The following is a 144,179-nucleotide window of genomic DNA, read 5'->3' on the forward strand; positions in this document are numbered from 1 at the left end:
TTGTATTCATTAGCCATTTCGTGTAAAGCAGTAACTAAATCACTGTGAGTAAATTCAGGTGAGCCAAAGTCAAATACCTCCTCAGCTTCTTCTTCGATGTCGGCCATAAGGCATTCCACTTTTTCATCATCGCTGTCATCTGAAGAGCTTCCGGTATTGGAGTTGTCAGAGTCAGACTCAGCCCACTTGCTTTTGCTTTCGTCTGCTACTAGAACCCTTTGGTCTCTTCCTTTTCTAAACGTCCTTTTATCCTCCTTACCCCTTCTTCTTTCGGAGAATTGCTTCTGATCATTGTTCTTAGGCTTGGTGCAGTCTGCAATGAAGTGGCCTGACTTGCCACAGTTAAAACAAGTAGGACCATCCTTTGTATGGTCCGATTTATGATAATTTTTAAATTTAGAATTGTTTTTACGCATAAATCTACCAAATTTCTTGACAAAGAGTGTCATGGCTTCATTGCTGATTTGCTCAGCTGATCTCTTTGGAGCTTCCTCGACCGGTGGACATATCACGGTTGAGGTTAAGGCCTTGGTTGGTTGAGAAGTAGATGGTTCATCTTCTGTTCTCATGTTGAGCTCGAACTCGTAGGCTTTGAGATCTGCAAAGAGATCATGCAGTTCAACCTTGCTTAAGTCTTTTGACTCTCTCATGGCCACTGTCTTGATCTCCCATTCTTTGGGTAAAGCTCTCATAACCTTCACAGCAATTTCACGGTTAGTATAAGTTTTACCTAAAGCAATAAGATCACAGATGATACTACTGAACCGTTCATCAAATTCAGCCATGGTTTCCCCTGGCTTCATTTTGGCGTTGTCATATTTTTGAATGGCCAAAGTGAGCTTGTTTTCCTTTGTCTGGTCATTCCCTTCACATAGCTGAGTGAGCTTCTCCCAAATCTCCTTTGCTGTGGAACATGACTTGATTTTGCTGAACATATTCTTATCCAGTGTTTTGTATAGGATGTCCCGGGCCACATTGTCAAGATTGGCCTTCTTTTTGTCCTCAGTGGTCCACTCAGCTCTTGGTTTCTCAATCATTTGTCCTGCACCATCGGCTAGAGCTGGGTTGACCTTCATAATCTTGATAGGACCATCTGTTATGACATATAGCATGTCATCATCCTGTGCTGCAAGATGTGCCTGCATGCGAATTTTCCAATCATCATACTCTTCTTTAGAAAACATAGGAATTCTGTTGAAAGAAGTCATGATTTTAAAACTTCAGATCAGCAGTTGAGAAAGGAACCCGCTCTGATACCACTTGTTGGGATCGGTTCAGAGGGTAAAGGGGGGGGTGAATACACTCTGAAACTTTTCTTCTTCTTCTTCAAAATGATCAAGTGAGGTTTAGTTCACTTAATCTGTTTTCTCAACTTCTAAAACGGTTTGAACAACTTAAATAGTGCGGAAATAGTTCAGAGGTTTTAGTGATGCAAAGTTTATAATGCAATGTATGAGCAGAATGTAAGATAAATAGCAGTAAAGACTAAGGCACGATTTATGGAAGTTCGAAGGCTTAATCCTTCTACGTCTCCCCTTCTTCCACTTAGGAAGGAATTCACTAGAAGACTTTGGTTATTACAACGTCTTGTAATACACCCACTTCAGACTTAGGACTTATCCAATGCCTAATCCGAAACTCCTAGATTTACACAGATAAGATTCTCAGTTCTTATGAGACTGGTGGAAGCTTTCAGAGTAGCTTCAATTCTCTTCAACAATGAGTATAGTTGAGTTGAGCTTCTCAAACTGCAGAGCGGTCGAGAGGCTTGAAAACCCTAGGATGATCCTTGACGATCAGATATGTGAACTGTAGGCGAGGGTTTATTTGAGCAGCAAAATGAATGATCTTGTAAGTGTGCTCAAGTATATCAGATGAGGACTTCTGAAATTATTCAAGTGATTGAGTTGATTGAGATTTTTCTGAATTGCTTGTCTCTCTTTGTTGTCTACCCCCTTTTTTTGTTGTTGTATCACTTCTTGAGCAATCTTCCCTTTATATAGGTCAATCATCAACGTCTTTATTTTGAACGTTCTGATGCTGCATTGAATGCACATTTAATGCTCATAAATGCATTGATGATTCTGCATGAAGATCGTACACTGCAGACAACTTCCAGGGTCCAAAACTGGAATAAACGGTCGAATGCTTTATCTGTAGTCATTCTGTGTTTTTGCCATTTTGGTGCAACCTGTTGTCTCGATTGCAGGAGTCAACATATCTTCTGACACGCCGGTTTTGCTTTTAATAAAAGATCTTGCAAAGAACATCTTGTCACAGGTACTTGTCTTGAGATATCCTGATAAGCAGTTGGCATTCTACCTGTAGAGATATTTGTCCTCTGCTGGTTTGAATAACCAGTCGATAAGCTTGTGACTTCAACCGGTCGAGAGACAAAGGCGGTTGACAAGCTTCCGGTAGATAGATTTATCCTCTGCTGGTTTTGATAGCCAGTCGATAGGCTTGTGACTTCAGCCGGTCGAGAGCAAAGGCGGTTGACAAGCTTCCGGTAGAAGTTGTAGTAGATTCCTGAAATACAATGGTTGGCAGCACATTCCTATACAATGAGTTGTTGTTTGTTATCACCAAAATATCGGATTCAACAGTTTCGTACAATAAGTACGATCTCTTGTTTATAATATAAAATTTAAATAAATAAAAATTTATGCTTATAATTCTATTAGTAAAATAATTTTTAAAAATCAAATGTGTATCTATTTTAATTTAACAAAAATATTAGACTTTAAAATAATTTAGATAAATGGTAAAATTGACTTTATAAATTGATTATGTACCAATTAAACCATTTTCAATAGTTCATACCAATTTGACATTTTACCAATAGTTCGTGTATCAAAATGAATTTTACTCTAATTTTTACCATAAATATTTATTTATTTGTTCATTAGCTTATTTTATTTTTTTTTTCTCATTTTAAATTCTTTCATTAGTCTATAACTTTCACTTTACTCATTGTTATATAATTTATATAGAACAAAAGGGTAAATATATATATAGACAATGAAAAAACGTTACTCCTACATTCATACTTTTATAGTAAAAAATAATTTTTTTGAAAATACTATGCAATTTTTACTATAATCATTTATTTATTTTCCAAAACTTTTTATTAATATACTATTTGAAACAAATTTGGATTTTTGGATTTTTTTTTTCTATTTATTTAAAATATTTTATCAGAATTTTTCAAAATGCTATATAATTTTTATGAGTAAAAATTTATTTTGGTACATGAACTATTGAAAATGGTTTAATTGGTATATGATCAAACTCAAAAGTCAATTTTGTCATTTACTTAAATTGTTTTTAAGTTGAATATTGTTATTAAAGTGATTAATTGAACTACATACATATTTTTGTCTTTTAAATTATTATACTAATTATAATTACAAATATAAATTCATATTTACTAATTACTATTACTATACTATAAAAAGAAGATTATATATCATGTATACAAAAAATTATTCAACGTAAAATTTGTAGATAATAAATGAAAAGACACACGCATATATATCATTTTTATTTTGATTAATATAAATAATAATATTATAACATAGATAAACCTAAAAATATCTTTTATTATATAATTTTAATATATATTATTTTTGAATATATAATTTATCAATCATTATATATATGTGTATGTACATGTTTGTATTAATTAATATTTACAATGTTTCGTACAATAAGTACGATCTCATGTTTATAATATAAAATTTAAATAAATATAAATTTATGCTTATAATTCTATTAGTAAAATAATTTTGAAAAATCAAATGTGTATCTATTTTAATTTAACAAAAATATTAGACGTTAAAATAATGTAGATAAAAGGTAAAATTGACTTTATAAATTGATTATGTACCAATTAAACCATTTTCAATAGTTCATGTACCAATTTGACATTTTACCAATAGTTCGTGTATCAAAATGAATTTTACTCTAATTTTTACCATAAATATTTATTTATTTTTCAAAAATTTTAATATAATTTTTCGGTTATAATAATCTATTCCTTGATCGAATATTATTACAAAATTTTATATTAGAATATTGAAAATACATGGATGAAATAAAAAAAAAATCATATAATAACATATGAAATTTATGTATAACAAATTTTGTGACAATTTGGCACAATTAATAGTAGAAAGAGAGTAAAGTGGAAGTTATAGGCTAATGAATAAATTTAAAATGTGAAAAAAAATTTAAAAGAAAATAGGCTAATGAACAAATTAATTAGAAAAATAACTCTTAATTAATCTCATTACTAATTTAAATAAAAATAATTTATATTTAATTTTTAACAATATTGCTGCTCAATTTTTTTGTGATGTGTAACTGTTAGACATCCGATTTGTGTCATTTAGTAGTCAATAAACATTTGGATTTTTTTACCTTCCAAAAGTAAAATAGTTTACATTATAAAAATATTAGCCAAATATTGTGTGTGAAATTTTATATTATATAGTATGCATAGTTTATCAATAATTAACTTTGAGGTAATAATTAGATATAAATGAAAAGTTAAATCCATATTCATTACTATGCAATAAATCACCTCCTAAGGTTTGACTAAATTTTTAATCTTTTTTTGCCCTTGTTTTTTATCTCATTTTTTCATAATTGCCCATAAATATTTTTTGATTCCTACACAATTTGGGGGCAAAGTTATAAATTCACAATGAAAAACTTTGCCCACCATTCATACTTTTATAGTAAAAATATATAAAAATATTAGCCAAATATTGTGTGTGAAATTTTATATTATATAGTATACATAGTTTATCAATAATTAACTTTTGAGGTAATAATTAGATATAAATGAAAAGTTAAATCCATATTCCTTACTATGCAATAAATCACCTCCTAAGGTTTGACTAAATTTTTAATCCCTTTTTGCCCTTGTTTTTTATCTCATTTTTCCATAATTGCCCATAAATATTTTTTGATTCCTACACAATTTGGGGGCAAAGTTATAAATTCACAATGAAAAACTTTGCCCACCATTCATACTTTTATAGTAAAAATAGATATATGAAATTAGTGGCTCATATTAAAAACATATCAAACATCATATTAAATATAGACAAAAACTTCTATTAGACGGTCTCAATGGTCATTTTTGGAGACGGTCTCTTATATGGATTATCCATTAAAAAGTATTACATTTTATGCCAAAAATATTACTTATTATTATAAATATGGGTAAGTAACCCGTCTCACAAATAAGATCATCTTACAAGAGTGTTACTCTTAAATAAATGAAAGAGTCGTATCAGATTTGTAACCCAAATGATACGAAATTTCCCATGACGGTCACCCAAATGATACGAAATTTCCCATTTTAAAAACGCGATCGGAGAAAGGAAAATTTGAGAAAACCTCTCGTCACTCATCTCATCCAACCTCTCCATAGAGTTTGATTTGAAGGTACTAATCTTTTCTTTAGCTTATATATCATTGTTCTATTCATGATTTGAGTATTTTTAAATCTTGTTCATCATCCTGAAGATATATATATATATATATATATATATATATATATATAAATACGCATGTTTTACATATCAAAATATAAACTTAAAAACCATCTCAGGGAAAGGCACGATTTAAATTAAATGTAGATATTTTAGATTTTGAGATCAAATAAAACGGGCCATGATACATTTTTAAGAAAATATATATGGATTAGTGCATGATTTTCAAATCTATTATTAGAATTTACATGCCTAGAAATTGGTATAAATTTTCTTAATAACCACAGAAATATTGAAGGACTTAAATTTTCTTATTAACCACATAAATAGAACACATACGTGTTCGAAGATTTCATTCACGCAAATCTCATTGGATTCTGAGGAAGCTTCGATGACACAAATGATATAAATTATAAATAGATTAATGATGAGATTTACACTTGTATATTAACTTAACCCTTGAGATAAAGCATATTGAGTTCAAATTTTCAGCATGAGTTTTTAAAAATAATAATTATAATTTTCTCAAAATGGTATGATGTGAGTTTGATCCTAAATCATGTGTGTATATATTATAAATTATTATAAATAAAGCAAGAACCCTGATGTGCCAAACTTTTGGTGAAGCTTTTTCCAATATTCCGAAATTACCGTTAAATATTTTTTACACTTAATTTTTTTTATTTTTTTTGTGCAATATTTTTTTCAATTTTTTCTTGCCACTCTATTATCCAAAATAAAAAAAATTACGTCATAAAAAATAGAAAAATTCCACCAAAAATCATGATAGATTTTATTGAAAAATTCCACCAAAGATCATATGATTGGCTTTTCTTCTTTGTATAATCACCTAATGTTTCGTTTTCATCGATCTCTATTTGTTTCATCTTTCCTTTGCTGTCTTTGGTGGGTTTTTTGACTGATACATTTGTATTCTTTTCTTGCATGATGATTGATTGGTTTTGAACCTTGTTTTTCTTCGTCAATCTTTGTTTTTCGGTCTTTCCTATGTCATCAGTAATTTAATTGGCTTCGGATCATCACATATTAACCAGAAGTTAGGCAATTGTGTCATCGAGAAATTGGTACAAGTAACATTTTTTAAATTTAAACGTAGATTAATTGGTAAACATAGTAAAATGTAATGGAATCAATCTATTGATTGGATAATAATGAAGGGCAAAAACTCCTATGAGACGGTGTCAATGGTCATTTTTATAAGACAAGTCTTTTATATGAGTTATCCATTAAAAAATATTACAATTTATGCTAAAAGTATTACTTATTATTATAAATATGGGTAAGATTGATCCGTCTCACATGAATGCTACTCATAATGAAGTTATAACCTGTTCGTCTACCTGTGGGAATCATGTTGTTTTAACGACGTCATCGAATCTCTCCAGACTAAATATTGGGATTGGTGGAAATTTGTGCTAACACAACTTTCGTTTCGGTAAACTTGAAATCACTGCATTCATCCTATAATAAAATTGCATGCTGTTGAGTGGCATCAGTAACTTAATTGGTTTGGGATCATCATATATTAACCTTAAGTTAGGCAATCGCATCATTAAGAAATTGGTATAAGTAACATTTTCTAAATTTAAACGTAGAATAATTCTTAAACATAGTAAACTATAATGAAATCAATCTATTGATATGAAAATAACGAAAAACTATTACCTCGTTGTCAGCCTGTGGGAGTCAAGTTTTTTAAAGGACATCATCGCATCTCTCCATACAGCAGCTACTGCTTTAATATGATTCAATAATTAAATTGAAAACTGCATTGATATTTTTTCTCCAATGTGAGGACTACCATTAGTACAAAATGAATAAATCTTCAATATTTTTCCCAAAATACATGAAATAGTAATTTCCCCTTACCAATGCGCAGCAAAAACTCACAGAACTGAGTATCACTTCTTGCACGCATGTTCTCTGTTAAAACAATTATTTTCATTGACTGGTTCAAGTGAGACTTAATCAAGCTTCCATCAATAGTTTCTCGAATATTTGCTTTTGGAGTAACTGGCTAGACTTGCCTGAAATCACCTCCTAAAACCACTACTTTTACACCAAAAGGTTCATTATTGCCAACAAGATCTTGTAAAGTACGAGCAACAGCTTCGATGGCAAATCTTTCCCAAATAATTAGCTTTGCTTGGTGCAACAACTCAGCTAGGCAGCTCCGCTTTGATATTGAACAAAAACTGTTTTCATGTAACTCTATCGGAATTTTAAAACGTGAACGTGATGTCCGGCCACCAGGTAAAATAGATGCGGCAACACCTGACGTTGTTGTGGCTAGAGCGATCATAGACCGTGAGCGAACTGTTGAAAGAACAACATAATTCAAATAGATGAGAGCGAAGGCGACTGAGATGCATCGATTATATTGTTTTCGTGCGCTGCAATAAAAGAAAAGCAGTGTTTCAGGCTTAAAGTGATGCCATAGAGATGAAAGCATTGGGAAAAAAACAGCGATTAAGAGAGTCAGTTGGGAGAACGGAAAAGTAGTGAAACCGGCACATCAATGCAAAGAAATAAAACATAAAGCAGAGATTTTGGGTAAAAAAAAACTCAAAGCCAAGAAGCTGACCGGTCAGAGTGGTTGCCGCATCATGAGAACGCGATGAACCATGGAGCAATTTGCTGCCAAAACACGAGGGAATCAAGAGGGGCAAGACAAAAAAAACAAAGCACTACTAACAAAAAAACCAAGTAACCCTCGACAAAAAATGAGGGAAATAGCAACCAATACAGAGAGACCCGTGGGGTTGGAGAAACGAAGAGCAAAGTGCATAGAAATTAAAACACGATGAATTAAACATTGAATTACTAAGCGCTACAGCCCAAAAAAAGTTAAGTAACTCTCGACTAAAAATGGAGGAAATCGAAGAGACCCCTAGGAAAACAGTGAACCGAAGAGCATAGTGTTCGAAGCAAAACCGAATTGACATACAGAAAATAAATCAACAGCAAAACATGAAGAAATCAAGAAACAATGAATTAACATGACGCAGGCTTCCGATCACCTACCTGTACACAAGAGCAGAAGTAGACGCAGGCTTCCGATCACGAGGCATGACGACGGAGAGGGTAAGCAAGAAACAATGAATTAATATTGTTGTCATTTCCAATTTTTAATGTGTTTTATGTCATTTTATATATTAGTCATTCATAATTAATTAATTAAGTCTATTCATTTATTTAAGATATATTAACAATTATATTATCTATTATTACTACTATAAATATATGAGTTTCATAATTAATTAAGCCTATTCATTTATTTAAGATATATTAACAATTATATTATCTATTATTACTACTATAAATATATGAGTTGAATTGTGAATTAATTTATTTTTAATTAAAAAATTAAATTAAAAACACTTAAAAAAAAGTCCATAAGTGCCCTTTAAAATATGTATATATCTATTCTATATTTATATGTATATGTATATCTATATCTATATCTATCTATATCTATACTACTATAAATATATGAGTTGAATTGTGAATTTACTTAAATGTCCTCTCATTAATATTTGTTATTTCCAATAATTTTTAATGTATTTTATGTTATTTTGTGAATATTTGTTATTTCCAATAATTTTTAATGTATTTTATGTTATTTTGTGATTTTACTCAAATTTCTTCTCAATAATATATAGCTCATTAATATTTGTTATTTTCAATAATTTTTAATGTGTTTTATGTCCTTTTATATATCTATACTACTATAAATATATGAGTTGAATTGTGAATTTACTTAAATGTCCTCTCATTAATATTTGTTATTTTCAATAATTTTTAATGTATTTTATGTTATTTTGTGAATATTTGTTATTTCCAATAATTTTTAATGTATTTTTATGTTATTTTGTGATTTTACTCAAATTTCTTCTCAATAATATATAGCTCATTAATATTTGTTATTTTCAATAATTTTTAATGTGTTTTATGTCTTTTTATATATTAGTCAATAATAATTAATTAAGTCTATTCACGTGTTTTTTTACCATTATTATTTAGTTAATTAATTAAGCAAATAATTCTTAATATAAATTATATAATTAATTTTATCCTTATTTATTTCATTTAATAATTAATATTGTTGTCATTTTCAATAATTTTTAATGTGTTTTATGTCATTTTATATATTAGTCATTCATAATTAATTAAGCCTATTAATTTATTTAATATATATTAACAATTATATTATCTATTATTACTACTATAAATATAATATTTGTTATTTCCAATAATTTTTAATGTATTTTATGTTATTTTGTGACTTTACTCAAATTTCTTCTCATTAATATTTGTTATTTCCAATAATTTTTAGTGTGTTTTATTTTATTTTATATAGAACATTAATATTTGTTATTTCCAATAATTTTTAATGTATTTTATGTCCTTTTATATATTAGTCGTTGAATTGTGAATTTACTTAAATGTCCTCTCATTAATATTTGTTATTTCCAATAATTTTTAATGTATTTTATGTTATTTTGTGAATATTTGTTATTTCCAATAATTTTTAATGTATTTTATGTTATTTTGTGATTTTACTCAAATTTCTTCTCAATAATATATAGCTCATTAATATTTGTTATTTTCAATAATTTTTAATGTGTTTTATGTCCTTTTATATATTAGTCAATAATAATTAATTAATTCTATTCACGTGTTTTTTACCATTATTATTTAGTTAATTAATTAAGCAAATAATTCTTAATATAAATTATATAATTAATTTTATCCTTATTTATTTCATTTAATAATTAATATTGTTGTCATTTTCAATAATTTTTAATGTGTTTTATGTCATTTTATATATTAGTCATTCATAATTAATTAAGCCTATTAATTTATTTAATATATATTAACAATTATATTATCTATTATTACTACTATAAATATAATATTTGTTATTTCCAATAATTTTTAATGTATTTTATGTTATTTTGTGACTTTACTCAAATTTCTTCTCATTAATATTTGTTATTTCCAATAATTTTTAATGTGTTTTATTTTATTTTATATAGAACATTAATATTTGTTATTTCCAATAATTTTTAATGTATTTTATGTCCTTTTATATATTCGTTGAATTGTGAATTTACTTAAATGTCCTCTCATTAATATTTGTTATTTTCAATAATTTTTAATGTATTTTATGTTATTTTGTGAATATTTGTTATTTTTAATAATTTTTAATGTATTTTATGTTATTTTGTGATTTTACTCAAATTTCTTCTCAATAATATATAGCTCATTAATATTTGTTATTTTCAATAATTTTTAATGTGTTTTATGTCCTTTTATATATTAGTCAATAATAATTAATTAATTCTATTCACGTGTTTTTTTACCATTATTATTTAGTTAATTAATTAAGCAAATAATTCTTAATATAAATTATATAATTAATTTTATCCTTATTTATTTCATTTAATAATTAATATTGTTGTCATTTTCAATAATTTTTAATGTGTTTTATGTCATTTTATATATTAGTCATTCATAATTAATTAAGCCTATTAATTTATTTAATATATATTAACAATTATATTATCTATTATTACTACTATAAATATAATATTTGTTATTTCCAATAATTTTTAATGTATTTTATGTTATTTTGTGACTTTACTCAAATTTCTTCTCATTAATATTTGTTATTTCCAATAATTTTTAGTGTGTTTTATTTTATTTTATATAGAACATTAATATTTGTTATTTCCAATAATTTTTAATGTATTTTATGTCCTTTTATATATTAGTCAATAATAATTAATTAAGTCTATTCACGTGTTTTTTTACCATTATTATTTAGTTAATTAATTAAGCCTATTCATTTATTTAAGATATATTAACAATTATATTAACTATTATTACTACTATAAATATATGATTTGAATTGTGAATTAATTTATTTTCATTTAAAAAATTAAATTAAAAACACTTAAAAAATGTCCATAAGTGCCCTTTAAAATATGTATATATATATATATGTGTGTTTTTGTGTTTTTACGTTGTTGTCCTCTTCAGCTACAACTATAAACTAGAAATAAAAGTTTTGAACCCCTGACAACTCAAATCGGACAACAAAGAAGTTGAGGTTCTTGTTCTTCGGCAAAGTTACAAAGTACATATCCACCAATCATTGAATGAAGTTAATTCGAGAAATGAAACTTGTTTCTTACTTGATGTTTTATACTATTTTTTATCAATTTATTTTATGCTCGTGATTTACGATGATTTTCATCATTGTGGTATGTTATTCTGAATCTGAATTAATTACTTCGTTATACGCTAAATGTCACCATTGGTTGACTCTCCGATTATTGATTCATTAATTTATTTTCCTAAAAATAATAAATCATATTTTCAATAATTATTAGAAACAAATAAAGATTATATCGTATATAATTCCCTTGTCAAAACCATCAAATCGAATTATGAAAATATTAACTCGAGTTTTGAGCTAACATTCCAACGAGGTAAGCCCGTTACAGAACTACCAGAGAAACTAACAATATTGTGACTAAATTTGGCTTTCAAAAGATGTAGTGAGATTACATTCACCTGAGTGAAAATAAAGATAATCGTACTGTTATTATTAATTTAGACTACTTGAAAAAAATATTTAACTTGGATAAAAAAAAACGAAGTGAATTACACAAATACTTTTTTCCAATAACCACAAACCAATCAATAGAATATTGATTAATACGTAATCAATTGAATTGACACTATTAAAAACAGTTATTTTTCTTAGAAACTGAAATATTCCAAATTTTCATGGAAATTCTTACCCCAATTGGACCATTTGTATCTATATGCATCAATTAAGATCCCTATTCATGGATATCTTGGTTTGAAAAATCAAGATAAGATTATCAAACCACCTCTTAACGTTTTCATTTATTTAAGATGTAATAAATGTGCTAAAAAAAGTCACGTCATTGTTTGATTTCACAAAGAAATAAAGTATAATTGGAAACAAAAAATGTTTTATTGGATATGACGTCAGTGTAACTATACTATTTGTGTATTTAAGTAACTTATATGATCAAGATCCAATATCGTGTACATCGATATTTTTACATCGATTATATCGTTTGATTTTACTATTATATCACAGATTTTGTTTTCAATTTATATAAGATTTGACAAATGAAAATTTTGTGTTGAATTTTTTGTGATGTAAAAAATTTATATACAAATATTAGCGTACATGTAATATCACGTTTTTTAATATTATTTGTATTCTTCAGACATTCTTCGATATTTATATATATTTTGTCTATAAAATTCCTCGCTCATGATTTGTCATGCGCAACATACGTACATCTCTCTAGTATATGTAAATATATATGTAATAAATATGATAGATTAGTAAGCAAAAATCTTCATAAACAAACTTTCTAGACAATAGAGAGATAAAGCTAAAATATAAGAAGACAAAATGTCTATATTAGATGTCTGGAAACAAGGAATGTACGTAAAACCAAAAACTTAAAAGACATCATGATTAGGGGTGCAAACGAACCGAATCGAGCCGAATAATGGTAAAATTTTAAGGCTCGAATTCGGCTCGATAAGAGTATATTCGAGTTCGAGCTCGATTCGAAGTTCGACAATTTCAAATATTCTGGCTCGAGTTCAGCTCGAAATGAAGTTCGAGTTCGAGTTCGGTTTGAAATATTCGAACTTATTCGTGAACTATTCGGATATTATGGTTCGAAAAGCTCGAAATGTTCGAAAAATTTCGAAAAATATTTATATTTATTATATAATTATATTATATTAATTAAATATTAAGGCTCACGAACTATTCGGAAACTATCGAATAGAGTAATTTCGGCTCGAGCTCGGCTCGAAAAAAAGTTCGAACATGTTCGAATTCGGCTCGAGTTCGATAAGCTCGAATACGAATCAAATATTTATCGAGCGGGCTCGTAAAGCTCACGAACAGGTTCAGTTCGTTTGTACCCCTAATCATGATGATATATAACATATAACTGTAAATTACATCTCAGTCCCTAAACCAAAACACAAATTCATTCTCAGTCTCTTGTCAGAAAAAATAAGTTTACACTCCCTGGGCCCACATAATTTTTCAGATGAAATTTGGTACAAAACGTTGAAACTATGGTACGAATACATGATATTTGAGTATCAAATATTTCAAATATAGTACAAATGTATGATATTTGATTACTAAAAAATGTAAATAAATATTGATATTAATGACATTCTTTTTTAAAGGAAAATCGGTACAAAATATCAGAAATATGGTACTAATATATGATATTTGAGTATCAAATGTGTTAGATCTGGTGCAAATATATGATTTTTGAGTACTAGAAAAATATTGATATTAATGACACATTTATCTTATTTGAATGGAAATCGGTACAAAACATTGAAAATGTGGTATTAATATATGATTTTTTAGTACCAAATGTGTTAGATCTGATACATATTTATGATTTTTGAGTATTTAAACATATGTTGCAAGTTAATATTAATAAAGTTGTTCAGGTTTTATACTTAAAATCTTATTTTTTATACTTGATCTTAAATAATTAGTGCTTGAATATCATGTATTCGTACCATATTTTTAATATTTTGTGCCAACTTTCTATGATTTTTAAGTATTTAAACATATGTTACAAGTTCATATTAATAAAGATGTTCATGTTTTATACTCAAATCTTATTTTTTATACTCGATCTTGAACAATTAGTGCTCGAATATCATGTATTCGTACCATATTTTCAACATTTTGTCCTGAATTTCATCCGAAAAAATTACGTGGGCCCAGGGAGTTTAAACTATATTTTTTCTGACAAGGGTCTGAGAATAAATTTGTGTTTGGGTTTAGGGACTGAATGATAATTTACCCAACATATAAATATGTTGATCACTTTTTGTTAGAAGCCATGACTCTTTCACTCTAACGTTCTTGTTTTATCGTAATTTTGCTAGAATGCCATGTTTCATAAGATTTACTTGTTTTGAATCTTCTTGTATAATCAGAAAGAGTTTCATTTTCTTCAAGATCAATAACAACTTGTTTCTCGATTTTCCTCTTCAACGAGTGTGTTTGTTCCCTTGTTTGAGGTTGCTTTTCATTTCCCTTCTCTATCTTGTCAGTAGTTGTGATTTCACCTGACATTTGCTTTATTTATCTATATCTTTCATTTGGAAATGGTCTTTCCCTTTTTCCACTGCATCAACTATGATATCCTCCATATTATTTTTCTTCACTGATTTATCCAACTTGAGCAGGAATTTATGAGTGTTTTTGTTGAGTTTCCTTAGTGGATTATCTTCAAGTGTTCCTCCAGTAGGCTACATGGTACAAACATTGTTAAAAAACAGTGAAAACTTATTTTGTTCAGTAATATCTAGTGTTTAGTTCAATCATTCATGATATCATCATAATTACCTCATTATATTTCTCTGCGTAATCTTCCAAATTAAGACATCTAATGAACGACATAGCAACTTCTTCAAACATTGTTATCCATGTGATTTGGTTTCCATCTTCAATCAACATTTTCAATTTATACTTGTAGAATGCAAAAACTCTCAAGTATTTATGACTTCTGCATTTTTTTAGAGGGCTTTGCAACAATGATTGCATGCATCGTACCATGGGAATGAGATACTTTCAACCTCTTTTATGATACCTTGAATGCAGAGTAGTCATTCTACATGTTACCGAGTATTGTTTTTTTATATAAGTTTGCTATGTGTTTTTTCCAAAAAAATATTAATTTGATAATAAAGTTGTAAAAAAGAGAGAGAATAATGAAGTATAATATGAATAATGTTGAGCATGTCTCTGTTAAACTATTGTGGTTGGTCGAAATATCGTGTATAGTTACGAGTTGAGATTCACTGCATTCTATATTTTTAGTGTTTTCATGAATCGAGGAAAAAAATTTCTTATTTTTGTGCCATTTATTTGCTTTTTGGTTTTGTAAAGCTATTTTTCTATTTTTCTTAGTTAGTTGATGACATATGAAAGTTGTGTAATTTAGTACATTTATTTATGTTCCGGACGTCTTCATTAATTTTTTGTTTTAGTATATTTGTTTAAAAAAGATATGATAGAAAAGGAGCATGACAAAACAACGTAATAATCGTATCGTTCGTCGGAGACGTTGATATTAGATTTGAGGTATGAAGAAGAAAAGAAGAAATGATCCAAGGTTACGAAAAAAGAACGTCATAGAGAAAATTCAACATCCATTAATAAGGTTTGATAATAGTACTTGAGCACAAATGACACATACAATTTATTTTGTTACGAATTTCAATAACTGCATGAGGGCAAGCTTTTTTTTAGTGATTGAGCGTGGAATCATTGTCTAAACTCAGTAAGCATGATTGTTTTAACATCGAAAAATTTCTAATTCATGAGATGGAATGCAAATAAAACTCAACAAGATTAAGGAATAGGTGGGAATAATCAAGCGTCTCGTCTCCTCTCCTCTGGAAGTTTGATTTGATTGATTTGATGTTTCCATTATCATCAGTTTGTTCAAATCCTCTGCCAACCCTGAGAAGCAACTCACAGAACAGGGGATCAGATCTTTCACACTTGTTTTTTGAATAAAACAATTATCTTCATGAAGCTGTACAAATAAGATCTAATTAGACTGCCATCTATAGTTTGTTGCACAGTAGCCAAATGGTTCTTTATTTCCAAAAAAGATCTAATATGTGCTGTAGCACAAAAATAAATCATTGAAGAGGGGAAATCCAAATTATCCAATATATCCATGCAAATGCACATGAAACAAAGAATAAAGCATCTAACCATTGGAAATTTGGAAGCAAGGGAAGCAGAAACACCAACACGTGATGATTCAGAAACGCCGTTGCCAAATTAAAACAAATGCGTGAAGACCATTAAAAATATGTATAATGAGAAGCACATTCACGGATGGGAGAAAATACAGGAACTCGGAAGATGAAAAGAGACAACAACAAAGCAACCAGGAGAGGAACGAACATATAGAAACACAAACCACGCGAGAAAGCCCCGGACGGCAGCCAGTCGTCTACCCCAAGTCATGGAGGCAGAAGAAGAAAAACTACGACAACAAATAAAAATTCTAGGGAAAAAAATGCAGGCGATTTGGAAATTGCACCGCGACGGGTATGAGTCAATGACCATCGTATTTGGTAAAGGCTGTAAAAATGAGAAAGGAAGAAACACAATCAAATATATTAAATATTAATTATTTACACGGCAAGTAGTATGAAATCACAAACGAGGACACAGTGAAACCAAGCTAAAACCTGATAGCTAGCTAAGGGTATAACGGGTGGGAGCAGGCAATACAGACCATGCGAGAAAGCCCCAACGACAACCGATCTCCTACCCCGCGTCAGATGAACGGTAGCGGCAACATAATCAACAAACATTATTACCCGGGTAAAGTCAAGAAAAAAGGAGAAGGAAAGAAACGGAAGGCATTAATGGACCAATAAATTACATGCTATTAAGAAGAATTTGACAGGAGTAATTTGAAGGGAAAATAAATAATACGTGCTATTAAGAAGAATTTGACAGCGTAATTTGAAGGGTAAATAATTAATTTAACAATTTAAGCTGGCTTATTTATAATATAGACTAGAAAGGAGACACGTGCGTTGCACGTGGAATATTCTAGTATGTTTTATATCACTTTGTATAAACGGTCAACCTACCTTATGTTTCATAGCTGCATAAAATGAGAGTTCGAACTCCTTTCAGTCACACAAAAAATGAGAAGCCTCGTTTCGTGAAGTTAGCAAATTATATGTATTATAGTAGAAACTTATATATATGATATACTATTCAAATTTATTAATGCAATATATTTTCCTCAAAATAAAAATGCATAAACAATAAAAAAAAATTCCACTACTATTATCCGAAGATAGCCAATATGATAGTACTAATTTAATTACTTTGATTTTGCTTATGAGTTAAAATAGGTATCATGAGGATTCAGAGAGAATATTATTAATTTATTGCTCAAAATATTATCATTGTAAATTGCATTAGATGATAACATTAAATCAACATTCTTTTTAAAATCAGTGTGACGATACTTTTATATGCTGATTGTTTATTATAATAAGATATTATTTTCCAAATGACCGTTTATTGATCTGTTTGTGGTTTTATGTGTCTATTTTTTTAAATATCCTTTTAAATCATATATGTACATTTTAATAATTTAAACCATGTACATGAGCTTTACTTAAATTTAAGTTTTCTCACGCATTGAGCGCTTCAGTCTACTTAGAGGTGTCAAAATGAGTTTGATTTTTCGGCTTATCACACGCTGCAAACAAATTGTAATTTTATTTTTTGTTTTACAAAATCATGAGTTAGGTTGTGGACTATATAAAAATCAAGACTTGTAAGTAGAGGTGTTAAAATGAGCTAGATCCGTCGGGTTGGCCCGGCCCACCCCGCCATACAAAATAGGCGGGTTGGGTTGACATTTTTTTAACTCTCCTAAAAGGTGGGACACCCTGCTCTGCGTAATGGTGTGTTATGGAGGGTTGCGGGTTGGCCCGTCAAACCCATCAAATTGCACGTAGCCACGTAGATCCGCTGGGTTAGCTCGTCTCACCTTCTAAAATAGGTGAGTTGGGTTAGTGTTTTTTCAAACTGTCTTAAAAGGGTAGGTCGGCCCGTCCCATATCCCCTAATGGTGTTGCGACGGCCGAGTTGTGGGACGGCCCGCGCCTCTAACCTGTTTTGACACCTCTACTTACAAGGAATTATTAGCAATGTTAAAAAACCGTGGAGCATGACGAAGCATTATAATAAAGCTTCAAGCTACGCAAGCTTATACGAGTTTAGACCAAACATGAGTTAATCAAGAAATTCTGATGGGCCGGGCTAAGATGAATGAAACTCATATTTAAAGGTATCTCACTTTGTATGATTGGTTAACCAACCTAATGTTTCGTCGTTGCATAAAATAGAGTTCGAATTCTTTTAGGTCACACATAAAATTTAAATGGATCTTTATTCACAAAATTAGTATTCGGTTACCAAATTATATGTGTTATATTAGAAATTTATATGTAATATTTAAACTTTATAAATGTGATGCATTTTTCTCAAATTTAAAATGCATATACAATTAAACATTCAAATTTAAGATGAATGAAACTCATATTTATAGGATCCCACTTTGTACGAGTGATTAACCAACTTTATGTTCCATCGTTGCATACAATGAGAGTACAAATTTTTTTGGATCACACATAAAATTTAAATGGATCTTTATACACAATTAATATTCGGTTACCAAATTATATGTGTTACATTATAAATTTATATGTACTATTTAAACTATATTAACATAATGAATTGTTCTCAAATTTAAAATGCATGTACAATTAAACATCCAAAGTTATTATTATACGCATATAGCCAATATTGCATAAGTAATTTTTTAACACTCAATGTACAATGAGTTAAGTGACAAATTTATGAAATATTATAACAGGTGTCATAAAAATTAAGAGAACTATATATTATTTATTTTCAAAATTATTATAATTCTAAAATGTGATTAGATGATAACATTTAATCAACACTTTTGAGTACGACAATAGTTTTATATGTTGATGGTTTATTATAATAACATAATATTTTTCAATGTACAGTTTATCAACTTCTATCTGGTTTTATGTGGCTAATTTTTTAATTTCCTTTTAAAAGCTAAATATATATTTTACTAATTTAAATATGCACATGAGCTTTACCTAAATTCAAAATTTTCTCACACTTTGAACACTTTACTCTGTTTAGAGGTGTAAAATTACTTGGCTCAGTCGAGTTGTAACACGCCGCTAGCCCAGTTCAACACCTCTTTTTCTACTACCAAGAAAAAAAATTATCATCAATTTGTTCAACATGTATATAAATTAAATATGTTTATATATAATTAAACGCGGAAGTTTTTTGCTAAATTTCGGAAATAAATTTAATTATAATATATTTTTTCAAAATATATTCACTATTTAATATAAGACATAACATCTCACTATTTTTAAGACGGACAGTCTTAAAAGTTCATATTTGAATTGTGGTTTTACCTTCCAGAAAAAATGATCATCACAATATTATATTTAACTTATTTATATCGATATTATAAGAGTCAAACGTTTGTTACAATATATAAGAATTATCTTATATCATATCTTTAAATTAATATTCAATTCTATGTTTCATGTTATGAGTGGTCCTTATAATTAAGAAAAATATTTCATACATATATGGAATATACAAAATTTAGCACAAATAAAAAGAATAATTTTATTTAAAATTAAGTTTTATTCTATACATATTCTTGTCAAACTCAACGATTATGGATTCAACGTCTACTAAATCAGTAAGCTAAATAACATCTCGGTCGAAAATATCAATATTTACTGAATATTTTTTAATTTTCCGAGTTGTTCTTATTTTCATAATCTGTTTCATTTGTTATTTCAACTTATTGAATACTGTTATTGAAACTGAAGACGTACAAAATGTCCAAAAAATTGCACGAGGATTTGATCACCAACTCACACAGAAGAAAAATGATATCAACAAAGTTCATTGAAAATTATCTAATTAATTAATTAACAATATCTGTTAAAAATTTTCTAATTAATTAAGATACATTATTTTACAATAATCATATGTACTCCTTTTAAACTAACATCGTTTGTTCCTTAATATATTAATAGCATTTGGTGAAACTATCAAAATTTAATATTTGCAATAGCCAAACATATATGCTTGCTGCCCCATTGCAAACTTAGTAGAGTGGAAAAAAGGACAAAATGTGTTAATAAAATATTATCATGAGCTAAGCTTAATGCAACTCGTATATATATAGAAATATCCCACTTTGTATAAGTGGTCGACCAGCCTTATGTTTCATAGGTGCATAAAATGAGAGTTCGAGCTATTTTCAGTCCCTCTTTGTGAATGAATATTCGGTTAGTAAATTATCTGTAATATATTAGAAACGTATATATATACTATTCAAATTTATAAATGCAATATATTTTCCTCAAAATAAAAATGCATAAACAATAAAAAATATTCCAAAATATTATTATCCGTAGATAGCCGATATGATAGCACTAATTTAATTACATGCTTATGAGTTAAAATAGGTGACATGAGAATTCAGAGAAATATTATTAATTTATTTTCCAAAATATTATTATTGTAAATTGCAATTAGATGATAACATTAAATCAATTTTTTTTTTAAATCAGTGCGACGATACTTTTATATGTTGGTGGTTTATTATAATAAGATATCATTTTTCAAATGATCGTTTATTGACTTGTATGTGGTTTTATGTGTCTATTTTTTTTAATATCCTTTTAAGGCATATATGTACATTTTACTAAGGGAAAACTGCAATTTTGGTCATTTATATTTATCACTTTGCAATTTTGTTCCTCTATGTTTTTATATTTCAGTTTTAGTCCTGTATGTTTTGATTTTTGGCAATTTTAGTCTTTCTTCTTCGAAAATGCTTACGTGACACTGTAGACGTTAGTTCCACATCATCACTGCATCGGTGCCACATCAGCGCCACATTATAAAAATAACTAAAATTACCAAAAAAAAAATAAAGATAACAAACTAAGAGGACCGAAATCACAAAATGACAAACATACCGGATTAAAAAAGCAATTTTTCCTTTTACTAATTAAAATCATGCACACGAGCTTTACTTAAATTAAAGTTTTCTCACGCATTGAGCGCTTCAGTCTACTTAAAGGCGGCGAAATGAGTTTTGATTCGTCGGCTTATCACACGTTGCGGACAAATTGTGATTTTATTTTTCATTTTACTAAATCATGAGTTAGGTATGTGGACTACACAAATAAATACTTACAAGAAATTAGTAGCAATGTTCAAAAAGCGTGGAGCATGACGAAGCATTACAATAAAACATCAAGCTACGCAAGCTTAGATGAGTTTAGACCAACATCAAGAAATTCTAATGGGCTAATTAGATTAATGAAACTCATCATATTTATAGGTATCCAACTTTGTATGACTGTTTAGCCAACCTTATGTTACATCGCTACTTAAGATTTCAAATCTTAAATGGATCTTTATTCACAATTTTAGTATTCGGTTACCAAATTATGTTATATTAGAAATTTATATGTACTGTTTAAATTTAAACTTTATAAACGTAATGATTTTTTTTTCAAATTTAAAATGCATGTACAATTAAAAAATTCAAAGATATTATTATATGCATATAGGCAATATTACATCAGTAATTTTTTAACTCTCAATATACAATGAGTTAATGTCACAAATTAAAATAGGTGTCATAAAAAATTAACAGAAATATTTTTGTCACCAAAAAATATTCTTATTCTAAATTGAAAATAAATTAGAACATTAAATAAATATTGTTTTAAAATTAGTACAACATTACTTCTATATGTTGGTAATTTATTTATTATAATATCTCATTTTTGAAAAAATCACTATCGACATGCATGTATGTGGTTTTGTATATTTATGTTTTAATTATTTTTTTAAGCCTATATATATTATACTAATTTTAAATATGCACATTAGCTTCACATAAATTCAGCTTTACACACGCATTAAACAATTCACTCTACCTTAGATGTGTCGAAATACTAAGACAAAGGCATATATCATGATTATGCCGAACGAAGGGCCATGCATATTTACAGCAGCAGAACTCGAACAATAAAACCGCGAAACCAAATTGATGCATGATCTTTACTTCAAATCATTGACTTATGACCTATATATCTAATAATAATAATAATAATAATAATAATAATAATAATAATAATATATCCAGACGATACGATACCAAAGCATAAAGGATTCACTACCCGACCTCACTCCCATGTGATTCACCATGCATATTGTCGACAACACCTTGGTACATTTCCGATCTGATCTCGCCTGTAGTAATCTAGCCTCATTGTTTCCAGTTCAACACACATATCAGCAACATAATTGCTGCAACAACCAACCACCATAGAAGATTACCGAAGTGTTGCTGCGACGAATCCGCAACCTATAACAATATAACTCCCTACAAGAAACCATCCTATCATTTAATTTCTTCCACGAACAACTTGAAATTTTTAAATTAAAAAGAAAAAGAAATGCAACACACTCATTTTAGGCAGAGTTCCAAGGAAGAAAAATTCGATTCAAAGAATCACGTAACACTTATGATTAGGTACCACATGCAAGAGGAACGAACCCAATTTTTGTTGTGGCATGAAAATATATATATCACTGAAGGAGGGAAAAATCATACGTGTGCAAACAAAACATGGAGCAAAAAACAGTATGTAACCATTGTAAGAGGGGGAGGCAGAAACACCAACACGAGAAGCCAAATTTGAAAAGCACTTTGTAAACAATCCAAATAAAAAACGAAATAAAGAAGAAAACGGCTGGGAGCAAGCAACACAGACCATGCGAGGAAACCCGAGATGGCAACCGAGCTCCTACGTACCCCGCCTATGAGAGCCAGAAGAACGATAGCGCGCGACATCATAATTCATAATCAATGAACATTCCTATAAGGATACTGGATAGATAGATATAAGTAGAAATAAGAAGGAAAGAACCGGAAGGAGTAATGGGGGTTTGCATTAATAGACAATAATTAATTAGGTGCTATTAAGAAGAGAAGATAGATAGATAGGTAGAAATGAGAAGGAAAGAAATGGAAGGAGTAATGAGGGCTTGTATTAATAGACAATAATTAATAATTAATTAGGTACAGTTAAGAAGAGAAGAATTAGAAACACTACGTAGCAAATTACAGTCGAGTAAATAGAAGGATAAACACGGAATTTGACTTAGGTAGTGTTTGAGAGAGCTTCTAGGAAGCACTTCTCAGCTTTTCATTAACAAAATCTTGTAATTTTATGAAATTTTGTTAATGAAAAGTTGAGAAGTGCTTTTTAAAAGCTCTCTCAAACACTACCTTAGTAGTTTGAAGGATAAAAAAGTAATTTCACAATTCAAACTGACTTATTTATAATAATATAGATATAGATAAGAAGGAGGCACGTGCGTTGCACGTGGAAACGCACAGTGATGATGTTAGAGCAGCATAATTGAAGACATATTGCATGAAATTGGTTGAGCAAAACTAATGTAATTATATAAGTGTAATGAAACGGAAAAACTTATAGCTAATATATTTCATAAAAAAAAAAAGAAATATTCAATTAATGTTTATTTTTGTCGGAAAGAAAGAGTAAAAAAGCGAAACAAAGTCCTTATAAAAGCAGGTAATAAAGTTTTGGTAGGACGTTTCTATCCCCCCCCCCCCCCCCTCTTTTTGAAGTAGTTTTGTTTTTGTTACATGCAACACGTGTTTTGAGTGTTTTTGATGCGTTTTGTATATTCTCTAAGAATCTCGTCATCTTGTATGTCCATTGCGGTGTGACTTGCTTCACTTTTCTCAGGAATGTTTTTCTTTGAAGATGTGGATGCGGATATGTTTGATCCTTTGTTCACGGCACACTTTGTCTTTCCTTTGATCAATGATCTCTTCTTTTTTTAATGTGGTTTTTGGATGCTCTCAACAATCATCGAAACCTTGTCTTCATAGTTTTTGACATTGTGATCTAACTTTACCAAACCCGTGACTTTCTTTGTGATAGCTGATTATGTCATTGTTTTTCTGCATTGTTGTTAGACTTATTATATTAGATCATATAGTTGTAAACAATATGATGAGGAAAAAATGTTTTAATTTCGTAATGTTCATATATGTTTATCTTACTTGATCAGGAATGGGGATAAAACTCAAATACGTCCTTAAAGTTTCCTAAATTTCCCAAAAATATACTAACACTTTATTTGTTCCTAATTATGTCCCTTATTTAACAAATAGTTTCCTTAATATGTCCCTCAAACTAAAAATTGCCTATAATACCCTTATTCTAACAATTATAATTAATATTTCCTCTGGACTCAGAAAAATGGTATCAGAGCCTAGGTAATTTTATTCAGACTTTATATTATTCATTAAATCATATTTTTCTTTGTTGAGGAAGAGATTTTCAACAAACCATGGATTCAAACGAGAGTTTGAACCAGAAGGATTTCATTTATATGAAATCCTATAAACAAGTGAATCTATTTAAAATAGATTCTTTACAACAGAACTTAAAGAGACTTAGGTCTTTTATACTCTCTGAAGAGATTAAGAAATATGATTTCTAATTCTCAATTTCTAGAGATCACACCAGATTCCTCTAAACTCTCCGGAGATCTTAGAGAATTTCGAAAGACGGTACAATATTGCAGTAATCAGCTGTATGAAATACCTCGGCAGATTGGAGAAATCCTTAAAAAAAAGAAGAAATTCTTTGTAACTCTAAAGGATCTTCAAACTAAAATTATAAATCTAGAACATACTTCTGGTTCTAGAAAGGGAAATACAGGAGGAAGGTTACCACTCTCGTTTGGTACCGAACCTCTGTTACATCAGAAATGTAAAACCAAAATGGTTCAAAAACATTTAACTGATGATGAATTGATGATTAATCTTATAAAGACAATATCAGAGAAAAACACTATCTGATGACTACTTTAGAAAGATTAAATCTCGAGGATCTACAAGATCTTGCGGATTCTTTTTTGAATCTTAAAGTAGTAGATCTAAAATGAATTCTCCTGAGGGTGAACAACCCATAGGGAATCCCCCGAGATATGTGGTTAAAACAGAAGAACCACATAGTGAGTTCCATGTTGGAGAAAATTCACATACAGCAGGAACCAGATCAAGAAGGAGTAATATACCAATACATCAAACTCCTTATGGAAAAACCGTTTTAGACCCGATACATCCTTATGGGGTTATGTTAAACCTGGATGTTCTGGACTTCAAAAACAAAGAAGATCTCATAGATGATTGGACATCAGCCATGAGAATAGCAGCAGGAACTTTAGATCTCAATAAAGAAGGATTTATCAAACTTTTGGAAATGAGTCTAATGGGATCTATCAAGATAGCTTAGGAAATGACCATGCCAGAAACCAAGGAATCAATCTTAGCAGGAGAATCACTTAGCGAGATTGGAGGAAGAACGACCACCCTTTTTAAAGCACAATTCATAGGGGTAGACTATTTCAATAATCAAGATACAGAGAAAAAGAGAAGATATACTCAAGCTCTGTATAGCCTCGAGTTACATGATATCTGTTTAGTTGATGAATATATTATGTTATTCACCAAATACAGATGGAATTCGGGAGTTGAAGAAAATGTAGCCATTCAGCTATTTTTCGCAAAAATGTCAAGCCCCTGGAGAGAAATGCTGATAAAAGAATACGTTCCAGGTAATCTTGATACTTTGGCAAGACGCGCCTCTTTTTTGAAAGGAAAATTGGCGGAATGGTGTCATATGGCAGCTTTACAGAAGAACTACAAGAAAATAAGGGGTATTAACAAGCATACTCCTCTATGTTGTAGAGAAAATGATCTCCTACGGTTATAGGGAATAAATCACAGGGATTTAAAAGGAAGAAATTCAGAAATAATCCCTACAATAAAAGAATGAAAAGTTCATGGAAACCAAGAACATTTTGGTCCAAACAAAAGGTCAGATCTTATAGATCAGGTAGAAGAAGTGGACCTACAAGAACATCCCCAGCAATAAACTCATCACAAGGCAGGGGAAGAACACCATCTAGAAAAACTTTCAGAAGAACTCATACGAGAGCAAGTGAAAGTTTCAAAGATTGCAACTGCTGAACATGTGGAGCAAGATGACATATATCTACAAACTGTCCAGAAAACGAGAAAAAAGGAGTTAAACTCTTTGAAGCAACACCAGATATGGATGGTGAGGTATTCTTTCAAGATCTAGTCCAAGTATATCAATTTGAAGATATTCCCTCAGATGAAAGTATATACGAAGAAGAGATATTGTTTAGCCAAGATGAATCTGAAGATGAATCAGAATAAAAAAGAAGTGTTTCGACACGAAACACATGAGAGTTTGGTTGGATTTTTTAGTCAAACCACGATATCTCATAATATGGTCCAAAGGATTATGAGAGAAAATCCAACATTACAGAAGTACCAAGGATTTTCGGCAGGACAAGTAGAGAGAGTCTTAGGCAACCTAGGGCTAAGACAAAGAAGACATCATTTGATTTACAAAGTATCCAGAAGGGAAATGGCAATCCCGATGGAGTTAACAAGTAATCAAATAGAGATGCAGTTAATTCCTTTTGAAGAAGTAAGAGAGGAATTGCAAAAGCTAAAAAGTGAGGTAGCAAGAACGATGTCTTGGATTCATATTGGAGCAATCCAAATAATGATCAAGGCAACTTTTAAAGAAGGAATAGATTCACCCATAGATATCGTGGTATGTGGTAAAAGAATGGAGAATATCCAAGATGCTGTTCTGGGTACGATCACAGGAAATCTATGTGCAGGAAAAATTGTAGGAGTTATTTATCCAAGAATAGCCTACAATTTAGCTGACAGAGACTTTAGTCGAGCCTTGACGTTGCATCAAAACTTCAAGAAAAAAAGATTAATGAAGGAAGGTAATAGACCATATTCTATTACTTATCAAATTTCATATGCTCTTTCTAATACGTACCATTCTGAATTATTTATTAGAAATGAGTTTATTGAAATTCCAAAAATCTTTGGAAAAGTTGCTCAAGCAATATACCCGGAAAGAATCGAGTTTCCTTTAATTCAGGAAACAGACATTCAAATACAAGATAAACCGGTTCTATACAGAGATCTAAAAATAGAACCCCAAAGGTTATCTTTCCAAGGTGACCGAATGACAAGTCGAAGGTGGGAAAAATCTCCTATTCAAGAAATTCCACCAGAAGAAAAGGAGTTTTCAATAATAGAAAAACTTAGATCTCCAGAAGGATGGAAAGAAGTCAAAATAGTATTCGAAATTACAAGTCACAGGAGCCAATTTCCTTGTAACTCGATTTACTATTTAGAGCAGCAGGTAACAGGAACTTACCAAGGATTAATAAATATTGGAGGATTAGAAGTTCAAATCTGTGGAATTCCAGGAAAAGAAGTGGATCAGCTCATTTTTGGCCTAGAGTTTCTGGATGACCATAAACCATGGAAACGCCTTGAAAAAAGAATAGAGTTTATGGCAAAAGAAAAGACTTGGAGGATTCAATAAGAATTCAACGAGATGAAAAACCAAGAGAATTGGATAAGGAACAATCCCTTAATCAGATTCGAAAACTCTGTTTACAAACAGAGGAAGAAGCAATTGTTGAAATTAGTAAGTCATGAACATGATTTACTATAACGCATTGAAGAAGTGGAAATGAGTAACCATACTCTACCTTCTGAGGCCTTAGGAAAACTAAAGGTGAATGGTCTTAATCGAATCACTGAGTTACAACACAGTCTGTTAAAAATGGCGGGGCCAATTAGTAATCCCTTTAAAAATGACAACAAGTCCTTTCTCCATATACATTCCAATAGGGATGTTGTATGAACAATATAAGACTGAATACTTTGCAGCTTATATTGACTCGGGAGCAGGAATTTATACAGCAAAAAGAGGAGTCTTCCCTGAAGAATGTGAAGAAGAATTGCCAAAAATTTGTGGACGAAATTTCTCTCGAAGAATTTTAATTCTTTGCAAAGGAATAAAACAAGCAGAGATCCTTATAGGAGGAGCAGGTCAAACACCTTTGTGGGGCCTCGGGTTGCTAATCTCAAATCTTAAGGGCATTTAATGAATAAGCATCATTAAACTAATAAGGAAAGAAAGGATCTAAAAAAGTTTTTTTTTTTTTTTCAAAAAAGGGTGCGCCCTCGCCGCCAAAAACTACCGCGGGGGCGCCCCTGTTTTTTTCCAAAACAGGAGGCTAATCTCCAGGCTGCGCGCGAGCCGTCAAAAATTACCGCGGGGGCGCCTCCTGGAACAGAAACTTGCCTTGTTCTTTGTCCGCAAATTTGATCCCTTCAACTCCTTCCAATTCATCAAACTCAAGTCTAAAACATGATATAAAAGATCCAAATCATGCATATTAATATAAACAAGGTCTCAAGCATCTATACATGTATTTATTACATCGCACAAGTCGCTAAAGAAATAATAAAAGACATAATCTATCTCAAGTTTCATACATGTATTCCAAAACCCACAAGTTCTAAGGTTCCATGCTTCTAACATGTAAAACATCATCTACAACCCGAACCCTCATGTGCTAGACTCTCTCCCAGCTGTCAATGACGTCGATGATCAGCTCCTGCCCTCTCTGTTGTCATGCACACATACAAAACAAGACAACAGCCGGATAAACTCCGGTGAGATATAATTCTCAGTATAACCAACATATCGAAAGCGTTAAATAAATCATATTAACTCTATTTCAAACTCGACTCAACAAATAGAGTACTCAAACGCTTTAAATACGAATTGATTCACATAACTTCGAAGCCATCAAGATTCATAGCTGATCTTGACATGGATATCCATCTAACGAATTCGTAAACGACTCGCAAATAAGGTTAACCGCAACCTTGGCTTAGATTCAATTCGATATAACAACATATCAACTCAAATTTAAAGATCCACTACTTGAGATGGATCGACAACACCACAATCAAATCAAAACATAAACAAGTATGTGATTTTTGCGGGCCAACTCAAAGATAATCGTTTTTGAGTTTCAAAGTCCCTACTTCGCGATGTCGTCATTATACCTTCTTTGATGTTGATTCTGAACTCTTAAATCTGAAATATAACAATCAAAATACTCATATCAAACTTCATTTCAACCTATCATTTCAGAAACGAGTCAAAACCATCAAGATTTCATCAATCAAAACCAATTCAAACCTCAATCAACTTTCTTCGGTTCAAAGTCGGCATCTCGTGTTGTTAAGCCTTCAAACTCAACTGAAATTGAACAAGACACATACTTTAACATTTAAAATATCTTAATAACAACTTCAACTCAGAATTCGGCTATCAAAACAGTTCCAAAACTCGATTAAACGACGTAGCGATTCAAAATTGGTAACCGACGTAATCCCGACTTCAAAACTTGTAACTCCAATTCATATATCAGCATGTATCATATAAAACTCAATCATAAAACATCTTATCAGCAGCTATAGTCATCGATATACATGCTACAAATCATAATCAATCCTTTCAATCATCCAACTTTGATCCAGTTTCGAAAATAGAAGCGATACAATAGCAAGAACACAATCAACAACTAAAAATCTGATATCTGCTCCATAATGATTTCGAAATCCAAAAAACACAGCATAAAACTTACACGAGATTGAATCCCTTGTCGTAAGGATTCCAGAACACTTTTTGGAATCGAAATCGGACAACCGGAACAAAAGTTATGGCAAATCGAAAATCAAACTTTCAAAGGGGAAAAAGAAAAAGATCGGCTATGTTTTTGCTTCAATGTTTTCTGAACAAAAATATCATGCTTACACGTTGCACAAGCTGAGTCAACAAGCCAAAATCTGATAACTTTCACCAAAATTTCACTTTAGTCCCTAGAGTCTTCACTAATTGCAATTTGGTCCTCGACCCTTATTTTAATTCAATTTCAATCCTAAATAATTTTAGAATATTAGAATTTAAATCAAAACTCCAAATATTCCCAAATTAAATATACTCGGATTAAAATTAAATAAATTCGGATTAATCTATAATTAATCTCGGGCCTTACATTTCTCCCCCACTAAGACATGAGTTCGTCCTCGAATTCATAAACAGTATAGATATGCAGTCCGTATGCTCATAAAAATAAAGAATAAATGAAAACTGAATAAGAACTCACATCAGTGAAATAGATAAGGAAATCGTTGCTTCATATCTTCTTCGACTTCCCAAGTTGCTTCTTCAACTCCGTGTCAACTCCATTGAATCTTCACCAATGGAATGGTCTTCATTCGGAGTTGCTTTGTCTTTCTATCAAGATCTGAATAGGTTGCTCGAAATAACTAAGAGTGTCATCCAATTCAGCTTCATCGGAGTAAATCACATGAGATGCATCAGATATGTACTTCCTCAACATCGATACATAAAAAACATCATGTATTCCAGATAAAGACATAGGAAGAGCAAGTCGATAAACTAGATTGCCTATCTTCTCGAGAATCTCATACGGCCCAATATACCTCGGAGATAATTTCCCTCGTTTACCAAATCGAACGGTGCCTCTGAACGGTGAAATCTTCAGAAACACTCTATCTCCCTGATCAAAAGATAACGGCCGTCATCGTACATTCGCATATCTGGTCTGTGCTGTGCTGCGCTGTGTTGTTCTCATTCTCTGTTGTATCAGTTTTACCTTTTCAGTCATCTGTCTGATCATATCTGGCCCTAACTCAGGTACCTCAGAAACATCATCCCAATACAAAGGTGATCGACACTTCTTTCCATATAACGCTTCGAATGGTGCCATCTCTATACTCGTCTGATAACTGTTGTTATAAGAAAATTCCACGAGTGGTATAGAATTTTGTCATGTAACACCAAAATCAAGTACTACAGCTCTAAGCATATCCTTAAGCGTCTGAATAGTTCGTTCAGATTGACCGTCGGTTTGAGGATGGTAAGCAGTACTCAAATGTAAACGCGTACCTAGAGCTTCCTGTAGGCTATGCCAAAAGTGCGAAGTAAACCTCGGATCTCGGTCAGATACAATCGACTTTGGCACACCATGAAGTCTTACCACTTCTCGAATATAAAGATCTGTCATTTGATCATGACGATAAGTCATTCGATAAGGAATAAAGCACGCAGATTTCATCAACCTGTCGATGATCACCCAAACAGCATCGCATCCTCGAGATGATCGCGGCAACTTCGTTACAAAGTCCATGGAAATGTGATCCCATTTCCATTCAGGAATTGATAAACTCTGTAATAAGCCACCCGGTTTCTTTCTTTCAGCTTTCACCTGTTGGCAATTCAAACATTTAGATACAAATTCAGTCACATCAGACTTCATTTGTTTCCACCAGTACTGACTCTTCAAGTCGTTGTACATCTTCCTGCCTCCAGGGTGAATACTGAAACGACTACAATGGGCTTCTTTCAGAATATTCTTTCTCAAATCTGTAATATTAGGAACAACTATTCAGTTATTCACATACAAGATATCGTCATCACTAACCTTGTACTCAGACTGATGTCCTGATTTGATCATTTCAATCGATTTCTGTACACTCTGATCAGCTTTCTGTGCTTCTTTGATACGAATCAATAACTCTGGCTCAGCACTGATTGCATACACTCTCATCGGCCTTCTATCTGTATCAAATACATACCCAGAAACACAACAATTCTCAATCAAATTAGATACACCGATAGTAGATAAAGATAGAGCACATACTTTTCTACTTAGGGCATCTGCTGCTGTGTTAGATTTTCCCGGATAGTATTTGATTTCACAATCAAAATCCTTCAATAAATCAAGCCATCGTCGTTGTCTCATGTTCAATTCAGATTGTGAGAATAGATACTTCAGACTTTTATGATCAGAAAAGATTTCAAACTTCTCGCCGTATAAATAATGTCTCCAGATCTTCAATGCAAAAACAATAGCAGCCAATTCAAGATCATGAATCTGATACCTAACCTCATGTGGTTTCAGTTGTCGAGAAGCATAAGCAACAACATGTCCTTTCTGCATTAAAATACATCCCAAACCCTGGTGAGAAGCATCACAATAAACAACAAAATCACCAGTACCTTTAGGGATTGTCAACACTGGCGCAGTAGTCAATCTCTTCTTCAGTTCAACAAAACTCTTTTCACATGTCTCAGACCAAACAAATGGTGCATTCTTCTGTGTAAGCTGTGTAATAGGCTTCGCTATAGATGAAAAAGCTCGAATGAATCGACGATAATAACCAGATAAGCCCATAAAACTTCAAATTTCTGGCACAGATGTCGGTCTTTGCCAACTGATCACAGCTTCTACTTTGCTTGGATCCACTGATATACCATCTCCTGAAATTATATGGCCAAGAAACACGACTCGCTGCAACCAAAACTCACATTTGGATAACTTGGCATATAATTTTTCTTCCCGTAACGTTCTCAATACAATTTGGAGATGATCAGCATGTTCACACATATTCTTAGAATAAATCAAGATATCATCGATAAATATGATCACGAAATCATCTAGATATATTTGAAATACCCTATTCATCAATCCCATAAAAACTGCTGGTGCATTCGTTAGACCAAAAGGCATGACTATGAATTCATAATGGCCATACCTGGTTCTAAATGCAGTCTTAGAAATATCTTCGTCTCTAACCCTCAGTTGATGATATCCGGATCGCAAATCAATCTTTGAATATACTGACGATCCCTGCAATTGATCAAATAAATCATCGATACGAGGTAAAGGATAGCGATTCTTTACCGTTGCTTTGTTCAATTGCCGGTAGTCAATACATAATCTCATCGATCCGTCCTTCTTTCTAGCAAACAATACCGGAGCACCCCAAGGAGAGACGCTCGGTCTGATATAACCCTTGGCCAACAAATCTTCGAGTTGGTCTTTCAGTTCTTTCAATTCAATCGATGCCATACGGTAAGGTGCTTTTGATATCGGCTGTGTACCTGGCATCAATTCAATACCGAAGTCTATCTCTCGATATGGAGGCAATCCCGGAATCTAGTCAGGAAAAACATCAAGAAATTCACTAACGACTGGCAAGTCAGCCAATTCAGGGCTAGTCTTTAAGACATCAACAACATAGATCAGAAATCCCTCTGCTCCTTTCTGTAACAACTCAGTCATAGCAAGAACAGATATCAATGGAATTTTAGATCTTGATCCCTTACCATAAAATTTCCATTCGTCAGCCATATCAGGTCTGAACTTCACAATCTTCTGAAAACAATCTACTGTAGCTCTGTACTTGGTTAGCATATCAATACCGATTATGCAATCAAAATCAGACAAACCGAGTACAATACAATCAAGCTCAATCTCATGCCCCTCACACTGTAATATACAATTTCGTACAGACTTCACTGATACAATACCTCGACCCAGAGGTGATGAAATAGATACAACAGTAGCTAAGGGCTCAACAGGTAATGAATGCAATGCAACAAACTGCTCAGATATAAAAGTATGCGACGCACCAGTATCAAATAAGACATAAGCAGGATAACCATAAAGAGAACAGTTACCTGCAATCACATCATCTGGTGCCGCTTGTGCTTGCTCCTCAGTCAATGCAAACACCCTTGCTTGTTGCCTTGGAGGTTGATTCACCGTTTGACCTCCTCCTCTAGTCGGTGCGGCAGGCTGTGGTTGAAAAGAGTGAACTGAAGATGTAGATTGACCCACCGTTCTCGATGCTCCTGCACCCTGTGCACCTTCAGATCCTCGTTGTGGACACACTCTTGCAAAGTGTCCCATCTTGTTGCAAATGTGGCAGCTTCCAAACACACCTCGGCATTGTTCATCAGTATGGCGACCTCCACATTTGGTGCAATATACATCAGACTTCTGTCCAGCTCTAGACTATCGGGATCCACTAGAACTAGAAGAGCTACCACCACCTGATCTCTTGAACTGTTTGCTCTTACCCTTGAAGAAATTTTTCTTTCCACTGCTGCTACCTCCAGCTTCAAATCGAGGTGGCTGTGGAATCTGTGGCTGTTCTTGTGGTTGTCTCACTGGCTGTGGCACAAACTGTGCTCCTCGTTGTTTTAGTATCCCTGCTTCTGCACCCTTTGCTCGATTCAGAGCATCAGCAAAGGTATTCGGTCTTCCCGAATTCACCAGTGTAAACACATCAGGATTCAAGCCATTGATAAATTGATCGGCTTGAGCTTCGTCACTAACAGCGATATGTGGTGCAAACTTCAACAGGCTAGTGAATTTGGCAACATATTATTCAATATTCAATTGTCCCTATTGCAAACTTGCAAACTCTGCTCCTTTGTCCTTGCGATAAGACACAGGAAAGAAACGCTGATAGAAAGCAGTTCGAAATACAGACCAGGTAATAACAGTACCTTGGTTTTCCAGTGCTCTCTTCGTCGCTATCCACCAACTCTTGGCAAGGCCATGCAGTTGATGAATTATCAATCTCACATGACGATCATCTGTATAATCAATGGACTCAAATAACTGCTCAATATCTTCCAGCCAGTTCTCACACTCTATAGCATTCTCTGTTCCTTGCAACTTTGGTGGTTTGAATGACTGGAATCGTTTCAAAAGTTTCTCCATCGGATTAGCATCACTGAACTCATCAGTAGACGTACTACCCTGTCCATGTTCAGACACTGTCACTGGGACCTGTGCAGCATTTGTCTGTTCAGGCTGATTCGTAGCCAATGTCTGCCTAACTCTCGGTGCTGGTCGGGAAGGCATATCTGATAATCAAACAGATTAGTGTACAATTCAATCTCAAATACATCAAGTCTGTTGCAATCCACATTGCCTTCGTAGATCGAGTTTCAATTCATCCTCATAATACATGCTAGTACTTCAATCAAATAACTGAATAGCATGTAATTCATAACATTGTATAGCATACTCTTCGCAAATTAGCACAGCATCATGTGACAATTTAATATCGGTAATCAATAAATCATATACCATACAATTATGAAAGAAATAAATAAATCAGAATAGAAGGCTCGATCTACCCCGCTCATCTAGTCATAGTTCGAGAAACTTAACGCTCTGATACCACCTGTTGTGGGGCCTCAGGTTGCTAATCTCAAATCTTAAGGGCATTTAATGAATAAGCATCATTAAACTAATAAGGAAAGAAAGGATCTAAAAATTTTTATTTTTTATTTTTTCAAAAAGGGGTGCGCCCCCGCCGCCAAAAACTACCGCGGGGGTGCCCCTGTTTTTTTCCAAAACAGGAGGCTAATCTCCAGGCTGCGCGCGAGCCGTCAAAAATTACCGCGGGGGCGCCTCCTGGAACAGAAACTTGCCTTGTTCTTTGTCCGCAAATTTGATCCCTTCAACTCCTTCCAATTCATCAAACTCAAGTCTAAAACATGATATAAAAGATCCAAATCATGCATATTAATATAAACAAGGTCTCAAGCATCTATACATGTATTTATTACATCGCACAAGTCGCTAAAGAAATAATAAAAGACATAATCTATCTCAAGTTTCATACATGTATTCCAAAACCCACAAGTTCTAAGGTTCCATGCTTCTAACATGTAAAACATCATCTACAACCCGAACCCTCACGTGCTAGACTCTCTCCCAGCTATCAATGATGTCGATGATCAGCTTCTGCCCTCTCTGTTGTCATGCACACATACAAAACAAGACAACAGCCGGATAAACTCCGGTGAGATATAATTCTCAGTATAACCAACATATCGAAAGCGTTAAATAAATCATATTAACTCTATTTCAAACTCGACTCAACAAATAGAGTACTCAAACGCTTTAAATACGAATTGATTCACATAACTTCGAAGCCATCAAGATTCATAACTGATCTTGACATGGATATCCATCTAACGAATTCGTAAACGACTCGCAAATATGGTTAACCGCAACCTTGGCTTAGATTCAATTCGATATAACATCATATCAACTCAAATTTAAAGATTCACTACCTGAGATGGATCGACAACACCACAATCAAATCAAAACATAAACAAGTATGTGATTTTTGCGGGCCAACTCAAAGATAATCGTTTTTGAGTTTCAAAGTCCCTACTTTGCGATGTCGTCATTATACCTTCTTTGATGTTGATTCTGAACTCTTAAATCTGAAAGATAACAATCAAAATACTCATATCAAACTTCATTTCAACCTATCATTTCAGAAACGAGTCAAAACCATCAAGATTTCATCAATCAAAACCAATTCAAACCTCAATCAAATTTCTTCGGTTCAAAGTCGGCGTCTCGTGTTGTTAAGCCTTCAAACTCAACTGAAATTGAACAAGACACATACTTTAACATTTACAATATCTTAATAAAAACTTCAACTCAGAATTTGGCTATCAAAACAGTTCCAAAACTCGATTCAACGACGTAGCGATTCAAAATCGGTAACCGACGTAATCCCGACTTCGAAACTTGTAACTCCAATTCATATATCAGCATGTATCATATAAAACTCAGTCATAAAACATCTTATCAGCAGCTATAGTCATCGATATACATGCTACAAATCATAATCAATCCTTTCAATCATCCAACTTTGATCCAGTTTCGAAAATAGAAGCGATACAATAGCAAGAACATAATCAACAACTAAAAATCTGATATCTGCTCCATAATGATTTCTAAATCCATAAAACACAGCATAAAACTTACACGAGATTGAAGCCCTTCTCGTAAGGATTCCAGAACACTTTTCGGAATCGAAATCGGACAACCGGAACAAAAGTTATGGCAAATCAAAAATCAAACTTTCAAAGGGGAAAAAGAAAAAGATCGGCTCTGTTCTTGCTTCAATGTTTTCTGAACAAAAATATCATGCTTACACGTTGCACAAGCTGAGTCAACAAGCCAAAATCTGATAACTTTCACCAAAATTGCACTTTAGTCCCTAGAGTCTTCACTAATTGCAATTTGGTCCTCGGCCCTTATTTTAATTCAATTTCAATCCTAAATAATTTAAGAATATTAGAATTTAAATCAAAACTCCAAATATTCCCAAATTAAATATACTCGGATTAAAATTAAATAAATTTGGATTAATCTATAATTAATCTCGGGCCTTACAACCTTGGTACAAGGTAAAGACACCACCAATCTATTTTCATGATACAGGAGCTGATATCCTGTTAGAAAATAACTTCTTACAAATGTTTAAGAAGTACACACAAGACAATGAGTCAAGAAGACTTATGTTCACTACAATTTGTGATCATAAAATTATCGTTTAACAACTCAAGGTTGCTTTTTATCGACAAATACCGATAATATTTCGCAGCCAGCGTGGTGTTAAGGACAAATTTTTCACCCAAAAATGAAAGATCCAAGAAGGTTTGGAGAAAGCATGTTAAAAATAACAACAGAACAAGAACTCCAAACAGAGGATATGGAGCTTCTCAAAGTAACTCTAAATCACAGAGATATAGAGTTAAAAAATAAGGTATCCCTTGAAGATATCAAAAAGAGGCTCAAAGAAAGTTACAACGAGCATCCTTTGGCATGGTGGGATAGAAATCAACTCAAAGCCAGTCTTACTCTAAAGGAAGGCAAAGAGTATGAATTCGTCAGATATAAGTCTATCCCAATGAACATAACAGATCAAAGGGATATGAGAATGATTATCAAGGAACATTTGGACCTTGGTCTAATCAAAGAAGGATTTTCACCATATAGCAGCCCAGGTTTTCTGGTCAGAAATCATGGTGAAATAAAAAGAGGAAAACCCAGGTTAGTTATTAACTACCAAGGTATTAATAAAATCCTGGAGTTTGATGGGTACTTCATACCCAGTAGAGAACATCTAATTAGTTGTGTACGAAATGCTAGAGTGTTCTCAAAATTTGATTGTAAGTCTGGATTTTACCAGATTCGAATGGAAGAAGGCAGTAAGAAATTCACAGTCTTCTCTACACCACAAGAACATTATATCTGGGAAGTTATGCCTATGGGATTGGCTAATGCACCCCAAATATTTCAAAAAAAGATGGATAATCTTTTTAAAGATTATTTCAACTTCATGTTTGTTTATATTGATGATATTCTTATAGCATCAAAAAACATAGATGAACATATTAAACATTTAGAGATTTTCTCTAAAATTTGTACACAAGAAGTACTGGTTTTATCTGAAAAGAAAGCAGTCATAGCAACAAGGAAAATTGAATTCCTTGGAATTGAGATTGATGAAAGTGGAATAATTCTACAACCCCATATTGCAGAAAAGGTAAAGAATTTTCCAGATAAACTCAAAGAAGTAAAACAACTCCAAAGTTTTCTAGGAGTAGTTAATTTTGTAGGGATGTTCATAAACAATCTGGAAATGTATAGAAAGGTGTTTAGTCCTTTGTTAAAAAAGGATGCAAGGTTTATATGGACCGTTGAACATACTAAAGGGGTGAACCAATTAAAGGAGATATGTAAGAATCTCCCAAAAATGGCTATACCCGTGGATGAAGATGATCTGGTGTTATTTGCAGATGCCAGTCGCAAATGGTGGGCAGCAGTTCTTACTAAGATCACTCCGGATGGAGAAATACCATGCAGATACTATAGCGGTCTTTTTTCAGAATCTGAGGCTATCAGATGGCATATCAACGAAAAGAAATTTTATGCAGTTAAAAGGGCTTTTGAAAAATGGCCATTATTTTTACTTGCTAAAAAATTCACTTTGAAGGTTGATAACACTCAGGTAAAAGCTTTCCTAAGGAATAAGATTAAATCTAAACCTGAGAAGGCTAGGTTATTAAGATGGAAAGCTTTATGTCAAAATTATATTTTTGATATTGTTATTATTAAATCTCATGAAAATATTCTTGTAGATTTCTTAACAAGAGATGGAAGGCAGTGACGTAGATTCCATCATGAAAATGCATAGGCATCTCAGGGAACACCTTGGGTTGCTTCAAACCGAGTTCAACCAGCTTGTCATAAGTGCCGATATGGCGGGCAGGTTACAACAAGCTGATCGGATCAAAGTATCCAATCGAATCACAGGATGTATGCAAGCTCAAACTCAACTATGGGCTGCTATTCAAGGGCCAATTATGCGTGTCATAGAAAAACCACTGGTTTCTCAAAAACAAAAAATACAGCCACCGGTTGAAAAACAATATGTTGAGGATTCTAATACTCAAGAAACAAGTGCTAATCTATCATCAGCTTTTGATGATCTAGATAAAGCAACCATTGATGAGGATAACTCATCAAGTCAACCCTCCGCCTTTGGGGTAAAAGAGGAAGAGATCAATCTTAGGCCCCACACTGACAAGGAAAAATCTAAGATTGATACTAACCCAGCTGTAATTTCTCCATTTCAGGTTTATCAACAAAGATGGGAGAAATTAAGTACAAGAAGTGAAATCAACCCGATCACTTACAGGGTTGATGTTGCAGGAATATATCCAAGGGTTTGGCTAAAAAACAATGTCAATCCTAAGGATGTAAAGCTATGGTATGAATTTGGGGCTCTAGCCTCAGTTTATACAACTTCACCAGGCTTTCAGGAAATATCACAACTACCAAAATGGATTCAGAAAGTAGTCCAAGAAACATGGGCAAATAATGATCATTTGTACAGAGGAGATGTGCTCGAATTATACTTTTTTAGTACAGCTCCAGAACCAACAGGGAAAGGATCACACGAGCCCTTTCATTTCATCAAGCTAAGGAGACCAGACATGAATAATCAAAGATTTATCAAGGATCCTATATCTGAAGAAATACCATTGGTGTCCACCTTTGGAGAAAATAAAATTTCAACCAGAAGGGCATGGGGTATTTGGGTTTGTCTCACCGAGATGGATAAGGTCAAGTTTCCGTTCAAATTTTATCAAAATTCTGTGAACGGATCATTCCTGTTAAACACAATGACAGGAAAAATTACGGCTTTTGCAAAAGAACTCTTCGAAAAGAAGAGGAACTTTTTTTGTGGAACAACAAGCTGTTGGGGAGTAAGCAAACTCGCCGAAAATTTTGAAACATGGCTCATATCGGAAGATGGTCAAAGAATATCTGCCCAGAATGTCCAAACCAGAAGGAGCCAGAATTCGAAAAAACCTTCAAACCCCAAACGGATCGAAAAGATTTTTCCGAGACAAGTAAAGGTGGACAGGGACCACCAAAACCGCGTTTTCCCAGGGGCCCACTGCAAAAGCAAAATATGCCCCGACAACAATAAAAAAGGCATGTGAGGAGAATAAATCTAAAAGAAAAAGTCAAGCATGTGACTCCTCCACTAGTAAAAGATGTCATCGGGCATGTGACTCCCAATAGCAAAAGATGTCATCAATAATGGCATAAAGAATTCAAGACAGCTGTAAGATTCCCTGAAGTTTCTCGGTGAAACGAGTGGAACTTCGGCTATAAATACAGGATTTTAAGGAAGCTGAAGACATCGATCATTTTCTTCAGTTTTCTTACAAATAAAACATTGTAATATTTCTCTTTCTATTGTATTAAGTTTTTACTTTTATGTATTTCAAGAACAAGGCTACTATGAGTAGCTAAACAAGTTATCTCCTCCTCTTCAAAGGAGGTTGATTTATGAAATAATATGTTGTCTGAATAAATTTCCGAAGCTCTTCTCTATCATGTTATTTTATTTAAAAAATTAAGCTTTTATTATACGCCCTAAGGTAGGAAACGAAATAGGGCTGTGCTAGCTGCTGCTGAAGGAGTCTGTGTCAGGAACCATCAGTTGCGATCGCATGGTTTGGTTGTAAGAAACAACCTGTAAAACCCGGTGGACATAACTCGGCAACAGTGTGGTCAAAGAGGTATTCTGCTTTAATTTACTGACGGAAGCATGATGGGATTAAGCCTTTAAATTTTAAATAGAGAAATAAAGGGTAGAATGAACATTATTTAGTTTTAAGGGCAAATTCAAAAAACTATTTAATGAATCAATGATATATTTGGAACATGAAAGGTGAAAAGGATATAATACGAAAAATGAAAAAGATACAGGGATATATTTAGGAATTGTCCCTCAAAAACTTTTATAAAAAAGAACGCCAATATGGAGAAAATTTACTATTCATTAATAATGTCTTATAATGGTACTTGAGAAAGAACAAACGAGAAACGACTCTTACAATTTATTTAACTACGAATTTCATTAGCCATGAAATTTCTTACGTGATAGCAAACATAGATTGATCAAAATGGTGCAACTTGGAGAGTGATGACGCAATAACGACGTCGGCCAATGCCCGTGCTACTGTACAAAGAAGACGTCATGGAACCATCGAAAGGGAACCGTTGAATGAAGCAACAGAAGCGGTGAGCGTCCTCAGCTCTGCAGATAATGATGGCATGCATGTAGCAGCACGGTGCACAACCACAATTCCTAAGATTTTTGCATGTGTGGTAAGAAATGATGCAGGATGTGGGCTATTTATAATTTTTTTAGTGGGGTAATCAAATTATTGAGACTTTATTAGAGAGACACGTTACATTTTCAAAATGTTTTTTGAGTTTCTTTGATCCTGATTGTTGAGTTTCTCACGTTTAAGGTATTGAATTCATTTAGTTAAATGTAGTGAATAAATTGATTAAGAAAATTGCAAATTGCTCAAAAATCCCCAATGCAAACATGTTTTGCTCTGTACTCCCTAGCCACTTTTTTGTACCACATTTTTTGTTAATTTGTACCACATCTTGTATGGTTTTGTACCACATATTGTATTGTTTTGTACCACATTTTATGACTAGGGACACCAAAGCAAAATATGTTTGCATTTGGGAATTTTTGAGCAAATTGTCAAAAAAAAAAATATCAATATTAATTTTTTTAATACGTCATAGATATTGGTTAGCTGAGGAATGCGAAGTGTGTCATTTGTCTAGGCTGTTTATACAAAAATTAATGATTTCGAGAATATAAGAAATATTTTTGACAACGATTATTTTCAAATTTTAATGATATAAAAATCACATTTTTATAAATTTATTACAAAAATATTTATTCATTTTATAATTATGAATTTTAAAATTTTAAAATTAATGCGGACAAAATTTTGCAAAAAAATAACTTTAAATTTAATGAATATTCATTAAATATAAAAAATGTAGATTAGTGGTTTTGTTTTTAGAAAATCATTTGTTCAGAAATTTATTTCAAAAATATTATAAAATATTAAAACGTTTTAAATTATTTTAAGTAAAATAGATGTATTTATAATTTGTCATTTAACAAACTATTTAATAGTTTTTTCGACATTATTCATACATACGTCAGTAAAGCAATGTTGTTAGATGAAAAAGTAACTTTTATATTCGTTAGATTTGTTGTCGATAGGAAATTATCATAAAAAAAAATTCTACTTCATTTTTGCATTGAATAGAGATTTTCGTTTGATAAAGCACGACCCGGGATGTCCCGTACAAAAGGATCTGCTGCTCAACGCATTTCGGGGAGAACCAGATTATTTGTAAATGTTTATATATATTTTGAAGTTAAAAGTAATCATAAGTTTAATGAGTATTCACTAATAGAAGCTCACTAACATATAAAACAAGAAGAGAAGAAGTATTTTTTTTAGAAAATAATATTTTTTAAAATTTTCTCAAAAACATTAGAGATTATTAAAATATTTTAAATTATCTTAAGAAAATTAGATCCATTCATAATTTGTCATGTAACAAACTATGCTTTAGTGTTTTTAAAATAAAATATTTAAATTACATGTTCACACTAAAAATATTCAAAGTAAAAAAACAAAAAACACATATCGTTTTTATGGCTTTATAACAACATATATTTTTAAATATACTCCATATTTTATGTTATAAAGTTATATTCATAATTTCGTATCAAATGTGTTTTATTTTTAAATTTTAATGTAAATATAATAGTTTATTTAAATTAAAATTTTGAGTTTAATATAAAAATATTTTTATATGGATAAGATAGTGGAACCATATATTAGTTTTGACAAAGATGAAACTGCAAAATAAAGTTTTAGTTGAGAAATATAAGAATGTGCAATTCATATATAATTCGAAAACCATATATGTGCGGTGTGCCCATCTATTTGGTAGGAAATTAAAAATAAAAAGAAGATAATATATTAATTTAAATTTATTTAGGACAACAATTATTTTTCAAATGTCATTGTATGTTTTGAAGTTAAATTTATTTTGATAATTCTTGTTATTAAAAAAGTAGCTATGTATTCTTAAAGTGATGAGCAATCAAAGTTAAGGGAAAAAAAAGGAAATAGATCAATTTAAAGTATTTACGACAAAAATTATTTTTAAAGTTTTTGTGATTCTTAAAATTTTAAAATTAATACGTTCAGAGTATGATCATTTATTAATTTGAAGTTTTTTACGACGAACCTTGTCATAAGATTAATAGCATATAGTGTGCTGAGTAGTGAGTAGTGTGCTAAGTTTTCACCCATACATATAAAAGATGAAGAGAAGTGTTTTTTTTTTTTTATCAGTTTGGCTTTATTTACAAAGAAACTTGCTAATAAATATTACGAGTAATCGCAGTTTTTGAAAAATTAGGTATAATTTGAAGAATTATTTATTAATGGACTTCTTGGAATAAATAAATAAAGAAATAATGTTCATTATTGAAGGTTTGGAAAAACCTACGAAAAAATTGAAATATCTTAAATATTTTAATAAACTTTGGTGGAATTGAAATTTTAGGTAATAAATTACTTATTAGTTTTTTGTAAAAAGAAAAAGAAACTATCGTAGCTGGTCTAATGGAAACAGCATAATCATATATTGAAGGTGAAATGTGCAAGTTGATGAACTTTAAAGGTGTAAAGTTTGGACAGTATGAAATCACGGAAATACCAGAAATAATATTTTGACTATAAGAGTTTGTGTTATCTTTCAGTGTTGTCAACACTTCAAGAAAATACTATGCGGCGGAATAATTAAATAACAGAAAAAGTAAATAGCACAAAGAAATTTATACAAAAGTATTAAATACTTGTGTGATGCCTCATGGCGAAATAATCACTAAAAAATCAAATTAGTTTACAAAAACCAACTAGTGATTGTATATGAAAAACTACTTTTCTCAACAAGTTGAGAAAATAAAAAGACTTCCTAAAAACTAGTAAGAACTAGAATAATAAACCAATAGGAAGTTCTAAACCGAAAAACGAAAACCAAAGAACCACTTTCAGAACAACACTTCACTCGTGTATTTTTCAGTGTTTCTAACACTACTCAGCAACACAACGTAGCAGTAGTATCTCTTCGGAAATTCTTCAATGATTTATCTTCAATGCTCCAGATTTTTTTCAGTAATTCTTTATGTATTTTGCTCTCTACGTTTCACTCTTTTCTCTCGTTCTTTCCTCTCTCTTCTAAACGTTACACCTTCTCCTTTAAATAGAGATTAGAATTTCTTCCATGATTAGAATCCTACAAAATATGGAAACAAAGTTTATTAGGAAATAAACTCTTTTAATTACAAAGGAATCAAATCTTACTAATCAAAGATAATTATAAATCTTCAAAATATCAAGTCTAGAAAGGCAAAACTTATAAATAAGATCTCGTTGAAATTAGGAAAATATCATTAAGGAATTTATGTCTTGCAAGGCAAGTCATATTCCTTTCAATCTTCCCCTTTTTGCCTTTCTGGACAAAACACGCACAAACGAGTTCCAGTAAACTCCCCCTTAGTTGAAAACCATTTCTCCCCCTGAATAAGTAAGTCTCCCCCTGAATTGAAAATATACACACAGTGTTGTCACTTGTGTTGGCAACACAAGTAATAACATGTGTAACAGAGTAACACGGGGATCCTACATATTAGAGCAATAAGGGAGTATCATCAGAGTATTACTTAGGGAGTTAAAATGAAAGCAAAGTAAAAAGATATAAAAATTCAAAGCATTGAGACTAGAGTAAAAGAATATATATATAGACTAAGGATATTGCTTCTTCATCTTTAGCATTTCCATCTTCAGTTCAGCATATTTAGTCCAGTATCCAATGTTTCTTTAGTCCAACATCCAAAGTTTCCAGCATCCAAAGTTTGTGAGTTTGTGCCAACTACATCTCCCTCTTTTTTACCAGAAACATCCAATTCAAGCATCAATATTAGGGGTGGAATCGGGTCGGGACCCGTCCCGTAACCCCCTTACCCGATTCCCGTCCGATAGAAATTGAGATTTTTTTTTCTCCCGATCCCGCACCCGAGAATTGTCGGGACCCGAATGTTCCGTCGGATCGGGAGAGGATAATCCCGAATAATATTTTTTTAAAAAAAATTCTATGTAAATATTTTTTAAAAAAAATTATGAAAAAAATCAAACAATTTCTTAATACATTACAAATAAATTAAAATTTCTTTATATATAACTATTAAAAAACTAAAATATTTTTTTAGTACATTACAAATAAACTAAAAAAACTACTTGATTAATAAAAAAATATAATTATTCATAATAATAAAAAAACAAAATAAAAATTTATAACTCAATGTTAATATTAAAAAAGATAAATATAAAAAAATTATATGGTATATAATTATAAAACATTAATATTAAAACATAAAATTAAAAAAAATTATTTTTTAATTAAAAAATATTATTAAAAAATATTATTTTTATATTCGGGTCGGGTCGGGAATCCCGTCGGGAAGAGTTGCCTATCTCGATCCCGATCCCGAAATTGATCGGGCCGGGAAAAGTTCGGGACGAAAAAAATTCGGGACGGAAACGGGTCAGGAATCGGGACGGATCGGGATTTATGTAAAATTTGCCACCCCTAATCAATATATACTGAGCCAATAAGGCTTTAGAGTACACAGTGAGTTATCTGGAGAAATCAGTTGCGGGAGCAGTGTAGCGCATAACTTCAACAGTGTTGACATATTGTGTTGGTAACACTCGACTCAACACTAGATGCAGACCAAGTTAGGTCTATCTTCCTCAATGACAGCAGAAGTAGGCACCAGTTTAAAAGCCATGTCCTTTTTCAAAATGGTCAGATTTTGCTCAGTAAAACCTCCTCTCATCAAAACAAACTAGTTAGTATCTCATGAGATTAAAAACATAGTCTTCCAAGTAAGTGAACTAGAAATATTAAACATAGAGTTTGATGTAAAATTGAACAACACAAAACAATGAATGTGATGTTAATCAAATTTGTGCAAAATATAGGGTGAACAAATCATCCAAAAATTTACTATCAACCCTTCACCTTTCAAAAGACCCATGCAAAAACACTTTAAAAACAATGGGTAAACCTTTGAATTTAAAGAAATAAAATCCAACCAATTATGAAAATAATCCGAGATTCATAGCATCCCAAAAATTCTCATAAACAACTCCACATCGGCTCAACTCCACTAAATCATTGTCAATCACAGAATATCAATTTTTAGCAAATAGGGTACTTTACCTTGTTTTGTCCGTTTAGAACTTACAACCCTGAACAAAAAATATTCACAATGTATGATATATGCATGACCTAATTTATACCTAAAACAGAATGTAATGATATTAGATCAACAATAAAATGCATGCAAAGTGTGTGCAGTACGTGTTAAGCACTAGTGTTGGCAACACCTTCCAACAACATTGTAGTCTTCAAAATATTTTGAACGTTTTCACACTTACAGAGCCATGTTTTTCTTTTTTTTTTTTAACTTTGTTCAGAAGTGGTAGCCTGCACACTAAAAGAACGGTCTTCATTGGACTCCTTTAGGTAGCTTTTTCCAATTTTCTTCCAATTTTAGTTTGATTTTCAAGACATTGGTCACTGAAATGTTATCAAACTATACTCTAAATTTGTGAAACCACTTTTCATATGGGACAAGATCATGGAATACACGAACATCCCTCAACTACTTCGTGGTTTAGTTAGAGCACATTTTCATGGCAAGTGTGATCTGAAAATAACTTTGGCAGAAGAACTACAAAGTGTTAGTCAGCATTATCAAACAGTGCAAAACATAGAACATTATGAATATGCAGTATAAAGTCCTAAAAATGCACATGCATGATTGGTGTTGTCCTTCAGTGTTGGCAACACTTAGAGACAGCAATCGTGAGTGCTTATAATGAACATAAGCTAAGAAATTTCCTTAGGTTGGAGAATCTCTCAAAATCAAATAATTTTGTGAATATATCTGCCAGTTGGTTTTTTGTTCCAACAAACTCAATACGGATCAAACTTTTCTCTACTAAATCTTGAATAAAGTGATGTCCAACATCAATGTGTTTTGTGCGAGAGTGTACGTTGAGATGAGTTATTTGAAATGTCAATTTCTCTCGAATTATCACAATAAATACTGGCACACAAACACATACTGAGCATAATATCAGGACGAATAATATTCAAACACAACATTCTCCTAGTAATCTTGCAGTATCCAGTGTTGTCAACACAGTCTACAACACTCTCCTTACACAGATTTTTATTTGAATCCATAGGTGTCTTCTTTGGCTCAATATTAGAGATAAAACAGGAGTGACTTACCTATGAGTACACGGAATTCATGCATACTAACCCACTCATCTTTCGATAGTCAACCTTCTCTTTTCTCCGGGTTTGTATGTTTCCATGCAAATCTCCAATGATTTGTGATGATGGATGGTTCCTCTGGATTTTACTTGGAATTTCCTTTCCATCATTGTTCACTACACCAACAGAGTCTTCTGTATAATCAGCATGTTGAGCACCATCCAGTTCTGTCACAGTTAGAGGCAGTGTTGTGTTAAGTGTTGGGCTGAGTGTGACAACACTTGGGACAACACTTGAATTTTCTTGAGGTGTGGAAAATTCCAGCAGATCATATATTTCAACGCCAGTTATTTTTCTTTTGATATCTGCAAAATCATCAAACACAACATTAGCAGATTCAATAATCATCCTAGTTCTTAAGTTAAACATTCGATAGGCACGATTATTATAAGCATATCCAAGAAACAGACACATATAACTTTTGGAATCAAGTTTAGCTAGGTAATTTTTATCATTCAAAGCATAGCAAATACAGCCAAAAACATGAAAGTATTTGAGGTTTGGTCTCTTTTCCATGAGAATTTCATAGGACGTCATCGTTGAACCATTCCTCAAAAACATACGGTTTGAAATATGACATGCTGTATTAAAGGCCTCAACCCAAAACCGTTTTGAAATATTCTTTGAGATCAACATCACCCTAGCCATCTCCAACAAAGTTTGATTCTTCCACTCGGCTATGCCATTACATCGAGAAGTCTTTGGAGTAGAGAACTCATATAAAATACCTTTCTTATTACACAAAGTTGAAAACAAGGAGTTCTCGAATTCCTTACCATGGTCGGTCCTGATTCTTCCTACCTTCAATTTATGTAGGTTAGTAATCCTTGTGTGTAAATTTTTAAAAGCATTAAAAGCGTCCGACTTCTCTCTAAGAAAACTTACCCATGTGAACTGTGAGAAGTCATCAACACACAAAAGAATACCACTTACCTCCATAGCTTTTCAATTCCATAGGACCCATTAAACCTATATGCAAAAGCTCAGGCAGCGTGTTGTTCCAAGTGTTGGTAACACTGGGTACAACACCCGAGTTTGCTTACCTTTTTTACATGCTTCACAAACATATGGTACCCCAAAGTTCAGATTTGGCATACCTCGGACAACATCACATTTAATTACGCAAATTCTTCAATGTCTTGAAGCTTGCATGTCCCAACTTTTGATGTCATAAATCAAGATCATTCTCTTTCGTGTGTTTGCAGATAAGATCTTCTTCAAGTTGATATAAGTTATCCACAGATCTTTTACCTGAAATAACACATGAATTATTTTTATCAAATACTTCACAAAGATTCTTATCAAATTTAACATAAAGATCATCATCACAATGTTGACTAATGCTAATAAGATTAGCATTTAATCCTTCAACATGTAGAACATTGTGAAGCTTGGGTAGTCCTTCGACATTTAAAGTGCCTTTTCCAACATTTTTTCCATTTGTTCCTCCTCCATATGTCACTTTTCCTTTATCCTGTTCAACATAGTCCAAGAGATACTTCTTCAACCCTGTCATGTGGCGTGTACTACCACTGTCGAAGTACCATTGACCTGCAATATTAGTATTCAAGGAAGTATAAACAACATTACAGTTGGATTTAACTTTTGGTACCCAAACCTTTTTCTCAGTATTTTTCCTCTTGGCAGTGTCCTGGTTCAGTGTTGGCAACACTTGCCTGGTATTCCAGTACATATAGTCATACCTGATCTTGAAATAGTAAGTGTTGAGGTGACCTTTCTTGTGACAGTAATGATAAACAAACTTACGCTTCCTTTGTTTGGTCCTTAGAACAGGAGCTTGTGCTTTTAATGGATTAGGTTTTTCCTTAGGATTTGCACTTGGAACACTAGCAGAGTTATTGTTCTCCTTGACAAAAACAGTTTTTGACGACTCCCCTACTTCAAACTTGTTTTTCTCAAAGCCTAGACCAGCTCTGTCCCTCATCCTTCTGAGATAATCACCAAACTTTCTGTTAAGCAAGAGGATGGATTCGTCCCCTAGATCAGAATCATCGACATCCTGCGCCAATTCAACAAGTGATAAATTCATCCTGTCAAAACACAAAAACAGAATCACACTTAGTATCGTCAAGTGAATGTCTCTGGCGCCACTTGTAAAGTTTTGAACAGTATGAAATCACGAAAATACCAGAAATAACTTTTTGATTGTAAGAGTTTGTGTTATCTTTCAGTGTTGTCAACACTTCAAGAAAACACTATGCAGCGGAATAATTAAATAACAGAAAAAGTAATTAGCACACAGAAATTTATACACAAGTATTAAATACTTGTTTGATGCCTCATGGCGAAATAATCACTAGAAAATCAAATCAGTTTACAAAAACCAACTAGTGATTGATTGTATATGAAAAACTACTATTCTCAACAAGTTGAGAAAAAAAAAAAGACTTCCTAAAAACTAGTAAGAACTAGAATAATAAACCAATAGGAAGTTCTAAACCGAAAAACGAAAACCAAAGAACCACTTTCAGAACAACACTTCACTCGTGTGTTTTTCAGTGTTTCCAACACTACTCGGCAACACAACGTAGCAGTAGTATCTCTTCAGAAATTCTTCAATGATTTATCTTCAATGCTCCAGATTTTCTTCAGTAATTCTCTATGTATTTTGCTCTCTATGTTTCACTCTTTTCTCTCGTTCTTTCCTCTCTCTTCTAAATGTTACACCATCTCCTTTAAATAGAGATTAGAATTCCTTCCATGATTAAAATCCTACAAAATATGGAAACAAAGTTTATTAGAAAATAAACTCTTTTAATTACAAAGGAATCAAATCTTACTAATCAAGGATAATTATAAATCTTCAAAATATCAAGTCTAGAAAGGAAAAACTTATCAATAAGATCTCATTGAAATTAGGAAAATATCATTAAGGAATTTATGTCTTGCAAGGCAAGTCATATTCCTTTCAAAAGGATTAAACAAAGCCTTACAATACTTGTTTATATACAACATTTTTGGTAAGTGAAGTATCATAATTGTTGCTAACATCAGGTTTTATTAAAAATCTAATAAATTTCTTGGAAACACCTCTGGACATATCAACATACAGTTGCCCATGTGAGAAGACGGGATCGGGTAAATACACACCAATTATCAGGATTGTCTGGCCTTGGGATTTGTTAATGGTCATTGCAAAACACAACCTGATGGGGAACTGCTTTTGCTTGAATTGAAATGGGTAACCTTCGTTCTCAGCCGGAGATAAAGGAATCCGAGGAATTAAAACCTTTTTCCTGTGTGATGGCCAACAGCGATTTCGGCATGTATTACATTATCTGAAAATTCATTACAAATCATCCTCGTATCGTTACATAAACCATCCGATGGGCCTAGGTTCCGTAACAACATAATTGGGCAATGTTTTTTCAACACCAAACGATGTGGAGGCAATCCATTAGGCGACAAGCTGTTTAAAAATTCTGAAGGATAAGAATTTTGTGTGTCGTCAATCGCCTCATCAAAGCTCAAGTAAACTCTTGATTCTCCAGGAAACAATGAAAGAACATCATTATTCAGTTTGTCGACATGAACATTTTTTGTCGAGAGAATGGTTCGTTCCGTCATATAACTTGATGAATGATAATTTATTCCCAGATCTTGGTATACATAATCGAGCAGCTTACGTTCAGATTCTTCGGTACCATTGTCGTTGAACCTAATAAGCATCTCCTCTGGGAGTTTGATGTTTCCATTACTATCAGTTTGTTCAATTCCTCTTGCAACTCTAAGAAGAAACTCACATAACACAGGATCTGATCTTGCACGCATGTTTTCTGATAAAACAATTATCTTCATGGATCTGTACAGATGAGATCTAATCAGACAACTATCTATAGTTTGCTGCACATTAGCCTTGGGTATAACAGGAAGAATTTGCATGAAATATCCTCCTAACACAACCACTTTCCCACCAAATGGTTCTTTGTTTCCAACAAGGTCCTGCAAAGTGCGGTCCACTGCCTCGATAGAAAATCGCTTGCGCATAGGTGCCTCATCCCAAATAATAACAGACACGCGTCGCAACAATTGAGCTAGACAACTTTGCTTAGAAATTGAGCAGTAACTATTTGCATGTAAATCTATAGGGATTTTGAATCTAGAATGTGTTGTCCGACCCCAAGGTAAAATCGATGCCGCGATACCTGAAGTAGTTTTTGCCAAAGCTATAAGACCTTGGGATCTAACGGTAGCAAGCAAGGCACGGTACAAAAATGTTTTGCCTGTCCCACCAGGACCATTAATAAAGAAGACATCACTTTTTTTGTTTACAGACTTTCAATAATCATATTGTATGCCTTTCGCTGGTTATCATTAAGATGAAGATGTGCGACCAAGTCAACTGGAGAAATTGAAATGGATAACTCATCTGTTATTTCTCTAGAATCAGGTGGCATAGATTTTGCAGATGAATTCGGCAATCTAGGAATATCGTATGCATCAGAAGTTTTTCCCATACTTTCCAAGAAAGATCTGATCGATTGCAGTGTTTCAGACAGAATTTCTTGATCTTCAAGTAACGAATTATTTTTGAAATCTTCAGAAAGGTGTATGTAAAATGTATCCCACAAATTCCGTACATCCAATGGTTCACAATGTACCAATATCGTAGCAAACAACCGACGCAAAGCAACTGGCATGTGAAAACTCGTTGACTTATTCAAACACTCAAAATTACTCGTCACTTTCTAGTTACCCCCTACGTTGTGCAGCATCCTTGAAAGTGAAGCACAATCTGCCGCCGGTAGTTAACAAATCACAGTAGGACTTAGGGCCTCGAACATGAAGAAGTAATAAACGTAAATAATAAGTTTCACCTTCTGCTGGATTTGCTGAGTTGACACGCCCAATAACATGTCTTTGTTTCCTTGGTTTCCAAGTTTTGGTCGATTGATCCCAAACAAAATGCTCAGGGAATTCAGGATACAAAAATTTTGCTGCTTCACTGGATTGCGAACAAAGATTAAAAAATTCAGTCAGCGTAATTTTTGAGACGCGGTCAGCTTCTAAAACATTACCCAAGTTCTGGTAATTTGAGAAAGTGATCATGTGCCTGTGTGGTAAATGAAGAGGCAAATTGATAACTGCAGGAGATATTTCATTAAGATCAAATTCAAAAATTCTCCAAACTGCTTCTGGAGGAGACACCCAGCGAGCATCCTGAAATGACCGTATTTCATCTACAAATGATTGAGAATCATGAGGTGACAAATGAATACTTACTTTGTCATGGCCTTTGTAAATATATTTGTATAAATATTTTACAGCCGTTAGTCCTGAGCAAACTTCAACATTGATGTGACAATCATAGCAAAATAAAAGATATGGACTATAGGGAACAACCCATTGAGAATTCAGTGTACAATTCCGTACCTCAACAGAACGTCCATTGTTTCTCCTCCTATACATTGGGTAACCATTAGATTGTTGTTCCGAACGCTCTGAAAAAGGGCTAGGGTAATGGTTTTTGCATTTTCCATTAACCATACAAGGACATTTTTTATTTAATTCACCACAAGGTACATGCATCATATGTCGAGAAACCAAACCAAACAATGGAGGGAAAGTGTTCTTATCTGGAAGCTCAGCAACAACATAAGAGTCAAATTTGTCAGGTGAGTTAATCTTATAATTAAATTGCAGGATAAGAAGCATATGACAATGTGGCAGATGTAGTAGCCCGTAACCAAAATCAGTGATTAAGGAATTAATCATAATTACTTGGAAAGGGTTCGGAAGCTCCGAAGGCAGGATCGGAAGCTCCGAAGACAGGATCGGAAGCTCCGAAGGAGCGATCGGAAGCTCCGATCGAATTACGTCAAGCATGACGTGTGGCAGGATCGGAAGCTTCGATCAGGATCGTAAGTTTCGATCACCTCTATCAGAAGTCAACCAGTGAGATTTTGACACGTGGCAGATAAGTGAGATCGGAAGCTCCAATGTCGGGATCGGACATTTTGATCGTGATCGAACGTTCCGATCGAGGAACGGAGGTTCCGATCGTCGTCTATAAATAAGGGGTGCCAAGCTTACATTTGAGTGCACCAATTCCTCTCTTCTCTCTCAATTCCTTAGCCTTCTAACTCGGATCTAGGGAATTATAGGCGTCCCATGGGGAATCTGGAAGTGGCATAGCGATCCAGGCGTCGTAGGGGAGCTGTGGCCTAGTTTTGATGCACTCGACATCAAAGGGCTAACGACGGACGAAGGTATAGCTTTTGCTTCCTATAAATATTTAGAAGTATGCAATAGCTTAGTTAAGACTTTTAGAGCACTATAATGATAGTAGTATCATTTGGCAGTGTAGAGCAGACTATAGGCGTGGAACTAGAGTTGGTAGAGCTTGCACTGAATTGAGGTACGAAAGTACTATTCGAGATATCCTGACTGAGTATGCATGTATTATGTGACTGCATGATTTATATGTCATTGATTTATGCTGCATTCATTTGCATACTGAGCTATCTCCTTCGAGATGTCTGTTAGTAGGGTTTTCCATATCCTGTTAGTGGTTGGACTTCCATCGATTTGGGTCCGGCATATCCACTGGTATTATGATATGGGAGCCACCTCCTGAAGCGACGGCACAGCGTGCTACATACCAGGGTCCAGTCTGTCTCTGTTATCTGATCCTTGACCTCGAGTTTATAGGGAGTTCACTTTGCATGCATATATACTCATACTCTCGTACTGATCATTTTATGCTCACGTTTCGTACTCTGTGTTTCTGGACACCCTATTCCATGGGGCAGGTTTGCGATTGGATGAGGCGGGTGGATCCAAGAGGGGCTAGGCAGTTGTTGGCCAGCTGTAGCTTCGCCTAGGTTTTATTCTGTTGTTATTAGATTGATTCAGCTGTTCGATCTGGTTGTATAATATTTGGATATTTACAGATTCCTTGTCTTGGGATTGTATATTGTTTATGGTTTTCGCATTTTTATTCTGATATCAGTTTAATTAAGTTAATTGCATGTCTAAGTTCTGTTTAATATGTGATCCAGGTATATGGGGATATTTACAGATTCCTTGCCTTGGGATTGTATATTGTTTATGGTTTCCGCAGTTTTATTCTGATATCAGTTTAATTAAGTTAATTGCATGCCTAAGTTCTGTTTAATAGGTGATCCAGGTAAGGGTCACTACATTTATGGTATCATAGCATGCAAAGTATTCTTGGGATTTAGATTCTACATAAGATAACCGTTAGGTTAATTTTGTAGATGGCAGATCGTGACGACCAGAGTTCTCATGGCAGTATTGGTGGGCGTTGGGGTGATGCCGACCGGGAGCCTCGTCGGAAACGCCGCCATCGTCATCGAGATGAGGACCTTTTCAGTGTACGTCGATTCTTGCAGATGGGGGCTAAGCCCTTGGTTGGAGGTAAGTCTCCGGAGGATGCGGAGAACTAGTTAGACCGCATGGAGACGACTTTTCAGACTTTCCAATGCACCGAGGAGCAGAAGATGGAGACCCTTGGTTATCTTCTGGATGGACGTGCGCGCAGGTGGTGGAGGTTTACTTCTGCACCTTTTGTTGCGGCGAGAGGAGTGGCCACCTGGGCCGAGTTCCGCATAGCTTTTCAGAAGCTGTATTTTCCTCCTGCACTCCATCAGTCGAAGGCGGGCGAGCTACTGAGTCTGCGACAGGGAGCCATGTCTATTGATGAGTATCAGCAGAAGTTCTTTGATCTGCTATCCTATTGCCCCGAGATTGCCGACAGCTCCGAGATGAAGTATAATCTGTTCCTTCAGGGCCTTAACCCTGAGATCCATGACCGTGTGGCGGTTGGTGACGACATGTCCTACGAGGGTTTGGTGAGCCGTTGTCACCAGGCGGAGGACAGCATTCGACGGAACAGGTATTTCTCTCAGTCGAGACCTGCGAGTTCTTTGGGTCCCCATGCCCAATCTTTCAAGAAGTCTGGATCTACTTCTTCTTCCTCTGTCTCTGCTGGTGTTGTCCGTTTCGGTAAGAAGGACAAGTGTGATCACTGTGGGAAGAACCATCCATCCGATAAGTGCCATAGAGCTTCTGGAGCTTGTTTTCGTTGTGGAGAGACTGGTCATATCCGAAGGGATTGTCCACTATCTGGGGGAGGCGGTACTGGTTCTGGTTCAGGATCTGGTTCTCAGGCCACCATTCAGCAGAGGTCGCAGGGACAGCCTGCTGGGAGTTCTCATTTGAGGCATCGAGCTTTTGGCCAGGTGTTTGCCCTGAGACATGATCAGACAGTGGAGGAGAATGATAAATTCATCGCAGGTACATTTCTGCTTCATGGTATACCTGCTCTTGTACTTATTGACGCTGGTGCATCTCATTCCTTCATTTCTGCACGTTTTGTTAAGAGGCATAAGTTACCATGCATTGCACTAGACGTAGTGATGTTTGTTTCTACTCCGATGGGCCAATCTGCTTTGGCTAAGCGTCTAGTGATGGGTTGCCCTTTAGAGTTCGAGGGTAACATTTTGATTGCGAATCTCATGGTCCTGACGATGGATGACTTAGATTGCATTCTGGGGATAAACATGCTGACTACCTATCGAGCTTCAGTGGACTGCTATCAGAGATTAGTACGCTTTCATCCGGAGGGGAGTGATAGCTGATTTTTCTATGGAGAGGGAGCGCGACCCCCGATGCCTTTGGTATCAGCTTTGAGAGCCTGTCGAGCTCTAGAGTCTGGCGGGGAAGGCTACCTTATCTATGCAGTAGATTTTTCCGCTGAGAGTATTGGGATATAGAGTATTCCTGTTGTGGATGAATTCCCAGATGTATTTCCTGATGAGATTTTGGGTTTTCCTCCTGTTAGGGAAGTCGAGTTTGGCATAGAGTTGATGTCGGGTACATCGCCTATTTCTCGAGCATCGTATCGTCTGGCTCCGTCAGAGATGCGTGAGTTGAAGAATCAGCTACAGGATCTTTTGGACAAGGGGTACATTCATCCTAGTGTATCTCCTTGGGGAGCTCCTATTCTTTTTGTAAAAAAGAAGGATGGGTCAATGCGGCTTTGCATTGACTATCGGCAGCTGAACAGAGTTACAGTGAAGAACAAGTATCCTTTGCCTCGTATTGATGACTATCAGCTGCAGGATACTTTGATTTACTCCAAGATTGACTTGAGATCTGGGTATCATCAGTTGAGAGTCCGAGATCAGGATATAGCCAAGACTGCATTCCGTACTCGTTATGGGCATTACGAGTTTCTAGTGATGCCATTTGGTTTGACTAATGCCCCGGCTATATTCATGGACCTGATGAACCGTGTCTTCAGGGAGTATTTGGACAAGTTTGTCGTGGTCTTCATTGACGACATCTTGGTGTATTCGCGTAATACGGAAGAGCATGTTTCTCACTTGCGGTTGGTACTGCAAACTCTTCGAGATGAGCAGTTATACGCCAAGCTGAGCAAGTGTGAGTTCTGGATGGATCGAGTGGTCTTTCTTGGCTATATCATATCCAGGGAGGGGATTCTATTGATCCAAGCAAGATTGAGGCGGTGCTTAATTGGTCACGTCCGACAACAGTTGCTGAGATCCGTAGTTTTCTGGGTCTAGCAGGATATTATCGTCGCTTCATTTTGAATTTCTTTCAACTAGCTCGACCTTTGACGCAGCTTATCCGCAAGGGCGTGGATTTCAAGTGGTCCTTTGAGTGTGAGGAGAACTTTTGTGAGTTTCGACGGTGGTTGACTTCTGCACCGGTGTTGGCATTATCGTCAGGATCTGGAGGGTATGTGATATACACGGATGCTTCTCTTCAGGGGTTAGGTTGTGTCCTGACTCAGAATGGGCATGTGATCGCATATGCTTCTAGACAGCTGAAGCTTCACGAGGACAATTATCCAGTGCATGATTTAGAATTGGCAGCTATTGTGTTCGCTTTGAAGATCTGGCGTCATTATCTGTATGGCGAGAAATTTGAGATCTTTACCGACCACAAGAGTCTCAAGTATTTGTTTACTCAGGCGGAGTTGAACATGAGGCAGAGACGTTGGATGGACTTGCTTAAGGATTATAATTGCGAGATTAAGTATCATCCGGGAGCTGCTAATCTCACTGCTGATGCTTTGAGTCGCAAGGTGCGACTATCCGCACTTCAGACTTGTTCGATGTTTAGTGCGATCAGTGACTGTTGTACTTCAGGATATACTTTCAAGCATAAGAAAGGTATGCAGAGTATCCAGATGTTTGCGATATTATCTGAGCCAGCGTTGTATTCGTGGATTCGAGATGCTCAGATGTCTGATTCGAAGACCCAGTGTTTAGCTCGTCTAGCTAACGAGGGTAGCTCGTCTGGATTTCATTATCAGTCAGATGGCTTTCTGTGTTTTTCTGGTAGGCTTGTGATTTCGCAGGATGTAGAGTTGCGAGAGGAGATTTTGTCTCAGGCGCATCGCACTAAGTTGAGTATTCATCCTGGGAGCAACAAGATGTACAAGGATCTACGTACTCGTTTCTGGTGGAAAGGAATGAAACGCAGTGTTTATCAGTTTGTTTCGAGATGTTTGGTGTGTCAACAGGTCAAGGCAGAGCACCGATGACCTGGAGGATTGCTTCACAGTCTGCCTATTCCTGAATGGAAATGGGAGTTTATCACAATGAACTTTGTGACCCATTTTCCGGTATCCCCGAGGAACTATGATGCTATCTGGGTTGTGGTGGACCGACTCACCAAGTCAGCACATTTCATTGCCTATAGCTGGGAGTACAATGTGGATCGTATGGCTCGGTTGTACATTCAGGAGATCGTTCGACTTCATGGAGTGCCTGTGAGCATTGTCAGCGATCGGGACCCCAGGTTTAACAAACAATCGCTATAAAAAGCAAAGAGTTAAAACACACCACGACTTTCACCAGCAACAATACGATCGAAAGAAACAAATTGTGCAGATGGACGCAAACTCCCATTTAAATGAATAGGAGCAGACCCATTTTTAACCTTGAGAATATTCTGCTGCCAGCCATTGTCTCTATACGGGAAAAAGAGCGGATAATGTTAGAACCTAATGGGGGGGATTTAGGTTCTATTGGAAACTTTAGCAATTTAAAGCGATTATGCTAGTACGCAAGCGGAAGACTTAAAGCAATTAATAATAAGTGCGGTAAATAAATGCGTAATGTAAATAAAAGGGATAAGAGATGTTTATGGAAGTTCGACGATAAATCGTCTACGTCTCCCCTTCTTGGTTAAGATCGATTAACCAAGGATCCACTAGCACTTCAACGTCTTGGCCTTGATGGATCCAAGGATAGCCGTACAACTCAACACGATTACCGCGCCGATACACTTCAAACTCTTGGCCTTAAGGGCTCCAAGGATAGCCTCAACACAACACACTTGGCTTCACACTCAAGTGTTTACAACGATAGCACAACACACTTGGCTTCACACTCAAGTGTTTACAACAATAGCACAACCAACTCACAAACTATTTTTACAAACACTCTCAAATACTTGAATATATCACACACACACTTTGATAGTGAGAAATTGCTTGCAAAGGAGAGAAGAGATTAGTTGGGATTTCTCCAAATGAACTTGGATGGCCTCTATTTATAGTTGGCAAAGATTTGAATCTGATTTGAGTGCTTGGAGCGTGTGTTAAGAAGTCAAGGAGTGACAAAAAGTGTTCGGCGCCGCTGCCTACTTTTTCCTAGCACTGAGCGGATTTTGTGGAAAAATCATATCTTCCAATCTAACCGTTGGATTGATCTGAAATTTAAACCAAAGCTTTAACATCTGGATCTTCATTCTGAACGGTGAAGATTTGATTTGAACGAATAAATCATGCCCAGTATTTTTCGGAAGTCGCTTCATCATGTTTTCGAACTTGTTAAGTGCAACAAATTTGAAAAATTCATATCTCCCAATCCATCCGTTGGATTGACCTGAAATTTAAACAGAAGCTTTATAACATCATAAGCTTGTATCTTATTGGTAGAGATTGGATTTATATATCTCAAACATTCCCAGTTATTTTCTGAATTCGAATCTTCATGGTTTCGTTCCTTGCAGAAGTGGGTACTATGCATCATATATGAAAAAATTCATATATCTCATTCTAGCCGTTGGATTTCTCTCAAATTTGGACAGTACATGTAACACTTCTTTATCTAGATTATGAACGGTGGAGATCTGATTTGGAGTCATAAAAAATTTCCAGTAATTTTCGGAAGTTGCTGCTTCATACTTTGGCTTCTTCTTGTCTTTTTCTAAATATCTCTTAACAATGTTCCATGACATCCACATAATGTTGTGTCCATTATATGAGCAAATTGAGACTTCATAAATACATTGATAGCTTCAAAATAACTTCCAATAATTTATTTGTCAATAAATCTAATCTGCAAAATCTCACTTTAAATAGTTAGTAACAATTAACCGAGTTTTGTAATCATCAAAACATAATATTATGAGACTTGTTAATGCATTAAAAATATTAATCTCATCACACGAGATTTGTATGCGTTTAAGGCGTAACAGATACTGCAAGGGATCATAACCATAATAATGGCGAATTTGATGGGTCTCACCATCACAACCACGAGCAACTATGTCTCTGTCATACGGAATGTTAGTGTCATCATTGCCTTCAACCCAAATAGTTGCTACTTGATCAGCAGATGGGCTGTTATAACATCTCTGGTCAATGGGTACATTTTTGGAGATATGCAATCTTAAGTCTTTTATTGAATAATATTGATTTATTCTCTGTAGAAGTTGTGCATAAGGATTAACTTTCATTATCTCCATCAACAAAACCATGATGTCTTTGTTGACATCAGCATTTGGGAAAACAGACATCCTATTATCCAGCTCATTATCCCTGTCCCAAAAGTAAAGTTGGAAATACCTTGGACCGTCTGAATCAGGAATAAGTGGTGGTAATGAATGGAAAATCTGGCCAAATGCACGAAACGTGTAGACACCATGTCTAAGAGAATCCAGTTCCTTGTCAAGCCTAACACCAAATGAGGTGAAAGAAAAAACACTGTTGTATAACCGTATTTTACGGCGGAACAAAATAACCAAAGGGGACAGTTGATCGGTGAATAACTCCAGCAATGCAGCTGGAGTAACAGGCGATGACAACCTAATCTTACCACAAGCGCAACAAAAAGATGGAGGCTCAAAAATAAATCTATGAGCACCACAAAATTGACACGGAGGCACCAATGGTAAGTCACAAACAACATCAATGTCTCCTTCATTGTCTGAATTAAAAAGGAAAAGGGATGCATTTGGGGAATAAAAACAAACATTTGAGGCAGAGTTCCTGAAAGAGTGGGTGCCCTTCTAGCCAACTTGTGGCTGAGGGCTATGATGACTCTTATTGTAAACAATCTTTGTTTAATATAATTTACACTCTTTATTGGCATTTACTTTATCTTTTGTCATATTGTTATGTTGTGACGTACTATACGATGTTTAGATAAAGACCTTGAATATACTAGAGTGCATGTAAGATGTGATAGTGGATATGGATGGCTATCATGAAACACATCTTGTAATCACTGTATATTCTAAACTTGTTCCTGGTCAATTAAGCCGTCTGTAATAAGGATAAGGATCGCTCGATATTGAGACTAGCATTTGCGATGCCGAGTACCACGTTTCATTGGTATGGAACATGGAGATGTTCAAAGCATGCAAATGAATATTCATTGGATGAATGATCGAACTACCCTATTCGGACTTTCCAAGTGGTTCTCACTTATTGAGTGGATAAGTCCGTGGTTTTGGTTGTACACCATTAGTCCTTAATACTTGAAACATCATAGAGACTCTATATGCTAGTACTGTATTTTGACTCGTTTACCGACTCCATGAGGGTCATCAGGTGTCAAGATTGGGTACAGTTACGACACATATAGGAGTCAATGCTTTGTTGTCAAGGATTCACCACACGCTTGCGAGCATGGATATCCTATGCGATTTGAGGAGATATTAGTGTAACAAATCTCTAGCCAGAGTACATGATGTGCTTTAGGTTACTTGGTTTCCTAGTTGCACATGCGATGTCACTATTTGGAAACCACTGAATTCGGATTCAGAAAATTTATCTTGACTTTAAAATGTGTAGAAAAGGTTTCTGTACACATTGGTAAAATTGGTTTATCAATTTGAGTCACGATGAATTTTATATTAATTTCTGAACATACGGGCTTTTCTTGTCAGACTTGAACTTATGACTAACGGGCCCTAAGCTGTTAGCGGCTCATGTTATAAATAAGTTATTCTAGTACAGAACTTAGACAATTCAAACTCATAATTTCGAAAACCTAGAGAGCACTCTCCCTAGGGTTGGCCGAAATTTTAGTCTCCCAATTTCGAAAATCCAATCTGCAATTTTCGAAAATTGCAGTCTGGTTTGACAGATCAGATCTGTTAATCTCTTCGTATAAACTTCTGATAGACTTTCTAGTGCAGTCTGTCAAAGGGTTTGGATTTCTGTTCGTGGACCTGATTCAGGAGTTGATCGAGGCATCAGTTTCTGGGATATACAAGAAGATCAGATTTATCTGTTGGAGTCCATAACCTCAAGTTGAGACTTGAGAGGTAAAATTCAATTCTGTTTTATTTTACATAATTATTTTAATCGTAAGGATCTGGCACCCATGATCTGGAATCGTTCCAGATCTGAAAATAAAAATTTTTAAACTTCCGCTGCCATGGGTATCAGATCTGACAGATCCGAGAACGTGTTCCAACAGTTCCAAGGGAAAAAATTCGAGACAAAACATGACGTAACACTTACGATTAGGACGACATGCCACAGGAACAAACCCAATTTGTGCTGCAACAATAAAATATATCAATGGACAAGAGAAAGAAACTATGTATGCAAATAAAACAAGGAGTAAATAACAGCATCTAACAATTGGAAGCGGGGGAAGCAGAGGAACCAACGTGCGAAGCCTCAGAAACGGCGCTGACATATTTAAAAAGAACCTTGTAAACCATTCAAAGCCAAAGGAAAATAACGACATTAATTTGGGAAAAGAATGACATGAAGGAAAACACAGGTGCGAGAAAGCAACACAAACCATGAGAGAAAGTTTGAGAAGACAGCCGAGCGCCTACCCCGTTTCATGATATTCCGTAGAACGATAATGGAAAAATAAAAGGAACAAACCCAAATTGTGTTGACGATAGCGGGAAAATAATGGAGCACGAACGGACCATCAGTGTAAAGGAACAAAGAAATGAGAAGGTAAGAAACTGAAGCCATAAATGGAAGCTTTTATTAATGGGCAATAATGAAATTAATAAGTGCTAGATAGATATGAGCGAAGAGAGTAGGAAAAAATGTAAGAAGAAAATAAGCGAGATTGAGGAAGAAATGAGAAGGTAAATAGACCCAATTTGTGCGGATAGAAGATAGCTTCTATTAATAGGCAAGGATGAAAGAGACTTTTATTTTGCCTGATCCTCCGAGCAAAAATGGGAGGCGAGATATTATTGTTTTGAAACACCTGCAAAAACTCTACAAGATAAGGAATCTGAGGTGTACGGATGAGGTTGTTGGTAGAATGCAAAACTTAAGAAAACTGGGAATCACTTACAGGGAATTCCCCGATGGCATAGGATGGGATGACTATGAAGTTCACAACTTCCCCGTTTACATAATCTGGAATCATTATTCTTGAAGAGTGCAGAGAAAGTGTCGCAAACTCTCTGCTTTCCACGTTCGCTCAAGAAGTTGTCATTGGAGAGCTGCGAATTGCCTTGGGAATATTTGAGGGTGGTTGGGTCACTGCCTCATCTTCAAGTTCTGAATTTGATACATTTTGCAGTCATAATAAATTATTGATATTTGATCATTTTATGCTTATATTTAATAAAATTTATTGTTTAATATTTTTATTTTTTTTCAATATCCAATGCCTAAATTTCATTCATATAAAAAGAAACTGAGAAAATTATTATGTAAAAAAAATCAAATAAAAATATTTTTATCCCAGAATTTAAATATTATTTTTCTCTAAAATAATTCACTTTACCGTTTTGCATTCTGAATAAATAATTTTCACCATATAGATATTTTTTCAAACTGCCCTTGATTTAAATTTTTACAAACAAATACAATAACCTCTAAAATATTTAAAACTTAATTTTATGTCAATAATTCATTTAAAAGAAAATTTATAGAATTTAGAGATATACTACCCTCTATCGCATTCTAATTTCAATCGATCGAGTTCAATTTTATTAAGATAAATCATAATAGTGAAAAATCAACATAACCTTGGAAATGATTACCTTGTTCTTAGTTTAGTTTTTCACACATACGAAAATGATAATTATTTTTAATTCAAACTTGGAGAACCACCGTGGCAGTAAATAATGGTTCGAGAGCTAAAACTGCTATTTGGACCTTTTAAAAAAATTATTTATTTATTGTTTTTTTCTCATTTGTTATTTACAGTCCATATATTAAATATTAGTGGTTTTTTTAGTCCAATTTTAATTAATTTGAGTGTTCTATCTTTTTTTATTATTTATTGTAATTGTAATATTTGGATAAAATCAAAGGCAAACGATCGAGATCATGGAAAAAATATACATATATATCTTTTTACAAAGACACATTTAATTGAGTTCGGTTATATAATATGTTGCATAATTATTTATTTCATATAATTATGGTTGGTAATGAAAAAATAAAAAAATAGAGAATTTGATAAGATTTAGAGAACATGATTTGGAGAAGATTTTTGAAATAGAGAATATGATCAATATCTATTTTAGAGGATAAAGAATGTAAATATGAAGATTATGGTTGGAGATGCTCTAATACGATGTATCTCAAACTCAATTTTGAGAGAGAAGTGTAATTATTTTTTGGATATGAGTATGACTTTTGGAGAAGACTATTAGCTTTGAAATTGGTTTGGGTTATGTAAATTTTTCCAGTTTTAGTTTTTCAGTTAACTAATGAGTGAATGATAAAACTGAAAATAGAATGCAAAGAACGTTGGATGATTTTAACATATTTAGATCAAACTGACTTATATTTATGGGTCATGCTCAGAGATCGGAGACTAACCCGCTAAAATCAGTGGTATAATCAATAAAGTATTTGTAGCATAAAAATTAATTACACGTTTAATTTTTAGGAAGAACAACATTTTAATCCTATAACTTACACAATTTTCTTTTTTGGTTATGTTAAAGATCAATTTACGGTTTGAGTTTACTAATTGCACTTTTTTTTTTACACAATTTTGGTCATTTTTCACGAGAATGTTGACGTGACATCAAACACGTCAACAAAATTCATGACCACGCCAACAATGTTCGGCTCCACATCATCAAATTTTCAATGCCACGCTAGCATTTCGGTGAGAAATAACCAAAATCAAAAAATTTATACAATTTGATGAGCTAAAATTGTGAATTGACCGATAATTTTCAGATATCTATATATTTAGCAATCATATGTTTATCTAGTTTAAAAAGTTTCAGATAATCAATCCTTCCTAAAAAAAATTAATTTTAAGACAAAAATTTTTATGAGGCGGTTGTGATACGGATCTTCTATTTGATCCGACTTTGCCAAAAATTTTAATTTTCAATAAAATTATGAATCGAATCATTCCGTCTCACATAAAAGATCTACACTAATTTTAAATAACAAAAACACAAAAATTACCATTTTAGATTAATATTTCAACTTCGAAAGAAAGCAGTAATATTTAATTGGAAGAGTATTTTAGAAAATGATAAATATAATTTGGCTGCAGCTCTTATACCTATATGATGGTGAGTCAACCCCAGAAGTCAACGCTAGTGCAAGAAATTACATGTTGTGATTTCGGGCAGTGAGAAATCAGCAATGGCGGCTTATGCATCACTGCTGTCTCTTGGACATGTTCTTGACCAGATATTGAAACACCCACCGCGCCAAAGGGATGTTCTTGACAAAGCTCAGATCGATTCTCTGCTCGAAAGTATCACTTTCCTGCAAGATTTTCTTGAAGATATCTCGCTAATAAGGGGGGACGAGATTCAGGCATTGGAGGAAAAAATCGTAAGCTCGGCATATGAAGCAGAAGATATCATCGAAAGTCGTGTGGTGGATCAAATTCTCGAAAATTCTGAAGCCGAAACTGGAAGTAGCTCCACTCTGTTCAGTCAAGAATTGCAGGAAGTGGTAGAAGAAATTGGTCTTATGAAGAAAGATGTGATGAAGATTAAGGAAACTGAAGGGATAAAAATCGTGCAGCAGCCAAGAAAAGATGCGACTGCTGGTTCTTTCATACGAGGTACTTCCAATAGCAAGAACACTATGGTGGGATTTGATGAAGATTTGATTCAAATAATGGAGACACTCACTGGGGACGAATCAAGTCTCCTGATTCTCTCCATTGTCGGGATGGGTGGCATCGGCAAGACTACCCTCGCCAAAAATGTTTTCGACAATCCTTCGATTGTGCACCACTTTGATATTCATGTTTGGGTTACAATATCTCAACAATATAGTTTGAACGAAATCCTTTTAGGCCTATTAAAAGATATAGGAGTTCTTGCAAGGGAAGGCAAAGAAATTGCTCAAAAGAGTTATGGTGAATTAGGATTATTTCTATATAGAAGTTTGTTTGGGAGAAGGTATTTCATTGTAATGGATGATGTATGGAGTTCCGAGGTTTGGGATGTCATAAAGAGGTTCTTTCCTGATAATAGTAATGGTAGTCGAGTCCTGGTAACTACAAGACTATCGAATGTGGCGGATAGTTTTCAGTCTTGTTCTCCTCATCGGCTGCACTTTCTAGACGAGGATAATAGTTGGACATTGTTTTGTGACAAGGTGTTTGGACAAGATAGTTGCCCTCCTGAATTAGAGGAAGTAGGAAAGACGATTGTGAGAAATTGTAGAGGACTTCCTCTGGCCATTGTTGCTATTGGTGGACTTCTTTCGAAGGCAAGTGAAAAATTTGAAGATTGGGAGCGTGTTGCTAATGATACGTTCACAGCAGTGAATATGGGGGACAATGGGCATTGTTCCGAGATATTATCTTTAAGTTATAAGTATTTACCTGTTCGTTTGAAACCATGTTTCCTTTATATGGCGATATTTCCAGAAGACGGTGTAATTAGCTTTTCAAGGCTAATTAAAGTATGGGTTGCGGAGGGGATTCTTAAACCAATAAGATCCAGAAGTTTGGAGGAAATTGCAGAGGATAATTTAAAAGATCTGATAAATAGAAATCTCATTCTGGTTCATGATTACGGGTCTAACAACAAAATCAAAACATGCACCATCCATGATCTCATAAGAGACCTATGCCTCAGGGAAGCTCAAAGGGAGAAATTTCTCAGTGTAGGTACGCATAGCCTCAATAATCATCCCCTTGAGCAAAAAAAGAAGAAAAGAAAAATAAATAATCATCCCAGAAGCATCATTGATATGCGTCGTCTTATTATTCATCAAAGCTCGAAGGAAGAAGAATGTCAGCAGCAGGTCTTTGATACCATGGACTCGACATCATGTACGCGCTCATTGATATGTAATACATTCAAATTCACATCTACAAAGCTGCATAATAGTAGTCTTAGACTACTAAGAGTACTCAACATGTATGATAGCTGCTCCTACGAAGAAATTCTACGACTAGTTAACTCAAGATACATTGCTTTCAAGGTTCCATTGTTTCCGTTTCTGCTGAATCCTTTGGGATCTCTATCCCTACTCTGGAATCTGCAGACCATTAACATTGATGATACTACGAGTAATATGCCAATAGAACTACCAGCTGAAATATGGGACATGCCACAACTCAGGCATCTAGAAAAGGAAGGAGGCTTTTCTTTGCCTGATCCTCCAAGCACCAAGAGCAATGGCAGTCGAGATTTTTCTGTATTAAAAAATCTACGAACGCTGTATAAAATAACCAATTTCAGGTGTACTGATGAGGTTATTCGTAGAATCCCTGACATAAAAAAATTGGGAATTACTTACTCGAATTTTGCTGGAGGCTATGGATGGCAATACCATGAAGTTAACAAACTTGTCCATTTGCGTAAGCTGGAAGATCTTTTCTTACACTGTAACAAGGATGTGCTGCAAAATTTCTGCTTTCCTCATTCCCTCAAGAAGTTAACTTTGAGCTACTGCAGGATGTCCTGGGAAGATTTGACATTGGTTGGTGCATTGCCTCGTCTTGAAGTTCTCAAATTGAGAGACTATGCCGTTCAAGGGCGGGAATGGAATCCAGTGGGAGGTGAATTCCTTCAACTCAAGTCCCTACAAATCGAAAGCACCGATCTTGAAGAGTGGATAGCAGACAGCTCTCACTTCCCACGCCTTGAGAACCTTGTGCTTCGACAAGTTTTAGACTTGAAGGAAATCCCATCTGGGATTGGAGAGATACCAACACTTAGATCAATTTTATTGGAAGGATGCAGTGATTCGGCTAATTCTTCTGCAAAGGAGATACAAGAGGAACAACAGAACCTTGGAAATGATGACCTTCGGATTTATTTCCATGCTTGGGGCAGCTTTAAGCATTTGAAACAAGCCTTTGAAGGCAAGAGGTTATTTTCAAGTAATAAAATATGATGGGGGAGGAAGTAGCATTTTATTTATCTGCGAGTATACTAATATATTTTGCGACTTTTTTTATTTTTGGTGAGAGTTTTGTGTTTGGATTTCATGTAGGCATCAATTTTGGAGGATCATGTCGATTAATGTTAATATCTTGTTTGTTGTCTGAGGTTCTTGGTTGAATCTTCTACCAAAGATAGTTCACTTGATCAGCTTTTATTTAAGTCTAGAAATTATGGAATTATTTCTGCTGCATGATCTGAAAGCATGTTTCTTTCATTATGTACTTTCCACTGCTTCTGCATAACCATCTTCGATTAGAACTAGAGCGAAAGTTTTGGTATTGTAGGGCAATCATAATGCTTCATTTATAGTCTAGAATATCTAAATTGATCGCTAAGTTGGACTTCTTGCTATAGTTTTCTTTGATTTCTTGATTATTTAAAGCGGTTGGCAATTGGGAGTTTTGGCAGCAGGCCTTGTGTGGTGTATTCAACCGATAAGAAAGGGCATGCCGAGGCTTTGAATTATTTATCTACAATTAAAATCATACCTTCTGTCATCTTTAAAATCTACGGAACCCAAATTCAGGTACTGGCAATGCTTAATCTCTGAGCTTAAATCCTAGCTGGCTATGTCTAGTTATCTCTGGCTTGTCAGAAAGAAAATAACGGTAATCCTGAATCGTCTCCTGTTGCGTGTCGTTTGGTACTATGATGGTAGTGTAGCATTCTTTCGGCATTTGAAGGACGTTTTTGAGAGATGAGATGAAGATTCAGGAGGAGTTTGTAGCTACTCTTTGTGGGTTGTTGCAATGTGTGGATTATAGTAACAGCTCATTTGACTGGAAACTAGCTATTTGGTTTCCGGTGTTTACTGTCACTGCGGGCGTTTTCGACATCATGGTGATGTATGCAGAAGTGATTGTCCGCAAATCAGCCTTCTCAGTTTAAGTATGTTATGGACGATGCTGCAACTTGCATATCGTCTTGCAATATGGATGTATGAGATGTTCTAGAACGAACCAATTCCCACAACATCAGTGACTTTGTTGAAAGAAGAGATGCATATTTTTTGAAACAGAATTAACATAATACAAACATCCGAATGTAACATTTCACATAAGCTGCTTGCTTACTACTGTTGTTTCATCCAATACCAATTGAAAGGGCCATCACAAGGCTGGCTGCAAACATATTATAATTCTGAAAAGCCAAGTCTTGCCCATAAATCTGACCACTTTTGTTGTGTATTCGTTGAGTCTAGGTAAATACAGCTAACCAATTCTTGATATCAAAAGCAGTTGAAATATTACGGCAGGAGATCTGATATCAAAATGTAAAGTTACTATGTTACTAGGTAATCTGAGAACTGGTTTTCAATCGATTTCACTTGGCATAGACTTCAAAAAAAAAAATAGAGAGAGGCGAAGAAAATGGACTGCAAAGAAAATCATATACTTTAGTGTGAAGCAAAAGTATTCACATATGCAGCAGTCATGGCATATATAGTAGGTGACACCAAATGGAATTATGGAAACAAGCTAAAATCAGCTTGGATAAAACTTCTGATTATGTTGTTCATCAAAAAATTGTAACCACAAAGGAGAAAAATCACGAGTAGAAGTGGTCTTCAATATTTATCGGGATTAAGAAAGATAAATGTCGGAGTTGTGAGGGAATACAACGTGGGAAGATAAATGGAATGTGGATAAATTCAGTTGCTAAAATATCGAAGTGTTACACTTCTTAAGAATGGTATTTTAGTCCACCACGTTTTGGACCAAATTCAGTTAAGCTCCTCTTGGAGCTTTACTCCCCGTGCCCATCAATTGACAGTGCCTTACAAAATAGCAAGAGATGATGGCGAGTGAACGCGAGAAGTCAACGCTAGTGCAAAGAAAGGACATATTGTGATTTCGGGCACTTAAGAAATCTATCAGCAATGGCGGCTTATGCATCACTGCTCTCTCTCGGACATGTTCTTGACCAGATTTTGCAACACCCACCGCGCCAAAGGGATGTTCTTGACAAAGCCCAGATCCATTCTCTGCTTGAAAGTATCACTTTCCTGCAAGATTTTCTTGAGGATATTTCGCTAATAAGGGGGGACGAGATTCGGGCATTGGAGGAAAAAATCGTAAGCTCGGCATATGCAGCAGAAGATATCATCGAAAGTCGTGTGGTGGATCAAATTCTTGAAGATTCTGAAGCTGGAAGTGAAAGTACCTCCACTCTGTTCCGTCAAGAATTGCAGAAAGTAGTAGAAGAAATTGGTTTTATGAAGAAAGATGTGATGCAGATTAAGGACACTGAAGGGATAAAAATCGTGCCGCAGCCAAGACAAGATGCGACTGCTGGTTCTTTCATACGAGGTGCTTCCAATAGCAAGAATACTATGGTGGGATTTGATGAGGATTTGATTCAAATAATGGAGACACTCACTGGGGACGAATCAAATCTCCAGATTCTCTCGGTCGTCGGGATGGGTGGCATCGGCAAGACTACCCTCGCCAAAAATGTTTTCGACAATCCTTTGATTGTGCAACACTTTGATGTTCAAGCTTGGGTTACAATATCTCAACAATATAGTGTGCACGAAATCCTTTTAGGCCTACTAAAAGATATAGGAGTTCTTGCAGGGGAAGGAAAAGAAATTACCCAGAGTAGTTATGGTGAATTAGGATTATTTCTATATAGAAGTTTGTTTGGTAGAAGGTATTTCATTGTAATGGATGACATATGGAGTACAGAGGTTTGGGATGACATAAAGAGGTTCTTTCCGGATAATAACAATGGTAGTCGAGTCGTGGTAACTACAAGACTATCAAATGTGGCCGATAATTTTCAGTCTTGTGCCCCTCATCGGCTACATTTTCTAGACGAGGTTAATAGTTGGACTTTGTTTTGTGACAAGGTGTTTGAACCAGATAGTTGCACTCCTGAACTAGAGGAAGTAGGAAAGACGATCGTGAGAAATTGTAGAGGACTCCCTCTAGCAATTGTTGCTATTGGTGGACTTCTTGCAAAGGTGAGTGGTAAAGTTGAAGATTGGGAGAGTGTTGCTAATGATACGTTCACAGCAGTGAATATGGGAGACAATGGGAATTGTTCCGAGATATTATCTTTAAGTTATAAGTATTTACCTGTTTGTCTGAAACCGTGTTTCCTTTATATGGCCATATTTCCTGAAGACTGTGAAATTAGTATTTCAAGGCTCGTAAAAATATGGGTTGCGGAGGGGATTCTTAAACCAATAAGATCTAGAAGTTTGGAGGAAATTGCAGAGGATAATTTAAAAGATCTAATAGATAGAAATCTGATTCAGGTTCATGATTACGGGTCTAGCAACAAAATCAAAACTTGCACCATCCACGATCTCTTAAGAGACTTATGCCTTAGGGAAGCTGAAAAGGAGAAGTTTCTTCGTGTCGTTATGATGAGTAACCTCAACGGTAGTCCTACAAGCATCTATAATGAGCGCCGTCTTATTATTCATCAAAGTTTCAAGGAAGATAGATATCAACAGATATTTGATGCCATGAATGTAGCATTATGTACCCGTTCATTGATATGTTGTGAATTAAAATCAACATCTACAAAGCTGCCTCTTAATTTTAGACGGCTAAGAGTACTCAACATGGACGATATCTACTCTTACGAAGAAATTCTGCGACTGGTTAACTCGAGATACATTGCTTTCAAGGCTCCTTTGTTTCAAGATCTGTTGAATCCTTTAAAATCTCTATCCCTACTTTGGAATCTGCAGACTGTTATTATTGCTGGTATTTCGAGTGAGACACCAATGAATCTACCAGCTGAAATATGGGAAATGCCACAACTCAGGCATCTAAAAAAGGAAGAAGGAGACTTTTATTTGCCTCATCCTCCGAGCACCAAGAGCGGAAAAAGCAGGCGAGATTTTTTTGTTTTAAAAAATCTGCAGACGCTTTATAAGATAAGAAATTTCAGGTGTACCGATGAGGTTATTCGTAGAATCCCAAACATAAAAAAATTGGGAATTAATTATAGACATTTTGCTCGAGGCTACGGATGGCATTACCATGAAGTTAACAAACTTGTCCAGTTATGTAATCTTGAATCACTTTTCTTAGAGTGTGACAAGGATGTGCTACGGAATATCTGCTATCCTCATTCTCTCAAGAAGTTGACATTGAGCTACTGCGGAGTGTCTTGGGAAGATTTGACATCGGTTGGTTCGTTGCCTCATCTTGAAGTTCTCAAATTGAAAAACAATGCCGTCCATGGGGCTCAATGGAATCCAGTGGAAGGAGAATTCCTTCGATTGAAGTCCCTTCAAATCGAAAGCACCGATCTTGAAGAGTGGATAGCAGACAGCTCTCACTTCCCATGCCTTGAGAACCTTGCACTTCGACATGTCAAAAACTTGAAGGAAATTCCATATGGTATTGGAGAGATACCAACACTTAGAACAATGTCATTGGAAGGATGTAAGGATTCAGCTAATTCTTCTGCAAGGGAGATACAAGAGGAACAACGGAACCTTGGAAATGATGACATCCAGGTTCATATTCACGGTTGGAAGCAATTGAAACAAACCTTCGACGGCAAGAGGTTATTTTCAATCTATAAAATATGATGGAGCCGAGCTAGAGAATCAACTGTCTTTAAGTATACAGATACTTTGTTATTTCATATTTTTGGTGAATGTTTTGTTTATGGATTTAATGTAGGCATCAACTTTTGAGTATCATGTTGATTGTTAGTATCTTATTGTGTTGTCTGATGTTCTGGATTGTATATCCACTGAAGATGGTTCCCTTGATCAGATTTTATTTAAGTCCAAAAATTATGTACTTCCCAGTACTGCTTGCTCCGGAATCACCTTCAATTATAACTGGAGGCAGATTTTTTGTATTGTTGGGCACTCCTTATGCTTCGTTTTACAGTTAAGATAAGCCGCTTGGATCGCTAAGTTGGGCGTTCTTGCTGTTAGTTCTCTTTGTTTTCCCCATTATTGACAGTGGTTGGCAGTTGAGAGTCTTGGCGGCGGGTCGTGTGTGGTGTCTTCAAACGAGAAATAAAGTAAAGGCAATGCTTAATCTAAGAGCTTATGTTATGTAGGTCACTGTAGGTGTCGGGCCGTGTGTCAGTGTGTGGTGTCTTCAAACGAGAAATAAAGTACAGGCGATGCTGAATCTAAGAGCTTATGTTATCTCCGGCTGGACAGAAAGAAATAGATCCAAACAGAAAATAATCTGAATATGGAGATGAATATACACAAGGACAAATCATGTTAAAGATGATGGACTTGAACCTAACTCAACCTCAAATGCTAGCTCGAAAGACTCTCGAGAACTTTACTCGGACAAGGTGGGACAACTAACACACCAACAGAGAATGGTTCAAGTAGAAAACGTGGAGAAGTGCAGCTCATATTAAGACACAATAAAAACTTTTATAATTTAAATCCAAGTATTTGTGTTCCACTATCGAATTGATGGTTTTAGCCTATATTAGATGGGTACTGATAATGGCAATCCTGAATCGTCTCCTGCAGAGGGTGTCGTTTGGCACTGTGATGATAGTGTAGAATTCTTTTAATTTGGCGTTTGAGGAACTTTCTTGAGAGATGAGATGAATTATTCAGGCGCGGAGAGTTCCTAGCAACTCTTTGTGGGTTGTCACAACGTGTGGATCATAGTAACTCACTTGATTGGAAACAAACTATTCGATTTCGGTGTTTATGGGGTAGCATCGACACAATCTTTATGGTCACTCTGGCGTTTTCCACATTATGGTGATGTATGTATAAGTGATTGTCTGCAAATCAACCTTTTCGGTCTCATTACCATGTTGCACATCAAGAGGTGCACATATTCCTCCTGGGGGACGATTGGGCCGTGGGCATAAGGGTCTTTATGACACAATAATAATTCGCTTCATTTTCAATTAGGCCTTGCTCTAGCTTCTTTAGAAGTTATTACTTCCTTAGTAGCTCAACACATGTACTCTTTACCTGCTTATGTATTCATAGCACAAGACTTTACTACTCAAGCTGCATTATATACTCATCACCAATATATCGCAGGATTCATCATGACAGGAGCTTTTGCTTCTTTTGGCTATATCACTGATGCTCATGTCCAAGCTCCTTCAATACAAAACTTGATGAGATTGGCATCCCCGTCTTAGAGTGAGGGAATCTAGAGGTTTTTGAGGGTTTATTCAATAATTTTGAGATGATGTTGAACGAACGCACAACCGTCTACAGCTTCCCACAACATCAGTGGCTTTGTTGGAAAAACTATCAATTTTTATAAACAACATTAACATAATACAAACAACCAATGTAACATTTTGCATAAGCTGCAGATTTCAATTGTCTCATCCAAAATACCAATTGAATGGACCCATCACAAGGCTGGCTGCAAAAACTATTATAATTCGTGAAAATGCCAAGTCTTGCTCGTATCTGACCTCTTCGCTGTGTATTCGTTGAGTCTTGGTAAATACAGCCAACCGATGCTTGACATCTAATGCAGTTGAAATATTACAGCAGGAGACCTGATATCAAAATGTACAGTTACTATATTACCAGGTAATCTGAGAATTGGTTTTCAATTCATTTCGCTTGGCATAGAATTAAATTTTTTTAAAAAAAAGAGGCGACAACGATACCTTCTGCAATATTTCACTTTGTGCGCACCAGTTCTAAAGGCACACTTTCCATTGCTGTCTATATATATATTAGTAAACAGCTAGAGCAGATTAAGATTGCAACAAAGTGACAACTGCATTCTCATATGTAAGTAAAACAACAACAGCGTAATAGACTGGATGCATACCCATGGCGTAGGAGTTTTTGGGTCGGACTTCAAGCGCTTCTTGGATACATCTGACACGAAGGTAATGGCTATGGTAACCTTGAACTCCACTGAAAATGGACTGCCAAGAAAATCTTATACTTTAGCGTGACAGCCATGTCATAACAGGTGACACCAAATGGAAACAAGCTAAAATCAGATTGGATATAACACCTGATACCATTAAAGGATAGACTCGGCCAGCTCATAATTTCACATCTATATGCTAAAGTTTAACCAATAACTTGATAAAGAAATAGTAGACAAGAAACGATTCCCAGAGAGTAAATTAAAAGCAAAAGGCAATGCCTTCCATGCTGTTCGCATAATGAAAGAGGCCAGCAAACTCTAAGGTATGAAACATAATTTATAAAAATAGTTGCAATTAATAAAATTGCATCCACAATTCCCAAAAATGGAAAGTGCAGATGGCACAAGTCTACAAGATACCAAACCTTAGATCACGAGATTTCTTCATAAATAGTTGAAATCATAATTTTGATTATTGTTGAAGGGAAGATAGTAAAAGCACAATTATAAAAAGTAAGAACTTAAATAAATACCCAGTGTGTCAAAAAATGGAAAGCCACGGGTTACAAGCAAACACTGGAGGGTAAATTTGGAGTCTAGTTAAGATTGGTTGGTCCAACTTGGATTTTAATTTTTAATAGCTTCATCCTTTTAGTTTTGGGCGATTTTTCTTCGCCCAGATCAATAAGGATGATATGAGATTTCACCATTCAAACGACACAAAGGACCTCGAAAAACCATCACCATGGGAAGTTGATATTCATTATTAATACTAAACACAATCTATGCATCATGAATAGCTTTCTTGAGTGTGTGAATTACCAAAAAATACAAAAAAGAGATCAGCAGTCAAAACACCCACCCGGCAAAAATGGTTGGACAAGTCACAAGGCGGGGCAGAATAATATAAATTGGCAAAGACATTTGTCGGCAAACATCTCCATCTGCTATCTAACAAGAGAGAACCTTTACAGACATAAATATAGATACAAAATAAAACCAAATTTCAGTCAAGTGAATGATGAATGCCTGAGTTGTTTGAATCAAAGAGGTCTCTGTCGCTATCTTTTCGCCAATCAAAATTGACTCCACTCTAAGCACGTGGATATCGATCGATTGAATAGGAAGAGCAGATGCCTCAACAGTTAACTCACCACCGACGGGATCCATCAGTGAGCATTGAGTACATATCTTCCCGGTTACCCGGAAACCACCTATTTATTGACAACAATATCTATTAGTGAACCTTTGTCAAATTATTTAAAATGAAGACCATGAGTATCATGTGACCAATTGGAATCTAGCTAACACGACATGTAGAACATGCTGTTTCTGTGGCCCGAAACTCAAATAATAAGTTATAGTATTAAAAAGATGAGCAAATCAGCAGAGCTCCATAAGAAAACTGATTTCAATTTAAAATATTAACATGGAGTAGGGTAATGTCCCCACACAATACAATGACTTGCAAAGAGTCATAAAGCATAGAAAAAAAACTTGATTTATGTATAATCCTCATGGATCCTGCATTAAAGCAGCCAGCTCTCAAGAAAGTCGACCATTGGGACACACCCCTATCCATAAAGAAGTTATTTAATATTAAGTTGATTACAAAAACCAGTATGATTCATGCACAAAACTTTTTGTTGTTCTCTCCGAAGTCTGAAGCTCTAGGTGTAACTGAATCTACATGCAGACATAAGTGTAGAATGAGAGAGCTTGCAAATAAGATAAAATGTAGGTGGGAATGCTGAAGAAAAGTCAAATTCACTATCGACACCTTTACACTCCTTATCCAAAACTCTCTTTTGAGTGGTAAACAGTTTGTACTGGTTTAAAAAGTGCATTACATAATCAGAAGGAAGAAAGAGCCGACCCTGAGCAGCTACACATTACAGTTCCTGGGTACTTCAGACAATTGTATTGTACCGGGGAAAAAATGGAGAAGAAGAAGAATACAGAGAAACTAAACGAGAACTGACATCAAGAAGCGCAGTTAATATGACTTGAGTGCCTCTTAGCATGAAGAAATGGCAGTTATCACAAATACGTTCATGTCAACATGGAAAAACATAGGTATTCTCTTTCTCAACATTTTATAGAATGAACCAGTGGGTAAATTGCAAGTTCAATTAAAAATGGATGGAAATAACTTGAAAGCGACCTGATTTTAGTTCAGGAAGCAATTGATGCCTTTGAGTGTCTTGCGTAATATAAAAGATGACCATTTCAGGAGAAACCGGTTTCTGTAGAAGATTGTCTGAGATGAGTGGCCAGGGAAATAAAAGGTCAATGCTATCACATACAAGCTAGCATAGAAAATAGACATCCACAAGATAGAAGCATATGTACCTTTTTCACTTTCAACAATAAATTCCATTGTTTCAGTCAATGGTTTGTGCAAGTATCCTCTAACGACATCTACAGTCATCAGATACTGTGATAGCAATTATAACATTCAAGCATATGAATATTCCTCCTGAAATAACAGGATGATGCTAGTATTTAATCTAGAGATGCGCTTGAAAAGAAGTGAAGATACAAATAATCATTAGTAGACCTGGATGCTAATGTTGCTTCCATGGTATGTTTCATAAAACTTCTCCAAATTTTCTTCTTTCGGATCTTTTAGGATAATAGAAAATGGAATCTGTAATGAGAAATACTTACATTAGATATTCCAGAAAGAGACATATTGCTTTTATTTACTAGCAGGGATCACGAACCTCTGTTGTCCCTGATCCAAGCTTTCCTGATGATCTTACTTCCACAACCTTCTTACTGTTCCTCACATCACAAATTCAATAAATTAATAATAAGTGTGAAAGCAAAGCAATAGGAGTTGCACAACTGAGTACAAGCATAATCATTAGCTTCTACTAAAACTGTATTTTCCTCTGGTGGCGAAATAATACATTCAGGATTAAAAGCCTAACGGCAACATTTATTTTGGATTGATCGTTAGATGCTGGTCTCCGTCATAATAGATTAACCTTCCTTAGACTCCATTAAAACTAGACCTATCAAAAGGTCCAAAACAAAACAAGACTACTGCAACTGATAGATAACCCAAGAAGATTTTGAAATGTCTTCAGTTAACTACTGTAAAATTAAGATTACATTTTCCCCCACTTCATTATATTGCCAAATGGCTAAAAAAAACAGTCAAATGCACCTAAACTACAGCCAACAATAGCTTTAGTAAACTTAAAAATCAAAGCTTTAACGGCATTTCGCGCATATAAACAGGTGATACTTACATTATCCGGATTGGCTTAATGACACCGTAAAAAGACTCTATAACTCCAGCGGATCCTCCGCGAACCTAGATCAATCAAATATTGATGAATAAATTACAGAAAAAGCTCGAAGATATTTGTTAATTTAGTTACATCACCAAAATTACAAACATCAAAAGTGTCTAACAAGAAAGATTCAACGAAAATAAGCAAACCTGTAAATTAACAGCGCCATCGATGGTGACGCGAATCGACTGATACGAGACCCCGGATTGTAGCTTGGTGATCACCTTACCTTCCAGGGGCTCCTTTCAACAATTATTCGGGTAAAAATGAGTCATTTTGATCAAAATCATGCAAAAAAAATAAAGATTATGGTTCAGCAAAATATCCAGCGGGAAAAGAAAAGAACTCACATCGGGGCAATATATACGGTTGAATCGAGAAAGCTTTATCTCAACTGACATGATGATCGATGAAATGTACAACGCCGCCGATATCTCCGGCGGATATGAACGATAATTTCAGGCGTTCGGTGAGAGGAACGAGCTGGACTCGAGTTCTCGCCAGTGTTCTAAACAGAACGCGTTTAGGCTTTAAGTTTTAATATTGATATTAATATTGTTAAACTCAATTATTATTTTTTAAAAATATAATTAATTATATATATATATATATTAAAAAATATATGAGTTTGATTAGTGAGTTTAATTACAAATTTTTTTAGCCTCTTATTTATATGCGATTCATTCATAAGGTTATTTATGTTGTTTTTTATATAACTTAATTAATATGGTTATTAATAGTATATTTAACTCCATCAAATTATTTAATAACTTTTTGATTAGTTTAATTAATTTGTGACCTTACCATTTCTTCTACAATTGGAGAATGAACTTCAGATTGTAATATTTGATTACATATTATTTTTTTTTTTTGGGAAAGAAGTTACTTTAAAAAAAAAACAAGAAGAATAAGAAGAAATTCGTCTTTTTCGATTAAGAATAAAAGGAAATTTTTAAATTTGTCATAGATAGAGTAGCATAAAGGCATCGTTTAATGCGGATGATATAGAGTAATCATATTTGCTTTGTCCAATGCTTGACTCAAATATTATAAAGGATTAGTGTGGTGCACTAATATATTATCCAAGTATTTTGATTTATAATCTTCATATTATGAATCATGCATCATCTCATACACGAGCCAAGCAGTGTCTTAAGGGTGTGTTTACTTTGAAACATGAGATTGTGCAAGAATAGATAAAAATGTGGTTATTAATATAATATTTTTTTGTGACGTGGAAATCCGCAGCCGTTACCTTCCGGTGCGCTCTAGGTAAACCGCCGGACTAACGCAATAGCCTGCAAATTACGCTAGTCAGGTAAACCACTTTGGACAAGTAAACATAGGATTAGTCAGTATTAATTATGTTATCTCTCATTTATCAAGGCAAATAAACGCAGCCTAAGAGTAAAGTGGCTTCTCACGATTGTGATCAAAATTTATTTCAGAAGTATTTGCAAACTCTAAAAACAAGTAATTATTAATTTTTTTTCTTCACAAATTTGTGTAGAAAAAGAAAATCAATAATGATTTATTTTTAAAGCTTGCAAACATTCATTTTGGTGATTTCATCCCATTTTTTTCATTTAATAACTTTAATGGCAATCGATTAATTAAATTTTGTAAAAAAAAAAAACAATAATCACTTATTTTTAAAACTTACAAACAATCATTCGACGATTTCATCCCATTTTTTTCATTCAGTAACTTAATGACAATCGATTAATTAAATTTTTAAAAAAATTTACTTTTTGCTCTTGGTTTTTCTTTAATGTTTTGGATCCCATTAGTTTATATAATTCGGGAAATCGAAAGTGCAAAGTACTTTATACATGAAGTTACTTGCCGGATTTTTAATTAAAATATATTTCTTTTGCTTTAGAGCATGAATTTTGGGGTATAATATTATTGTATAGTCATAATTCTCAAACGAGAGGTCGAAATTAATACAATATATTCTATATGGCATCATTTGTTTATATGCATTCACTTTGCTTAATTCAAACGGTAATGAAAATGCTAGAATTAAATAACCATCGAATGTGAATTGATATTTTAAAAATTTTGAGACAGTTTCATAGATTTAAGTCCATGTGGTTAGTCATTGACTCGGTCTCATATTAGAAATCCGTATCACAAAATTATTAAATTATAATTATAATTTTGGTTTGTTCTAGAGGATTGTTTGTTTGGCATATGTATTTATGAGCATTTTTTTATATATATGTTAAGATATGAATGGTGGTCTTAAGAGGGTGTTTGACAGATTTTAAAAGCTCTTTGAAACAGTTTATAAGCTGTTTTAGAGCTTTTAAGCTTCGGAATTGTGTTAGGTAAATTTTTTTAAAAACAACTTATAAGCTGTCAAAATAAGTTGTTTAACATCTTATAAGATGTTTTTAAAAAAGTAATGAGAGATGTTTTTTTCAAACAGATCTTATATCTAAAATATCCTTAAATATTTTCATAAATCTCCATCATATCCTCCACCCATTAAATATTAAATATTATTTTAAAAAAATTACAAATCACATAAATTTTTCTAAAATAAAATATTAAAACAATTTTATTTTTTAATATAAGTTTATTTTCAAACTATTTTCGTATATGTATAACTCGAAACATTATTTTCATATAATTATATCATTTTTGATATTTTGACAATAAAAAGATCTTATAGTACCAAACATATCAACATCTTTAAGTTGTTTAAAATAAGTTTACTCAAACACTTTAACAACTTATTTTTAAAATAAGTTCTAACAGCTTATAAGCTCTTTTTAATAAGCTTAGCCAAACACCCTTATATATAAGCTCCTAAAATATGTTAGAACTTATTTTAAAAATAAGCTGTTCAAGTGTTTGGGTAAACTTATTCTAAACAACTTAAAGATGTTGATGTGTTTGGTATTATAAGATTTTTTATGGTCGAAATTACAAAAAAGGGTATAATTATATGAAAATAATGTTTCGAGTTATACATATATGAAAATAGTTTTAGAATAAACATATATTAAAAAATAAAATTGTTATAATATTTTATTTTAGAAAAATTTATGTGATTTGGAATTTTTTTTAAAAATAATATTTAATATTTAATGGGTGGAGGATATGATGGAGATTTATTAAAATATTTAAGGATATTTTAGAGAGATAGAATGTTAAAATAAGATGTTTTTGAAAAAAGTACCTACCCCCTTACTTTTTTAAAAAACAGCTTATAAGCTGTCAAATAGCTTATTTTGACAGCTTATAATCTGTTTCTAAAAAAAATTACCAAATAGATCCGGAGAGCTTTTAAGCTCTAAAACAGCTTAAAGCTGTTTTAAGAGCTTAAAAGCTCTCCCAAACACCTCTAGGATCTTATAAGCTCTTGTTAATAAGTTTAGTCAAAGGGTGTTTGAGAGAACTTATAAGCTCTTGAAAACATATTATAAGATGTTTCGAAGCTTATAAGCTTTTTAAATTTGTTTGATAAAATTTTTGTCAAACAACTTATAAGCTGTCAAAATAAGTTATTTGACAGCTTATAAGTTATTTTTTAAAAAGTAAGAGGGTGTGTGAGAGAACTTATAAGCTCTTGAAAACAGCTTTATAAGTTGTTTCAGAGCTTATAAGCTCTTTTAATTTGTTTGACATTTTTTTTGTCAAACAGCTTATAAGCTATCAAAATAAGATGTTTGACAGCTTATAAGCTGCTTTTAAAAATTAAGATCACCCTTAATTTTTTTAAAAATATCTTATTTGATATTTTACTTCTTTATATTATCCCTATATATTTTATTAAATTCTCACTATGCCTTTTTTCATTTTTTGTACATAATTTCTCAATTTTTTTCTAAATTAAAATTAAAAATAGTTTTATTTTTAATATATATTTAGCATTTACGATAAATTTTAAACTATTTTTTATGTATATTACTATTTAAATTACTTTCATAGTATTTTACCCATTTTGATAATTTCGACAATAAAAAAATTTTATAATACCAAACACATCAACATCTTTAAGTTGTTTAAAATAAGTTCATCCAAACACTTTAATTAACAACTTATTTTTAAAATAATATCTAACACCTTATAAGCTCCTAAAACAGCTTATAAGACATACTCTTTGCCCAACAATTCCTTATGTTTGGAGTTAGATAGAATATGGTTTGCTTTCCTTTAATTATTATTTTTGTTATGTTTGTATAACACTTGGATGGTTGAAAATAATTTGGTTTCAAATAATAATTTTTTCTCTTGTTTAAGTCCTTGCCAAGATGGAGTGACACTATTTGTATGAGTTATGGAAATAATGTCTTTTTCAAATACACTTAAAAGATGTTTAAACAAGAGAAAAAAATTATTATTTGAAACCAAATTCTTTTATTAATATCGATCGGCTTCGATCAAAGATGTTTAAACAAATTACTTTTTACAGTTAAAAAGTAAAATTTTCATTTGATATATATTATTAATAACACGCGTGATCATTGATACGAATCGAAATCTATATGTTTTTCACAATTTTAAACAAATATAGAATGTATATTATTGTTTTAAGGACGTGAGATTAAAAATAAATAATAACCATATGTGCATGGTATTAAATATTAAAGATGTAGTAATTATTTGAGATCAATCATTAAAACAATTGATGAGGTCAAACTGTAATCTGTATACATTATTTATAGAAAGTTAAATATTCAAATTGTTATAAGGTAATTTCAAAAACAACTAATTAATATTATTGTGTTAATATGGAGGTTTATTAAATGTTAATTGAATGATACGTAGTGAGATAGATTTCTAAGTTATTTTTTAAAATATAGTAAAAAAATAAAATTTATCTGACAACAATATATATCGTCTTGTCATCAAATTTATTCGATTGTGACACCGTGTAATAATTAATAATAATTGTGCAGAATAACAATTAAATAACACCGGCTGCTACTGATGTTTCTTTTTTTGTTTTTTGTGACATGGGAACCCGCAACCGTTATTTTTTGGTGCGCTTTGGGTAAACCACCGGACTAACGCAATAACCTGCAAACTACGTCAGTTAGATAAACCACACTATGCAAGCCCTGTGTGACAGGCTAGTTCAATAAGGTATTGACAGGAAAAATTGAACTTCTGACCTATGGCCAAGAGTTCACCTACTTCACCAACTTGGATACCCTTTGAGGGCCTGCTGATGTTTCTTTTTTTTTTTTTTGGACGTGGGAACCCGCAGCCGCTACTTTTCAGTGCGCTCTGGGTAAACCCCCGAACTAATGCAATAGCCTACAAACTACGCTAGTTAGATAAACCACACTAGGCAAGCCCTATGTGACATGCTAGTTGTGAGCCTTTTCATATATATCAATCTTGTCCTTAGCATCAAAGGTCATCTCCTCCGTGTTCTTCAAAGCTTCCATCAATCTCTGTTGCCTGTTGGATTAAGATTGCTCGCATTTTGATCTTCCAAAGTGAGAAATCATTTTTGCCTGTGAATTTCTCTATATCAAATTTCTCTATATCAAACTTCACAGATCCCACCATTCTTGTGTTTCTCACGGACGGCACCATTTGTTGGGTTCTAATTATAATTTGAGATAAAACTCACAATACTAAAACACTTTAAAATCAACGTCACTCATAAGAACTTCCACAAAAACTGATCAACTCGAAGAACTTGAACAAGAACTCAAATAACCAGCTCAAGTATTAAATCACACACGGTCAATGTAATAGACTGTGAATAAAACAATCAAGAACAACACGGAAATTTACGTGGTTCGGTTGGTGCACCGAGCCTACTCCACGGGGAGAACAAGAGCAACCACTTCCATTAATCACGATTGAATGTTCAACACAATTTACAATTCAATACTTATATCCAGCACCGACGCTATTATAGATTACAATCAAACACTTAATCTCTGTTGGATTTACGATCTATCTTCACGCGTCTCTGCTTCAAGCTTCAATTCTCTTCTCTCGTGTTCTTGGAGATTTTCAATCTTTCTGATGCGATCTCGAGTGTTCTAATACCAGTTAGTTGGAGCCGGTTGCCTCAATTAAAGAGGATACAGGGCTCTCCATGAAGCCCAATCTGCAACCTTATCACTCCGCCCAATTCTTATGCATAGCCCAACTCTACCTGATTTAGTTTTCATGAAATGGGTCGATGGCTCTGGCCAAATCTATTGGATCACAACTAACATTAACGCTAAACTCTTTAGCATATGCATAATTGCAATAAATTAAATATGCATCTTCAACACTCATATTTACTTCACCAACAAGCAGTTTATTCTTCAATTGATCTACAATAGAATTGTTAGATGATACCTCGATTTTTTCAGGAATCGGATATTCTGAATTTGCAACTTTAACCTCTTAAATGTTGTTTTCCATCAAGTATATAAGTAAAAAAAATTCAAATATAAATCAAAATAATAATGAATCAAAGCAATGTGTCAATAAACAAGGTTCTAAGAATTTAATGACAACTTGAGTCCAAAAACATTACAATAAAAGGAACAGGTCGAACAAAGTCACAAACCAATTTGTGAGCTCAATAATAATTCTGAATTTGTCAGCTAAAAAATGGAACAAGATTATAATCATCTTATTTTTTTTCTAAAAAAATAATAAAATAAAGACTTGTGATGTTTTATTTGAATAACATGCAGCTGGATGAAAACTACAAGATTATGAATATTGAGCTCTTCTTAGATCGTGGAGAATTATTGTCCCCTATAATGCAGGTCAAAAAATATGAGGAATCAATATACACAACTATAGGTTGGATAATATTTATAAGTACTATTGGTTTTGTATATATTTGCGAACTTAATTTTCTACTGTTGGCTATTGTGGTACAATACAGTTGTATATTAGAGCGAAAATGCAATTTTTATTTTTTTCCCTTTTCGGTGGATATTAAACTTTATTTTATAATTTTTTATTTCACAATTTATTTATTTTGTTTTCATTACAAAAATTCGAAATATTCAAACATGGTGGATATTAAACTTTATTTTATAATTTTTTATATCACAAATTTTTTATTTTGTTATCATTACAAAAATTCGAAATATTCAAACACATTAATTAATTAATGTGCCTAAGGATGTAAATGAGCCGAGCCGAACAGTATTAGGCTCGGGCTCAGCTCGTTTGACAGAAATAAAAGCTCGAGTTCGGCTCGAGCTTGATCCAAGCTTTTATCATAAGGCTCGGACTTGGCTCGTTTAGTATATATAAAAGCTCGGGCTCGGCTCGTTTATCATATTAAACGAGTCTGGCTCGAGTTCGGCCCGTTTTCAAGCTCGTTAGTGAGCTCGTTTTCGGGCTCGTTAAGCAAGGATCATTAGCGAACTCGTTAAGGAAGCTCATGCTCGTTAAGTGAGCTCGTTAAACAGGCTTGTTGCGAGCTCGCTTTCAAGCTCGTTAAGTTGGCTCGTTTTCTGGCTCGTCGGACATATAACATAGCTCGAGTTTGATTTTTTTTGATTATAATTTCTCGATCAAATTAACTATAACTTGATTTATTAGCTTACCATGATTTAAAACTTCAAATTCCAACACAGCTCAATTCGAAAAATCCACCAATTTCATTTATCAAAGTTTTCGATCTTTATGAATTTTCTACATCATTACTAACTGCTCAAATCATGATATATCTTGAAATCTTCGAATTTATTATAGATCAAATTCTAGATGAAAATTTCAACCACAATTCTTCAACTGCTTTCAATCTGTACAAGTTCAATGTGCATTATTCTCTGTTGTATAGCTATACACAATTGTATTCATCATTCAAAAAATTTCATCACACCATCAAATAATTAATAAACTCTCTTTAAAATAAAATATGAAGCTCCTAACTAAAAATGCTAAACCCAAGTTTCGAGCACTTCCTTTGAAGAAAATCAACACTGTCAATGCTTATTTTCCAAGTATATAAAAATTTATTGTGTGGCTTAATTATTATAATATATATTTTTAGATTTAAAAAAAATTATATTTATATTAAAAAAATTTTAAGAAACCACCACACTATTATTTTTTTATAATGAGATATAAGCATTACTTGTGATATGATTTGTCCGTATATAAAATATTTTATTTAATAATATTATATAACTTTATTAAAATGTTGTGCATATATATATATATATATATTTAGTTAACAAGTTTTAACTCAACAAATTTAATTTAGATAATTTCATAACTTATTTTAACTAAAATTTTTTAATATCATTCATCTATCACATATAGTTCTAATTCTCGTTAGACATTTTAAATAATTTTTTTTTTCAGTTTTTTAAAAATTTATTGATTGAATTATCATTCAGTAGTAATATTGTACATATAAATAATTTATTTATTATGTTTTTAAGAAAATTTTAATACAATGATTTTAATGTTAAAATAAAAAATACAAATTGTGGTTACATTCAATGTTTTGTAAATTCATCTTTTCTTTCGATAAAGTATTATGTTCTAATCATGTCATTTGCATCAATATTAATATTTTTTATTTGTTCACTCAAACTCAAACTAGATAAAACCACATAAATTAAATGAACATATTCGTGAGTCTCCTAAACGAGCCAAGCTCGCGAACCTCCTAAACGAGCCGAGCTCGAGCCCGTACTAGCGAGCCTCCTAAACGAACCGAGTCCGAGCTCGGGCTCCCGAGCCTATTAACAAACATGTTCGCGAGCTCACGAGCCAAACATCCTTACAGTGTGTTTGGATACTTAAAAAATTGAATTTGGAATTGGAATTGGAATTGGAATTGGAATTCCTAGAATTCAAATTCCATTTTGGTGTTTGGAAAAAAGTTAAAATACATATTGGAATTTGCTAGCATAAATTTTAGAAAAGTGATAATTTTTTTAAAAAAATGTTTGAAAAACTTAAATTTATAACTAAAGGTTATAAATTTATTGTTTAGAAATAATTTTATTATTTTATAAACTCAAATCCCATGAAATCCGACCAATTTTGTAAAGATTTCAGTTAGTTAAATGAAATTCCATGAAATCCCATCAAATACCAATCCCGTTTTAAAATTTCATTTTGCCAAACACCAAAAAAGTATTTGTAAATCCAAATCCCATCAAATCCCCTCCAAATATATCTACCAAACACACTGTTAAGCTTAAGCTCGGCTCATAAAAATTGTCGAGCTCAAAATCAAGCTCGAGATCGGCTTAATATGCTTACCGAACAAGCTCGAACGAGATTTCTACCGAACCAAAGTTCGAATAGCTCGCGAACGATTCAGTTCGTTTACATTCCGCGGTGTGCCAAAGGGGCATGGGAATATGTTGAGGTGTCGAACTTTGATTGGTTAACATTACCTAGCTTTCTTCACGTGGCACTTTACCATAAATTTACCACTGTGCTTCCAATTATCGAACAGATTCTAGGCCAGTCAACTGCGTTTACATTTCCCATTTTGCAGAGATTTTCGCGGATATGCGCTGCCGGAAAATCCAGCACCTGGCCGCCATTCTCCTCCTCGCCGCCGCCATCCTACCTCTCTCCGCCGTCGCCCGTCCATTCGTTCTCGTCCTCTCCCAGGACGACCTCTCCGATCCAGCCGCGCCCAATTACCCATCTGGTTCCGATGACGTCACGGATTTCGATGATTTTCCGGAGTCGGAATCTAAGCCCGACTCAGCACTTGACCCTGGATCCTGGTCGCCGTTGTTCGAATCCGATCCTAATTTCGGTAACCAGAACCCCAAGGATGAGGTGATTTATTATGATGGGGTGAAGAAGATGGTAGAGGCGGCGAGCACGGGGGAATTTAGGATTATGGAGGAGGCGGTGGCGGATATAGAGGCCTCTGCTGCAGCTGGGCAACCTCAAGGGCAGTCGGTCTTGGGGTTTTTGTATAGCATGGGAATGGGGAAGGAGAAGAACGATGCTAAAGCGTTTTTGTATCATAATTTTGCAGCACAGGGTGGGAATATGCAGTCGAAGATGGCCTTAGCATTCACTTACTACCGCCAAGAAGTAAGTTTTCTGTAGTTTAGGTCGATCCTCATGGTGGTTGTCCTCGTATTGAGGGCTTGATTACTTATTTTACGATCATGTGGTTTAGGTCTAGCTGTCATTAGGTTACTGGTATCTAGAGACAATACGTTAACCTCAATCGAGTGGCAAACACCATTATTTTTGTTCATTGAAGTTCTATATTTGGTGGTGTGGTAGCAACTTGGTTCATGTCATTATCTCTTTGCTTGTTCCAGTGAATTGATGGCAATTGTCGGGACCTTTATGATCCAGCTGTAAATAAATTCGCATCCAGATTTAGTTGGGAGAAAACCCTTTGGAAAAATTTAACTTCCTGTAGGAATGTCCCTGGTCATCGAATTTTTGAGTTTCCTGATTGTTATTCAGTAAGTTAAGATTGGAATTCTGTTTTTGGTGTTTAAGTCATGTCCACGAAATAAGAGATAGAATCCATTTTATTTGAGATGACAAAGATGCCCCTTTGAAGCTTTAATTTTCCCATTAAATTGTATGTCTTCCTCTTTGACTGTAAATATTGAATTAAATATCAAAGAATTATTAAAAGGACTGGTAGCAATGAATAATAAATCAATCGATTATTTTTGTGCAAGCATCAAGTTTTATAGTGTATTCTCACTACTTAAGTTTCTATGCACACCCCTGCACATGTACAGAATGAAAAAGGTCTAGTTACTGTAGTCAGAAAAGAGAGAGCGGAAATGGAAAAGTCGAAAGAGACGTGATAGTTGCTTGGAAACTTTGTTCTTCTCTTTAAGCAATGTCTCTGTCATGATATGGATTCAAATTTCTTGGTGTAGATGCATGATAAGGCAGTTGCACTGTACGCTGATTTGGCTGAGGTCGCTGTGAATAGTTTTCTCATTTCAAAGGACTCACCTGTAGTTGAACCAATTAGAATCCACAATGGTGCAGAGGAAAATAAAGAAGCTCTCAGAAAGTCCAGAGGAGAGGATGATGAAGATTTTCAGATTTTGGAGTACCAGGCACAGAAAGGGAATGCTGCAGCCATGTACAGAATTGGAATATTTTACTACTTTGGTCTGAGGGGCATTAGGCGCGATCATTCTAAGGCATTGTGGTGGTTTTCTAAGGCAGTGGAGAGAGGGGAGCCCAGGTCAATGGAACTGCTTGGAGAGATATATGCAAGAGGTGCAGGCGTTGAAAGGAACTATACTAAAGCCCTGGAATGGCTTACACTTGCCTCCAGACAACAGTTGTACTCAGCTTACAATGGCATGGGATATTTGTATGTGAAGGGATATGGAGTAGAGAAAAGGAACTATACCAAGGTATTATATTCCTCTCTCTCTCTCTACTTTTTTCCTCGTCTATATCTCAGGTTATCTTTCATCATGTATTTATTATTATTAAATTTTTTTTTTTTTTTGCATCTCATTTGTTATACTTAGTTTGTGATTTGCTAGTTTTGCTTGGTGTTCAGGACTGCAATTTAGGAAGCTATACTTCAGCTGAGTGTTTGTAAAACGCATACTTTCTGAAGCATTATTGACTTCTTCTTTTGTCTGATCTGATGACAATAATTGAACCAGATTTGTTAGTGCACTTTTATTGGGTATTTGATTTTGTGCAATTTTTTTTTTCATTGTTAAAGCTTGTTTCTCATGTATATGAGTTCTGTACTATTCCTATAAATACAAAATGGCAGGAGATTTCAAGTATTCTCGTTGCTTTTCTGTTGCAGGCAAAAGAATACTTCGAGAAAGCTGCAGATAATGAAGAAGCCGGTGGCTTTTACAACCTTGGGGTGATGTATCTCAAGGGACTTGGCGTGAAGCGGGATTTAAAAATAGCTACAAAGTACTTTGCATTGGCTGCTAATGCAGGTCAACCGAAAGCATTCTACCATTTGGCGAAGATGTTTCACACTGGTATAGGGCTTAAGAAAAATCTTCCTATGGTATGTGAGAATGGCAGCTTAAATATTATATTTCGTCGTACCTGCTCATGTTCATCGTTACTTGCCTCAATTTTGTCTTTCTTTGGAGAAATTCGATTCTTGGTTTAATTTTTGTTATTTCCCATGCTGATAAGAGCTTTGGACAAAATGTGAGTGCCCTGGTGGCCTTGCTTCATTTTTCAGACTGGTCTTTTCTGTTGAACACCCTTATGTACGACTTGTTTTCTCTCACTCCTATCTTGGCTTTTTTACATGCTCTTTTCCACTCCTGATACTTGATGTACATTTAGCAAGTTCATGTTTGAATGAACTATAAGTTTCGTCCTTCTGGTAATTATGTTTTTCACTTTATGCTAGGCAACAGCATTGTATAAACTGGTTGCAGAACGTGGACCATGGAGTTCCTTGGCTAGATGGGCACTAGAGTCATATCTGAAAGGTGATATTGGCAAATCATTGCTCTTGTATTCCAGAATGGCTGAGATAGGGTATGAAGTGGCACAGAGTAATGCTGCCTGGATTCTTGACAAATATGGGGAACGTAGTGTGTGCATGGGGGAATCTGGAATATGCAGTGATGCTGAAAGGCATCAACGTGCACATGCCTTGTGGTGGAAAGCTTCTGAGCAGGGCAATGAACATGCTGCTTTGCTGATAGGAGATGCATATTACTATGGCCGGGTATGTCGATTTAATTGACCACTTTTATGCTTGATGATATAGTCTTCTTTTGTTACCGCAAACCCTTGTCATACCTGGTTGTAATGACTGTTACCGGTGTTACACATCACAGGGTACTGAGCGGGATTATGATCGTGCAGCTGAGGCGTATATGCATGCTAAATCTCAATCCAACGCACAAGCCATGTTCAACCTAGGATACATGCATGAACACGGACAAGGACTCCCATTTGATCTTCACCTTGCCAAGCGTTACTATGATCAAGCATTAGAAGTTGATCCTGCTGCAAAGTTACCTGTATCACTAGCCCTCGCCAGTTTGTGGATACGGAGAAACTATGCCCACAGTTTCCTGGTTAGTATTTTCATGTTCTTCTTTTGCTGGGCCCTTTTTCCTTTTGTCCTTTTCCCTTTTCCCTTCACTTTTCACCAGGCTGAGGGCGTGGACTTGGTTATGTTATATAAGTGTAGTTATGTTGCGTGTTGAACGAGTTAGTCACCTGGGTTTCAGGTCGATGTAATTGATTCCCTTCCAGAGCTTCACCCAAAGGTGGAGGCTTGGATCGAAAATGTGATAATGGAAGAAGGAAACGCCACGATTTTGACCCTCTTTGTTTGCCTCTTAACCGTTCTTTACCTACGGGAAAGACAAAGGAGACAAGCTGCTGCTGGGGAAGTGGCCCCCCGACAGCAACCTTTCGTGCAAGCTGCACCTGTGGTGCATTAACCGGTTTTTATCATCGTATCCATGCGTGAAAATATAGGATTCTTTTAGCCGGAAGATTCATCGGTTCATAGCTCGCACGAGTGGCATTTCTTGATGCATGTTGTAGAACTGGGTGGGTGGGTTTGGGGTTTACAAGGTGAGAGCTACAAATAGATTCAGATTCACAGTTTTACTTTTAGGTGCTATAGCAGATGATGTTTGCCTTTTCTCCCTTCTGTACAATAAAACTAAGAGCTGATTAATTTTATAGAAATCTGATGATCATGTTATATTACGTGTATCACTTTGAGCTGAGTTGTATCATATCATGTGCAATTGGCTTTATATGATCTAATATTTGCCATGCAATTTTCGATTAAGTTTATGATTTTGATTAGGAACAGAAACAAATTTCTTGTTAGAAAAATTTTTGATGATAATTTCTCATTGTCAAAGTTGAAAATGTTATCTATAACGCATGAATATGATACAAATCTGATTGTTTTTTTATAGGATACTTTCCTATTCTCTTGGAAAAAAAAACAGACTTTTTTGTTACTAATCATTTTGAATTAAATAAAGTATTACGCAAACTATTCGATAATTATCATAAAGTAAGGATGGGTTTGTTCTTAAAGTATATTGTAATATAGCAATTGTTAAAATACATAAGAAAATTATTTAAACAGACATGGATTTTTTTTCCTAATAATAGATCCGAGAGATGAAATATTCGTAGGATTCAGTATATTTTGTTAAGCACAAAAATTTTTGTGACGTTCACAAGTCAATTTTGTGAGATGAATCTTTTATTTGGGTTACATGAAAAAAAAATTTACCTTTTATACTAAAAATATTACTTTTTATTGGAAATATGAGCTTTGTTAATATCTCAAGATCGTGACTAAAACCGTGGCACAAAAATTATTATTTTTGTTTAAAATCTAATCCCTTAAAATTGTATGAAACAAATGTTAAAATTTAAATAGTGTGGAGCGAATAAATCATTTAAAATAAAACCAAAAACTCATCTTTAAATCTATTTTCTTTTACAGCTCCTATACATATTGTTGTGTTTTCATTTATACCCCTAAATCTTTATCTAATGATCTAATCATTCATGCATGTACTTCCTTCAAAGTTAAATATCAATTTACAGTTGAAAAACTAATCAACAAAATCTGAATTATATAACTGCTTCAACAGCAATTACAATTCAGTAAAGATAATACCATGTGAATAAAGATAAGAATTATATAAATTATTATTAATTTGCAATACAGATCGTACTCTCAGATAATATTTTAATTTTGAATCAAATATAATTAATCCAATTTTTTTTTGAGAGCTCAAAACCAATGACCAAATAATAGTACTCTCAAATAAATATTAATTATGAATGAAAAACTCTATTCTATATTAATTTTTCCGCTGACTTAAACTCTAATTATTTATAATTTTTTTTTAATTGATACCTTTTTTTTAATTACCTTAATTACCATAATAAAGCCAAATAATCATGATTTAAATTCTATAACTATTACATTAATTTCTTAATTTTAGTACACATTAAGTCATAATCTATTTAATCTGTCTAATCTAATATAATTATAATATAATACAAATTATGTACAAATTAAAAATTTTAATCAAATTATTTTTTACATATAAAATAAAAATATAACAAATATGTCTAATTTAAAATAAAATACTGAATGTATTTTTTTAATGATAAAAGGCAAAATAGATATTTTAGTATGTCTAATTTAAAATAAAATACTGAATGTATTTTTTTAATGATAAAAGGCAAAATAGATATTTTAGTTAAATTTAATCAGAAATTAGCTGAAATCCAATCAACATGTTCCAATTAGATAATTAATGAAAGTTGGTGTACCAAATTTGTTATTTACTAAAATTGTTAATGTATCAAATTGTTAATTATTAAAATTGCAAAAATTATCTGGCAGGCCGATGACTGATAAACTCATAACACAGCTTTCGTCCCTACATATCTAGGTTTCTTTCTTCATCCCTTGTAGCTGCAAGACTTAGTTTTTGCGCCAAGAATCCTTACATGGTATAAGGGATTGCTCAAATATCAAGAACTGAGCAGTTGAACGCTGAATAGCTGATAAAAATGGCGTCTTCATCGGCGAATTTGTGGGTTTTGCTCGGGCTTGGACTTGCGGGGATATTGATTATGGCCAAGAAGCTGACACGGGCGGTGAAAGAAGATTTCGGGGCGTTTATTGAGCGGTTGCAGCTTCTGCCGCCCCCGCAGCCTGCGCCGCCAAAAGCTCCTCATCCACTCACCGGCCTCACTTTTGCAGTTTCTGATGTGTAAGGCCGTTTAAGTTCCATGCTTCATTGGATGTGTAATGGTATTATGTTACTGTTCTATTGGTAGCTTAAATAATACATTGATACGTGGAAGGTTTTTTGCTGCCAGTTTTTGTATTAGTTTTGTTTTCTTCATTTCATTTTATGTTTCCTAATGGAGAATTTGGTGAAAGGAAGGATATTGATTGGAACCCTTGTCTGTGTGTGTGTGTGTTTTTTTTTTTCCTTATTTGCTCTATCTTTTTCCGCCAGTGTCTAGTTTGATAGAGCAGTGTAAAACTGATATGATTGAATTCAAATATTAGTTTCATTTACTTAGAATGATATGTAGGGTTTTTTTTGCCGCATAATAGGATAACATCAAACTCTGCTGTAGAATGTCTGAAAAGGAGCGATATGTGAGTTAGCAAGAGTTACGGAAGAATATTTTTTTTAGCATAATTTTTGTATTCCTCATGTACCAGCTGTTCAGTTAGCCCCCTACTTTTACTCATAAAGTCAAGAGTTGTCTTTCTGATGATCAGTTTCTTGCTTCATGTGAATGTCTCCTGTTTTTCGGATGTTTGTCAATGTCCAAATATATGTATTTACTCTTGGCTTCATATGTTAATAAGAGTAAACTCTGTTTTAAATCTTGATACCAGATTTGATATCGAAGGATTTGTAACTGGCTTTGGCAATCCGGAGTGGTCAAGAACACACGAGCCTGCGACTTTTACAAGTCCAGTGGTTGCAGCCCTAGTTGACGGAGGTGCCACATGCACTGGAAAAACTGTTGTGGATGACATGGCATTTAGGTTTGCATCATTCTGTACTCAAAAGTGTTTTCCACAGTTCTGGCTTATAGGCTTCAGAATCTGCACTAGCTTGGAAGTAATTCTTGGCTATGTGTTCTCCTTCCTTTGTGCCGTCTACTGTAGATTGTTCTATTTCAAACTTCGAATATTATCTTAGCTTTTATGTTCATATCCAGTCTAAGTGGAGAAAACAAGCACTACGGGGCACCAACTAATCCCACCTCACCTGCTCGAATTCCAGGAGGAGCTTCAAGTGGTGCTGCCGTAGCTGTGGCTGCTAATTTTGTTGATTTTTCTCTAGGTAACTGAATATTTATTTCCTCAAGAGTTTATTACTTGCCAAGATTCGGCCTATCTATTCATGAGAAACACAATATTCCATGGTTGCATTGATAATATCGATGAAATGTTTCTCTATGTGTTTTAGCGTGCAACCCTCAAGTCAATTACCAGAAGATGCTCAGAAAATATCCTTTGGGGTGATATGTATTTTTTTGTATCTCCAATTTAATTGAATTTCTTGAATGATGGATCCTGTGGAATGTTTGCTATTTACAATTTTGATGGTGCTTAGACGCAGTATTCTTTTCTTTTTTTCACTTTATATTTTGTGTTTTTTTTTCTGCAAGAATATATGAATGTTTAATTTGCTATAACATGACAGGTATAGATACTGATGGTGGTGTGCGTGTGCCTGCTGGATACTGTGGTGTACTAGGCTTTCGACCATCTTATGGGACTGTCTCCCTTTCAGGCGTAATATCTGTATCTGGGAGTCTTGACACAGTTGGTATGTATTTTAATTCTGTGTATTATCGTCCTTTTTAAGATGCTCTAAATCTCTCTATAGCACCATGCCGATGACCAAGTTGGAATGATGTCAAAGCTTTCACATATAAAAAGAGGAAAGGTGGAAATTTTGTAAAAATATAAATAAAGCTTTTATGCGTAAACAGGTGGCTTAAGACTTTGAGAAAACTCTTTTTGCTCAAGTATTTTAGTACTTTTTTTGGTGATTTTGTAGTCTCTCGTAATGGAATTGGTCAAACATCAGCAATGCACAAGACAAATAATGTAGCTAGATGGTTGTAATTGAATTTTGAATAGTTGTCAATATCCAATGATTGTACGATCAGAAGACATGAGTACTAGATATCACATTCGGGACAAACACTCGTTGTCATGTACCTTTTAGGCATTCTGTAACCAACTTGGTCCATCAATTATTGATTTTACATTCTCAATCTTAGATTGGTGATTTTTTTTTTTCTCGTGTAACTATTTTAAATGCAATTGATTGAATTTTGAAGAAAATGTTCATTTTATAAGACATGCACTGAAGAGCATAGTCACTTTTTATTTTTGTGAACTCCTTCAAAATGAATTCCGGTTTATTTTTTAATGATTTCTATTTGGTTATCTGAAGCCAAAGTCCACGAAATCAGATGTTGAGTAAAGCGGTTTTGCTGATGTCAAATCACATATTTTAGTTTCAATAGAAGTAATTTTGATTGGATCTTCTCCCCATATTTGATTTGTTGGTTACCATGCTGATACTGATGGGTGGCTGTTCGTTTGTTAACTAGATGACTCTGAGTTGACTGGAAGTCTATAGTAAAGTAAAAACAGTCTATTACTTTCTAAATTCCCGATTTTATTTTCTTTGTCCTGTGTTGATTCATAAAGACCGACTAATTTGCAGGATGGTTTGCCAAGGATCCTAGCGTACTTCGTCGTGTTGGACATGTGCTATTGCAGGTTCCATATACTGCACAACGCAATCCCAGGAGTGTTTTGATATCTGATGATCTTTTCCAGTTGTCAAAAGTTCCTTCAAGCTGGGTAACGCAGGCGGTGGTAAAATCCATTGAGAAGCTTTATGGAAGTATGCTCTTTTATGTCACTAAATTTTGTGGGAGGTGGTCTATTTTGGGTCATTACATTCTGGATCTTTATAAAGCTCCAATTTTCAGGACAAGTTTTGAGGCATGAAAATATTGGTGATTATTTGGCTTTGAAGATTCCCAGCTTAAAATCACTTAACGTGAAACAATCAAACGGCGAGGGAAAATCTTCTCCCATAAAACTACTAGCGAATGTATTGCAGACACTTAAAAGGTTCGATTGAAGTAATGAATTTGTTGCACTTGGAAATACTCTTGTTCTTAAAATTTTCAGGAGAATTCCAATATTGGTCCTGCTGTAAGTTGGACTTGTGCGATTTGGAGTAATGTTTTTATTTGCTGTTTGATTTCAGTCACGAGTTCAGACAAAGTCATAGTGAATGGATAAATTCAGTAAAGCCTACTATAGATCCAGTTATCTCAGCACAAATGTCTCCTGAAGTGTTGGGGCCGATTGATACAGAAATTGAAAAATGTCAAACTATCAAGAGTGAATTACGTGCAGCTATAAATGCCCTTTTAAAGGTATACATTCTTCCAGTGTGACATTTGTCAACGTTTACTTTTGTCTTCCTAACACCGGTTTTGTGTGGAAGAAAGCATTTCCTTGTGCTCTCTCCTTATTATAATTGTTTGAGGTCACCAATCACCATCTATTTTCTGGTGTCTCTCACTTAATTTCCCCTTAACATAGACAACAATAACTCTCGCAGGATTTTCTTTTAATAAAGTAGTAAAGTAAATGGATGTCTTAATTTCTAAATAATGTTTTTTTTTTCCCTGGAAAAAGCACCTTGGAAGAACTTGTGCAAAGAATAGTCTCTCTGTGGAGGGACCAAAGCTTACGAGCAAAACTTAGATAACCTGCTGATTCTTTTGTTTTTATATAGTATATAATATAATATATGATTACAAACCTAGCGAGTCCAGTTGTAATGACAGCAATTTACTACAATGTCAACAACACATGGGAAACTGTAGTAGAAGAAATCTTCACTCTTTAGCAATCAAATTTCTAGATATTTTGGGCTCAATTATTTGTATACTTCACAGTACGAGGTTGATGCTACTGTTTTTTTTAATATTTTATTCGCACATTTGGGCTCAACAGGATGAGGGGATATTGGTGATTCCTACTACAATCGATCCTCCTACAAAACTAGGTGCAAGAGAAATCATGTCAGAGGACTACTTGATCCATACATCTACTATTTCAAGTTTAGCTAGTATCTCTGGTTGCTGCCAGGTTGAAGTCCAAATACCTCTTTCTCACACACACATACAATTTGCTTATTATTTTTCCCCCCTGAAAAATTCTTGTTTCTTTTCTCAAGGTTGCAATACCGCTGGGTGTTTATGACAAATGCCCAGTTTCTGTATCGCTCGTGGCCAGGCATGGGGGTGATAGATTTCTGTTGGACACCCTGCAAACCATGTATACATCTTTACAAGAGCAAGTTGATATTGCCAGCAAGTCTAAATCATCTACTGTTGTGACCCAGGAAGCATCAGCGGAGATGGCAAAAGAAAAGGTAAAGTATAATGAAGTCTTTTTCTGCAGTATTTCATAGCCTTTACCTTGCACACAGTGAAGAAGAATTTGATTGTCTTTACAATGATTTTCTTATGAAGCAGGGAAAGTTGTACCCTGCATGTCTCCATGTTTTTCATTCATGACATTCACCAATAACAAATCTTATTTTCTGCTCATATTTCTCCTATCGATTTTTCCATAAATTTAAAATAATTTTAATTTCTGTATTTATTTCTCTATTTACCTGTCCAATATGTTCTGAAATTCTTCAATCATGTATCTGTACTTCTACATCCAGATTGACCTTTTCCTCAAGCTCTACTTGAGAAAAATATATTTGCACTTCTTGAATTCCTGGGTGACAGTGGTTTCATCTCTACTATACCATAATACCACTTGATCTGGCATTTTTTTTTCCAATGAGTGTATCATGAGATGTATTTGGCTTAAAATAAAGTCCTGTTGCAGTTCATTTTGGTCGTCAGAAAAGGATGATTTCTGTGGTTGCAAGGTCCTAGCTTCCTAAAGGCACACTGCCTTAAACAGAAACTGAACACTGGCATAGTTGATAATTAGGTTGGTGATTTGAGGCCGACGTGTGCCCTTTAACCTAAATGCAAAACCCTAGGTTTGGCGGGCGCCACCTTATTTTGAATAAATGTACACTATGGCTTGATATTACAAGTTCTATATATGCGACATTTTTTTGCATGTAATACAACATTTATTTTGCAAACTACTGTACGAGCAAATACGAATGGCATCTACATTCAATTTCAATTTTGATTTCACAATCCCTGCATTTATTGTCCACTGAGGTGCACACTTTGCTGAGAATGTACACTTGGCTCGACTCTTGAGTCTAGATGTCGAGGGTGTGCCTTGCTGTGTCCTGCACCTTGGTGTACCTCATGCACTGTCTGTCCCGCTAAGGTTTCTTGCCCTAGTCATCCATATTATTCTTGCTTGTCAAAGTTGATTTAGAAATTTTTAACTTGAGTAGGTTTAGTGGTGAAATTTGGTGGAAGCTGCCACCTATATATATGGTTTATGTTAATTTTATAGTTTTAATATCATTTTAGGGCAATCAAGCATTCAAAGATAAGCAGTGGCAGAGGGCCGTCGGATTTTATTCAGAAGCCATCAAACTCAACAGCAGTAATGCGACATACTACAATAACCGGGCTGCTGCTTATTTGGAGTTGGGAAGGTGGCCAACTTGTTAGAGCTTTTTATCTTATTTTATCTGCTTGGATGTTTTATATTAATCATTCATTTTTTTTATTTAATAGTTTTATCCAAGCTGAAGAAGATTGTACTCGAGCCATTGACCTTGATAAGAAGGTTTCTCTCCTCTTCCTTGATGTGTAATACGGATACCATTGTAAATGCATGCTACAATTTGTTCTTGCTCTTTAATGAGAAAGACTTTGTCTTGCTCTATAAACATTTTTTTCTCCTTAGGGCTATTGCATTTGATAGAAATTTCTGCTGCCCAAGTTACATGCAGCTTTGGCAATAGTTTTCCAAGAACGTTGAAGATCATCACCGGATGCAGCTATAATTCAGTGCTTCTTTTCTCTCCCCCTTTGTTTTTTTCACCCTTTTTCCTTTATGGTTTCCAACTTAGCAAGCGAAGGTGCTAGTATTGGTCATTTTGGTGGAGATGTGAACTATTATTTCTTATGCCTGCGATAATGTGCTGTTTGAAAGTTCTTTAAACAGAAATTTTTTGTTTATCAACATAAAAATTTTGTTGAGATGACAAATTTAATTTTTGTCTTGATGATAATAAACCTTTTATTAGACTCGGATGGTGCAAGCCCTTTTTTTTCAAGGGCTAAGGTCTAGTTGAGAACCATCTTTTGATGTGTAGGGAGAAATGGCACCTTTTGATTAAATATTTGACGAATATTTGTTGGGTTTGTTCCTTGTGAACTTTTTAATTTATCATCTGCTCCTTGACTGCTTCATAGTTTGGTATTTATATTGGATGAAAGAAAACATGGAATTTGCCTTGATACTTTTTTTCTTTTTTTTGAACGAATAATTTGTCTTGATACTTTCTTTGCCATGTATTCAGAATGTAAAGGCTTTTCTAAGGAGGGGAACTGCACGAGAAATGTTGGGTTATTATAAAGAAGCAATGGAAGGTTAGTCCGCTTCTTTCTGTCAGCCGTAAATGTTGTATGGATTCTGTTCTGGGATGTCACAAAAGTTCAGTTTTTAAGAATCGGCCAACATTTGAGGATAAGGACTGCAGGCTACCTATGCACATTGGAACCAATTAAGTGACTGTAATGCTGTTTCAAATATTTTGTTTCAAAAATGCACACCACTAAAGTTATCTGGATTTTGGTTTACTTATTTTTCAAATGTAATTAGCACCCATAAAAAACTAGAATTCATGTTCAGCAGCAGGAGGCCGCGATTTGACCAACTTTCTTTGATTGAACTCTCTCGATCAATATCACATTGCTTGTATTTTCTTGTAATGATCTTCTTTCTTGTCTTACTTGCGCTCTACAGATTTCAGATATGTACTCGTGCTCGAGCCAAATAACAAAAGAGCTGCTCAAACTCTGGACAGGCTGAAAAAGTTCTTTGTGTAGGTTATCCAAAATCTAGACGAGACGACACAGCATCCAACAATACTTCATATTCCCCTGTCGTCTTTGTGTTTGAGCTACTGCAACAGTTCCTCCACAGTGCGAGTGCGATTGTCAGTTTCAGTTCACAAACACCAATCTTCCACACAAATTGGAGGCCTTGAAGGCAGTCTGCATTTTGTTTTTTCAGCAAGAGGACTTGATGAGAAGTACTTCGGGCAGCAGTCGCAAATTCTCAGTAGTTGTAGTGTTGAAAACTCATGTTCTTGTTGGCCTACACTGGCTGAGTCAATTTTGTTATATTCGGTATTTTGTTACTGAAATTACAATAACTATACCAGCCAGAGTGAGTTCATTTTTTTTTTTTAAATTTGAATGCATATGTATTATTTACTACGCAAACAAATTGTTTGTGATAACTCAGTCTGTCTTAAAATCTTGTAGAAAAAATTCATGTATTATTTACTACGCAAACAAATTGTTTGTGATAACTCAGTCTGTCTTAAAATCTTGTAGAAAAAATTCAAGTATGGTTCCAACGTAGGCCAACAAAGCCATTTGCAATGATATTCACGTAAAATTGGGCTCATGTTAAATTTTGCGCTGCTATACAAAATACATGGAAATCAGAATCCAGTGTGTTCATAGTCGGAAAAAAGTTCATCCAACTGTTCGTCTGTCCATTGAGGGACAAAAGATTTCTCTATCAGTGGTGGCCTTTGCGTCTGAACTTCATTGGTTTCTTGAATTTCTTCATCTCTGCTTTTAGTGACTGAAGAGTTGCTTACGAGGCTGCGGTCGGAATTATCAACTTTGGCACATTTGTCGCCATCTGCATTATCTTGATGATCAAAAGTAAGTTCAGTTCTGAATACTTCCTCAGGCTTTTCACTGCAAGCATGTTGGCTTGAAATTGAACTGCCGTCTGTCATTGCTGCGTTTACATGCAAAATATCACTGTTTTTGGGTTGAAAACTGCTGGCGAAAAGATTTCGCTTCTGGATTAAACTATGGCTGTGCAAAGTCTCTGAACTTCCTGCATCTTGTGTCATCTCCTTTGTAGTGTCTTCCATAGGCACTTTTTGCATGACGGACAACTTTTCCCAGGTTTTGGTAATTTTACCATAATCTGGAGATGCACCATGGGTGCAGGAGAAAAATGATTTGATCAGGCCTTCGGTTAAACATTGACAGCAATAAGACTATCTAAAAATTTGCACACAAGCACCAGAGAGATTTCAATGTTCCAAATTGTCGAGGAAACATGGTTTACTAAAAGGAAAAAATGGGCGTACCAATGGCAGCATCATTATGTTGGCCAGAATGTGCAAAGTCTTCGAGCTCTGGATGGCTATCATCTTGGCAGAATACCTGCTGATATAAACTGAGTGAGCACTCGGACAATCTATGGTACTATATATCGCACAAGATAATTAAGTCCATTTTTAAAAAATCTTGACACTTTCTTGATATCGCCATGTAGTAACTTATTAATCCCAGCAAATACACTTTTGAAGCTGAAAGATTAAATGATTTCAACCAATTTTTCGTGTTCTACTACAATATATCCTTCTTTCAACACAAGAACTATATGCCTCATTAGTCAATAAACTGTCATTCCATCAATAAAGAAACATTGGCCAAACTACAGAACCTTCACCACATTCCTCAGTGTTATGTTGAGGTAGAGCGCTGTTCTTGCAGGAGAAAAGATAGCAACCTGAAATACAACATTTGAAGAATATAGAAAAGCACGGTCAATTGAAGAATAAATCCAGGATAGCATTATAAAAAAAACAGCAGAAATGGAAAATGGAATTAAATACTACCTTTTGAAGAATTAAAACAGCACCAACACTAAACTTCTTTCCAAACTCGCTCTCACAAAGGACCTTGGGATGGACAGTAGCACCAACAGAACCTGAAGGATCCTAAAGTTCAAGGACAATGAATCAGCAGCTTAACCACCCTGATAATGCTACTATTATATATAGATCACTCCATCAATACCTTTAGCATCACTTTAAGACCTCCAAGGCCGCTTGGTGAGCATGATTTGATCACAGCCACAATCTATTCACGTGTTTAATTCATCAAATTTTTAAACATTTTGCATACACAAAAATCCACAAGGTTTAAGCACAAAACAAAGCTACAGCACTTAAACAATAATACCATGTCCTACACAGAAAAAAGAGTTTCTCCCTGTACTTTTTTTCCTTAACAAACCTAACTCCAATTTTTAGAAAAATGAAACAACTATTATCTCAACAGACCCGTGCTTGAACGATTTATCATTTGCATAATCACCAATCAACCATTTAATACCTGGTTAACCTTGCCCGCTTCCAGGTATTTCTTGATTGAGCTGATTGGCGTACCCGGATTCACACCATCTTCAGCACCTACCAAAGAAGAAAAGTAATACCCCCAAAATTCATCTCCACTAGAAAACATGAAACAAAACATAGTAAGGTGCAATCAAATTACCGAGAAATCGGACGGCAGAAAGCCAAGGAGGGCGAGCAAAATCATCGTCAAATTCAGCTGTATCTTCGACAGCCCTCCGAATATACTCTTGCGTGGGAATCACAGCATCGTAAATACTGCAATCGAATGAATTCTCCGGGTTAACCAGAGTGGAGCGATCGAGGGTTTTTCGAAGCATGGCTGCATGAACTGTGCCGGCGGGACCGGGAATAGTTCGGCTGCCAGAGGCGGTTTTGGAAATAGAGCGCTGCGGGACTGGGGAGGCGGCTGGCGGCGGAGAACGACGGCGTTTGCAGGGGCGGAGGAGGGAGGGGAGGTCAGAATCGTCAATATCTAAATCTTGCCATGGATCCAGCTCCATTTTCGTTGTGTCTTCATTTGGAGGGAAATCTGAAATACAAGGGAAGTGGAAAGGACTCTAAAATTAATTAATATTTTCTATTTTTTTAAAAAAAATTTACTATTAAAATATCTCTAAATAATGATTACTTAAAAAAATTTAATCTGTTTTTTTAAATTTAAAAATTTTCATAAATAAATTTGTGCGTTGAGGATCATAAAATATTACAAGTTAAAATTAGTTTCATCTTCTACAAGAGAATCTTCAACAAAATTTTATAAAATATTACAAGTTAAAATTAGTTTCATCTTCTTTTGTTAAGAGAGTCTTCAACAAAATTAGATATTACATTGTGATGGAATGAAACAGTTTCATTATTAATTTTGTGCAACAAATATCTTATTTTAATTAAATCACGCTAGAATTGAGGCGAGATTCTTACTCGAGATTTCTAAATCAAGACTTCGTCTACTTATTTGGAAGTCAATGTCATTGGACTATAGGCCCGTGTAATGGTATGACATTTGCCATTTAGCATAAGAATTGTTTAATAAAGACCGTACTAAATGCTTTGGAGTAAATGCATCTCTCTATTTGGATGGACATTACATTTATTTGCTAAATGCATTTTTTATGTCAACGAATTTATGACTATGAACAAGCCGTCATGAAAAATATAACAAATCCCAAATTCCCCAAAAAAAATCTTTCAAAATTTATGTCCCATAAAAGATTTTAAAAAACACAAAAAATTTTATGAAACAATCTCACCGAGTCAATTTTACGAGACTAATATCTTATTTGACTAAATCAAAAAAAAAATATTATTTTTTATATAAAAAATTGTATGTTTTATTATAGAACTGATTGATCTGATCGACCATGTTGTAATATAATTCCCGTGAAAACGTGCCACCGAACTACCAAAAAAAAAAAAACATTTTAAAAAATTTGATTTAAAGCGAAGGGACATATGGGAAAATACAAGCCATGCGGTGAAAGTCATGCGTCATTTACGTCGTACCAACAAAGCTACGCACCCTCAGAGAGAAAAAAAAAATTGTAATAAAATAAAACAAAAAAAAAACAGCTATATAAATGCATCGAAAGCGAAATTCGGTTCCCGTTTTTGTCTTTGGTTGATCTGAAGACAATTATCAAAAGAATCACTTCTCTGTTTTTTATTTTTCTAAAACGGAAGCCGTGTATTCTTTATAGAGAATTTCTCCACAATCTGTCCATAACAACTCCATACAGGTGTTTCTTTATATCATTGATTTCTATTATGAGTTTTTGCCCATCGATTTTTCGGCTGTAAATTTCATTTCTTGATTGTATTGACATGATTTTACGGTGACCACTCGACAGATTGGGTTTTAATGAAATTGTTTTTAATGTATGCATTGTTTTGTGGGATGAAATCTTCGTGGAAAGTTCGTCGATCACGTGTCCCCTATGTTTTGCGTTAAGCTCGAGGTTTGATAGTGTGAAATCAAATTTGTAATAAAGATGAAATTTTGTGGGAAAGATTGTTTTTTTTGGGGGTCCCACGTCTCATTTGGTTTGGCAATGTTTAATAATAATTATGATTTTCTAGTTTCTTTCAGGCCAGAGAGGATCAACGACACTTTTGCTTTGGTTAAAAATATTATATTATTATTAGTACTTTATTGATCAGCACAAGGGAAAGTGTCTGATATAAATTGCAAGAAATGGATTCACCCAATGCAAACAGCCAGTCAGAAAGTTCTGCAAAATCTCTGATGGATAACTTGTTGGGGCTGCTGAGGATTCGGGTGAAAAGAGGCATCAATCTTGCTGTTCGTGATGTCCGAAGCAGTGATCCATACGTTGTTGTGAAGATGGGCAGACAGGTTCTTTTTTTCAAACTTTTTCTTCCCTTGAGCACACGTGTGAATCTCTAGGTTTGGGATTGGTTTTTGTTGTCTTTTTTTTTTCCTTGTGTATTCTCATGTGGGTTTTGATATATTTGCTGGTTTCTTTGATTGTGTTGATTGTTTGGTGAAGTTGGATTCTTGTTCTCCTTCTTGTACTTAATATTTAGCATTTGGTGTGTGTTTTTGTGCTCTTTGGTTATATACGTGTAATACTTGTTAAATTCGTTTAGCTGCCCGTTTGTTTCATCTTGGCAGAAATAAGTGTTTTTAGCCCGTTGACTTCTCCGACCAAAACGGGCTCTCAGTGTTATCATGGATTCTCACAGAAGGTGCATTCATGGATGTTTCATTCAATTGGATGTAGTCTAAACTTATTAGATGATGAAATATTTATGGCCACTCACCCAAAAAGTTAATTTCCATGTTTAAAAGTTTTGATCTTCGAGTCGAGCTATATGGTAGTAAAACCATGGTTTTGTAAGCTGAATTTGTGGGAAATATATGCAGTAATTCTTGTATAGCTTAGTGTTCCTTGTACTTCCTTGGTGTTCTTAGTGATTTAGACAAATTACACTGCTTAGGTAGTGTTTGGAATAACTTTTAGGGAGCGGAGCACTCCTCAGCTTTTCATTAACAAAATTTTGAAATTTTGTTAAGAAGAAGCTGAGAAGTGCTTTCTAGAAGCTCTCCCAAACACGACATAATAGTGTAGTCACTGGAATGCTTCAATTATTTTGCATGTTCTTGCTTTTGTTTTTGGCATTTTGAGTTTCTGGAATCATTATTTTAATAGAGATAGATATTACAGAAGTTGAAGACTCGTGTTATCAGAAAGGATGTCAATCCAGAATGGAACGAGGACTTAACGCTTTCTGTTGCGAATCCTAGTGCTCCAATTACGCTGGTGAGGGCTCATCTATAATCACCTTTGGCCTATAGATTATAAGTTAATGCTATAGCTGGTTCCATTTTCGGAAACTGTTCAGATGTCATTTGTTTGGGTTCCAATTTCTTCGAGAAGTATTTTTTGTCTTTCATATTGTATCAGATAGTCATTAAATCAACACCAATCTGCAAAATCATTATGCATTAATTTCCTATCATGGAGATAGTCTGGTCTGCTGCTCTGTGGCTGTGCGTCGTTAACGTCAAAGCTTTCGATGCAAATTTCCCTTTTGAAAAGTTGTATTCGAGATCTTGAAGCATCAGAAGAGAACAACAATCCTTTTAGCCCAACTTCAGATTTCAAGAAAAAGTATACTTAAAGTTTGAAGCGCGCAATATGCTAGTTACTCATATCCCGCTGATATTGTTTATTCGTTATCTATGACAAAGATTTAGCTGATTCATGCATTTTCATTTTTCCAGACTGTCTATGACCATGACACATTCAGCAAGGACGACAAAATGGGTGTCGCAGAATTTGACATTCGACCATACATAGAGGCCTTGAAGATGAATCTCTCGGGGATTCCGAGTGGCACAATAATCACAAAGATACAACCATCCAGGTCCAATTGCCTTGCTGAAGAGAGTTCCGTGATCTGGAAAGATGGGAAAGTAGTGCAAGATTTGTGCCTGAGATTGAAAAACGTTGAGTGTGGTGAAGTCGAACTCCAACTCCAATGGATTGATCTTCCTGGTGTTAAAGGTTTATAATCATAAACTTTATGTTTATTGTTGTTGAACCGTACACCGCGTTGTTGTTTGTTAAATGAAATATTAGCTTTTTCTATGCTCATGTTTTGTGTTCTGTAATGGGATTTTTTCCCGTAGTTTGAATCTGATAAGTTGATCCCTTGGATTCCATGTGATTTTTGTGTAAGGTTTGCGGGTTAGCATATGGGAAAATGTGAGAGTTTCTGGTTTTTGTTAGCACAAATACAAAAGATGAAGATCCTTCAAGATCAGACAGTGATGTTTTGGATCACTATGCAACTGCAAATGATTCACATCAACTAGATTATAAAACTTTTTATTAGCAAACTCCTCATAAGTGAATGAGGGAAGTGGTTTGCACTCGACTTTTTGTTACTTGCACACCACTTCGTCAAAATCTTTACGTATTGAGTAGCAAGTGAGGAACACAAAATAGAGTGTAAATAACATCTGCGTAAATGAACTAGCATGATCTCGAATAACAAAAGGGATGATTATAATCGAGGGTGGTTCAAAGTTTTTATTGTGCAGAGGTTGAGAGACTAGAATGAAATTTATATTTTTTTAGAAAAATTAAGTATTTCTTATTTAATCGGCTTTTGTTCTGCGGCCGCTGTAAGGAATCTATATATATATATATATATATATATATATATATATATATGCTAGTAAACAGTACGTGCGTTGCACGTACGCAGGTGGTGACACTTTGTTTATATATAATATATCTATTTATTATTTTATATAATTATCGAGATTTTCACGGCATCATAATAAAAATCATATAAACTTTAATTATTAATTATGAAAATCAACTGAAATAATACAATGATCATTTTTTCACTTTTAGTCATGTTAATGGTGAATTTGTATTTTCAATCCTGTAACTTAATGTTTTTATTTTTAGTAATATTATGATGCATTTTCATTTTTAATCATGTCACTTGTATATTGTTTTTATTTTGATCATTTAACTCCCATATTTTTTTGGGTTATGTACTTATGTTGTGGTATATATATTTTCATTTATAATCATGTAACTTTTATATTATTTTTATTTTTTGTCATTTAACTTGTATTATATCCCTATATATTTTTATATGACCTTACTTATAGTGTAAATAAAATGACAAATTTTTTATTTCACAATGATAAAACTTTACTTTTTTATTCAAACTTTTAGATAGGTAATAGATAATAGATAGATAGATTTCACAATGATAAAATTTTATCATTTTTATTCACATTTTTATGTAGGTAATAGATTTAATTTATACTCCTACATTAATTTCGTAAATATATGTTTTTACCTTTAACTTTTAATATTATTAGAGAAAATTTTAGTTTTTAGTTTTGTTCTTTTCAAGATTTATATTTTTATATTTTTTTTTAATTTTAACTATTTATATTAATACCATAAGTTTTGATTTTTTTATTTTCTTCTTTTCAAAATTTATTTATCTATTTGATTAACTGCAACTCGATTAAGTCACAAACTAAAATTTAGCTTATTCTTATATATTTTTAAATTGCCTAACGTTATATAAGTTGTGTTGGGATCGGTTCAGAGGGTAGAGGGGGGGTGAATACACTCTGAAACTTTTCTTCTTCTTCTTTGAAATGATCAAGTGAGGTTTAGTTCACTTAATCTGTTTTCTCAACTTCTAAAACGTTTTGAACAACTTAAATAGTGCGGAACTAGTTCAGAGGTTTTAGTGATGCAAAGTTTATAAAGCAATGTATGAGCAGGATGTAAGATAAATGGCAGTAAAGGCTAAAGCACGATTTTATGGAAGTTCGAAGGCTTAATCCTTCTACGTCTCCCCTTCTTCCACTTAGGAAGGAATTCACTAGAAGACTTTGGTTATTACAACGTCTTGTAATACACCCACTTCAGACTTAGGACTTATCCAATGCCTAATCCGAAACTCCTAGATTTACACAGATAAGATTCTCAGTTCTTATCAGACTGGTGGAAGCTTTCAGAGCAGCTTCAAGTCTCTTCAACACTGAGTATAGTTGAGTTGAGCTTCTCAGACTGCAGAGCGGTCGAGAGGCTTGGAAACCCTAGGATGATCCTTGATGATCAGATACGTGAACTATAAGCGAGGGTTTATTTGAGCAGCAGATGAATGATCTTGTGAGTGTGCTCAAGTATATCAGATGAGGACTTCTGATATTACTCAAGTGATTGAAATGTCTCTCTTCGTTGTCTCGTATCACTTGTTGTTGTTCCTTTTTGTTGTTATTGTTGTTATTGTTCACTTCTTGAGCAATCCTCCCTTTAAATAGGTCAATCATCAACGTCTTTATTTTGAACGTTCTGATGCTGCATTGAATGCACATTTAATGCTCATAAATGCATTGATGATTCTGCATGAGGATCGTACACTGCAGACAACTTCCAGGGTCCAAAACTGGAATAAACGGTCGAGTGCTTTATCTGCAGTCATTCTGTGTTTTTGCCATTTTGGTGCAACCTGTTGTCTTGATTTGCAGGAGTCAACAAATCTTCTGATACGCCGGTTCTGCTTTTAATAAAGGATCCTGCAAAGAACATCTTGTCACAGGTACTTGTCTCGAGATATCTTGATAGGCAGTTGGCATTCTACCGGTAGGGATATTTGTCCTCTGCTGGTTTGAATAACCAGTCGATAGGCTTGAGACTTCAACCGGTCGAGAGACATAGGCGGTTGACAAGCTTCCGGTAGATGGATTTATCCTTGTGTCTTCAGCCGATCGAGAGCAAGGGCGATTGACAAGCTTCCGGTAGAAGTTGTAGTAGATTCCTGAAATACAATGGTTGGCAGCACATTCCTATACAATGAGTTGTTGTTTGTTATCACCAAAATATCGGATTCAACAAGTTGTAATATAAATAAAGACAAATTGTGAGAAATTAAAAAATGGTTCTTTCAAAAAATAATAATTCAAAAATGAATTATTTAATGACATTAATGGACGCATTAGTTGCAATTTAATGAAAGTGTATAATTTATTTATGGATATTAATATTTACATATAATATAATAAAAATATTTATTTACTTTTATGTTCTAACTAAAATGTTGTTTTACTTTTATATCTTTTTATATTTTTATATGACCTTACTTATAGTGTAAATAAAATGACAAAGTTATTATTTCACATTTGCAAAAATTTATCCTTTTATTCATACTTTTAGAAAGGTAAAATAATAATTATTAAATATACATGCTTTTCTTTTAATAATTTCAGTAAAAAAAAATTATTTGTCAAACATATATATATATTTAGAGTGAAAATATTTATTATGTAATTGTTTTGAATTGAAATAATACACAATCTAATAAAATAAAAATTTATTATCTTTAATAATTTTAATAAATAGATATTTTTATTTTTCAAAATCTAATCATTTTTATGTTAATCAAAATAATACACAATTTAATAAAATAAATATTTATTATCTTTAATAATTCTACCGGTAGGGATATTTGTCCTCTGCTGGTTTGAATAACCAGTCGATAGGCTTGAGACTTCAACCGGTCGAGAGACATAGGCGGTTGACAAGCTTCCGGTAGATGGATTTATCCTTGTGTCTTCAGCCGATCGAGAGCAAGGGCGATTGACAAGCTTCCGATAGAAGTTGTAGTAGATTCCTGAAATACAATGGTTGGCAGCACATTCCTATACAATGAGTTGTTGTTTGTTATCACCAAAATATCGGATTCAACAATTTCCCCCTTTTTGGTGATGACAAAACTTAAGTGCCCCAAGAACAATATGAAAGCAGTACAATGAACTTCATTGAGAGAATGAATTTCATTAAGTACAATAAACATTTTTATTACACCTACAGAAGAAAGTCAAAATGAGATGCAGCTGAGATAAGTGAAGATTGTTCATCTTTTGAACCAACTGGCTCCTCCCGACCTATCGCCTGACCTGTCGCCTTCTCTTCTTCTTCTGTCGGCTTCTTCCTTTCTTCTGGACTCTTCTTCTCGTCTTCTTGCCTCTGCTGCTCTACGTTGCTCTTCTTCCCCCTTTTTGGCATCACCTTGGTTGAGTCGAACGATGATCTCAGTGAGTTGAGTGCCAAGGCAGGATTGCATATTGTCAATCTTTGCATCGAGTTGAGCAAGTAGAGTAGCTTGCATAGTGTCCATCCGATCATTCAACTGCTTGTGAAGGCGATTTTCGGATCGGACAACTTGTTCAGAGACGGTAGAGAGCGTGTTGATTTGAGTGCGATGATGATTAGTGATCTCTGTGGTCATACGAGCAAGGTCTCGAGACACGGTCTCGAAATGCCGAATCATCGTCTGGCGTGAATTATCAACGGAGAAGGAGGAGTTAGTGATATCTTGAGAGAAGGACCTAACCGTTTGCGTGAGCTCATGTAGCCTATTAATCAAGGTATGATCTAGAGCTGCGGCCATGGCGTCAATCAAAGACTCATCAGTCTGAAGCATTTGCCCTTGTTGGTCATTTCTTGGTGAAACCGGGCTAGACTCACGATGATGTGGTGATGGTGATCTGGCTGGAGAGCTAGATGATGGACCCTCCAATAATGGTACAGTTGGAGATGTAATAGTCTCGACTGCAGCCAATATGGTTGGTGGAGTATCAGGATCAGCACTTGGTTCATCCATAATGAGATCTTCCATAAACTTTTCAGTGGATGGAGACGGTTGATGTGCTTGATCAGCATCAGTCACTTGCTGTACTGGAGATGCAGGTGATACAATAGTGCTTGGTGTCTCCATTGGGGGCACTATTGCTGCACTACTGCAAGGAGCCTCTGTCACAGAGGTGACAGGTATCTCTTGTGCAACCACTTCTGAAACATCTTGTGGATGACTTGGAGAGGTGAGAGCGGTCGTCACTGGAAAGGAGTGAGCAATCACAACTACTTCCGGTTGAGTGACTGCTTGGACTGCGGTGGAGGAGGGGTCGACCGATGAAGAGGCTGCCACACTCGATTTTAGAGCAGATGATTGAAAGAGGTCGGCAGTGATGAGATCGGTCAGAATCCCATCTGAAGAAGAAAAAGCATAGACGTCTTCCTCACCCTGATCTTGAGTGAGAAAGGTCTTCATCATCACTTGTCCTTCCAGCACATAAGCTTGTAAACAGGCTGCTGAAGCTGGTGTGTTGTCAATGTTGAGAGCTTGATAGTGCTGAAACAGTTGAGTGATTTGACGTAGACTATCCTGTAGTCCAGTCAAAATCACAAAGTCATCGGCAGCGGTAGAACTCTTAGATTTGAAATTCTTGAAATTCTTGACACGCTCATTAATTAACAGAGATAGCAGGCTTTCTCGAAGCTTCAAGTCTATGAGCTGTCTTCTTTCCAAAGCCTCCACGATGTCTTTAGTATCAGCAAATAGAAGCATCTTTTGCTCAATAAGGTTTAGAGATTTCCATTTAGGAAATATTTGAGCCAGAGTCAGGTGTGTGCGGGAGTGATGCCATCTGTCAAAGCTTTGTAGGTGACGCTTGACAGTGCGGAGGACGTGTGAGATGATCAGATTGAGCTCTATCGTAGCTGCTGGTTGAGCCTTGGGTGTGTAGATCATCACACCTTTCCCTTTGTCTTTGAGATCAGCTAGAGTGACCTTAGGAGCTGATAAGGCACCTTCCCGGATTGTCACACCCTTTGTAGGATGAGGAGCAGTAGAAGCAGCAGCGGTAGTGGTCTCGACCGTTGGCAGGGTAGGAGCAAGGCCAGACAGAGACTTTAGCTTCTTGTGCTGCCTCTTCTTCTCGCCTGCAGGCGTAGATGACACAGCTGCTTTGGATAGAGAAGGAGATGATTTGCTGAAAGCTTGAATCAGTGGAACATTCTCACGTGATTCGTCTTCAGAGTCAGATTCGATGATCAGTTGGCGCTTGGCAGACTTTTTGGTGTCGACTGGTTTGGCCACGACCGGAACCGTTGAAAGCGGTTGTGGGATAGCAATAACCTTTGCGGTAGCGGGCAAGGTGTCGACCGCAGTCTCCTTTTTGTTCAGGAATTTGTGAATCGTGGACTTGTTGAGCCATTTGGTGGGATGCAGAGGCTCAGTTTTGGAGAAGTCCACTCCAAGGATGCTCAAAATGTGGCAAATTTGCAGAGCAAATCCCTCGGATTGCCCTTTGCCCCTGATCATTTCACATAGAATATTGAACAGAATGTCTGACCAGTTTATGTTGATCTTGGAGGCAATACACGCCATGTATTGAAATTTCTCCAGTGTCACTTTGTCGTAAGAACCAGCCTTGGCCAGAAGATTCTTGGCTACGATGTTGGTCAAGAGCCTGAATGGAGCTTTGAGAGATGTCTTCTGGGCCGGCAGTTTGATTGGAGCATCAGTGGTTGAGAACTCCTTCAACCAGTAAGAGCAGTTACCGTCTGGAAGATCCGTGCATTTTGTCAAACCCCTGGAGGGCAGATCAAAAGTGCTAGCGAAGAACTGCTGATTGAAAGAGTAGACTTCTGTCTTGATCACGCATTTGATAGTCCCATGCTCGATTTGAGCGGTAGTGAAGAACTCCTTCAAAACAGGCAAATCGCAGATGGCACTGCATTCCAGAAATTTCTTCAGTCCAGAGGCTTCAAGCATGGTGAAGACCTCTGTAATTCCTGCATTGTTTGCCTTAACCACGGAGTCAAAGTTGATTGCCAGGCAGGTCTTCTGGATCAACATGATAGCTGTAGATAGGAACTAGAGCAGAAAGTAAGCAAAATCTAGAGAGTAATTCGATGGAGCGTTTAGTGCAATATGAAAGCTTTAGCAAATGTGAAAGGTTGATATACGAGTGTAAAGAGGTATATATAGGAACCTATGGGCCATAGGGTGACGTCATGAAAAAGTGTTTTTGAAATTCAAAAAAATTTTGAGGAGAAAAATCACCGCGCCCAATTAATGTCAACTGGTTCAAAGCACAAGGCTGCTAGTACTAAGCCTGTCAGACACTAGTTTAAGGCGGATGATATGCCACTATTTATGGCAATGTAAAAGCTAAGCTATTAATGTCATAATGGCAATTATTCCCCCTAAACACATGCATACTAACTCAGATCTACTAAGCCAAGAATATTTCGAAAATAAGAAAACTTAGCGTCCGGTAGAGGCTTGGTGAATATGTCTGCTGCTTGCTGATCGGTAGAGATGTATTCCAGCTTGATTTCTTTCTTTAAGACATGATCTCGGATAAAGTGATGCCTGACATCAATGTGCTTTGTCCTAGAGTGCATCACTGGATTGTGAGTGATGGCTATGGCACTTGTATTGTCACAGTAGATTGGAGCTTCACTCGACCGGATTCCATAATCCTTAAGCTGCTGTTGAATCCAAAGTATTTGAGCACAACAGCTGCCAGCAGCAAGGTATTCTGCTTCGGCGGTCGAGGTAGCAATTGATGTCTGCTTCTTACTTGACCACGAAATCAGTCTATCTCCAAGGAATTGACATGTGCCGCTTGTACTTTTGCGATCAATTCTACACCCTGCATAATCTGCATCTGAATAGCCAATAAGATTAAGATTTGAATCTTTGGGATACCAAAGACCCACATTAGTAGTTCCTTTAATATATTTAATGATTCGTTTGGCAGCAATGAAATGAGATTGCTTAGGTGCTGCTTGAAATCTAGCACATAGACAGACTGAATACATAATATCCGGTCGACTGGCAGTCAAATAAAGCAATGAGCCAATAAGGCCTCGATACATGGTTACCTCGACCGGAATTCCCCCTTCATCTTTATCAAGCTTGATTGATGTACTCATGGGGGTAGATGCAGTTGAGCATTGTTCCATTCCAAACTTCTTTACCAATTCCTTGGCATACTTGGACTGATTGATAAATATTCCAGTTTCAAGTTGCTTCACTTGAAGTCCAAGAAAGAAGTTTAGCTCGCCCATCATGCTCATTTCAAACTTCTCCTGCATTAGCTTAGAGAACTTTGAGCACAACTTGGGGTTAGTTGACCCAAATATAATGTCATCAACATAAATTTGTACTAGTAACACATGATCACCTTTTACAAATTTAAACAGGGTCTTATCGACCGTTCCAATTTGGAAATCATGTTCCAGTAAAAATTTTAGTAATGTGTCATACCAAGCACGTGGTGCTTGTTTTAATCCATAAAGAGCTTTGTCAAGTTTATAGATATATTGAGGATGAGTAGGATTGACAAAACCTGGTGGTTGTTCAACGTACACCTCTTCTTGAAGTAGACCATTGAGGAATGCAGACTTGACATCCATTTGATAAACTTTAAAATCCTTAAAAGCTGCATAGGCAAGAAAGATGCGGATTGCTTCTAGTCTTGCAACTGGCGCGAAAGATTCCTCAAAGTCTATGCCTTCTTCTTGTCTAAATCCTTGAGCAACAAGTCGAGCTTTGTTACGCACAACAGTGCCATGTTCATCGAGCTTGTTACGAAACACCCATCTAGTTCCAATCACATTTTGATTTTCCGGTCGAGGAACTAGATGCCAAACATTGTTGCGGGTGAATTGATTCAGTTCTTCTTGCATTGCCTCGATCCAGCTGGCATCTGATAGGGCTTCATCTATCTTCTTGGGCTCTACCTGAGATATGAAAGCTAAAATAATTCCCTAAAGGGTTGTCATCAATTGGTTGATGAACGTCCTCGTTTACTGGATCATCATTGGCAGGAGGATCGTTATCCACCGGTGGATCCACTTCTGGCCTTGTTTGATCACAAACGGTAGAGGGAGCTGGATCATCCTTCTTTGGAGGATATAGATCACTGTCACTCTCTTCCTGTAGATTTGTTTTTTCCAATCTGTGACTCAGATCATTTATGCTCCCTTGAGTTTGTTCTGTACAAATAGTAGATTCATCAAAAACAACATGAATGGTTTCCTCGACCGTTAGTGATCTTTGATTGAACACTCGATAAGCTCTGCTAACGGCTGAGTAACCAATAAAAGTTCCTTCGTCTGCTTTGGCATCGAAGGCTGTCAAATGGTTTTTGCCATTGTTGTGGATAAAGCATTTGCACCCAAAAATTTTGAAGTATGAAATATCAGGTTTTGTGCCATTCCAGATCTCATATGGAGTTTTGTTAAATCGTTTATTAATCATAGATCTGTTTTGAGTATAGCAAGCTGTGTTAACTGCTTCTGCCCAAAGCCTTTGAGAAACATTTGAATCAGCAATCATAGTTCTGGCTGCTTCTTTTAAAGTACGGTTCCTTCTTTCAGCCACCCCATTTTGCTGTGGGGATCTAGCAGCTGACAACTCATGCTTGATTCCCTGATCATCTAGATAAGTCATAAGAGTGGTGTTTAAAAATTCAGTCCCTCTATCACTCCTGATCCTATCTATCACAGTAGATTGTTCATTTTGCAAGCGTTTAAAAAGCTTAATCAGGTGAGGTGCAGTTTGATCTTTTGAAGAGAGAAAGATGACCCAAGTAAATCGAGAAAAGTCATCTATAACAACAAGAGCATATCTCATTCCCCCTAAACTTCTTACTGGTATAGGACCAAATAGGTCCATGTGAAGTAAGTCTAAACATTTGGAAGAAGACATACACCCTTTATTTTTAAAAGTTGCTCTCACCTGCTTTCCTAGTTGACAAGCAGGACAAACTTTGTCTTTTATAAAATCTCCTTCGGGCAGTCCAGAAATTAAATCATGCTTCCTCAAGTTAGAAATGGACTTAAAATTTAGATGATTTAATCGCTTATGCCACAGCCAATGTTTATCATGATGAGCAGTAAGACAAGTAGGTGAGGAAATATGTGAGCAAGACCAGTTTACCTTGTAGGTGTTTAGGTCTCGTACACCGGTCATAAGAGTCTCACCTTTGTCATTTTTTATGAGGCAAGTGTGTTTGTGAAACTCGACCGAATGATCATTGTCACATAGTTGACTAATACTTATCAAATTATAACATAGTTTGTCAACAAGTAACACATCTTTAATAATGATGTTACCATGGATAATCTTACCCTTACCCATGGTTTTACCTTTGGAGTTGTCTCCAAAGCTGATCTTTGGTCCTTTGCACAACACCACTTCTGTTAGAAGTTCTGGATTTCCTGTCATGTGTCGTGAACAACCGCTATCTAAATACCAGGTAGTGTCCTTGATAGAAGTGGTTTTCTCGCTTGTTTGGACTTTTAGTACCTGCAAAGGGTGAAGAACTTTTGGTACCCATATCTAGTAGGGTCCAGGTCGGATTAGCCCTTTCGGGACCCACACCTGGAACACCCTTACAGGTTTGCCCGTGTGTGTGTCCAGAAATCTGTGCGGTCGATAGGCAGTAAATGTGTGTGCTTGTGAGGTTACTGTGTGCTGCTTGCCTTTTTTATTTTTATCAGTTAGCCTGTACCTCTTTTGAACTGGCCTGCAATTAAAGTACTGGTAAGGCTTCTCCTTTGACCATCTTTTCTTAGAGTAGTTAGGCTCATTCCATGGCCTTTTGAAATTAGATTGGTTTCCCTTTCTTCTTTCATTAGGTTTAGGTTTGATCCAAGTTCCTCTTTGATTAGAGATCTGGGGATCCACATATCCCAGCCCTCTATGCTTAGAACTTCGTTCGTTAGATACTTTCTGATTTTTGTCAAAGCTGCACTTATCGTGTTCATATATCGTGCTGGACCTGACAAATCTTATTTTGTTAAGATTGCCTTTGTCCAGGCTTGACTGAATACAGGACTCCATAGACTGTTCATTTGTTCCAAACCCTAGACCGGTCTTATCATGTACCGGTCTTTGGATTTCTTGAATCTTGTCAATGGTTACAGAAGATTTATTCCAAGCCTTAATGGTTTCAAGTAGTTTTTTATTCTCAATCAAGGTAGCTTGGAATACTCTTTTCAAGGTGTCGTTCTCAGTAGCCAGCAGACTTAGCTTGACCTTAAGACCATCAAGCTCTTTTTGCTGCATGCAGCTTGATTCGCTTGACTTATCTTTTAGGTCGGCTCTTTTTGCCTTTACTTCCTCGAACTCCTTGGATAATGCTTTGTATTCATTAGCCATTTCGTGTAAAGCAGTAACCAAATCACTGTGAGTAAATTCAGGTGAGCCAAAGTCAAATACCTCCTCAGCTTCTTCTTCGATGTCAGCCATAAGGCATTCCACCTTTTCATCATCGCTGTCATCTGAAGAGCTTCCGGTATTGGAGTTGTCGGAGTCAGACTCGGCCCACTTGCTTTTGCTTTCGTCTGCTACTAGAACCCTTTGGTCTCTTCCTTTTCTAAGGGTCCTCTTGTCCTCCTTGCCCCTTCTTCTTTCAGAAAATTGCTTCTGATCATTGCTCTTAGGCTTGGTGCACTCTGCAATGAAATGGCCTGGCTTGCTACAGTTAAAACAAGTAGGACCATCGTTTGTATGGTCCGATTTATGATAATTTTTAAATTTAGAATTGTTTTTACGCATAAATTTACCAAATTTCTTGACAAAGAGTGTCATGGCTTCATTGCTGATTTGCTCAGCTGATCTCTTTGGAGCTTCCTCGACCGGTGGACGTATCACGGTTGAGGTTAAGGCCTTGGTTGGTTGAGAGGTAGATGGTTCATCTTCTGTTCTCATGTTGAGCTCGAACTCGTAGGCTTTAAGATCTGCAAAGAGATCATGCAGTTCAACCTTGCTCAAGTCTTTCGACTCTCTCATGGCCACTGTCTTGATCTCCCATTCTTTGGGCAGAGCTCTCATAACCTTCACAGCAATTTCACGGTTAGTATAAGTTTTACCTAAAGCAATAAGATCACAAATGATACTACTGAACCGTTCATCAAATTCAGCCATGGTTTCCCCTGGCTTCATTTTGGCGTTGTCATATTTTTGAATGGCCAAGGTGAGCTTGTTTTCCTTTGTCTGGTCATTCCCTTCACACAGCTGAGTGAGCTTCTCCCAAATCTCCTTTGCTGTGGAACATGACTTGATTTTGCTGAACATATTCTTGTCCAGTGTTTTGTATAGGATGTCCCGCGCCACATTCTCAAGATTGGCCTTCTTTTTGTCCTCAGTGGTCCACTCAGCTCTTGGTTTCTCAATCATTTGTCCTGCACCATCGGCTAGAGCTGGGTTGACCTTCATAATTTTGATAGGACCGTCTGTTATGACATATAGCATGTCATCATCCTGTGCTGCAAGATGTGCCTGCATGCGAATTTTCCAATCATCATACTCTTCTTTAGAAAACATAGGAATTCTGTTGAAAGAAGTCATGATTTTAAAACTTTAGATCAACAGTTGAGAAAGGAACCCGCTCTGATACCACTTGTTGGGATCGGTTCAGAGGGTAGAGGGGGGGTGAATACACTCTGAAACTTTTCTTCTTCTTCTTTGAAATGATCAAGTGAGGTTTAGTTCACTTAATCTGTTTTCTCAACTTCTAAAACGTTTTGAACAACTTAAATAGTGCGGAACTAGTTCAGAGGTTTTAGTGATGCAAAGTTTATAAAGCAATGTATGAGCAGGATGTAAGATAAATGGCAGTAAAGGCTAAAGCACGATTTTATGGAAGTTCGAAGGCTTAATCCTTCTACGTCTCCCCTTCTTCCACTTAGGAAGGAATTCACTAGAAGACTTTGGTTATTACAACGTCTTGTAATACACCCACTTCAGACTTAGGACTTATCCAATGCCTAATCCGAAACTCCTAGATTTACACAGATAAGATTCTCAGTTCTTATCAGACTGGTGGAAGCTTTCAGAGCAGCTTCAAGTCTCTTCAACACTGAGTATAGTTGAGTTGAGCTTCTCAGACTGCAGAGCGGTCGAGAGGCTTGGAAACCCTAGGATGATCCTTGATGATCAGATACGTGAACTATAAGCGAGGGTTTATTTGAGCAGCAGATGAATGATCTTGTGAGTGTGCTCAAGTATATCAGATGAGGACTTCTGATATTACTCAAGTGATTGAAATGTCTCTCTTCGTTGTCTCGTATCACTTGTTGTTGTTCCTTTTTGTTGTTATTGTTGTTATTGTTCACTTCTTGAGCAATCCTCCCTTTAAATAGGTCAATCATCAACGTCTTTATTTTGAACGTTCTGATGCTGCATTGAATGCACATTTAATGCTCATAAATGCATTGATGATTCTGCATGAGGATCGTACACTGCAGACAACTTCCAGGGTCCAAAACTGGAATAAACGGTCGAGTGCTTTATCTGCAGTCATTCTGTGTTTTTGCCATTTTGGTGCAACCTGTTGTCTTGATTTGCAGGAGTCAACAAATCTTCTGATACGCCGGTTCTGCTTTTAATAAAGGATCCTGCAAAGAACATCTTGTCACAGGTACTTGTCTCGAGATATCTTGATAGGCAGTTGGCATTCTACCGGTAGGGATATTTGTCCTCTGCTGGTTTGAATAACCAGTCGATAGGCTTGAGACTTCAACCGGTCGAGAGACATAGGCGGTTGACAAGCTTCCGGTAGATGGATTTATCCTTGTGTCTTCAGCCGATCGAGAGCAAGGGCGATTGACAAGCTTCCGGTAGAAGTTGTAGTAGATTCCTGAAATACAATGGTTGGCAGCACATTCCTATACAATGAGTTGTTGTTTGTTATCACCAAAATATCGGATTCAACAAGTTGTAATATAAATAAAGACAAATTGTGAGAAATTAAAAAATGGTTCTTTCAAAAAATAATAATTCAAAAATGAATTATTTAATGACATTAATGGACGCATTAGTTGCAATTTAATGAAAGTGTATAATTTATTTATGGATATTAATATTTACATATAATAATAAAAATATTTATTTACTTTTATGTTCTAACTAAAATGTTGTTTTACTTTTATATCTTTTTATATTTTTATATGACCTTACTTATAGTGTAAATAAAATGACAAAGTTATTATTTCACATTTGCAAAAATTTATCCTTTTATTCATACTTTTAGAAAGGTAAAATAATAATTATTAAATATACATGCTTTTCTTTTAATAATTTCAGTAAAAAAAAATTATTTGTCAAACATATATATATATTTAGAGTGAAAATATTTATTATGTAATTGTTTTGAATTGAAATAATACACAATCTAATAAAATAAAAATTTATTATCTTTAATAATTTTAATAAATAGATATTTTTATTTTTCAAAATCTAATCATTTTTATGTTAATCAAAATAATACACAATTTAATAAAATAAATATTTATTATCTTTAATAATTTTAATGAATATAAATTTTTTCCAACATCTAATCAAATTTTTTTAATTGTTTTAGATTTTCTTAAGAAATATGTACGATAAAATATTATTTCTCAAATTTATTTTTATTATCAATTTTTTATTCAATTTTGGCGTATCGTTTTTTTTCAAATTTTCTTATAAGTATGTCGTAACCAAATTTTATTTTTCTATTATATATATATATTTTAGAAAAAACCACTTTGATGCTCACGTATTTTAAATTTTGTTTTCTTAAATTCATAGAAAAGAATTCAAACCAATTCACTGAAGGTGAAATTTTATAATTAAATAAGATTCGAGTTAACACAATGTATTTTTAATACCAAAAAATTATATAAAAATAATTTATTCATTGATTGCATTTATATTGTAATAGTATATTATTAAATTTATAAATATAATATGATATTTAAAAAATCATTAACACGTGTCTCATGGGTTAAACACGTGAAAATATATTAGATATAACATAAGACAAATAATAAATTTAAATTTATTGACCTTTAAAATAAAAATAAAAAAAGTAATAATTAAAATTTCAAATAATATTCATTTGTTTTATTGTTTCTAAGATATAGTGAATTTTTAATATTTGATAAAGTCTTATATTTGAGTCTTAAATTTATTTAGATTAAATGTGGATTACATTTTGACATTTATTTTTGGAAAAATTGCTTTTTTGATTCTATAAAATTTTTTATTTATAATTCCGATACTCTGTGTTATCAGATTTCAAAGTCTGTTATATTTGTTTTTTTTTCTTACGATTTTAGAGTTTTTTTATGTGATATTTTTGTAGCGTAGACGTTTATAGTATTACATCAGCATTTTTGAGAAACAATAAGTAAAATTGCCAAAAATCGAAACATGCAAGACTAAACTGAAGTTGAAATTTTGATATAGCTAAAAGCCCTTTATATCTGTTAAGTCCTTGTGTTTCAAATTTTGGACAAAAAACGCCTACAAAAATACGTATGGATAAGGGGATACGCTCAAACTGAAAATGTGGGGATATATGTGCTCAAGATTTGAAAACACAAGGAGTTAATAGATAATTCATTTTTCATAATGGATTTTTAAAAATTTTGAGATTTCACAAGGGTATGTATGTAATTATTTCATATGAAAATATAGACCCAAAATCATAATTATCAAATATTAGCGAACTAAAATTACAATTTTTTCTTTATTTTTCCATCATTATCTTTGATTTATTTATATTTATAAATGAAATTTATAATATTTAATTTTATTTAAATTCCAAATTATACATAAATTTTATATTATGTATTTTTTTCTTATTTTTTTACGTTCATTTTTCACCAAGTTTTAATGAAATTATTTATCGGCAAATTCTTTAATGATTTTTTTTATTTCTATTCACACTTTTAAAGATAAAATTATTAAATATACATAATTTTTTAAAAATAATTAATTTAAAATATATTTTAATTTTCAAATATATATTCACTTTATATAAAAAAATTTATATTTTTAAAACACTATGTAGAAAATCTCATCTCAATACAATTAATCGAATGAATATACAATCCAAAGGCAAAATAAAAAATTCATACTGAAAAACTTAGTCATTCTATTTATACTTTTATAGTCATAATAAAATAAATATATATTATCTTTAATAGTTTTAAAGAATACATGCATATTTTTATTTTTCAACATCTGAATAATTTTTATATGTTAATAGTTTTATATTTTCCTAAGAATTATGTTTCGATAAAATTTTATTTCTCTAATTTATTTTTATAATCAAATATCTATTGAATTATGACGTATCATTATTTCCAAATTTTCTTATAAATATGTCGTAGCTAAATTTTATTTTTTTTATTATTATTTTTAAAAAATTGTGTTTTAATTTTTTTTCTTAAATTGATAGAAAATAATTCAAACCAATTCATTGAAAGTGAATTTCTATAAATAAATAAGAGGTGAATTGACATAATGTATTTGTAATAACAAAGAAACTATATGAAAATAATTTAATTTTTTATTTCACTTATATTGCTATAGTGTATAATTAATTTTACAAATGCAATATGATATTTAATAAACCAGTTAAAATGTTGTGTTTAAAGATTTCAAAAAACTTTATATTATTTTTTATTTTTTTCTAATATAGCAAGTTTTTATTAATATATTATTGCATTATGAAACTTATTCTTCATAAAATTTATGGTGATGTTATATTTCTATATATTATATTAAACTCAAATTTCGTAGAAGTGTAAATATTGCTTAAGTATTTTAAATGATCAGTTATTTTATTGTCATAGTACAAAAAGTATGTGAATTATTCTATTGCTATATTTTTTAGTGTAATTAATTATATTAATTCATCATTTTTATTAGCATCTTACTATTATATTATCATAATCATAACAGTTTTTTTCTCTTAATTTACCTCATAATTCTATATTTTTCAAGACAACAAATCATTATTATCCATAAATATTAATATTAAAAATAAAAATAAAAATGATTTACTTAGAACATAATCCACAAGAGCTTTTTTTTGCTTATTAATTATTAATTTACCCCATACTTTTACATTTTTTAAGACAAAAAATAATAATGAAATGCATTATTTTATAATTTTCTTCTCATTATTATTTTTTAGAATGAATTAGGAATATGATGACAAGCATTAAAATGTACTCAATGGGTAAAATAATAATAATAATAATAATAATAATAATAATAATAATAATAATAATAATAATAATAATAATAATAATAATAATAATAATAATAAATGCATCAATTAAATGAATGAACAACACATTGTTTTGTATAAATTGCACATCCCAAATTTGACCCTAAATTTTATACCATTTTCCCACGTATGCCCATGTAATTAATACCAATCATTCATATCTTTTGGGCAATGTAGTAAATACACAATGTAAAACTTTGCCCTTTATTCATACTTTTATAGTAGAAATAGATATATATATATAAAATCAAATAAGTCTACTAAAAATAGTAGTTAGTTTTTCCACCTAAGATTCAATACTATAAATGAAAAAAATATTAATTATGGTGATAAAATATGAAAAGTCATCAAATAAGTTAAATGCATGTATATATTCCAAAAATTTGAATGTATGTCTAACAAATATTAACACGTAATATTTTTAAAAAATAGATAGAGTTGAATGTTAAATTCAAATTTCATGATTTAATATGAGTTAAAAGAATGCATATATTATTGTGCAAAAAATATATGTCAACAGTAGTATATTTATGTCAAAGTAAAAATTTAATAATAATAAAAATAATCAAGTATATCTTGACATATACAACCTTAAATATTTGAAAACAAATAACAAATTAATACGGATTTTAAAAAAAGTGATATATTTTTTAAAAAAATTCAAATTTGGATATGAGAATTTTTGAAAATATAAACTATATTTAAGTGGTTGATTATATCATTTTATTCAATTTCGATTATGCCTTCGAGTTTTATATTACTTGTCTATATTTAAAACAATTATAACAAATTTCGGTTATGTTAAATTTATAATTATTTGTTGGGTCCGGAAGTGTAAGCAATCTTGATTTTGATGATAACAAAACTTATTATTGTGTTTTTAACATATCTATTTATTATACTATAAAAGTATGAATGGTGGGCAAATTTTTTTTATTGTGAATTTATAACTTTGCCCCCAAATTATGTAGGAATCAAAAAATATTTATGAGCAATTATGGAAAAATGATGTAAAAAAACAAGGGCAAAAAAAAAAAAATTTAGTCAAAGTGTCAAACCTTAGGAAGTTATTTATTGGATTATGAGTAATGAAGATGGATTGATTTAACTTCTCATTTATATCCAATTATTACCTCAAAATTAATTATTGATAAATTATATATATATTATATAATATAAAGTTTCAAACATAATATTTGACTAATATTTTTATATTGTAAAATATTACTTTTGGAAGGTGAAAAAAACAAAGTTTTTTCATTGTGAATTTATAACTTTGCCTTCAAATTGTGTAGGAATCAAAAAAAATTTATGGACAATTATGGAAAAATGATGTAAAAAAACAAGGGCAAAAAAAGATTAAAAATTGTCAAACTTTAGGAAGTGATTTATTGCATGATGAGTGCAAATATGATCTCGTCTGTCTACTGCTCCAGTTCCAGATCTATTCAACCGATCAAAGCTAACTTCCAGAAGTGCAAATATGACCGTTAGGTTATTTCCAACAGTGATATTCTTGTGTCTAACGTCAATATTATTCTTGGATGCTATAAATACAAGGTTTGGAGATTGACTAAAAGATAGTGTGGAACACCAAAAGATTATTCAACTAGTTAGAGCTTTTCCACATGAAGAAGGACGTCTAAACCAGATTCTTCGGCTTAGTCAAGAGCTTGCCCTTGGTGTGAAAAACACAACATATTTCTTGAGCTTTTCCATTAAAGTTCTTTACACCCCAACCCGATCACTCACACATTCGAGAGATGTATTCATAAATTAGTTGAGTGAGAGTCTTAACACAAATACATTAAATATTGTGTTTGTAATCTTGGCATAAGAGACGTCAAACATTATGCGGATTATGAGGTGCGGCCTACAATCGAGTGTGAGTCTAGGAGTTTCGACTTAGGCGGCGGTGTAAGTTCAAAGGTTGGAGTGGAGTGATTACAAGACGTTGGAATGCTCAAAGTCTTCTAGTGTATTATTTCGAGGAGGAAGAAGGGGTGACAGGAGATCGATTGAGCTCCAAACTTCCATAAACAAATTGGTGTCTCTTTACTTCATCGCACTTACTTCTTGCTATTGTTTTTGGGTGATTTGTTGAAGCTTTTTATATGTTCTTTAAAGTACCAAAATTTTGCATACAAAGTGTTTGATAAAATGCTTCAATCAAATTGTTTTTACTATCTCAACTTGCAATATTTTCAAAAGATTTCTCAAATGCTTAATTAGTTTTTAGATGGATTAATATTTCGAGTGTTTTGCGCTTGGTTGTTATAATCAAACTCGATATAATTTATCAGTGCTCGGTTCATATTCGAACATTTTAAGAACGAGCAATTGTAGCTCAATTTTTTTTTTAAAAAAATATGTATTCACCCCCTCTACACACACAACCGATTCCCAACATTATTGGAGAAACAAATCTCATAAGTAAACAAATTTTTTTAATAATTTTATAATTTTAAAGAATATTTAAATTTTTATTCTTTGTTTGCAATAAATATATATATATATATAGTTTTGCTATGCTGCCCACCAACTATGCCCAACTATGTGCCCACCATGTACAAGTCAACTCACCTATTGTACGAGTCAACTCATGACTTGTACATGGTGGGCACGGAGGTGGGCATGATTGGTGGGCAGCATAACAAAACTCTATATATATATATATATATATATAGAGTTCTTTTATGGTGCCCAACACTATATGCCCACTTCATGTCCACCATGTACAATAGATGAGTTGACCGGTATAATAGATGAGTTGACTTGTACATGATGGGCATGAAGTGGGCATATAATGTTGGGCACCATAAAAGAACTCTATATATATATATATATATATATATATATATATATAAACAAACAAGTCTTTCGAAAAAAAGCTTCAATTTTTCCTCTAAAAACAAATTACTTTAATAATATTATCAACAAAAATGAAAAAAAAAATGAAAAATGTATATCATTACTTTTTTTTCTTTCACATTTTCATTGGGTAATTTCAAAATATCTCATGATTGCCTCTTTGATTTCTGTGCAACTGCCCTAATCAAATCTTATAAATTATGAGATTTTTATTGGAAAAATTATCAATAAACATTAAAAAATAACTCAAAATTAAAAAATTTAATTATTTTTGTTATATATATTAAATATTATTAATAAAAAACTTTTACAATATCAATGACTAATTTGAAATAAATTTATCAAATGCTTGCGTCTTTGATTTTTGTGAAGTCTACTTAAAAAAAAATTCAATATCTATACTATATTATAATGTTTGAGACCATTATAAAAACTGTTTTTGGTATGGTGTGACGACACCAAAATTTTCTTCCAGTTTTGCCCTTTTATTGCAGCCAAATTTTCACTTTGCATCAGTTTCTCTCATTTTCTCTTCAATTGAAAATCTAACTTCTCACACACATGTATTTTCGGATCACAAAATTTTAATATAAAACATTATATTACACATGCAAAACGTGTGCTCCGTAACTAGTAATATTTATTGGTGCACTGTGCACATTTAAAAAAACTTCAAACCATAACTACTTTATTTTTTTTACATTATTATTTAAACATCAATATCAATATATATATATATATGCTAAAAAAATTTCAAAAAAAGAAATGTCAATTTTTTCCCGCCTAAAACTCATAATTACTAAAAGTAGAAAAACTCAATTATAAAAAAACAACGAATAATATATGTGTGAAAAATATAATTATTCATTACTACAAAAAAATATTACTAGATAACAACAAATTCAAATTTTGACTTTTAAAAAAATGAATAGCAGTTCCGATATAACAATAAACTAAAATTTTGACTTTAAAAAGATGAAAATAATAGATTCATTTATTAAATTTACATTTTTACGATGATACACAATGAGACAAAAAAAATCAATACCAGATTTTAAAAATGTTACACAAAGAAGCGAAAAATATCTAACATCATATTTTAAAAACAACAAAATCCCTTTTATGAGATAATGCTATATTTAAATTTTATGCTCATTTTTTAGATTATATATTCAACGACATATTTAATAATATTACGCAAAGATGATGTTAAATTTAAATTTTATAAACAGTATAATTTCTTTTTAGATTATATAACTGACAACAGAATTTAAAAAATAAGTTACACAAAAAGACCGAAAAATATATAGCATAATTAAAAGACAGAAAAATCCAACTCTTTTTAGATGCACATATAAAAAAAATGTTACGTAATAAGACCCAAAATATATAATAGAATCCTTAAAAAGTAGCAAAATCCTTTTACGAGATAATGTTGAATTAATTTTTTTTAAAAAAAATATAAGTCCTTTTTAGATTATATATTCAACATCAGATTTAAAACAATGTCACACAATAAGACAAAAAAAATATTAGCATGTTTAAAACAACGGAATTATTTTATGAGATAATATTCAGTTAACATTTTTCAAAGATTATAATCTATTTTTAGATTTTTTTTATTGTAAAAATTACTAAAAAATATATAATACTATGAAGGTAATATATTTAATTTTATATATGCAAAAATAGTTTTAGAATTTTATCATAAATTTTTATATAAAAAATTAAAAAAATTATCTTAGATTAATGAAAATAATGAGTGGCTGTTAATTTTTTAGTTAATGTGAACATTGAGCGAAAAAATAACAAAATATACAAAGATAACATGAAAAGTAAAAAATTAAAATAAGACATTTCTAAAAAAGTAGGGGTGTAACGATTTTTTTTTTTTAAAATCTTATAAGATGTCAAATAAATTATTTTGGCAACTTAAAACTGTTTTTACAAATTTAAAGAACATATAGCTCTGTCAAACACCCTCTACCCACAATGAATTTAAATTGATTCTAATATTCTAAAGATTTGAAATCCATTGTGATTAGTTATACTTATATCAATAAATTTGATTTTTTTTAAGTTATCTAAATAATGAAAATACATTTAAATCCATAGATTTCAAATCATTTCATCAAAATTCAACCTTCATTTATTTGTATTTTAATTATTTATTCAAACACTCATATTTATTAATTTTTACCAATAATATAATATAATAATTACGTAAGAGTATGAATAATAGTCAACAAACCAAAAGCAAATACAAGAAGAAAGATAAAGAAAGAGGAGAAGCCTGTAAAAGCTTATTGCATACAACCAAAGTTTATCTTTTTCCATAATTTATACAAGTATAAAGCAACTTATTCTCAACTTCCTACGCACTCGCACTCGCACTCGTACGCAAAACTCTTGCTCAAATCCAAGCACGGTTCAAACAAAGAGTGAAGAACAGAATCAAGGAAATATATCGGTAACCTGGCCGCTTGAGCTTTCTTGCAACTCTCTGAAGTTGACATAATCTGCATCTGAAATACTTTCGTTTTCGTTTTTGTTTTCGTTTTCGACTTCAACTTTGATTTAGTTTCTCACAAATATTCCTTTGCTGTTCTTTTCTTGATCTTGGATTTTCAAAATCCTGCCAAAAATGATAACTTTATCCGACTTCTATCACGTTATGACTGCGGTGGTGCCACTCTATGTGGCCATGATGTTAGCCTATGGTTCTGTAAAATGGTGGAAAATTTTCACACCAGATCAGTGTTCTGGCATCAACCGTTTCGTGGCTCTGTTTGCTGTTCCTCTCCTCTCTTTTCACTTCATTGCTACTAATGATCCTTACTCCATGAATCCAAGGTTCATTGCTGCAGATGCGCTTCAAAAACTCATTGTTCTTGCAGCTTTGATCCTGTGGAATAAAGTCAGCAAAAGGGGTTCTTTGGAGTGGACAATAACACTTTTCTCTCTTTCCACTCTCCCAAATACTCTAGTTATGGGAATCCCTTTATTGAAGGGAATGTATGGGGAGTTTTCTGGTGGCCTAATGGTGCAAATTGTGGTGCTTCAGTGTATTATTTGGTATACTCTGATGCTCTTCATGTTTGAGTACAGAGGAGCCAAGATCTTGATTTCGAAGCAGTTTCCACACACTGCTGCCTCGATTGTATCTATCCATGTTGAACCTGATGTAACATCATTCGACGGACGGCATATTTTGGAAACCGAGTCACAAGTTCAAGAAGATGGGAAACTGCATGTTACTGTCAGGAAATCTAATGCTTCAAGATCAGATATTTACTCAAGAAAATCCATGGGATTTTCTTGTAATACTCCAAGGCCATCAAATATGACAAATGCAGAGATTTACTCTCTTCAATCTTCGAGAAACCTCACACCTAGAGGGTCTAGCTTTAATCACACAGATGTTTACCCTGTGATGGGAACTGGTGGCAGAAACTCAAGCTTCTGTGCAAATGATGTTTACAGCTTTTCGAGTTCAAGAGGGCCGCCTCTTAGACCCTCAAGTTTTGAGGAAGAAACTGGAAATAATGCAAACAGATCAAGATTTCCCCAGGGAAGCGATAGTCATGTGCATATTTCAACCGCAGATTCCAAAGAAAACTCAGCAAAGAAGCCAACTGGACAAGAATGTGGGAAAGATCTACACATGTTTGTTTGGAGTTCAAGTGGTTCTCCAGTTTCAGATGTGTTTGGGGGACATGATTATGGATCAATGGATCAACTCGCTGATGCTAAAGAAGTTGAATGCACTGTTTCTCCAAGCAAAGGTACAAATCCTTTCTTGATCCCATCTATTATTCTTGTTAAATTATCATCGTTATTCGATTCTTTCTTGAATTGTTTTACATGAACAAGATCAACTGGAAAGAGATGGAATCAGCTTGGGAAATGAAGGAAATGAAGGGGACAAACAAGGCGAAAACAAAGTGAAGATCACGCCTCCCGCAAACGTAATGACAAGGCTTATTTTGATGATGGTTTGGAGAAAGCTCATCAGAAATCCCAACACTTATTCAAGCTTACTTGGATTAACATGGTCTCTAATCTCATTCCGGTACAAAACTTGCATAAATCTTCTCCATCATTTTGTGGGATCATCTCAAATTTTACACAGCTAAAGATTATCGCCTTAACTCGTCGATTTCTTGAATTATTTTTCCTGCTTTTTAGGTGGCACATTGAAATGCCAGCAATGATATCAAAGTCCATTTCTATACTCTCAGATGCAGGACTTGGAATGGCCATGTTTAGCCTCGGTTAGTAGCTCTAATCATTATGGCAAACTTTTTACTTTTAAGTTATTAAATCATATTCAAACTTGAGATCTAGCAAATTATAAAGTTACCAATAAAAAAGGAAGCCAATAGTTCAGTGAGATCATATGATAACATAGGCTCCACAGGTTTATTTATGGCATTGCAACCTAGGATTGTATCATGTGGGAACCGTGTGGCAACTTTGGCAATGGCAGTGAGATTTCTCACAGGACCAGCTGTCATGGCTGCTGCTTCCTTCATCGTCGGCCTCCGCGGCGTTCTCATGCGCATCGCCATCGTTCAGGTCATTCTTTAGTTTTTCCCCATCTCAACTTTCTTTACCCTTGATATACACATACACAATCACACACAAGTGTTTCTTGAAATACTATGTAGCAAATATGTGTGAGTAATCCAAACTCGACTGGCTTAGTGGCAAGAATGAGACCTTACGACTCATTTGGTCTTGGATTCAAATCAATCTCACTTGTATGGGTAGTAGTTAAGAAATTTCTCCACCCGTTGTATATATTTTAAAAAATATATATCCAAGCTTGGCTAACTTCGAGTTCGAATCGAAACAGGCGGCTCTACCTCAGGGGATTGTCCCCTTTGTTTTTGCTAAAGAATACAACCTACATCCTGAAATTCTAAGCACGGCGTAAGTATATATAAAATCATAAATAAATACTACATTTTCTGGTTTAATTTCATTAATTAAATATAATTTTCTAAAAGGAGTTGATATTTACACTTCATTTTTTGTTATTTGCACTCCACTTGTGAGTAAATTGAACAAATATTTTACACATGAAGTGGAGTGTAGATAACATAAAATGGAGTGCAAATATCAACTCTCTTTTCTAAATGATATTGCTAATTAAATTCGTTTGATGGTATTTTAAAATTGCAGTGTTATATTTGGTATGTTGATTGCGTTACCAATAACGCTGGTATACTACATTTTGTTGGGGCTTTGAAGCTATGGGAGATATGTGTATGTCCTTGAAATAAATACTCTATTAATTTTAATTTCTTTTTGTTATGTAGCGAATGATGAGGAGAGATGTAAGGTTTTTTTTGTCTGTTAAAAAAAAATTATTTTTTGTATTTTTGGAGTAAGTTGGAATTTAAGAAAATATTATTTTCGATTCCGCTATTATTTTATTCATATTATAAAGAGTGATAATATTATATTAGCCATTTTTGGCACGAGTCGTATGACCTGTTGGCTGTTGCTTCATATTCGATATGTCCGGGTCTATGCTGACCTTCGGGACACTGCTCGAAGGAGAAGGACAATCGAACGGACCCGATCTCTTGTAGATCAATTGATTTGATTTGCGAGAGTGATCGGGTCCGTTGATATTGACAGACAGGATAGTATCTGTCTGTCAGCATAGACCTACCAATTTAATATCTAGATTTCATTTCTTTTACTTATTATATATTAATTTCCAAATTTTCTTTATTTTTTCACACTTTTTTCTCAACTAGCTTCATCATTCTACATTCAACAACACTTAATAAACTAAATCGACTATTTAAAACCCTTATTATGTGAAAAATCAAAACTAAATCAATTTCTAAAAATTAAAAGTATAGCATGCATATATATCGTTAATGAATGTTATATTATATACATGCAACACATATCTATTTATGTTAGTATATATTTTATTTGAAGGAAGTAAAACACCAACTAAGATTTTTTAATTTTTGTATATGATTTTCATACATAAATATGAACATGTATCTTGTAAGACAATCTCATTCATGAGATAAATTAACTCTACTCATATTTAAAATCAAAAATAATATTTTTAACATAAAAAATAATATTTTTTCTTGAATGATCCAAATAAGAAATCCGTGAGTCCGTCTCACATTAATATGTATGTATTCGAGTATCAAATACTAATGCTCACAATTTGCAAATTTGACTTTAGAAAGAATAATGCATTAATGTTTATACTATACGATTGATGATGCCCAGTGTGCAGGCTAATCAGGAATAGAATTATTTTGCGAGTACAAGGAATAGAATCTAGATTGTGTGTAATTTAATGCTATTAATATTCGGTCTTACAACCAAATTCCTAACAAAGAATCAATACCATATTGAACTGAACATTGGTGGAATACAAATGCATGTGGTTAAAAAATTTTGTATTACATATAAAGTCTACTACGATGCCATCCCCGGCCCTAGGTCGTGAGGCGCGAGCCCGTGAGGCACGAGCCATGATCCATGTCACAAGATCGATCTCTTGAGAGTGGTTGGCTACGATTTAAATCGAAAACTTTCTCTCACGAAGTTGAGGTGAGAATGAATGCATTAGATGATCGAACTTGACTTTCATAATTTGAATTAATAATAAAGTCTTTACTAATTTGTTCTTATTAATATCTTATATTAAATTTTAATTTTTATATTTATGTGTGGGAGTATATATTAGCTCGTATAAATCATCCACAAAGAGAGATCAGGGATGCCTTCACTTACTTTGAAATATAATCTAAAATAACTATGTATACAAAAAATAAATAAATAAAAAGGTTCAAATTTGTTCCCAAAGGCCAAATATAATTGGGCCCAATTGGACCCAGCATTTTAAGCTAGGTCCAGTGAGAGAAAAGTCGGATCTCTGGAGAATCCAAATCCAATATCAAATCGGGTCGGATGAGGAGGAATGGGGCAGCCTGAACTCAAACCGGTTGTGACATGGATCCTATCATTATGATCGAGTGGATTTTTTTCTAAATATAAAATAAAGTTATAAGGGAAATGAGACGTTATTTTTAGGGTATTAATATTATTCTCAAAGGTCTATATGAAGATGTATGTTTATCATTAAATGTGAAGTTCATTGATTTTTAATTTTTTTTTAGTGATTTTCACATATATTATTAAATATTTACTCTTAGATATATTTTTGAAGCAGTACACTAGTGATTCTCACAAATTTTGAAATTTTTGTGAATGAAAAACTGAAAAAAAAAAAAAAAAACTTTTTAGAAACAATCTCAAACACCCGTAATCATAAATTAAAAATATACATTGAAATTTCTTATCAAATATACAATATTAATTAAATGTCATTTGTCAATTATATATATTTTTTATGTAAATTAATTTAAAGGTACCCTCGAGGATTCTCGTCTCTTGACTTCTTCCAAAGGTCATTATTAAATGTTTTAAATAAATTTCAATCACATATAACATCACAATCTCTATCATCCCTATTTTATTGCAAAGGTCTTGCATGTTTCACATTTGAAATACTGTAAAATTTATTTAAAAACTTTTTAACATAGATGTCGGCATTATTCAATTGGACTACATCTTTATCACATCCAATATAATAGTGCCACATCATTGGTGGGCATGGTAGTGGGCATGATAGGTGAGCATTTGAAAGAAACTATATATATATATATTCATATATTTCGTTTTTATACAGATTAAAAATATAATTAATTAGAAAACAAAATTTCTTTTATGTTTATTTAATTCATTCAAAATATAACTAAATTTATATATATTAATTAGTAAAGATATATTACCAAAAAAATAATGATAAATATGTAAAATATAGTTTATATTTGATACAATAAAAAAGAACTATAGCATACATGTTTGAAACGGAAGAAATATTTATATATATATATATATATATATATATATATATATATATAATTTTGATATGCTAGGCACCGATTATGAATATATATGAGATCATTAGTTGAGATTGTATATTGTATATCTAATAAGTAGACGTCATCTCAACCGATGCGCACATATGTGCACACAGTAGATCTTAACGTATCAAAGTTATATATACGTGTTTTTTCTCTTTTAAACGTATTTTAATGAACACTCAAACGTAACCAGATGTACAATCGAATATCTTACTACAGATGATCACGGGTGTACCCAAAGAGAGATGTGTGTGTGTATATATACATATGTATAAAATCATGAGAGTGAGTGAAGTTAATTAGGTAAATTGATGGTACCAAATGTGTTGCATGTGATCAGCGGGTGAAGATCCAAATAGATTGTACAAACGTCACCACTCAACCAGTACCGTTCGCATGCAAGTGGCATCAAACTGTTACGTCTACTCATTCATTAATAAATACAAAATATACATTTTTTTTAAAAAAATAATGTATTTATATAATAATAAATAGCTATAAATATTATTGTCATATCTATTTTTTTTTTCCCCTGAACTATGCTAGCTTGTTGTATGGCCCTTTATAACTTATGAGCTCCTTCGTTATTACCATGAAATATGATTTTTGATATAAGTATATATTTCTTTCATTCGATCTTATAATTGCCATGATTATTAATGTAGTAGAACAACTTGTTCATCAACAGAGACATGAGGATTTGTACTTATGATGTCGTTAGTAAAATTGAGTTGTACCATTATTATATATCACTATGATATTTGATATATATTAAGTTAAAAAACCTTTTTTTAAAAATTTTATAATATTATTTGATCAATTTCAAGTAACATATTTTCTTGTATCAAATATATAGTTTGTTTGTTTTTCACGTAGACTGAGAAAATAATTGAAAATTCAAAGATTACAAACAAGCTTCGTACATTAAAAAAATATTGTGCGTTTTCAAAACTTAGTTAATAGAAATGTGATATGTTAGTTAAAAAAATGCTATTAAATATATAAATTTGGTTTTCTATCTTGAACCAAAAAAAAATAAAAAATTCTGACGAAATACGTTTGAATTTTTTATTTGAAACCATTGATCTTGAATAAATACATGACTGTCACTTTTCAATTTTCAAGAGAAAAAGACATCGTCACTATCACATAATTAAAGTATCCGATTTCGATATAATAGATGTGGCTTATTTTATTTCCAAAAATATCTATTTGCGTACGTAAAATCTCAATCCGTTATTTATCCAAATTTTGAAACCTATATAAGATTTTTAATTTTTTATTTCATGAAATTTTCAAATATCCTTCTCGACGTGGTCCGAGGAGTTTTTTTTTTATTGTTGTTGTTATTATTATAATATGACTTGAAAATACTAATATTTTGATGTAACTGACTTGTCTAAGAAAGTTTTGATACGAAGAATGAAATGTTTAACCATGTGTTCAAGACTTCAAGCTTTCACTACTAATTCTTGGATAAATTTTATCCTTAAATATTAATGTAACATGTTTATTTTTATTGTTAAAGTTACTATATACTGCTCACACAATAAATTTAGTTGCATAAAGTCATAAATTAAAGACATGTGCGATGCCTTTAGCATTTTAATATCATTATTATCACGTTGGTATGCGTGTTCTACGAGGATTTATTTTATTTATTTTTTCAGCGAGATATCCTAAGAAAAATTATCACGGGAATAAAATTTTCAACAAATAATCGACTTGCTCGAGAATGACAAAGAAATTATCAAGCGAAAATTATATTATATTACGTTAGAGATTTATATAATAAGTATTTTTAATCTTTAAAACATATCAAATTCTTTCTTCCCAAAATATTTAATTTTTTTAATGATTGAATGAAATATATATAATTGAATAATCATTATATTAAATTAAATGTATTATTAATTGGAGCAATAATTGTCCATATTAGAATAGTGATTGAATCATGATCTTTGAGACTCTGTGCGATGAAAGATTTGAATTACAACGTAACATTACTATCATCTATAACTTTCGATAAAACAACAAACTCTAGCTCTGCTCGATTTTCAGATTATCGACATAATCTTAACAATTATCTTTTTTTTAATTAACCATTCTCCTATAAATAAGTGGAGTTTATGAGATTGTGACATTTATTTGAATCGGTTAATTTCCACGACTGATTGTTGCAGAACTCAAAGCTAAATATTCCATTTATTTTAAAAAAACATTTAATATCATCATATAAATAAGATTATATATATATGTTGAGTTTGTAAATGAGACACAACATATATTTATAGTATTTTTAAATTTATTTTTATTTAATATATTTATGATATAATCTGATATATATTTTTATTACTATTACGTGGGAGGGATTTATAAAACTCAATTTGATACCACCAGATATATAATTTGAAGGCAATCATTGTCCTCCACGAAATTTAAAAAAGGACATGTTAATTGACATTTTATTCTAGCTTTTTCTAGACCATTAATAAAGTACCACTGACATAATAAATTATGTTCTTCATGATTCATGCAATTAAAAAGACAGAAAAAAATATTCGATAAAATAATCGATGCATGAAGTCATATTTTTTAAAAATAATTTCATCATATTTTATCGAAAAATAAAATATATTTCGTACAATTATTATTGACCCTTTCGAATATAAAATCATTTGTAATCATATTGCCCCTTTGATACCCTTCTCTTGCTTTCCAAAACACCTCTCCATGTAATATTAGTGTATTTTCTATTGATGTGTCCTTTGATTTGTATAATTAATTAGTTTCAATTATATATTTTGATAAAACGGCAAACATCATTCTTACAATTGAAATTAATCACATATTCGATTTTTCTTGGTTACAAGAATTATAATCATTGAGAGGAGTTTGTTGAGAAGCAACCATTGTCTCTTTTGAAAGAGTAATCAAAGTGTGACGTTTTGACCGTTGAAAAGTTTAAAATATTTTAGTTACATCACTACCAACTGTTAAAATATTTGGTAAAACAAAGAGTGCTCGATCCCTATAAAAATTAAATATTTCAACATATATAATCAATATGATATTTTTTTTATGTACAAAAACTCCTATGAGACGGTCTCAAAGGTCATTTTTTTTAGACGAGTCTTTTATATGAGTTATTCATTAAAAAATATTACATTTTATGTCAAAAATATTACTTATTATTATAAATATGGGTATGGTTGATCCGTCTCACAAGAGTGTTACTCTTTTTTATAAGTAAGTAAGTCTCGTGTGGCATGGTCTCACATATCTATGTCCATATATAGAATGAAAGTAATGAAATATTTTTTGTAGATCGAGTGAAGCAAAAAATTCATCTCATAAAACTAACTCGTGAGACGATATGCCGTGAATTTTCGTATTTTTTTAGTGCCTAAACTATATTTTAATAGCAATTAGCAACTAAAAGATTTTTTTTTTTAAAAAAATAAATGATAATATAATGGATCCTACGTAAACAATAGAATAGCTAAGAATCTTCAGTGGCCCCTCGTGGGACTGCTCCATTATTGGTTCCACCAGATTCATGATTCGCACCCCCCCCCCCCACCCCATCACCTAAGCTACACTGTCCTCTCCCCGCTTCACCTTCTATAATTGAACAGAGTATTCGGCCACCATTGCCTCGCAGTACACTGTACACCTCTTTTCTTTGTCGTCCACAAGCTTTGTATTTTTGGATCTTTTCCGGTCTTTTTTCCCTATTAATAGATGCGAACAAAACTTACAGCGAATGCAGCAAAAGGGGAGGTGTGATAACCGAAGATCCAGGACATTTTCAAGATCCCGAATCGCCATTGAGGGTTTCTAATCTTGTTTAATCGGAGTAATCGATCCGAGGCCGCGGACACTGTCATATACCATCTTTCTTTGCGACCCATTTCTCAAAAAAATAAAATAAAAAATAAAAACGTTTCTTTTTCCGTTCCTTGTGTTCAGTGATTGATCGTACTTTCCACCATGGCAGCCGTTCAAGGTTCGTGGGATTCAAGATTTATGAATCTTTAATGTGTTTGTTTGTAAATGCTGCATAAGAACACATGTTTCTTGTTATTGCTGTTGTTTTGAATATGTGTGGTGTGGTGTGTTGTGTACAGAGCCAGAGCGTGAGGTTCAAAAGACCTACTGGATTGAACATACGGCGGACTTGACCGTGGAGTCTATGATGCTTGATTCTAAAGCCTCTGATCTGGATAAGGAAGAGAGGCCTGAGGTAATATATATACACACATATATACATATATGGGATGATGAATAAGATTATTTTGTTCGAAAAACTTGATTTCTTTTATGGGTATTGTGACGTAGCTTAAAAGATGTGACCTTTTTCTTCTTCTTTTTTTTTTTTTTTCATCTGATTGAAGTTTCGATTTTTAGTCGCTTGTTTCTAAGGTTTTACATCATGATCAGACGACTTTTTCTGGTATAATTGTAAATAAGTTTACTTTGCAATGGTGGATTCAGTTAAGATTTGATTGATGCGAGAGGTCTTTAGGTTTATTTCTCTTTTTCATACACTGCAATAGTTCTGGTCTTTTGGAATCTTGGATGACTTTTGTTGCATCAAAAGTTCACACATAAAGCGTCGTTTCTGATATAACGTTTCTTTCTTCTCTTTTTCTTTACTTTTTTATAGGATTCTGTTACTGAAAACAATGAAATAAGCTGTCTAATTCACTACTTGGTCAAATAATGGATTTTTCTTCGTTGTTTTGTGAAAATTTAAAAATCAAAGCTAGCCATGAGAGCTATCAGCTCAAGCTATTACCATGAAAAAGCTGTTACTGTGAAAAAATGTGTACTATTTGGAATAAATGTCCTCACTGTGATAAGAAGAATAAAAAGATCATAAAAAAATTTCAAATGTAAAATATATCAAAACAATTCTAACTGGAAATTATGTTACAGATGTTCCCTTTTAACCATTTTCAGGCCTGGTTTTTCAATTTGCGTTGGTCCATTAAACTTCTGGATGTGAATTCGGAAATTGTGTGGCCATACTAATCTTTCAATTCAATGTATTTTCTGGTTATATGTCGTTTCTACAGAGCATTGTATTGTGTAGAGATGATAAACTAAGTTGTCATACTAAATCTTTGTTTCCACCACTCGTTTTTCTCATACATCTTCACAGGTGCTGTCTCTGCTCCCTCCATTTGATGGAAAGTCAGTTCTAGAACTGGGAGCTGGTATTGGCCGATTCACCGGCGAATTAGCTAAAACCGCTGGTGAACTTGTGGCTATCGATTTCATCGAAAGTGCAATAAAGAAGGTTCCATGAAATTTATATGTTCATATTTAGTGGTTATGAATAAGCAGCCTGGAAGTTGTATGAATAATACCCTTGATCTATGGTTTGCAGAATGAAAAAATCAACGGGCACCATAAAAATGTCAAGTTTATGTGTGCTGACGTGACCTCCCCAGATTTGAAGTTTCCTGAAGGATCTTTAGACCTGATATTTACAAATTGGCTGTTGATGTATCTCTCGGATGAAGAGGTAAAATTCTGAATCATCAGTTCATTTGAATTTAATAGCTTGGCTTCTTAAGGCCACACGATCTTTGTGCTGTCTACTGAGATTTTTTAGGCTAATTGATGGCTCAAGAAGAGTAATTTATTGTTTTGTAGGTTGAGAATCTTGCTGAGAGGATGATCAAATGGTTAAAAGTGGGTGGCCACATATTTTTCAGAGAATCATGTTTCCATCAGTCTGGAGACCACAAGCGAAAGAATAACCCTACTCACTACCGTGAACCACGGTTTTACACTAAGGTTGCCTTCTAAGGCATAACCCTTTTTGCTTCATACTTTGAAGTTTCTAACGAAGTGCATATCCTGAGTTAAACGCCTAGTTTTACTAACTTCATATTAAAAATCTAAAATGAAACAATATGTGCTTGTTTCTCTTTCTTCGATAACCAAGAAGTTATCTGACTCTACGATTTGGAATTCACAGCTGTTTAAAGAATGCCAGGTCTCTGATAATTCTGGATACTCTTATGAACTTGATCTTATTGGTTTCAAATGCATCGGAGCATATGTAAGGAACAAAAAGAATCAGAATCAGGTAATATCTATTTGGGTGCAAGAAAAGATTATGAAAATAACCAAATTTATGCCTGACTTATGTAATGTATTTGTGTTTTCCAGATTTGCTGGCTGTGGCAAAAGGTTACCTCAGACAGTGACAGGGGATTCCAGAAGTTCTTGGACACTGTCCAATATAAATCAAGTGGCATATTGCGTTACGAGCGTGTATTTGGACAGGGATTTGTTAGCACTGGAGGGATTGGTATGAATGAGTATTTGTCGAGTTTCTGGCTAAGTTACCAATCTTCATCATTCCCCTTCTCGGAATTACTTGTATTCTTGTCGTGCAGAAACAACGCGGGAGTTCGTTGATAAACTTGATCTTCAGCCTGGCCAGAAAGTCCTTGATGTGGGATGTGGCATTGGAGGAGGCGATTTCTACATGGCTGAAAAGTATGATGTTCATGTTGTTGGCATTGATCTGTCCATCAATATGATTTCTTTTGCTTTTGAACGTGCGATTGGTCTCAACTGCGCTGTTGAATTCGAGGTTGCTGACTGTACAAAGAAAGATTACCCCGATGGTACTTTCGATGTTATCTACAGTCGGGACACCATATTACATATCCAAGTTAGTTTCCAACTTTTAAATTCCCACTAGCTATTTCTTTAGATTTATCATAATTTTGCTCGATCCTTCCCCTAAATTGTTCTGTTGCATTGAACATTCCTTATCAGAAAAATATCCTATGATCGGTTAATATCAAGCCATGGCTTTATTTTCAGGACAAACCTGCACTATTCAGATCATTCTACAAGTGGTTGAAGCCAGGAGGCAAAGTCCTGATAAGCGATTACTGCAGGAATGCCGGAACCCCATCTGCTGAATTTTCAGAGTATATTAAGCAAAGGGGATATGATCTACACGACATCCATACCTATGGCCAGGTTCGGTTTAGCCAAGAATTGTCAACCATCGACATTGATTCATGTGATCATATATTAAGCATGCTCCTGTGTTTGCAGATGCTTAGAGATGCAGGCTTTGACGAAGTCGTGGCTGAGGATCGCACTGATCAGGTGCTCGATCTTGGAGCTCTTTCTTATAAGTGTTTCCAATGAATTTATTAATAACTTTGTGTTGATTTCTTGATTCCCAGTTCATAAAAGTTCTGGAGAAAGAATTGGATAAAACAGAGAAGGATAAGGAAACATTCATACACGACTTCTCAGAAGTACATTCTTCTTATTCATCAATTCCGAATGCGACTCTTTCTTGTATATCCTTGCCATCATAGAGACTGAATCTTTCGATTGTTTATTGAATTTTTACCTACAGGAAGACTACAATGATATAGTTGGAGGCTGGAAGGCCAAACTTGTGAGGAGTACCTCCGGCGAGCAGAGGTGGGGCTTGTTTATTGCCAAGAAAAAGTAATGCAAATCTTTCAAGTCTACAGCTTCTCGAAGTTGTTCCAACTTCCAATATGTCTGTATTTCAAGTCCACTATGTCATTGTTATTCAATAAAATTGGTCGTAAATGGTTGGCCAATCGACGACTTTTCTCAAGTGATGTATGATGTTTGGGGATCATTTGTGCTTTGTATCTTGGTGTAAGCAACTGTGCCTTCAACAAGAATGTGATTGTTAATTTATCGCAGTTAAAATTTCCACATGAAAGCGTCAAATTAGCTCTTGTTTATTATATTGCCAAACAAAACTGGAGTGAAAATCTTGTAACTGTACATATATACATAGGCATTAGCCTCTATCCATCAACACTAACTTCAACTCCCTGGCTCAAATGTACATTCAGGCACTGCTACCAAACGATACACTCAGTTGACAGCAAAATTCTCCAAAGGGGCTCTCGGTTTTACTTCTTAAATATATCCGCCATGTTGTTCCGATTGGTGGCCATGATCGGAGAAGGAGACATTGTTTTCTGGTGATTTGTATAGTGTGATATTGTAACTATTTCACAGGCTTTTTTGTCGTCGTTAGCCTCTTGGGATTCGCCATCTTCAGCTCCAAACATTTGTACCATTAAGCTTCCGCCTGCAAGAAACACAAAAACCATGCAAATTCTTGGTTTATTTGGGTTGTAAAATTTGAAGCTTTTGGCTGTTTTTGAAATGCAAACAAAAATATATACCCAACACGAGAGCAGCACCGATCCATCCAGCAACTTCCCACCTTTCTCCAAGCAGTAACCATGCAAATCCGGAACCCCAAACAGGCTCCAAACCGTAGATAACTGCTGTTTCTGTTGCTGATACCTCACGCATTGCAGCGATCTGTTTAAAATATATAACCAACCATTTCAGAATCCCTGATTAACAACACAGATGATCTGGTTCTATCTGCAGTTAATACCTCTCCCCATAAGCTGACCCCAGTTGAGAATACACCGGTATAAAGTGCCGGTACCCATGGAAATGCAAAAATCCAATCGGAAAAAAACTCCCACGTCCACGATATCCCTTCACTATCTTGAGCGTGATCAAAGTTTGCGGCAACTAGGCACCATATTGTGGATAGAACAGCTACAACACCAACCTAAAGCGAAAAATATCACAGCCTGTAAATTCCTACTACCATTTAGCTCAAAACATAAATATACAGAGCAAGTTCAAGCCTGACATCGCTCAAGAAATCAACAAACCTCATATCCAAGAAGTGCCGAGAACTTCTCTTCACCTACTGTCCTTGATACATGCTTCGTGCGGAGCGTATGAATCCCAAAGAATATAGCACTAACAAAGTTGAAAAGATCCCCAACCTGGACGAAAAAAGGAACCAGGCAGGGAATGAATCAAGAAACTATAACATCATTACATCGCAAAAAAAGTAAAAAATTAAAGTACTCCTCACATTCGGAGGTGATCCACAACATTCGAGCATGGAAATCCCGAGAACAGACATG

The 144,179-nt window shown here is 33.9% G+C and overlaps 11 protein-coding genes and 1 long non-coding RNA gene across 22 annotated transcripts in view; 7 read left to right on the forward strand and 5 right to left on the reverse strand.

The window, feature by feature from the left end:
• Positions 1 to 7,392: 7,392 nt before the first annotated feature.
• LOC140867780 (uncharacterized) lies at positions 7,393 to 8,623 on the reverse strand. 2 transcript variants are annotated; one of them, XR_012145263.1, is made up of 3 exons: positions 8,550 to 8,623; positions 8,110 to 8,162; positions 7,393 to 7,918 (listed from the first exon to the last, which is right to left on the reverse strand). XR_012145263.1 is itself a non-coding variant. In XM_073272840.1 (3 exons), the coding sequence occupies exons 1-3, from the start codon at positions 8,594 to 8,596 to the stop codon at positions 7,543 to 7,545; spliced, it is 399 nt and encodes a 132-aa protein (XP_073128941.1). In that variant the 5' UTR covers positions 8,597 to 8,617; the 3' UTR covers positions 7,393 to 7,542. The 2 variants fall into 2 exon arrangements, 1 of the variants encoding a protein (XP_073128941.1); XM_073272840.1 differs by having other exon boundaries at positions 7,393 to 7,841; positions 8,550 to 8,617.
• Positions 8,624 to 50,391: 41,768 nt separating this feature from the next.
• LOC140894309 (uncharacterized) lies at positions 50,392 to 63,593 on the reverse strand. 2 transcript variants are annotated; one of them, XR_012153778.1, is made up of 4 exons: positions 63,366 to 63,593; positions 62,847 to 63,275; positions 62,679 to 62,751; positions 50,392 to 50,514 (listed from the first exon to the last, which is right to left on the reverse strand). It is a non-coding gene; the product is annotated as an uncharacterized lncRNA (long non-coding RNA). The 2 variants fall into 2 exon arrangements; XR_012153779.1 differs by lacking the exon at positions 62,679 to 62,751 and having other exon boundaries at positions 50,394 to 50,514.
• A 1,995-nt stretch (positions 63,594 to 65,588) lies between these two features.
• Positions 65,589 to 68,553, forward strand: LOC140864415 (putative late blight resistance protein homolog R1B-23). Of its 2 annotated transcripts, XM_073268589.1 has the most exons (2): positions 65,589 to 67,823; positions 67,921 to 68,086. In XM_073268589.1, the coding sequence occupies exons 1-2, from the start codon at positions 65,639 to 65,641 to the stop codon at positions 67,938 to 67,940; spliced, it is 2,205 nt and encodes a 734-aa protein (XP_073124690.1). In that variant the 5' UTR covers positions 65,589 to 65,638; the 3' UTR covers positions 67,941 to 68,086. The 2 variants fall into 2 exon arrangements, with proteins under 2 accessions (XP_073124690.1, XP_073124689.1); XM_073268588.1 differs by having other exon boundaries at positions 65,589 to 68,553.
• Positions 68,554 to 70,043: 1,490 nt separating this feature from the next.
• Positions 70,044 to 73,169, forward strand: LOC140864765 (putative late blight resistance protein homolog R1B-23). The gene has a single exon (XM_073269111.1). The coding sequence runs from the start codon at positions 70,292 to 70,294 to the stop codon at positions 72,965 to 72,967; it is 2,676 nt and encodes an 891-aa protein (XP_073125212.1). The 5' UTR covers positions 70,044 to 70,291; the 3' UTR covers positions 72,968 to 73,169.
• A 1,255-nt stretch (positions 73,170 to 74,424) lies between these two features.
• On the reverse strand, positions 74,425 to 79,035 carry LOC140860310 (uncharacterized). Of its 7 annotated transcripts, none has more exons than XM_073263264.1 (12): positions 78,880 to 79,035; positions 78,679 to 78,771; positions 78,485 to 78,549; positions 77,951 to 78,005; positions 77,785 to 77,874; positions 77,577 to 77,661; positions 77,389 to 77,484; positions 76,254 to 76,438; positions 76,087 to 76,175; positions 75,177 to 75,276; positions 75,010 to 75,063; positions 74,427 to 74,895 (listed from the first exon to the last, which is right to left on the reverse strand). In XM_073263264.1, exons 1-11 carry the CDS (start codon positions 78,928 to 78,930, stop codon positions 75,043 to 75,045), a joined length of 930 nt encoding a protein of 309 aa, XP_073119365.1. In that variant the 5' UTR covers positions 78,931 to 79,035; the 3' UTR covers positions 74,427 to 74,895; positions 75,010 to 75,042. The 7 variants fall into 7 exon arrangements, 4 of the variants coding, with proteins under 4 accessions (XP_073119363.1, XP_073119365.1, XP_073119364.1 ...); XM_073263263.1 differs by having other exon boundaries at positions 74,429 to 74,895; positions 75,010 to 75,067; XR_012143673.1 differs by having other exon boundaries at positions 74,425 to 75,067; positions 76,087 to 76,168.
• An 8,907-nt stretch (positions 79,036 to 87,942) lies between these two features.
• LOC140894590 (ERAD-associated E3 ubiquitin-protein ligase component HRD3A) lies at positions 87,943 to 92,178 on the forward strand. The gene is made up of 6 exons (XM_073303142.1): positions 87,943 to 88,540; positions 89,359 to 89,850; positions 90,264 to 90,479; positions 90,837 to 91,160; positions 91,273 to 91,515; positions 91,672 to 92,178. The coding sequence occupies exons 1-6, from the start codon at positions 87,998 to 88,000 to the stop codon at positions 91,885 to 91,887; spliced, it is 2,034 nt and encodes a 677-aa protein (XP_073159243.1). The 5' UTR covers positions 87,943 to 87,997; the 3' UTR covers positions 91,888 to 92,178.
• Positions 92,179 to 93,850: 1,672 nt separating this feature from the next.
• Positions 93,851 to 101,500, forward strand: LOC140894592 (translocon at the outer membrane of chloroplasts 64). The gene is made up of 13 exons (XM_073303143.1): positions 93,851 to 94,209; positions 94,854 to 95,006; positions 95,183 to 95,307; positions 95,671 to 95,796; positions 96,709 to 96,891; positions 96,980 to 97,124; positions 97,264 to 97,435; positions 98,022 to 98,156; positions 98,245 to 98,442; positions 99,527 to 99,654; positions 99,737 to 99,788; positions 100,528 to 100,597; positions 100,974 to 101,500. The coding sequence occupies exons 1-13, from the start codon at positions 94,007 to 94,009 to the stop codon at positions 101,054 to 101,056; spliced, it is 1,773 nt and encodes a 590-aa protein (XP_073159244.1). The 5' UTR covers positions 93,851 to 94,006; the 3' UTR covers positions 101,057 to 101,500.
• Positions 101,501 to 101,591: 91 nt separating this feature from the next.
• On the reverse strand, positions 101,592 to 103,913 carry LOC140867147 (uncharacterized). The gene is made up of 7 exons (XM_073272219.1): positions 103,544 to 103,913; positions 103,382 to 103,458; positions 103,064 to 103,126; positions 102,883 to 102,984; positions 102,708 to 102,773; positions 102,349 to 102,424; positions 101,592 to 102,182 (listed from the first exon to the last, which is right to left on the reverse strand). The coding sequence occupies exons 1-7, from the start codon at positions 103,902 to 103,904 to the stop codon at positions 101,680 to 101,682; spliced, it is 1,248 nt and encodes a 415-aa protein (XP_073128320.1). The 5' UTR covers positions 103,905 to 103,913; the 3' UTR covers positions 101,592 to 101,679.
• Positions 103,914 to 104,972: 1,059 nt separating this feature from the next.
• Positions 104,973 to 107,650, forward strand: LOC140864059 (protein C2-DOMAIN ABA-RELATED 4-like). 2 transcript variants are annotated; one of them, XM_073267958.1, is made up of 4 exons: positions 104,973 to 105,140; positions 105,481 to 105,757; positions 106,590 to 106,685; positions 107,150 to 107,650. In XM_073267958.1, the coding sequence occupies exons 2-4, from the start codon at positions 105,596 to 105,598 to the stop codon at positions 107,438 to 107,440; spliced, it is 549 nt and encodes a 182-aa protein (XP_073124059.1). In that variant the 5' UTR covers positions 104,973 to 105,140; positions 105,481 to 105,595; the 3' UTR covers positions 107,441 to 107,650. The 2 variants fall into 2 exon arrangements, with proteins under 2 accessions (XP_073124059.1, XP_073124058.1); XM_073267957.1 differs by having other exon boundaries at positions 105,491 to 105,757.
• A 21,935-nt stretch (positions 107,651 to 129,585) lies between these two features.
• On the forward strand, positions 129,586 to 132,601 carry LOC140863016 (probable auxin efflux carrier component 1c). Its single transcript, XM_073266097.1, has 6 exons — positions 129,586 to 130,995; positions 131,084 to 131,282; positions 131,399 to 131,484; positions 131,631 to 131,788; positions 132,069 to 132,145; positions 132,398 to 132,601. The coding sequence occupies exons 1-6, from the start codon at positions 129,855 to 129,857 to the stop codon at positions 132,462 to 132,464; spliced, it is 1,728 nt and encodes a 575-aa protein (XP_073122198.1). The 5' UTR covers positions 129,586 to 129,854; the 3' UTR covers positions 132,465 to 132,601.
• Positions 132,602 to 138,769: 6,168 nt separating this feature from the next.
• LOC140863469 (phosphoethanolamine N-methyltransferase 1-like) lies at positions 138,770 to 142,876 on the forward strand. Its single transcript, XM_073266923.1, has 12 exons — positions 138,770 to 139,195; positions 139,317 to 139,432; positions 140,354 to 140,491; positions 140,582 to 140,719; positions 140,851 to 140,994; positions 141,179 to 141,289; positions 141,373 to 141,514; positions 141,603 to 141,883; positions 142,039 to 142,200; positions 142,279 to 142,332; positions 142,413 to 142,487; positions 142,592 to 142,876. Exons 1-12 carry the CDS (start codon positions 139,180 to 139,182, stop codon positions 142,688 to 142,690), a joined length of 1,476 nt encoding a protein of 491 aa, XP_073123024.1. The 5' UTR covers positions 138,770 to 139,179; the 3' UTR covers positions 142,691 to 142,876.
• Positions 142,877 to 142,928: 52 nt separating this feature from the next.
• LOC140863470 (uncharacterized) overlaps positions 142,929 to 144,179 on the reverse strand; it is a 2,338-nt gene continuing 1,087 nt past the window's right edge. The window contains exons 3-7 of the mRNA XM_073266924.1: positions 144,128 to 144,179; positions 143,919 to 144,035; positions 143,630 to 143,812; positions 143,409 to 143,550; positions 142,929 to 143,311 (exon numbers count right to left, since the gene is read on the reverse strand). The exon at positions 144,128 to 144,179 is cut by the window's right edge and continues 71 nt beyond it. Of these exons, the coding sequence (XP_073123025.1) occupies positions 143,130 to 143,311; positions 143,409 to 143,550; positions 143,630 to 143,812; positions 143,919 to 144,035; positions 144,128 to 144,179 (676 nt within the window). The 3' untranslated portion in view covers positions 142,929 to 143,129. The remainder of the gene's footprint in view (positions 143,312 to 143,408; positions 143,551 to 143,629; positions 143,813 to 143,918; positions 144,036 to 144,127) is intronic.

This window comes from Henckelia pumila, chromosome 4 (genome assembly GCF_033568475.1).
Source record: "Henckelia pumila isolate YLH828 chromosome 4, ASM3356847v2, whole genome shotgun sequence".
In the NCBI taxonomy this organism is placed as follows: domain Eukaryota; kingdom Viridiplantae; phylum Streptophyta; class Magnoliopsida; order Lamiales; family Gesneriaceae; genus Henckelia; species Henckelia pumila.

Excerpts from the sequence above, each read along its gene's own strand:
- LOC140867780 (XM_073272840.1), bottom strand. The coding sequence starts at position 8,596 with ATGCCTCGTGATCGGAAGCCTGCGTCTACTTCTGCTCTTGTGTACAG. Across the intron at positions 8,163-8,549 it reads ACTTCTGCTCTTGTGTACAG|CAAATTGCTCCATGGTTCAT; the intron begins GTAGGTGATCGG and ends GTGTTTTGGCAG. Across the intron at positions 7,842-8,109 it reads TGCGGCAACCACTCTGACCG|TTCGCTCACGGTCTATGATC; the intron begins GTCAGCTTCTTG and ends TTCTTTCAACAG.
- LOC140864415 (XM_073268588.1), top strand. The coding sequence starts at position 65,639 with ATGGCGGCTTATGCATCACTGCTGTCTCTTGGACATGTTCTTGACCAG.
- LOC140864765 (XM_073269111.1), top strand. The coding sequence starts at position 70,292 with ATGGCGGCTTATGCATCACTGCTCTCTCTCGGACATGTTCTTGACCAG.
- LOC140860310 (XM_073263262.1), bottom strand. The coding sequence starts at position 78,930 with ATGTCAGTTGAGATAAAGCTTTCTCGATTCAACCGTATATATTGCCCC. Across the intron at positions 77,485-77,576 it reads TATTGTTGAAAGTGAAAAAG|ACAATCTTCTACAGAAACCG; the intron begins GTACATATGCTT and ends CACTCATCTCAG. Across the intron at positions 76,176-76,253 it reads CTTTGATTCAAACAACTCAG|ATAGCAGATGGAGATGTTTG; the intron begins GCATTCATCATT and ends CTCTCTTGTTAG.
- LOC140894590 (XM_073303142.1), top strand. The coding sequence starts at position 87,998 with ATGCGCTGCCGGAAAATCCAGCACCTGGCCGCCATTCTCCTCCTCGCC. Across the intron at positions 88,541-89,358 it reads TCACTTACTACCGCCAAGAA|ATGCATGATAAGGCAGTTGC; the intron begins GTAAGTTTTCTG and ends TTCTTGGTGTAG. Across the intron at positions 90,480-90,836 it reads TTAAGAAAAATCTTCCTATG|GCAACAGCATTGTATAAACT; the intron begins GTATGTGAGAAT and ends ACTTTATGCTAG.
- LOC140894592 (XM_073303143.1), top strand. The coding sequence starts at position 94,007 with ATGGCGTCTTCATCGGCGAATTTGTGGGTTTTGCTCGGGCTTGGACTT. Across the intron at positions 99,655-99,736 it reads GCTTATTTGGAGTTGGGAAG|TTTTATCCAAGCTGAAGAAG; the intron begins GTGGCCAACTTG and ends TTTATTTAATAG. Across the intron at positions 99,789-100,527 it reads CCATTGACCTTGATAAGAAG|AATGTAAAGGCTTTTCTAAG; the intron begins GTTTCTCTCCTC and ends CCATGTATTCAG.
- LOC140867147 (XM_073272219.1), bottom strand. The coding sequence starts at position 103,904 with ATGGAGCTGGATCCATGGCAAGATTTAGATATTGACGATTCTGACCTC. Across the intron at positions 102,774-102,882 it reads CTGTTTTAATTCTTCAAAAG|GTTGCTATCTTTTCTCCTGC; the intron begins GTAGTATTTAAT and ends GTTGTATTTCAG. Across the intron at positions 102,183-102,348 it reads ACATAATGATGCTGCCATTG|ATTATGGTAAAATTACCAAA; the intron begins GTACGCCCATTT and ends GTGCATCTCCAG.
- LOC140864059 (XM_073267958.1), top strand. The coding sequence starts at position 105,596 with ATGGATTCACCCAATGCAAACAGCCAGTCAGAAAGTTCTGCAAAATCT. Across the intron at positions 105,758-106,589 it reads TTGTGAAGATGGGCAGACAG|AAGTTGAAGACTCGTGTTAT; the intron begins GTTCTTTTTTTC and ends TAGATATTACAG. Across the intron at positions 106,686-107,149 it reads CTAGTGCTCCAATTACGCTG|ACTGTCTATGACCATGACAC; the intron begins GTGAGGGCTCAT and ends TCATTTTTCCAG.
- LOC140863016 (XM_073266097.1), top strand. The coding sequence starts at position 129,855 with ATGATAACTTTATCCGACTTCTATCACGTTATGACTGCGGTGGTGCCA. Across the intron at positions 131,283-131,398 it reads TGGTCTCTAATCTCATTCCG|GTGGCACATTGAAATGCCAG; the intron begins GTACAAAACTTG and ends CCTGCTTTTTAG. Across the intron at positions 131,789-132,068 it reads TGCGCATCGCCATCGTTCAG|GCGGCTCTACCTCAGGGGAT; the intron begins GTCATTCTTTAG and ends GAATCGAAACAG.
- LOC140863469 (XM_073266923.1), top strand. Across the intron at positions 139,433-140,353 it reads ATAAGGAAGAGAGGCCTGAG|GTGCTGTCTCTGCTCCCTCC; the intron begins GTAATATATATA and ends ACATCTTCACAG. Across the intron at positions 142,333-142,412 it reads CTGAGGATCGCACTGATCAG|TTCATAAAAGTTCTGGAGAA; the intron begins GTGCTCGATCTT and ends CTTGATTCCCAG.